Raw genomic sequence first — 121,896 nt, forward strand, 5'->3', positions numbered from 1 at the left:
AAGAGCACTCAGAAGTAACAGAACCCTGGAAAGGGAAGAGCTGCAGGCCTTTCCTTCAAATGCATAACTGTTTTCTCTTAATGCTATTATTGGAAGGAGTTTTGTGCCTGCACAGGATCTCAAATGAACATCCTATCATTTTACAATTGTTAAACTTTATGCTCTGCTGAGGGCATCAATGATGGACATTTTCAAGATTAACAGAGAAAAATAAGGTCAACTTGGAACTGCAGTTCTTTTGAATATATACTTAAAAAAGAGAAATAAATGTATCTGAAATTTAGAAGATACATGTAGATACATGTTAGGCAGTTGTAAGCAAGTTTTTGGTTTAAAGAAATTCCGAAACTTCTGAAAATGTTTTGCCTGGAATATATTTTTTAACCCGCACAATCATTACTTCACAATGAAGCACTTGATTTTATGTCATTTCGCTTAATTTCGCTGTTTGATCTTTGTAATGGTCAGAGGCAGAATAGGACAAGATAAGTTTATTGTTAAGCTAAAAAAAAAGTCCAGCATGTGTTTTTTTTATTGAAGCCTATTAGGAGCCAACAAGTGTCGGCACATTGTCATAGCCCAAAATATTCCTTTTGTGATGTTTTAATGGATTTTCATGTGACTTGTAAAATGAACAAAATTTATCTTAATGAACAAATGAAAAAATTCTTATAGTATTAGTTTCACAACATCTCTTATGATTATGTTGTGCCTGCGTATAGTAATAGGATAATTATTTTACAGTACATAGAGTAGTTATATTAGGCAGGGAAGTGGACATTGCCTGAAAGAAACATCTTGAGAAACAAGAAACAATCCAATCTCATGTTTGTGAGAAGAATTACCATGCGCTTCACAAATCTGGCCTTTATGGAAGAGTAAAAAGACAAAAGCCATAAGTTAAGAGCCATAAAAAACCCTTGTTTGAGTTTGGCACAAGCCATGGAGGGGACACACCAAACATGGGAAAGATAGTGCCCTGGCGAGATGTGACCAAAATTGTACTTGTTTTGTCTACATGCAAAATGCTACATATCATGCATGAAACATGGTGGTGGCAGCGTCATGCTGTGGAGATTCTTTTCTTCAGCAGGGGCAAAGAAGCTCATCAGACTTAATGGTAGGATGGATGTAACTAAATACAGGGCATTCCTGGAAGGAAATCTCGTAGAGCAGTGGTTCTCATACTTAACTTTCAATGGTCCAACTTTGATTTATAGATGAGGTCAAAGATCCAAAACCAATATTAATAACAACTTACAAGCACAATAAAGGTCCCCTTATGCTTTCAGTTGTTTGTTTGTGACCCTGAGTAACTCTAATTTTTGACCGCATAGCATGATTATTATAAGTATTATAATTTATAATATATTATGAGTATTATAATTTTAGGCTATGTTAACCTAAACTTGATCATGAAACATGAATTCCCTTTCATGTCCCTTTCATGTCTCAACAAATAAAGTGCCTTTCTTTATTCACTGTAGCATCAAAGCAGCTGAAGTAAAAGTTACAGACCACCAGACAAAGTTGTAATACAGGCCAACCTTGTATGAAGTGGTATGAACTGTCTATCTCCAACAAGCTGCCTAAACAAGGGCCGTTTTCCCAAATTCTATATTTATTTTTCAGAATTCCATGTTTAAAGTAAACACATTATGCAAAAAAACTAGTTTATTGGGATTAATAGAAATTTCTTGCAAGGCTTTTAAAACTCTGCCTGTCAGTGCTTCTCACTTTCACGTTTGTTCCCTACGACTGTATGTGTGAGTAAGCATGATGGACATATTTGTATCGATGCGCACATATAAAGAACTGGGTAATATTTTTCAAGGTGTTCCTGCAGGTGACCTATGACCTGAAATGCTAGACTCTGCTGAGCTCAACTGTGTAACGATCAACTGTTATTCTTCAGCCATCAGAGGCTGCTTTTCAACAACTGTCCCCCCTATCAGTGAGTAAAGAGGAAGGAGGATGGTAACACCACTGAAAACAGAACGTTGTTTGTGTTGTGCGTGCCATGGTATGGAAACAGTACATCAATACAGTTCTCTATTGAGGTGCCAGCTCTAAATTTGCATGTTTTTTTCTCTCTCTGTGTAAATGAGACAGGAAAAGATATGCAAACAACCAAGCGATGATGGGAGAACAATGGAGGTTTCAAAAGCTATTTTTCCATTATAGTATACTGCTTGCATGTTAAACCTGTTTTGTCGGCAGATCGGCTAATGGGCCTCTTTAATATGCTGAGGAAATAAAGGAATTTTGTGTTTATGGGGGGGCACTTATGTAAAACTAATCAGTGTAGCTGCCAAACACTAACTGAAAAATGTGCAACAAAAATCTGTGAAGCTGTTGTGGAAGCCAAAACAACTATCTCCAGAAACATCTTACTTCAAATCAAAAACTCCTTCACCTTTTTGAAGTTCTTTTGCTAAAAAGTCTCATAATTGGACACAGATTTTAGGAGCACAAATTCCACAGCTTACAATTATTTTACTAACTTAACTGATATTAAATCATAACCTAGGATGGTTAAAGATGCCAGCTAGTGGTGTATTTTCTTTGACAACTGCATAATAATAATAATAAAACACTGATAATAAAGCTTCACTACCAGCTTTAGAAACACAAATATAAAAAGTTTCTAAAAAGTGGCATCAAGAAACTGCTTATTTCGCAATGTGTGATGACATCACAAAAACTAGATAACCAGCTTGAAGGTCACTAACTGATTATATTAAACTGTAATATATTCTGAATGATTTTCATCTTGTCTGTCAAAACTTTACAATGTGTAATACAACTAAGACGATGAAGTATATATCAAAGATCAGCCAGAGCAAGAGTTTAAGCTAGTGGTGGTTCAACCTTACAGATTTTAGCCCTGACAATCCCCAAGCCATGATGAATGCTGCCATGGATGGTAAAGCTGAAGCAAATAGTGATGAGATCAATGATGTTTGCCACTTTGTAATACCATATTCTGTTTATCTAAATTCAAATAGCTTTGTATTATTCCCGCAGAGTGGCAGGGCATGCAGTTTATGGACATATACAGTAAAAACGGATGTTTACCTACATATGAAAAGATACACCACCTCTGTTTGCTAAATGCCAAAATAATCAGAGATCATTTTGGTGCTGAGGATCTTTCCTAAATGAAGAGCATTCAGTTTTTCATTACATTTCTGAGGTTTTTGTTGTTGCCTAATTATCCAGCAAGCACGCAGCTCTGACGTACAACTACAAATTTTTCTGCAGCTGTACAGAGTACAAGTTAAATGCACTGAAGAAAAATTAACAACCAGGTCAGTTATGTTAGAGGGGGCTGTGATTACTGAGAGTAAGCAGCGACAAATGTTGTAAATAATTGGCATCAGCAATTTTTGGGCCTTACAGGTGTCTCATAGGGCAACACAGAAGCACAAACATCCACCTACACTCTCACTCCTAGGGGGAATTTAGAGTGACTATTACCACGACAGTCACTATTTTGGACGGTGGGATGAAGCCAGAGTTCCAGGAGAGAACCTACGTCTGCTTGGGGAGAACATGCAAACTCAATGCAGAAAGGCCATCACAAAGTTCTGAAGATCTCAGACCCTTAGAAGAATTATGAGCAGAACTGAGAGGGTGTGTGTTTAAGCAAGGCATCCCAAAACCAGACCGAGTTACACCAGTTCTGCTAGGAGGAATGGGCCAAAATGACTGCCAACATATTGTGAGAACCTTGTAGAAGCATATCCAAAAAATGTCACCCAAGTCATGCAGTTTAAAAGAAAATTTTAATTCCAAACATTTACAGAAAAAAAAATGGTCTGTCTTTTTAACCATTGCATGCAAAATCTGGTTTCAACTGTTGCTTAAAGTAGATCTAAAATGATGTGAAATTAGAAAGACTGTACACAAAAGAATGTTATCGTGTTGATCACTTGTTCAAATACATAAACATGATTTTGCTAGAAAATCCCCAAAAAATCAGTTTCCATGTAAAATCAATTGCAGTTCAAATTTTTATTATTTGAGCTCAAACACGAATGTTATTAAAGCTATACTGGTTAGCAGAATCATTTTAAACAGGGTTTTATGAAAGATTTACCTTTGTTTGAACACCAGTTAAAAACTGCTGTTTAAAAAACATCTTAATAATTCACAAGCTCAATAATACAATTATGTATTTATTCAGATCGACTTAGTAGGAGTAAAAGCCCTTTATTTGCAGCTGTGGGTGTAGCATGGAGGCTCACAGTGATGTGCAAGATTTATGACGACATATGCAAAGAACAAAACACCTTGACAGACACATGCAGCTGATGGGAGGATTGGAGATAAGCTCCACCGGAAATGGAAGAAGCCATCTGAATGGGCTGTGGGGGTATTAATTAAACAATGTCCATTTTAATCATAGCTAATTATATTTGCCTGAAAGTGTTGAGAGCATTCAGGGGGGCTGGGGGTGATTCTATCTGTGTGTTTCCTCATTAGTGCGATCCAGCTTGTCTGATGCTAAAGTGTGGTTTATGTCCTCAAAAATCTGCAGTAAATGTGGGATCCATTATGTTTTTTAAAGCTGTGATTTTTGAGAAGGATTCTATGAGAAAGAAAGGAGCTGCTCTAAATAAAAAGAAATGTAGAAAACCTATATCATCCTCTGAGGAAATCATTCTGTTAGCACAAAAATGCATGTATTTGAGCAAAAAGAGCATATTAGCAGTCTAACCACATCCCCACTGGTTAATTTGGTAATTAATGTTGCATCCATTTATCTCTCAAATAGCTGCTAATTAGTTTTTAGCGCCCTCGCCTCAAACTGTTTTTCATCTGGAGTCTACCCTGTCAATAACCCAGCCACCTCTACTCTCTGTTTCTTTATAAATATCTATTATCTCTGCTCATCAGACACCGGTTCCCATTTATAAACATTCAAGACCCCAGACGGTGACCCTCAACTCCTGGTTGACCTGGAGGTCAACAGCAGAAAGGACAGGGTTATTGAAGGGAGAACCATCACGGCCGTGCCTTATCTCTAGAAAGGGAGAGGGGAGGTGTGCAGGGGGGAGGCTTAGAGGAAATTGTAGAGAATAAGGGGGTATAGGGTCATTCACAAAGGTTAAAATGTGATGATTATCATGTAAAAATTTGGATGCAGTTCCAGTCTCCAGTGGCTACAACAAGACAATTAAGGTGGCATATTTGGCTTATGCAATCTACATCACAGACTATCATACACAACAACAATGTTAGATTTTGCTTTCCTCCAAATAGATGTTCAGATATAAATGTCAAATCTCATTTTCTTTAACCAAAAACTAAATTTAGATAGATGGATAGATAGATAGATAGATAGATAGATAGATAGATAGATAGATAGATAGATAGATAGATAGATAGATAGATAGATAGATAGATAGATAGATAGATAGATAGATAGATAGATAGATAGATAGATAGATAGATAGATAGATAGATAGATAGATAGATAGATAGAGAGAGAGAGAGAGAGAGAGATAGATAGATAGATAGATAGATAGATAGATAGATAGATAGATAGATAGATAGATAGATAGATAGATAGATAGATAGATAGATAGATAGATAGATAGATAGATAGATAGATAGATAGATAGATAGATAGATCGATCATATTGTATTCCTTGTGTTGACATTAAGCTATTTGTGACGGGGAGCTCCCGCTAGAACTTGAAACATCATTAAAATCCCAACCTATGACAATAATAGATTCACTATTATTTCTCTTTGAAAAAAATATCAAATCTGTTTAGCAACATTGCAATGCCAGCAAAATGATTTGAAATAAATATCAAAACTCCCAATTGTGACTTCCAAAACCTTTCATCATTTTTGGACGAATTAGTCTCTTGCAGAAAAACAATATCTGTATTTCGACTCCTGCAAAATAAAAATGCTGCTTTTCTTTTTGTGTTGTCTTGTAGTGCTCTTACATTAAGAGAACATAAATTTAGTGTCTTAAAACTAAAACTTACCATATTTAACAATTTGCAGATGTCTATAAAACAACCTCACAAATAATAAAAAAAACAATAAAAGTAATACTTAGAAATCTGTATCCTCAACTACTGTATAAGTAACATGCCTTTAAATTGCATTTGAAACCTTTTTAGTGTATTAACTTTAAATACAGTCACTGTCAATCATCGTTGCAAAGGGGTTGCTATCCTACACCTTAATGAGTCACTTTTTTCCTTCAATGTAGGAGTGAGGGCCCCTGAAGCCAGCTCGTTTTCCGTTTCCTGGCCGTCTCCACCAGTGGCAATTGCCGACTCCTTTCCATCGGGTCAGCCTGTATCAAATCTTCTTTAAGCAGCAACATCTGGTCTTTAAGTATTCCATTGTCTCGAGAGATCTTCCAGATCTCGTTTCTGTAACATTGCATGGTGAACTGAATGATTACAGGTCGGCTGGAGTTGTCCCCCATACACCAACCCTGTATATAGTGTCGATAAGAAAACCCATCTTTTCTTTCTCCTCAGGTGCAAGTGCAGCAAAGAGTTTCATTATCTCTGCTCTGATGTTCTCCTCGGGTGTTTCCTTCTTGTCATACAACCGTAGGTTCTGTCTCAGACTGATTGCCAGTGGCAGTAAACAAAGTGAATGTGTCTCCTTGCACTCCGCGCTGGTTGAGGTTTTACGTAAATAAAGTCACGTACGTGATGTGTAGCCTACCTGGCTGATGCACCTATAAGTAGCAACTGGTAGGGTACATCTGGTCTCTTTATCTTTCTCGTTGTCGATTTGGCGTGCTTCGCCAATTTTATTGTTCCATGTTCCCGCGTTGTTAGCGTTATCCTGGCGTAATAACTGTCTGAGTGCTCTTTTTTAGCGTCCTAAGGCTGTGATTGGCGTCCTATTTTTCTGCTGGTTGTTTGTTATTGGAGGTGCGTGGGGTGTTTGGTGGTGGAGGGCTCATCCGCTTCCAGCATTGAGACAGCTGGCCGACACTTCTTTTCTGGTCGGAGAAGAGTGATAGCTGACAGAATAAGGTTAGTGGCTGGACGTTCTGTGCTGCCGCAGTTCTCACTCAGATTACCTAGCTGGTGTAGTTGTTAGTGGGAAGCTGGTCGCCTTTTTCAGTTTGATTCAAGTTATCGCTCAAACTTCCTGGTTGGGCTGGTACACGAAGGATGTTGGCATGCATGTCTTGTGTCAGACCAGTGGCCCCTTCGTTTGAGGTTCCACCGTCACCGGCATTCTTGGAAGAACTTAAGCGCTGTTGGACGAAGGGCGTTCAGCCACCATGGCAGAGATGCGAGAACCCTGACCTCCATGCGCAATCTGGGGGTCCGTGGGCTGGACTGCATGCCCCCCGTGGATCGCTGCATCGCCTCGACGGTGCTCTCTCCGGACGAGGAGTTGAAGGAGAAGGTCCGCTGTCTGGGCGCCCAGTGCCAGGTGACCACAGCTTTCTGTGCCAAGCCTAAAACATTGTGGCTCGTATAGATTTTAAAAATGCGTATTTCCATCCATCCGGAACACAGGGATTACCTGTGGTTCGCCTTTCAGGACACGGTTTACCAGTTCGTGGTCTTGCCCTGGCACCTCAGGTATTTACGATGTTCATGAAAATAACCCCACCGCATCTCAATGGCTGGCTGGTCTGTGCGCCTCCAGGCCCACATCCAGGCACTGGGGGTGAATGTGAACTGGCAGAAGAGCTCTTTGACCCCAACACAGCAGGCGGCTTTCATTGACATAGCCCTAGATTCGGTGGGCATTCTAGCACGGCCTACAGCTGTTGGACCGGATTCTGTCCCTGCTCCAGTGTTTTCAACTGGGACTGGCACCCCCAGTTCAGGTATGGCTGAGGTTGTTGGGGATGCTGATGGCAGCCTTGACTTTGACACCCCTTGAGCTGCTTCATCTTCACCCCACCTGCAGCGGTGGTTCAATGATGGCAGTGGTCCACGCCAACTGTCAGGGTGGGACCCGATCACTGCAGTCCCTGAAGGAGGCCCAGAGGCTGTGGACTTGGGCATACCCTCGGCTCGCCTCTTTGAGGGCGAAGTACCTACCAGGCAGGAGGAACTCTGGTGCGGACTGCCTGTCCTGCCGGAGGCTCGCCCCTTGGGAATGGAGGTGGCATCCTCAGGTGGTGCAGATCGGGGATCGGTCGGCGAGCCCCAAGTGGATCTCTTTCCCTCACGCAGCATGAGTCATTGCCCGTTGTGGTTTTCCCTAGCAGAGCCTGGTTCTGGACACCCTTGCCAACATCTGGCCGGGCAAGCTGCTGTATGCTTTCCACCGTTTCCATTGATCTTGCCCACTCTTCACCGGGTGAACTCGTTGACTCAGAGGGTTCTCCTCATGGCGCCAAAGTGCCCCATGAGAGTCTGGTTTCAATTGCTCCGCTGCCTGATGGGGAGCTGTGGCAGCATCCAGTGAGACAGGACCTGTTATCCCAGATGGACGGGAAGGTGTGGCATCCGTGCCCAGGCCTTCTTCAGCTCATGGTGTGGTTTTGTTTGGATCCCAAATGAAGTGCGATTTTTTCCATTTTCATCCTTATTGTGTTCTGAAACAACACAATGAAGCACAGGTGGCAGAGCTAACAAGTAGGCGCTGGATGGCATGGGTGGCGTCTGTATGGTGATCTAATATCACCCTCACCAACATTTCCCGAAGCATGTTCGTGTGTTCACAGCATTTCCACTCAGGTGGGCAGTTGGTAGCATTGTTGCCCTGCAGCAAGACGGTCCTGGGTTCATGGCTTTATGGAGTCTGATCCTGACTGGGTACCTTCTTTACATCTTGGACACAAAGAAGTTAAAGCGACAACTCCTGAGCGATTTGCCCGTTGGATAAAGAGACAAAGAGCTACCAGAAGGGAGAACTCTGCACTTGCAGCCTCACAGGATGTAATTGGTCAGATAGCAGACATGAATGAAACAGCACTGAATGTTGAGGTGGATGGAGCTGAACAGAAGTCAGAGGTGGATGAAAATGCAAAAGATTAAAATGAACAGCAAGAACGCAGATTGTGTAGCCAAAGATGTGCAAAAAGTAACCCCCTGCTGGAGGAGAACAGAAAACTGATGGAGGAGCTGTCAGGAAAGAAGATGGATGAGCAATTCCTAAATGATGATGTGATGGTCAAGTATTACCAGGGGATTCCATGTTTGGCTGTTGCGATGGGTGTGCTGTCTCAGATCCTCCCCTGTTAACCACAGACTGGTCGAAAACTTTCACCCTTCCAGATGCTCCTCCTTACTCTAATGTGCCTGAAGCTGAATCTTACCATCCAGCATATTGCACACCTGTTCTGCATCGACCGATGGACAGTATCCACTACTTTCACAAATACCATAGAGGCATGTTTACACACCTCAGCCCTTTGGTGCACTGTCCAGAGAGACATTGCTTGCACAGCAGCATGCCACATCAGTTTGTGGAGGCTTTTGGCAATTGTGTTGCTTTAAAATAAGCATTGAGACAGCATCAAATTTGAAAGCTAGAGCCCAAACATTTTTACATTACAAGCACACTCTAAAGTATCTGATTGGCATCACACCGCAGGGAGCAGTCTCTTTTGTTTCTAAGATTGGGGAGGACCTGCTAGTGACAAACATGTAACTGAGAACTGCGAGTTCCTACAAAAATTACTGCCGGGGGACATGGTTTTGGCAGATCGGGGATTTGACATCAGAGACATTGTGGGACTAATGTGTGCAGAAGTGAAAATCCCTGCATTCATAACGGGATGTGGAGGAGACATGACAGATAGCATATCTTAGGATGCATGTGGAGAGAGTGATTGGAAGTGCGTGCAACAAATACATCTTGCTGCAGGGTAACATACCACTGAGCATGGTGCTGCCATGTGAAGATGAGGACGTGATTTTACTCGACAAAATTGCGAAAGTGTAATGTGCCCCAGTATTGTTTTGAAAGTGTAAAACCTAATAGCTTTGTGAATACTTATGAAACTTGTGCTAAGTAGAAACCCATGTACATAGGTTACTTTATGTGAATAAATGATGGACAACATAAAGATTATTTTATTAACTATAAATGTTACAAAGAAATGTAGTAGTAACACATCAAACATAAATGGGAACAAATAGTTTAACCCCAAGTTTGAAAAGAACAAAAAAGCATTAATAATTATAGCTAGTCCAGTGACACAGTACACTTAAAGATTAGCACTTCAAGTAAATAAGAAATACTCAGAGGCATAAAATGCACAAGCGAAAATGTGGCACTGTAACTTCAAAAGTAAAACTTCAAAAGTAAAATCAAACAGTAATAACGTGCAAAACACTGGAGGTCTGAGGTAAATGGGTACAAAAACGTGGCACTGCCTCAAAGTCTAACCACAACAAAAGGTCACAGGTGTATACATTCTAGCAGCTACAGCAGCTTTACTGAGCCAAATACTCAGAGGCATAAAGTGTACTAGTAAAAATGTGGCGCTGTAACTTCAAATGTAAAACTTCAAATGTAGAACTACATCCTATATCTAGTTATTGTATTCATATCTACATCTGAAATATGTATCAACATAAAGATAAATATTTTCGTTTAGGTTGGTTGTCCACTCACTGTGCTCGTAGGGATCAAGCCCATTAACTGACTGTGTTTTATCTAGGTATCTCTGTTTCGCTTCACTGTTCAATTTGTTGCAGCAGGGAATCTGGGACTTGCTCTTTTCACGGTCCATGGTTGTTTATGTTAGCTTTTGTTAGCGTGTCTTACAAAATGTCTGCGGCAACCCAGCATGCAATGTGTCAGGACCTTGATTCACAAGCCTTTCTCTTGGTCTTTCCGCCATCTTGTCTGCTTAAGACGCTCTTAGGCTCACTAAAAGTCCTCCTCACTACTCTTTACATTTCCTCCGGTTAGGAACTCTCTTAAGGCCTAGGATGCTTCGTAAATAACTTTTATCTTACCGAGAGGAAAATTCTAAGAAAAATCTTAGATTTTGAGAAATTCTAAGATTTTTCTTAGAATGACGTCACTAGGAGCTATTTTCAGTCTAAGGATTCCTTGTGAATACAGGCCCTGGTCTTTGACTATGCCACTTAGATTTCCTAACTCTCAACCAGTCGTTGGTGAATTTACTGGTATGTTCTGGTTAACTGTCATTTCAATCTGAAAAGACTCACAAAGAGAGGGTTGGCAATTAGAAAAGTTTTAATGATGTGAAATTACATAATTACATCTTTGGCGCTCGGACCTGGGAGGAAGACATGAATGCTGTGAATGATATGAGCTAAAATGAACATTTGTAAGGCTTAGATTTAGAGATGTCTTCCCCCTGATCCGACACTGGTGGTGGATTGGCGGCCAGGGAGCGAGGAAGCCAGGCGTAGATAGTGAAGGAAGATGGTGGAGGAGAGATGAGCTCAGCTGACAAGCGAGGAGGAACACAACTGAAGGTCCTTTAAAAACCAGGCGTCTGAAGGTGATTGGATGATGAATCAGGCGGACAGGATGCTGATTGGAAGGCCGGGAGACGCACGGGTAAGTCATTGGACGGTGAAGACGGCGAGGGTGAGTCTTTCATTCTGAATTTTTGTTTAAACTCCATGTTACAGGGTCCAGTTCTGCTTCAGCTTTAATTTTTTACATGTGGTCTCACATTTTCCTCAAATTCCCACTGATACACAGCAGAATTCATGGTGGGATTTATGATGATGAGCTGACCAGATCCTGCTGCAGCAAAGGATCTCCGTGACACTTTCACCTTCATGCCTCAGAGATGAGTATTAGATTATTTTCCTTGAATTCTGTATTCATCTGTTCGAAGAACATTATTCCTTAAGTCTTCAATCTGACAATGTTTTTCTTAGAGCAAAGTTTTCCTCCTTGCACACCTCCAATGAAAGTTTAACTTCAACAGTCTCTTACTGGTTGTAAGGGCCTGTACTTAAACAGTTGAGAAAGCCTGTTGTAGGTCCTGTGATGACATTTTAGGGGTTTAGAGACTTTATTTAGCCCCTTGCAGCCTGCTTTCAGGATTAACTTTATTTGAATGTTCTCCACTTGTAGGATATTTTCAGGACAGTAAATTGGCTGATTTTAAATTACTTTGGGACCTTTATAAAACACTTTTGCAGGCTGCTACAATCCTTTTTTCTGAAGGCATTAGACAGGTATGATCCTTAGATCTTACTGTGATGATTATAGATATTTAAACTAGGAATAAATGTGGGGTGTCCTATTTGTTCCTTACCAGACATTTTTTTTGTTTATTATATTTTCTCAGTTTTGTTGGTATCCATGTGACCAAATATATTATAAAAACACACAAGCTTTCATTGGGTGTTCTCAGTTTTTAACAGTGCTGTTCCACCACAATCACGTCCGTTGTACTGGCTGGATTGATGAATTATACCGTAATGACCTAAAGGTTAGAAACTTTGGATGTTTTAACAACCTGTGTACTTAAATATAATCATCAGCTTTAACTACGTTAAACAGTTCATCTGAGACATTTACTTACACTCATGATGGGCATGAATGTCATGTTAATTTAGGGTCTTTCATGATGCATTTGAGCTGCCCTTTTTCAGGCTGGACTTATTACACGACAATCAACTTGAATTTTAAGAACAATTGGATGCACATGTTTCAATTTGTGGATTTTCTCTAAAAAAAACGAATCATTTAAAATACACAGCATGGAACAACATACTTTTTTATGAAGCCATCAACAAGCTTCTGGCATAATTCTGGCTGGAAATTTGACAAGTCCTCTCGGCAGAATTGGTGGAGTTCATTTAAACTATATGGTCTCTAGAAACAGCCAGAACTTTTATACATTTTTAAGGGTTGAGGTCAAGGTCATTCCAGGTCAGTGTGCTTTTACCTTTCCAAAAATCAGTTTGATGTGTGTTTGGATCATTCTCCTGTAGGAACAATCGATCAAAATTTAAACCATGTTGATTTGACATGAAGTTGAAAACCTTTTGTGCAATGCACCAGTACCACTGGCAGTGAAACAGACCCTCAGCATGATGCTCCCACCACCAAGCCTGAGAATTGGTACAATAGGTTTCAAACCCCACTTTGACTCCTACAAACATTAAAAATGACTGTGAAGCAGTAGCTCAGTAATCATCTCCTCTGACCATTAAATGTTTCACCAAAACATATTTGGCTTCCCATGTGGGAAAGTTGGTGGACAATAAGCTGAGCCCATCTGTAGCAGGTCTAACAGTTTTCATTGAAGGTAATTAAAACTAAGAGCAGCAGAGGGAGAAAGGATGTTTCCTATTAAACTAGAATGGATTGAGAATGAAAGAAGAACTGGAACAAGACAGAGTAATTGAAAAGACAAGGAGTAAAGAGCTACTTATTCTTCTTTCCTCCTCTGCCTGGTTTGCTAGAAGAGGAATGAGTGGAGATAAGCCTAAAAGGGACTGTCACTCAGAGGAACAATTCTTCCAGTGTCCTCCTCTTCCTCCTGGGACTCCTCCCTCCTCCTTTTCTCCAGTTTCCACAGATTCCTGCAGAGATAGAGCTGCTGTTCACAGGGACAGTTTGTTGACATCATAGCAGTGTGGTCCACTCTCAGCATCCAAATCCACAAAATCTGATGAACAAATACTCAGAAAAGTGAGTGTCTACCTACACACTGTAGGTAACATGCTTTAACATGCTGCCTGAAGATTGGTATTGTGAAGGTTTTAGGTGTTGAACAAATGTTTTAATAAAGAAAGTTGTGCTTCATTAATGCTTTTTTGAGATTAATTTTCCTTCAGGATCCATATAAAGAACAAATGGGAAGCCCAGATATTGGATCTTGTTCGGTTTGATCCCAAAACATTAAGGTAATATCAAGTTTATTCGGATATAATGCCAGATAAAGCGGAAAAAGAGTATTTACGGTATAAGCAAATATCTGGGTTCAAACAATCATTCAAAAATTAGGTCACATTTTTGTTTTTTAAAAGTCATATTTTTATTTTGTATTTCATTCCTAACAAAATAAAAATCACTGATCAAACAGTCGTCCGACATTCAAATGAATTATGAAGGAAAAAAAAGAAATTCAGAGAAACAAATCAAAGATAAAGCCAGTGATTAACAAACCTGGAACATTTAATTATCCTGCTGACGACATGCACGGATATACAGGAAGTAAACACAAAGACAAAGATAAACCTGAGTTCTGCATTTCTGCTAGTGGTATTAATATCAATAAGTAGAGAGGAGAGAATTTTTTTTTTTTTTATGCAGAAGATAAGTTCAGTGAAGATGAGCATTTCTGGATCATTAAATGAAACGTGAACAGGAAGGAGAAGAGCAGCTTTTTCCCTTGTTGTAGTGGAGCAAACTGGATTAGGTCAAGCTCCTTAGAGAGAGATAAAACAAGCACTCTTTCACATGCATTCAACATTCCATGATCGCCACGTTTCTGCAGAGTCTCCATCTTCCAGAAAAAAAAGACCAATCAAAGTTAGCACAGCTCTGATTCTCAGGGTTGATATTCACCTCAACTGCAAGACCTCTGAAGCAGCTTTCTTTCTCTGCTTCCACCGTGTTCTACCAATCAGAGGAGCATGCAGGGGTCAAGACTGAACCATCTTTTTATGGGGATCAAACACATATCTCTTGAAATGCAGGTGAATGCTAACAGGTTGGGACTCCGCTTTAGGCTCTTCTTCGCTTGTCGGCACGCCTTTGCTGCCACTCTTCCCCTTCTTCTTGGAGGTGGAGGACAACAGCTGCTTGGTCTCGGGGCGAAGACCCTCTGAGGAGAAAGAATAGCAGATAGATCAAGAGAAGACGTGGAGATAAACCGCGTTTATCTGCCATGTTTTATTTGCTCAATTTAATCACCAAAAACATCTATTAAATGATGTGGATCAGAATGTAGGCAGCAGATCTAAAAAGCCTTTCTCCCTTACTGCCAAGCTCATGCAAAAACAACCTCCTCAACCTTATATGCCCTTAGGTTTGGTTTCATGCATGTTCTTAGGCCTGAAACTGGCTATATCTGCTTCCCCTTCTGCACACAGCAGGTAAGAAATGTTCTGGGCTCACTGCTTTTCATGCAGGCTGTCTGACCCCGTGTACGTTGGCGCCAGCATTCCTCTTGTTATCGTCGGGCCAAGGTGAGGGCTGTTATGGTTGCGAAGCAGCCAGAACGCTCTGCCTGTTATCTGCCATCAGCCGAATATGTCGGCTTTGTGCTGGAAAACGCTCCTGCACCTCCGGTGACAAATCATTTAAGGTAAACGGACTGAGTTTATGTTAAGCTTTTCAGGTCACCTTTTGAAGGGCTACATGTTGTATTTATGTATTCACACAAAGTGAATTTAGTGAATCTGTAATTGGTTTTTCTTTTCTATATCATCTTTATACTCACACCAGTCACTGGATCAGACAGCAAACCTACCGAATCCACAAGCTGACATATTCAAATCTGGTTTATATTTGTATGAAAAGTAATAAAAACCAACATAATCAAAGCACAGCACAGACTAAGAAAGAAGAGACTAAGTTTGTGTGAAATATGGTGTCCAAGTGGCTCACAAAAGACTTAGCAATTTGTAAGCACCATGTAGGCATGTCTATTAACTTGATTGTAATCTCACACATGTGACACAAGTTCATTATTTTTTACAAGTGACGAGTGCATTCAGAGGAAGTACAAAATGAATTTTTATTTATTTCCATTGAAGGTACACCTGGCTCAGTACCTCTGTGTTTAGCTGGGTCTCCCTGCCACTGGGAGACACCCAGCTGTTTTGTCCCGGTTTGGCTATTTATCCTGATAACTTTAATACCATCAAGCTGCAGATAATTTACGCTGCCAGGTTGAATTCAATATGAACATGTTAAATAATGTGCATTGTCCCATATAAATAAATACAAATGAAACGATGTTATGTATCAACACTATTTTGCAGGCGACATGGCCCAATCCACTTACTAGAGTAGCAAAAGCGAAACCACTACTGTCAGGAGCAGATATCTGCAACAGGAAGCATTGAGATGAAAGCAGAGACACATTTAAAATCAATCACCTATTCGTCTGAAAAACTGCACAATTCAACCGAAAGCAAAAGGCTACTGGCAGGAAGCACAGCCCTGCACAGATATACCTTAACCTAAACTGACATCCTCACGGAGACGCTGCTGAATGTCCGCATTATGCTCATGCCTGAGTATGTGCACATAAGTATATCTGAGACGTTTGAGTATGCAAGAACAAGGCAGCGGAGGATGTCGGCCAGGTTCTGTTTCTAAAATGTTTTTGTTTTCTCTTCCCTCCCGGTGCGGAGTCGTTCGTGGGTTTTGAGCAACAGAAGGTAAAATAAACACTGATCAGACTTCCCCCGGAACACAGGCAATCCCCAGAGGAATGCTGGGAATGTGGCTCGGGATGTCAGGCCTGCTGCTCTTACCACATCCTGAATACTGTCTGCTGAGCCCCAGAGCTTAGGGAAACCTGAAGAGAGTGGACTAAATGTTCTTCAAAGCACTGATCAATGTGTCATAGGTGGAGTCCATTTTACATGAGTTTTGACACTTTGGAAACAGATGTGGTAGAAAATCCTTACCTTGAATATGGATCTTGAACTTCCCGCTCTGTCCAAACCCGCCCTCAATTACTCCGCTCTCGCCTGTTGACAGAGTAACCTTCAACCCCACAAAGAGCTGGAGGTTCGTCTCCTTTTTGAACAGACTGCGTCCGATCACAGAGTAATCATCGGTCACCTGAGACAGAAGGACAAATCTGATGAGCTAAAACCTCTCAATGAAAGTAGGGAGTTTTTGAGGATTTTATGTGCTAGATCAACACAGAATAGTGCATAAGTGTGGATTGAAAGGAAAACGAGTCATTAATTAACTTGTACCAAGTAGACAACTGGATTTAAGGCTGTACTTTGACTAGACCATTTCATCTGTATGTTTATGGCTGTTGCCTTGCTGGAAGGTGAACCACTGTTCTCTTTTACAAGTCTTTTGCAGACTAACAGGTATATCATCTTCCCATCAACTCTTAACAGTTTCCCGGTCCCTGCTTAAGAAAAAAACCTTTCCCACTGCATAATGCTGTTTCCAAATACCTTTTGGCCAAATAATTTAGGCCGAAAGGTTTCATTTTGGACTCCTCTGACTATTTTTTCTGTTTCTTCTGCATGACTTGTGGCAAACTGTAAACAGGACTTCTTATGGTCTTATTGCCACGTCCATAAAGGACACATTTGTTGAATGCACACTCAGTAGTTGGTTTATCAGTTTACACCTGCTTTGAACTTCTCCACAGCCTTCTGCCTGACCTGTTTGCTGTCTTCCTTGGTCTTCATGATGCTGTTCGTTCACTAATGCCACATTCTTTGAGGTCCAAGTGCCAGGCTATCTCAGACTTTCTTCAACACAGTTCAGCATATTTTATTGCATATTCTTCTTATCACCCGTCTCTAAGTGGATCTAACCCCGCCACTAATCTTATAACTGGGGGCACTGCTCTGTCTCTGCACCACCAATGCTTCCTCGCTCTTCTGCCTGACCCTGATTCATTCCTGAACATTCGACTTTCAACCATGACTGATAGGCTGATACAAAGAAAACAGCTTACAGTTGCCACACATGTCTGACAGGACGTCTGATTCGTAAAATCTCAACAATGACAGTAATGTGCTCTTTTTAAGAAAGGGAATTCTTCAGTCCTGAGGCATAGCTGGGTCAATTTGAGAGATGGGATGAGCGGCGAATGCGACGTCACATGACCACCGTCTGACCCCGCGCACATGCTGTTCTGCTCCTGAGTGTATGAGCGGAGCTGTCAACAGCCCGAGGTGCTCAAGCAGGAAACTAGTTCACACTTGACTCCTGAACTCCTCATGACCCTGCTCAAGGGCCTGCAAGGAGAAACTGAACTGTAACATACAGCGTGATGAAAATGATCAGCAGCAGCATAAGCAGTACGAACACCGTTCAGGTTTAGTGACATAATCTAACAGCAAACACGCAGGAATGATTAAAGCATGCAAAGAAGGAGAGAATGATGCTCAGACAAACCTGGAATATTCCTGTGAAACTCAGGTATGACCAAACAGCGCCAGCCTCCCGACAGCTAGACGGGACCAGAGCGACTGGCGTCAGTTGGCCACCCACGCACGCCTCTGTCACAGCACATGCTAAGGTATGCGCACCACCCACACCTCAACGCGGCTTGTCCCGGCCACATATGTATGATTGTTTGTGCGTACGTGTCTGTTTGTGAATATACAACAGGGGCTCTGTCTGGGAGGCACGCTCCAGTGCCACCAACAATGAGAAACATCCAAACAACTAGAGCCAGAAGAAGGATTACAAGGAAGGAGGCAACATTTAGAGTTAGCACTCCGAGGACAGATCACCTGATGCTCAAAGCGGACAAAGTGAAGGACATTATCATCGTCTTCCGGGAGGCCCTGACCAGAGCACACAACCCTCAGCATCAGAGAGTGGATAGCATGAAATTCCTTCGAGTAAAGACTTCTGAAGCTTCATCTGGGATTCTGAAACAGGCCCAGCAAAAGCTGCACATCCTACAAAAGGCAAACTAGAAGGCTGAGCAGAGGAGAGTGAGGGGATCTGGGAAGGTCATTAGAGTGCACTTAGGATGCTTTGCAAAAAGATCAACACCCCATGAGCTTTTCCACATTTTGTATTGTCACAACCACAAACTTCAATGCATTTTATTGTTTTTTTTTGTGATGGACCGGCACAAGCTAGAGCAAATATGTGAACTGGAAGGAAGAGAAAGTATTGTTTTCACAATTTTGTATTATGAATAAAAGTCAGAATAATGTGGCGTACATTTACACTTGTCCTTCCCGGGCCTATTCTTTGCAGAAATACCTTTCACTGCAGTTATAGCAGCAAGTATTTCTGGTGTTTGTCTCAACCAGCTTTTGGCACCTGGAGACTGAAATGTTTGCCCATTCTTCATTGCAAAATAGCTCAGCTCAGCAAGCTTGGATGGAGAGTATCCGTCAACAACCATATTCCAGTCTTGTTAAAGATTCTCAGATATATTTAGGTGTAGTTCATTCTAACACATAAAAATGCTTTAATCCAAACCGTTCCATTGTAGCTCTATCGGTATGTTTAGGGTTGTTGTCCTGCTGAACCTTCCCCCCAGCCTCAAGCCTTCAGCAGCCTCTAACAGGTTTTCTTCCCTAATTGTCCCGTATTTAGCTCTACCCGTCTTCCGATGAACATCGTCTATGCTGAAAAAAAAGCCTCACCACACAGCATGACGCTGCCACAACCATGCTTTATGGTGTTCAGCATGTAGCCCAAAAGGTTCAGTTATATTGTTCCTAACAGACATCTGAGACTTTCACAGAACATCTAAATTTATACCATGGCTGCACGATATCGCATTTCATTCCATGTTTCATCTTGTTTTCAATCATCACAACGTCTCAAATACTTTCTAGAACTGGCCTGATATATCGCTTTCATTCCGATACTGCATGCCTTGATATTGCGATGACGACTGCGTGTCATTATAATGGGCAGCCATACTTTTTTCTGGAGTTAAGCTACACATAGGCGTACCCCGCTTACTAATTACTTGAATTCTGAAGACAATTTGTTGCACTGGATTTTATTTAAGGGTGCCAGAGTAACTGGGGCTTAATACAAACGGATGCCACACTTTCAGATTTTTTGTTGTAAAAACCTATTGGAACCATGCATTATTTTCCTTCCACTTCACAATGATACACTACTTTGTGTTGGTCTGTCACAAAAAATTTCCAATAAAACCTAAATCTTTTTTATTGAGATTGTGATGGGGTTGGAATGTGACAAAATGTTAAAAAGTTCAAGAATTATTGCTCTTCGAAGGGACTGTACTGCATGTTTTTGTGTTTTATCTACAAAATACATTTTCAAACAGATCTGTAGAGGAACCTTTTGTGCTCAGTGAAATAATAAATACATTGATTTGATCTGATATAATTTCATTTTAAATAACTGGCTAATTGCTGGACCACCACTCACCCTCTCCACCTGTCCCTCCTTGTGTTTGGTCTTGTATATGCGCAGTTGAGCCAGAGCCGTCTCAGAGTAGCTCTTATCTTCAAACCCGTGCAGCAAGCGGCCTTGGAAGGCTAACCGACACGCGTTGGCATGGAGATCCGTGTCCAGCTTGGAGCCGATCACCAGACAGAGTGCAGGACATGTGACGGGCCGCTCAAACTCCAATAAAGCCCACTGATCTGGGTCCAGCCCTGAAGCCCCTTCTCTTTGTCCGGTAACATACTCGTCCTGGTAGAAATACTCCCTGTCAAAGGTGAAAGGTGTTTCCAGTGAGGAAGGCTCTGATGGACTCGGTTTGGTATCAGTGGGGGGCAGGCCAAAGAAGGTCACCTTCGCCATGACTGTCTCGTGACCCACTGTGATGTGGAACTTGGCTCGGGTGGCGAGGGAACCTTTAAAGTATCCGATCTTCCTCGTAGAGATGATGGCTGCGAAGATGGTGCGCAGGGACCCCGGAGTGCACAACAAACCGCGCTCCAGCAGTTTAGGGTCGAACTGTGTCACACACACACCCACACGGTCCCCCTGCATGGCCCCCGACACCGGCTTCCGAAACATCTGCACCGACTTTATTTTCTTGGTCACCTGATGTCAGAGAGCACACAGACACAATAAATAACACAGCTAAAAACACATTCCCCACACAAAAAACACAATACATAACATGAACCTGACCACAGATTAAACAACAGCATATTAAAAGAAGCTTGAAAATTCAGAAACTAAAGAAAAATATGATGGTTATATTTTGTAAGAAAGCTTTATTCTCCAATATGTTAAGGCACTTCAAACTCCAAAACATGTCTGAAAACTAAAAACAAGTTTTTTCCTTTAAATGGGACACTGGTTGTCAAGATATTAATAAAACATTTCTTCAAAAAAAAAAAAAAAATAAATAAATATGTTCAGTAAAGATAAAGATTAAAAAATCAACATACGCTGGACAAAAACAACTTTTAGACGTCAATCTCCTTTTTCTGGCAATTGGATCAGTTGTGGTATTCAATCATGCAAACCTGAACCAATTAAATGACCCCTATTGGTGTAATAATTATAGCTGTGATTTTATTTAATTTGAAAACTCAGATTGAGAAATAAAAATAAATTTAAAACATATATAAAATAAACTCCCAGGTGCACAAATGAGAACTTGGAAGATCTCTGTTTAGAAGATAACTTTTCTAAAATCTAAACAGCTTAGAAGACATTATTCCGTGTTTTCTTTAACCGTAAATTAAAAAAAACAAAGTATTTATCAGCCAGATGGCTGCATGGGAATGGGTGAAATGTCAATTAGGCTATCTGCTGCCACCAAGAGGTGGACATGACAACTGCAGGCTGCAAGTTTGCATCTGTTCTTGATTGAACACTGGATTTGCAGTCAGCACACCACCAGTTCCCCTCCATCTTTCCCTCACATTAAACTGCCACATCCACTGAACCCAGCCACCTATACGTGCAGAAACAGCTTAACTTCTGAATCTCTGATGTATCCACATGTTCATTTCCACAGCTTGGGAAGGTCACCTGTTTGTAAATCTCAGAGACCTCAGCGTTTAAAGCAAACCTTTAGCAATGGGATTTCCACCGTATCGTTAATGGCCAGTGACCCCTGTAAGATGGTCCCAGTCATGACCGTTCCCTGACCACGGATGGAAAAGCAGTGATCCACAGCCATAAGAAGGTCACCCTTAGGGTCTCTCTGAGGGAGGTACGTCTGTTTCTTCAAAAGCTGGGAGAAAAAACAATGTTTAAATAGTTTTAGCACTACAATAATTTTGTAAGTAAACCAACAAACTGACAATCAATCAGTAATTAGCCTCAAAATTAGTCTAGGCAAGAGTCTTTTTTCACAGCTTTATAGGTGTTTATTGGTGGATGTTTTAATAACACCAGAACAAATACAAATACATGTTATTTTCACATTCTGCAACCGTTTAAAAAGATGTTTGCCAGATTTTAGCCAGCTTCAATTTGATGTTAATCAGTGGATAGAAAAAGTCTATAAAGCCCTGTTAAAATGCACACTTTAATGTGACCTACATCCAATATGATTCAACTGACAAAATGGGAGAAACTAAAAAAGCTTCAATATCCTGGCTGTTCAAATCCTTTGCACATACTCTGTTGAAACGTTTGACTCAATTTCATCACTCAGTCTTCTTCGGTAAGGGTCTGTCAGCATCCCAGATCTTAAAATTGGGACTATTTGCCCATTCGCCCTTGTAAAACCTCTCCAAATCCCTTAGGGTGTGGGGACATTACAGCGCCCTTTAGGAGATCCCACAGATTTAGATTCCAGATTCACCAGTATCGTCAGGTCGATGATTTGTATGAGGAAGTTATCTGCTGGTTTTGACGTATGCCAGAAATGACCAGAAATGTTCTCATTAAAGTTTTTGAGAGATTTTAGCAAGACGTGGGAGAAAAGTGTTTCAACCCTACACCTTAGTCCACATCTATGGAGGATACAGGAGACTGCTCTCCCGTGTAGAACACAAGCAGTACTGACCACTTTCCATCTTGCCTCTTGATCAATTACAGAAAAATGTTCTGTTTTAGAAAATTTCACTGTTGTTCATTATTTTCTCCAAATATTGACAATAATATTACTTTTAGGTCCATTGTAGCTTCTCTCTAAGCTGTGGCTTTATTAAAAGGATAAAAAAATAAGCAAACGTAAAGAAAATTACACTTCTGTTGAATTAGATGGCATCACAACAGTCTGTGATGGCTGTGAAGGACGGGTTTAACAGTGTACACACTTTTGCAACCAGGCTATTGCAGCTTTTTTAATTGTATTTTTCAGTGAAATAAGACAGGCTAAATGTCACATTAAATGTGGAAAAAGTTCTCAAAAGATTTATCTTGGTCTCATTTTTTTTTACGTCACAGAGGCAATGCATTTCACCAAGTGTGTGCAGCCTATTTATATCCACTTTAAGTCTGAGGACCTTAACTAGGATGATTGGCCAGTCCTCATTTTATTCATTTTGTTGCTTATTTTAATTGTGAGTGGAGGACAATATCAAACAAACTGGTCCTAAACCTCCTAAATATGTCCAACCTGGTGACTATTTGTGGCAGGCAAATACATCAGCCTCCTGATATTGTGTAACATTTTAAACCTTTTCCCCATTTGTCTTTATGTACAGTGGGATAACATACAGTAAGTATATGAAGTTGATATTAGCTGGTAAATCAGGCTACCGGCTCAGTTAGCCACCCTGCAGTTAGACATGCTGTTTGCAGCTTGTAACCCCCCAGGGTCCTGCAGCTTTTGGATTTGATTTGAATCTGGTGTGTTGACACATCTGATAGGGCAGGATACCAGCTCTTAAGGACCAGACCATAGGACTCCTGACATCAGATCCCATTAATTTTGTGCTCAAGGGTAAAAGATGCAGGGTGGAAATCATAAAGCTTTCATTACATAGTTTGTCCTTCCGGGAGAAATTCTTAGGGCCACGTCTAAATAAATATAAACGACGGGTTTTGAAAGCGTAGGAAGATGTTGATCTCTTTTAAACACTGAGTTGATTCTGACAGGACACATTATTTCCCTAACTTTGCCAAACAACTGCTCGGTCTGCTTTATTAAAATGAAAGAAGCCCGAAGAAAATTGTAATTGCATCTTTGAATTAATAAGAACTCACACATGGCCTTTAGCAGCACCAATTAGTTTCCAAACTTTACCTCAATTAACTCTGGCACTCCCTGTGGCTCCTCTGTTTCAGGGGCCTCTGGGCCTCCAGGCTTCGCTGCCACAGCAATCACTGGACATTCTTTAAATCTGTTCACCGGAAAACAGCAACGCTGAAATTATTTCATGATGTGGCAGTGAGGCTATCCTTAAAAACATCCGGTCTACATAAACACAGATACATAATTTCATAAAACAATACAAACCTGCTGCTTTCCAGTGTTTTGTGTAGCCTCTTGATCATTTTCTCAATGGCACTTTGCCTCTTGTTAGGCGGCAGCAGGTCGATCTTGTTCAGGACAACGACCATACGGGGGCAGGTCAGTTCTCCTATTAGCAGACACTCTGCAGTCTGAGTCTGCACGCCTTTCACCACGTCCACCACCAGCATCATCAGGTCGATGATTTGCGCACCTGGAAAAAGAAGATATAAGACACATGAGGAACATTGAGTTGAAGCAGAATGACTCCATGCTTCACTTTCCTGCTCTTTAAAAAAGGGCCACATCCATGAGAAGAGGTAAAAATTACAAGCATGAAGCTGAATACAACAATTCCAACAAAAATGGAGCAAGGCATCCGAAAACAACTACAGAACAGGACAAGAAATTAAAGGTGGAGGGGTACATGAAGGCAAAGTAAGAACAATGAGCTAGAAGGATGAAACTAGAGCTGCAGCTAACTTAGTTGTATTTTCCTGACTATAGTGGACTTTCTTTTCTGTGCTTTCCACTTCTCTCTTCTTCTACTTGGCTCTGTTCTCTTTCCTGCGTGTGTCCCGCTTGGGACCAAACAGGACATTTAATACATACCTCAAACTACACTCAGATCTGCAGGATGAGTCTCACAGCTGTAATTTACAGCAATCTGCATCGGGACACGCGGTAGAGGCGTTGATCATATACACAATGAACACACATTCACACAGTTCACACAGAAGTTCAAACAGTTCCAAACATGAACTTAGTGATTCACTTTGAGCTGCCACTTTAACTGTCTGCACTCACACAACAATCCAAGCCAGTGAGTCTTTCAGTTCGGTTTATATGGAGAGGGATTGCGCCCCCAGCTGGATAAATTAAATTAAATCCAGCTGTGTTCCTACTTATTGCAGAAACATCCTGCAGTTTTGGAAATGCTCTGACCCAGTCTTCAAGCCATCACAATTTGGCACTTGTCAAATTTGCTCAGATTTTACCCATGCCCACTTTCCTCCTTCTAAAGCTTCAACTCTTGCTTTGTTAGACATCCCACCCAAATACAAGTGCAATAATAAAGAGATCATTTGAGTTAGTCACTTCACCTGTCAAAGGTCATAATGATATGCCTAATAGGCATTAGGCTTTTTGCATGACCGCTGGGACCCACTGATTCCTTGTCTGTGCGTGTTGATCTGTCCATCTACAAGCAGTGTAAAAAGTGTCGCTAGGAAGGGGTCTACAGTTTCTATTCCATTGTTGCTGCCATAGCAGCAACAATGGTTATATCATGGCAACAAAAGCATTCATAGGAGTTTTTGATATGAGCAATATGGATCTCTGCACAGTGAGGCTAACCACAGAGGCACTGAGAGGAAAAACAAACATACATATTGATTAACAAAAGCCATGTTTCAGTTGCACACTTAATAGGGTTTTATGTGGCTTTTTTGCATGTTGTCAATTCAATTCAATTCAGTTTTATTTATATAGCGCCAATTCACAACACATGTTGTCTCAAGCCACTTCACAAAAGTCAGGTACATACATTCCAATTAATCCTAACCATTGAACAGTGCAGTCAGATTCAGTTATTTATTCAAATTGGATAAAACGTTTTTCTGTCTAAGGAAACCCAGCAGATTGCATCCAGTCAGTAACTTGCAGCATTCCCTCCTCCTGGATGAGCATGTAGAGACAGTGGACAGTCACTGGCGTTGACTTTGCAGCAATCCCTCATACTGAGCATGCATGTAGCGACAGTTGAGAGGAAAAGACTCCCTTTTAACAGAAGAAACCTCCAGCAGAACCAGGCTCAGTGTGAGCGGCCATCTGCCACAACCGACTGGGGGTTTGAGAGAACAGAGCAGAGACACAAAGAGAACAAAGAAGCACTGATCCAGGAGTCCTTTCTATGGGAAGGAGAAGTAAATGTTAATGGATGTAGCTCCTTTAGTCGTTTCACCTAGAAAGAAAGAACAGATAAACTCTGAGCCAGTTTTCAAGGTTAGAGTCTGAAAGAGAGCACATATAATTAGTTACAGTAAAAGCTCAGGCAATTTCCATGTCTAGGAGAGAGAAAGGGTTAAACACTAAAAGACAGGGCCAAGTGGATCATCAGTAGAGGGTGAGCATTAAGTTGTTGCCAGCAGAAGCTCGGACGATTCCCCTCTCCAGAAAGGTGTCACAGGTAGACACAGAGTCTGAGTTGCGTTCAATAGGAACAGGTGCCCTCCTGTTCTACGTGTACAACCCGTGCACAACAAAATGATGCTGATATGGTCATCTCATTCCAAGTGTATGATTCAATGCCAAATTAAATCGCTATGTGTTGTCAATGGGTTTGGAGCGCATTTGACCATTTCTAATTAGAAATTGTACATATTAAGTGTGGCCAAACCTCCACTAGATACCTCCATGTTTGAATCCAGACAAAATGTAGTGTTCTGGATGATTTGGGGTTTCCTGCACATAGAACCAACTTTAATCACCTGGATTGAAATATTCTAGACTGATTATAGATGCTTTAAATATTTTATTTCTTTCTTTTAATATTTCACAAATTTATAACGAGTCTGGTGAGCTCTACACTAAAAAGTGTCTTTTTTTCTAATGGGCTTCACTGGGGGATTAAAAGAGTGTTTAGTTATGTGGGGCCCCAAACGGAGGGTCATGAACAAGACAAGAACAGCGACTGCAAGATAAATGTAAAAAAAAAAATTATATTTAAAACAAGAGGTCAAAACATAAAAAACATAGAAACTGATATATGGTCCAAAAAAAAAACACCCAGAGCCTTCTGCGCTCTTTAACATTAGAGCTGACCTCCAATGATGGTCCGAATCAGAGAGGCGTGTCCGGGACAGTCCACCAGGGTGAACTGCAGGCTGTCATAGGGCTGCTGCCCCCCGCTGTCCCGCAGGTGATCAGGACAATCCACGGTGAAGGAAGAGAAGCCCAGGTCCAGCGTGATGCCCCTCTCACGGGACTGCGGGTTCTTGTCGAAGGCGGCCGTGGAGGCTGTGCTGCTCAGCGCTCTGGCCAGCGACGTCTTCCCACTGTCCACATGTCCGAGCACCCCGACGTTAAAGTTCAGAGTTTTAGCCCGACTGTTAGGTGACTCCGTCATTTTCTCCACAGAGTTAAGTTGATGTTATCGAACAGGCGTGTTTTCCTTCACTCTAGGTTGGACCATGAACTCACCACCCCGCGTTAGTTTTTCCTACTAATCTTTCTGCCGTTAATTAATGTAGCTCGCTACAAACGACTTTACAACTGAGAGAAACGTCTTTGCAGATATCAATGAACGTCATCCTCGGAAAACAAGCTAAAGCGGAACCTATTTTACAAATTAAAAAAATTAAAAAGAACTAATAATTCTCACATAGTGACACTTAAATTATAGCAAAATATTAATATATGGCCATTGAAGCATCCCTATTATTTTATCCATGCACTGTAAAACGCGTAATTAAATTTTGACAAGTTTCAGGTTGTTTCACTACGACAAACCAAACGAAACACACACGGAAACATAAACTCCAAATGGAAGGGTTCTGCGCTTTTACCATTTATTTTCAGCCAATTATATTTTCACATGTTTTCACGTGATCCAATCATTTTTCAAATATGGCTCAGTGGGCGGGAACTTTGGGCAGCCCTTCCGCTCATTTTCCCTAGTAACCCACATGGAAACCGATTTCCCTGTGTTTTGTGTTTCGGCTCCGACTACGGCAGTTTGAAAGAATTAAACAGAAAGCCGGCATTTTATCAGCCCTAAAGGAAACTAGTGATATCTACATTAAACATAAATAAAACAGCTATGAAGATAGAGGAAGTAAAAAGTAACACGAAAACTCAAAGGATCGCCGCACACAGTCACGTTAAAGGACTGGGGCTAGACGAGGCCGGGAATGCTAAACAGGCAGCATGTGGATTGGTTGGCCAGGAGACTGCAAGAGAGGTACTATTCATGTTTCACTACATTGTTATCATTCATCTGTGCATGAACAATGTTAATTAAGATTTGTGTTGTAAGTAGGATTTAGCTCAGCCCAGGCCATGAAGTTCACCACATGCTAACGTGGTTAGCACCTATTTGTCGCTTTTTATTTTCAAAGTCATGAAGTGAGGATAAGGTTTAATCTGTTTATAAAATACAATTGAATAATTATAATAAACCCATGTTTGTACGATATTTGAAAAATTTCCTCTGCATTTGAACACGTAAGGCGCAAAGTGGACATGTTATACTCATGTTATATGCCACATGGAGACGTAGATAACATACAAAAAGAATATTATTGTTATACATGGTAGTAATGATGGAGGTCTTCTATCTGTAAGACCTACATATATAGTTACATAAGGAGTACAATAAGCCAAACACTCACATTGTTTTGGTTTCAAGACGCCTCATTAAACTGTATTTGATGTCATATTTTTGATGTCTTATTTTTAGAAAAAACTGATAAAAGTTAGGAGCATGCATGGGAATGTTATTCTAATCGTTTACGTTTTGATAGATTTTAAACTACTACCCATGTCAAAGAACCATGGGCACATTTTTATAGTCAATGTTTGCACAAATTTGTTTATGTCTTTTATAAAATCACAACCGACAACCAAAAACTGAGAATTACAAGTCCTTCTCAAAATATTAGCATATTGTGATAAAGTTCATTATTTTCCATAATGTCATGATGAAAATTTAACATTCATATATTTTAGATTCATTGCACACTAACTGAAATATTTCAGGTCTTTTATTGTCTTAATACGGATGATTTTGGCATACAACTCATGAAAACCCAAAATTTCTATCTCACAAAATTAGCATATTTCATCCGACCAATAAAAGAAATGTGTTTTTAATACAAAAAACGTCAACTTTCAAATAATCATGTACAGTTATGCACTCAATACTTGGTCGGGAATCCTTTAGCAGAAATGACTGCTTCAATGCGGCGTGGCATGGAGGCAATCAGCCTGTGGCACTGCTGAGGTCTTATGGAGGCCCAGGATGCTTCGATAGCGGCCTTTAGCTCATCCAGAGTGTTGGGTCTTGAGTCTCTCAACGTTCTCTTCACAATATCCCACAGATTCTCTATGGGGTTCAGGTCAGGAGAGTTGGCAGGCCAATTGAGCACAGTGATACCATGGTCAGTAAACCATTTACCAGTGGTTTTGGCACTGTGAGCAGGTGCCAGGTCGTGATGAAAAATGAAATCTTCATCTCCATAAAGCTTTTCAGCAGATGGAAGCATGAAGTGCTCCAAAATCTCCTGATAGCTAGCTGCATTGACCCTGCCCTTGATAAAACACAGTGGACCAACACCAGCAGCTGACACGGCACCCCAGACCATCACTGACTGTGGGTACTTGACACTGGACTTCTGGCATTTTGGCATTTCCTTCTCCCCAGTCTTCCTCCAGACTCTGGCACCTTGATTTCCGAATGACATGCAGAATTTGCTTTCATCTGAAAAAAGTACTTTGGACCACTGAGCAACAGTCCAGTGCTGCTTCTCTGTAGCCCAGGTCAGGCGCTTCTGCCGCTGTTTCTGGTTCAAAAGTGGCTTGACCTGGGGAATGCGGCACCTGTAGCCCATTTCCTGCACACGCCTGTGCACGGTGGCTCTGGATGTTTCTACTTCAGACTCAGTCCACTGCTTCCGCAGGTCCCCCAAGGTCTGGAATCGGCCCTTCTCCACAATCTTCCTCAGGGTCCGGTCACCTCTTCTCGTTGTGCAGCGTTTTCTGCCACACTTTTTCCTTCCTACAGACTTCCCACTGAGGTGCTTTGATACAGCACTCTGGGAACAGCCTATTTGTTCAGAAATTTCTTTCTGTGTCTTACCCTCTTGCTTGAGGGTGTCAATAGTGGCCTTCTGGACAGCAGTCAGGTCGGCAGTCTTACCCATGATTGGGGTTTTGAGTGATGAACCAGGCTGGGAGTTTTAAAGGCCTCAGGAATCTTTTTCAGGTGTTTAGAGTTAACTCGTTGATTCAGATGATTAGGTTCATAGCTTGTTTAGAGATCCTTTTAATGATATGCTAATTTTGTGAGATAGGAATTTTGGGTTTTCATGAGCTGTATGCCAAAATCATCCGTATTAAGACAATAAAAGACCTGAAATATTTCAGTTAGTGTGCAATGAATCTAAAATATATGAATGTTAAATTTTCATCATTACATTATGGAAAATAATGAACTTTATCACAATATGCTAATATTTTGAGAAGGGCCTGTAGTTTTGGTCCATTAAAGTCCGATTAGTTCATCACAAAAAACAAGAAATCAGATATTTTTGTTTTTGTTGCTTTATTTCTTTGAATTATTTGATTATAACCATGAAAGTAACCCCCCTCCTCTTATTGCATGTTGTCCATGAAAAATAAAACATCGTTTCATTTTATTTATTAGTTTTATCAGGCTATGATTTTTCTTATTCCTCAGGCCTGTGGGATCATTGTTGAGATGATCCGCTCAAAAAAGATGGCAGGAAGAGCAGTTGTGTTGGCAGGACCTCCAGGAACAGGGAAGGTTTGTGTATTTTTTTTCCAAAGTGTTGAGATACAAGTACAAGTTTATCAACTACGAGTTTTAACTTGAATGATGATTGTTTTTCTGGCCTCTCATTTCTGCTTCCCAACCTTCAGACTGCCCTCGCTTTGGCTATGGCGCAGGAGTTGGGAAACAAGGTGCCTTTCTGTCCCATGGTTGGCAGTGAAGTGTACTCATCTGAAATTAAAAAAACAGAAGTACTTATGGAGAATTTTAGGAGGGCGATTGGTAAGTTTCCCTAAACTCTTTGTATTTCATTAATTCTGTGCTATTTACACACCGACACAATTAGGCTACGTTCAGACTACAGGTCTTAATGCTCAAATCCGATTTTTTTTCAAGAATCTGATTTTTTTTTTGTGTGTGGTCGTTCACATTACTCTGAAAATGTTGCAGCTCCAAACTGACCTGCATGCGCATAAGAACAAGAAGAGCGTCGTCAAGCACGGCACAACAGTAAACACAGAGAAATAGGTGTTAAGTTCTTTTTCTAAAGAAATGTGACTTGAAAAAGTCAGATATGAGCCAGATATGAGCGTTCACACTTGTTCTAAAATGTCTGTCCTGGTCACTTGACCCCCAAAAAATCAGATTTGGGCCACATTTGCATGCAGTGTAAACTTACTGGTGTAAAATACTCAGTATTTTTTGCAAAAAAGTCTCATATTTTCCTTTTTTATCACTTTAAGATGACTCAGATCCTGGCAGTAGGAAAAAATAGAACACTATTATGGAGGTGTTTTTTTTTTTCTCGATAAAAGCAATGCAAAAACACAATCCATCCCTTTCTATTGCTTTAACATCACTAGACACACTGTTTGAAAAGAGTGTTGTGCACTTGTACTTAGTCCCCTTTACTCTGATACCCGTAAGTAAAACCAATAAGCTGTGGAGAAGTGTAAAGCAATGTCAGGTATTAAAACAATATTTTATATTGTTGATCTCACAGGGTATTGTGATACCCTTTCCATTTTGGAATGGAGAAGGTATGATACAACCATATACCTACCAAGACATGGCCATTCACCTAAACCGACCAGGCTAGATCCACAGACCAGCTGGGAGAATCTGTATGCAGGACAGCTATTAGCCGTCCCCTCCACAAATCCATGAGAAGTCATGTTTGCAGTTTGCCACAAGCCATAAAACAGAAGGTGCTCTGGTCCTGGAAAGCAAGCTGAACGTTCAGCTTACAAGCAAAACTCTGGGGGTACAAGATAATGGGGATGCTTTCTTCCTCAAACACACCGCTAGAGTTAGAATGGAGTGTTTGGAGCAAAGCAGTTTCAAGACCAATAATGGGCAAATTGACTAAATACAATTGTTTGCCACACTTTTTAGATTTTTTATTTTTTTTTTAATCATACTTTCTTTCCCTTCCACATCACAGTTTTACACAACTTTGTGTGAGTCTATCACATAAAATCTATGACGTAAAATCCTCATAACGTAGATTGGAGTTTGTAGTTTAAACATGACTAAATGTATGGTACCTATACTTTTGCAAAGGAAAGTATAAAGGGTTTCTCTAAAGCAAGGAGGTATCATTGGAGCAGCTTGACGCTGCTGTCGTTAGCTAACACTTGATCGTAGATTTACAGGGAAGGGTTAGTCTGACTGATGATGTTACCTGTTCACTGGCGAGGACACGGAGCTTGAATAGAGACAGAGTTGGTCAACGGCACATTCGCTGCAGCCCTAGAAGCTATTTTGCAGAAACTTGTGGGGTGGAGTTCATCTGACGTTTGTCATCACCTTGTCAGTATCAGCTCTGCAACACAGTCCCTGCTTCAAGCACAGCTCTCTGAGCCTCAACATGGTCGACCAGGCACCTGTGTGCTGCTCATACTCAGATCCACAGCCTGTGTGAAAGAGGTGTGATCATGTTACACTGATGCTCTGGCATTTCCCTGGCACACACACGTTCTTTCCTGTAATAAAAGACATTATTCAGCAGTCTGAAAGATGTGACGGCTTAGCTGACACAGGAATATAAAGACCTGATTGATCCTCGTTATGAAGTGTGTCTGTGTGTGTGTGTACGTTCAGGTCTACGCATCAAAGAAACAAAGGAGGTGTATGAAGGGGAGGTGACAGAGCTGACCCCATGTGAGACGGAGAATCCTATGGGTGGCTACGGAAAAACCATCAGCCACGTCATCATCGGTCTGAAAACAGCCAAAGGCACCAAGCAGCTCAAGGTCAGATTTAGGGATTTAAACTTTATCTGTTTGTCTTCTATCGTTAGTAAAGAATCTTTAGACGCAAAGTGTTTCATGCAACAAAATGTGAAAGTTATTATACACAGATAAATAAAAGAAGTAGTTTTTATAATTGTGTAAAGTAAATGACATGAATTCTCCTGAGCTTTACTTGTAGGGGTCAGATTAATATTTTTGGGAGCAATTGTGCTCATTTTAAAGGATAGTTTGTGTAATATAGTGTTGACCTTAAAGGTACTTTTGTGTTTTCTCTAGTTGGACCCCAGCATTTATGAGAGTCTTCAGAAAGAGCGTGTCGAAGTGGGGGACGTCATCTACATCGAAGCTAACAGTGGTGCTGTCAAGGTATTTATTTATTTATTGCAAAACAGAAATTATTTTGTTTCAGAATTCAAAAGGTGTGAGTTTGGGTTCTGACTGCATGAGCTGTAGTTAAAAAGCGAACACTCTGTCTTCCTCTCTTTAATGATTTTCTTTGAATAAACATTGTCTTCTTCTATCAATGCCTGTAAAGACAAAAAAAGGCTAAGCTTGACCGATGCCGATTTCCAGTTTCCTTTGCAGTCTTTACCCTGACCTGCCGATTACAATTTTTTTTCATCTTCTAAGTAATGACTAATAAAAATGTATTTTACTGCATGTTGTTTGACAGGAGAAGTTTGAAAATTATCCATGAAACATTTGTAGGATCCCTGACTGAGGATGTTGATCAGTCATAGATCCACTGCACTGCCACAACACTTCATTTTCATATCAATTAGGGTTTTACAACATATGGAAAATTGATGGTCAGCACATTGTTGTCTTATAGCATTATAGACCAAAGCACTTATGCTTATGTCTATATATTTTTGTTGGTATTTTTGTTTTTAGCAGCAGAAAATGTTTACGACGAATGAAGATGTTTTGCTAAAACTGAAGAAGCTGTGTTGTAATTCTGCTTTTAGAGCAGCTGTACCCGCATCCATTCCTATGTCGTTGGAATGGAGATACACTTTTTTAAATATCTGCAGCTCTAGGTGGCTCACTATCTAGAGTTCATGTTTGCAGCGAACTCAGAGCAGAAAGACAATAAGGCTCTATACTGAAGTAGTTCTTTAGTAGAAATCTGGTTTTTTTTTTTCCTCTAAGAACTATAACAGTGTATTTGCATACAGATGCTCATTCTGTGGTTATTAAAATGATTGCAGGAGTTTTGCGGGAACAAATAAATGGTAGAATCTATTATGAGTATCCGCAGCACTTTGTTTGCTGTTATACCAGATACTTTTGTCATTTCCAGCCAAATGAAGCCCGTTTGTCAACAAGGAAATAAGGAATGCTTCAAAGCAAAAACAGTAAATGTGTAAATGTCACAAGAAAACAGAATTTCTTTCTGAGGCCAAAGTTGAGTTTTTTTTTTGTCCCATCCTCTTCTGGCCTTCGTGGTGGCATTATGCTTTCATCTCTCTCCGCCCAGCATGAAGCTCTGCTGCAGTCCTGCATGAACCTCTCATTCCTGCAGCCCTTCATTCTCTGTCTTATCTTTACATCTCTCTCAGCACAGTGGGGCTTGTGGCCTGCGCTGATAGGCTGTGATGACTGTTCTTTTAATCGCTGCAGGTGGGCTGGTGGGGCTCGGGTTGGCTGTAGTCGGAGGGCTGGGTGGCACATTTGTTTCTGTTGACAGCAGTCTCATGACCCGTTTGATCCTTCAGCCAAAAGCTTTCTCTCTGCGATGAGCTGGCAGCAGGATCACACACCTGCTCTCAGTCCTTCAGCTCTGCTTCTCTAGTAAGATGAGACATTCGTTAAGAGTTGTTTATCATTGTCTCTACAGAGACAAGGCCGCTGTGACACCTTTGCAACAGAGTTCGACCTTGAGGCAGAGGAGTACGTCCCACTTCCCAAAGGTGATGTCCACAAGAAGAAGGAGATAGTCCAAGATGTCACACTGCATGATCTGGATGTTGCAAATGCCCGGCCACAGGTGCATAAACTGATTTACAAACCTGAAACATAATGTATATATTCATTTTAAGAAAGATCGGTAAGCATAAATTGTCTCACCCCAGGGAGGTCAGGACATTCTCTCTATGATGGGACAGCTGATGAAGCCCAAAAAGACAGAAATCACAGGTACTACAAGAACCCCTCGACTCCCAGGATCTGAATGTCCCAAGTTGACTATCCTACACTGTCTGCCGTTCTTTTCCCACCTCAGATAAACTTCGCGCTGAGATCAACAAGGTGGTGAACCGCTACATCGACCAGGGCGTGGCCGAGCTCGTACCGGGGGTGCTGTTTGTTGACGAGGTGCACATGCTCGACATCGAGTGTTTCACCTATCTCCACCGTGCTCTGGAAAGCAGCATCGCCCCGATTGTGGTGTTTGCATCCAACAGAGGAAAATGTTTGATAAGGTGAGAGCCGGGATGTGCATTTGCTTAGAAAGAAAAGATAAAGTTTCAGTGTTAAAACAATGTGATGTTGTTTTTCAGGGGGACAGAGGACATTAGCTCTCCACACGGGATCCCACTGGACTTACTGGACAGGGTCATGATAATCCGCACCATGCTGTACACGCCACAGGAGATTAAACAGGTGAGTCTGCCAGGATCTCTGGTGCATGGCTTGTTGTTACGTGTGGCTAAAAAGGCTGCGGTTTTTAGATCATCAAGATCCGTGCTCAGACCGAGGGGATTGGCATCAGCGAGGAGGCCATCACACATCTAGCAGAGATCGGCACCAAAACAACCCTCAGGTAGATACATTCTGGATGTTTCCAAGCAGATCTGAAGGTTTAATACACTCTGTCTGTGGTTAGTTTTATTTTTTTATTTAAAGATCTAACGGCCGAGTTCATAAACAGGCTGGAAAAGGCTGGAATTTTTGTGTTTTCTAATAAAAAGAAAACCGAGTATGGAAGATACTGTTTCCAGAATTTACTTTTTTGGCCTGAAAAATATGCATGAATGATATAATAGGAGCATAGTAGGGGTGCAAGTTATCGATTATTGGGTTAATCTGAAGGTAATTTATCTTATTGATTGACTAACAAATAATTGATAAGTGGCCATTTTCTGAAAAACTGAGTTTTCTCTTGTATTGAGAGGGTCTTTCCCTAATGTGAAGGGCTACATTTTATATGCAGAATTTAAAAAAAGAATCACATCTCTATATTTTCACCGTTTTCTGTGCCAGTTTGTATGGGAAGAAACTTGTGCCATCTGAAACTGAATTTGAATTGCTCAGACTGAATCTGTATTTGTGTAATTTGAAATGAATGCATTCAGGTCTGAAATTCAATTTCAGTTCCAAAATTCAGTTTTTTGTGTCCCACATCCGGGTCCTTGAAGCCACAGATTAATCAAACACAGATTTACTGATTTACGGATGTCATTCACTATTGTTGTGTCCAAATTCAGGACTGCATTCTTTTGAAGGACGCATTTGTAGGCCGATAACGTCCTGGATGAGTCAACGAATGCTGTCCAATCTCCAAGGTTCCAACAAATGCGTCCTAATCCCCAGATTTGAAAGATGGGTCCGGTGTATCCTCCGTGTCCCACCATATCCCATGATTCATTGCGGGTCGAAGTAGATTATTCAAACGGAAGTAGCAAAGGCCGGAGGAGAGAGGAAAGTTGTGAATAAAATTGGATATATTGCACATTCTGTGAAACAACTGAACTTTTACTATGTTTTTAAACAAGAATGTAGATGTGTAAACCTAAAATATCTGATCAGTTTATCAAGATATCATTTAATTGGACAAATGCGCCGATGTGTTCGTCCGCTGCCCCAGCAGCCAGCTCGCCTCGCCAGCTGTCAGCTGACTGGGTGGTTGAGTTGCGCTAAACCCCCAGAGAACAGCTGACTCCCGGCACATTGTTTTCAAAATCCTGCTGAGTTTCCCCAATGGATGGAAGGTAAACAGATATAAGTCAGTCAGATGAAATCTAATATTAATGTTTGGTTTATTTATAATTATTATTATTATAATGCTCTGCAAATAAACTGATTTAAACTTTGTTCCTAAAGTTAATATGTTAGTGTTTAAGTTGTTTAAAGCTTTACAAATAAATTAAACAAATGGTATTTGTCATCAATGTATTTTATCTAGTGTTAGATTTTTATATCTATGAACACAAAAAATATTTTCAACATTTTAAATTGCTGAATAATGAACAAGATCATAAAACAATAACAAAACAGCATTATAAGCCATCAGCAATATGTAAAAGGGTAAATAAAAAGTTATTTACAGTAGAGACAGCGTTATTAACCTTCAGGCTCCATTTGTTCGCCTTCATCGCTCTGCACTTCACGCTAACACGGTTGCTAGGCAACAGACGTTACGCTGAGGTAAGGGCAAGAGAAACGCAGACCGACATAACACCGATGACACACTATGCTAATCTGGCATGTTTAGCTAATAGCTACAGGTAGCATAAGTGTTGCTGTTTGACCATCATTTGTTTACATGATGCTTCTTATAGACGCTCATTTGACTTGGTGATTGACATCCACCAAGCTCATAAATGCTGCACTGTTCCAGCTCAACATGCCATAAAGGAAGTTTAACCTGATGTGAAACGTAAATCGATTAATATGTGGCTAACCTCAAGGACCTGGATGTGTGACACAAAAAACTGAATTTTGGAACTGAAATTGAATTACAGACCTGATAGTGAAAGTAGTCAAACTGACTTTTTAATACAACGAAATACATTTTAAAAGCAAATGAATTCAGTTTCAAACCATAAAATTCAGTTTAGTGAAATTCATTTTCAAACCAATGTATTTCATTTAAAATTGCACAAATACAAATTCAGTCAGAGCAATTCAGTTTCTGATGGCACAAGTTTCTTCCCATACAGTTATATTAAATACTGACGGAATAAACAAAAAAGTTGGGTTTTCTCACACATTACTAAACCTAGACATATTTATAAAATATAACAAAACAGGAACCTATTAGGTTACTGAACAGGAAAAAATACGGTGAACAGAATAAAATATGTGAAACATTTTAGTCCCTCATAAACAGTGAGATGTATAACTATCATTTAAAGACAGGGAAAGCGGACATTATCAGTTAAACCAATGAAACAAATTTGAACCTAATAAAGCATTATTAGACAGTTAAATTTAAGTGTATTATTTATTTGCATTCCTAGTGCATGGTGTCAATGTATTACTAAGGGGAAAGGTTGGGTATAACTTTAAGAGCTTTGTGGTGGTAAAGTTAGTTGCCTGCACTGCTCAGAAGGTGTTTTGGGTGTTTTTTTTTATCATTTTAGCAGCCCAAGAGATTTGCAAAGCTATAAATTGCTCCTTTTTAATGGTCCATTAGCAGAAAATGTTTGTCCTATCTGTTTCCAAAGATAAACATTATCATTATTTGATGGATTAAGTATTATTTGAAATCAAACCACAGGTAGAAATGGCTTTAAAAACTAATAAAATGTTTGGTTATATGCAAATCAATATAATGTTCTCCTATGATAAATGGAGATGTTTGCCTCGCTGCTTATATTTCCCATTTCCTCTCAGGTATGCAGTACAGCTGCTAACACCAGCCAGCTTGCTGGGCCGCGTTCAGGGAAAAGACACCGTGGAGAGGGAGCAGGTCGAGGAGATTAATGAGTTGTTCTACGACGCCAAGTCTTCAGCCAAAATCCTCCAAGACCAGCACCACAAGTTCATGAAATAAAACTCCATTCAGCTTTTCTGCAACGCAGATGTTCGCTTCCTCTTTCTGTTGTTGTTTGCTTCGTTGCATTTTGAGCTGTGCATCCAGTGTTGCTCCTTATCACATTTCCTCCTCCATGTCTTTACTGTAGTAATTCTGTTCTAATGGATTTAGAGTTTAATATTTTTTGTTGACTTTTTTGGAATAAAATGAGAAAATGTCTATGTTACAATGTTTACAGTGACTGTTTTCTTCTTCATGTCTGGTGTATTAGATTTTTACACTTTTACTCTAAAAACAGTCCTGCATGTTTTATAATGTGGCATAATACTCTTCAAATAATTTAGCAGTTTGTTACTGTGCCATTAGTGTAAAGCTGTTGGTTGTTAATGTATTGATAAAGAAGCTACAATTCCAGTTTTAAACTTCAGTCTGACTGTTAAAATTCAGATGAAAGTATCTTGGTAAAATGTGAAATATATTGAACTAAAATGAGTTGATCGGTACTATTTAGTGTGGTACAGCACCCTTCTATCTTCTATTGCAGTAATCAAATATGACAGAAAAACTAAATTGTAACTTTTAATTAGAGTTTATTTATTCAGAAGGTAAAAGAAATCCAACATTAAGAAATAAATGTTCTTTATAAAATCAACTTTTCCACCCTTACTGGCTCCCATAACTATTCCTTTTATACAAACACTGCTGAAGCATTTTATCAGTGTCGATGAGCTTTTAAATGGTAATCCACGGCTTCCTGTTTTACTGAGGTATAAAGATAAGTAGACACAGAAGCCCATTGTGCTCACAATGGGAAAGACAGCAGAACATGCTATTCAAAATAACCAAATGTGTGTTGATCTTCATAGGTCAGCAAATGGGTATACAGAAAATAACATTCACCTCAACCTGCCCAAGTTTACAGATCAATAGTTAAAAAGTTTGAAATAGTTTTAAATTTTCCTTCCACTTACACAAATCCCTTCAGCCACCCAAGGTAGTTGGGTATTTTAGATAATTACAAGAAATGTTCTCCCATCGTGACTAAACTTGTGAGGTTAAGCCTCTGCCACATTTTCTGCCACAGTTGTTGGTGTAACTAAAAACAGGATTTGGCTAAAAAAGCAAAGAAATTAAGCACATTTTTCAATATCAAATTCTATAATGTATATAAAATATGAATGTCATTTATGAAGCATACACTCGTACTCGTCGTCTTCCGCTTTATCCTGGACCGGGTCGCGGGGGCAGCAGACTCAGCAGAGATGCCCAGACATCTCTGTCTAAACGTGTATGAAGCATACATATATATATACAGGGGTTGGACAATGAAACTGAAACACCTGGTTTTAGACCACAATAATTTATTAGTATGGTGTAGGGCCTCCTTTTGCGGCCAATACAGCATCAATTCGTCTTGGGAATGACATATACAAGTCCTGCACAGTGGTCAGAGGGATTTTAAGCCATTCTTCTTGCAGGATAGCAGCCAGGTCACTACGTGATACTGGTGGAGGAAAACGTTTCCTGACTCGCTCCTCCAAAACACCCCAAAGTGGCTCAATAATATTTAGATCTGGTGACTGTGCAGGCCATGGGAGATGTTCAACTTCACTTTCATGTTCATCAAACCAATCTTTCACCAGTCTTGCTGTGTGTATTGGTGCATTGTCATCCTGATACACGGCACCACCTTCAGGATACAATGTTTGAACCATTGGATGCACATGGTCCTCAAGAATGGTTCGGTAGTCCTTGACAGTGACGCGCCCATCTAGCACAAGTATTGGGCCAAGGGAATGCCATGATATGGCAGCCCAAACCATCACTGATCCACCCCCATGCTTCACTCTGGGCATGCAACAGTCTGGGTGGTACGCTTCTTTGGGGCTTCTCCACACCGTAACTCTCCCGGATGTGGGGAAAACAGTAAAGGTGGACTCATCAGAGAACAATACATGTTTCACATTGTCCACAGCCCAAGATTTGCACTCCTTGCACCATTGAAACCGACGTTTGGCATTGGCATGACCGACCAAAGGTTTGGCTATAGCAGCCCGGCCGTGTATATTGACCCTGTGGAGCTCCCGACGGACAGTTCTGGTGGAAACAGGAGAGTTGAGGTGCACATTTAATTCTGCCGTGATTTGGGCAGCCGTGGTTTTATGTTTTTTGGATACAATCCGGGTTAGCACCCGAACATCCCTTTCAGACAGCTTCCTCTTGCGTCCACAGTTAATCCTGTTGGATGTGGTTCGTCCTTCTTGGTGGTATGCTGACATTACCCTGGATACCGTGGCTCTTGATACATCACAAAGACTTGCTGTCTTGGTCACAGATGCGCCAGCAAGACGTGCACCAACAATTTGTCCTCTTTTGAACTCTGGTATGTCACCCATAATGTTGTGTGCATTTCAATATTTTGAGCAAAACTGTGCTCTTACCCTGCTAATTGAACCTTCACACTCTGCTCTTACTGGTGCAATGTGCGATCAATGAAGACTGGCTACCAGGCTGGTCCAATTTAGCCATGAAACCTCCCACACTAAAATGACAGGTGTTTCAGTTTCATTGTCCAACCCCTGTATATACGTGATACATGTATGATAGGTGAGAAATTAGGTGTGGACAAAGTAAGCACAATTGCTGTGGTGTCCCAAAGTGTGGCCCGTGGACCATTTGGAGCTCTGAATGATTTGGTGCGGCCTGTTAACGTTGCCACTGCTGTCAGTCGAGTAGTTCAAATTTGGCCTGCCAGCACAGGTGGTTAGGTAAACCTTTTCCCTCCAATTTCTAGGTAGAGAATTTCACTGATAAATTACAATCTTTTTAAAATTGAAGATTTTATAAATAACACAAAGTATGCCTTTTTTGCTTTAATTTTAATTTCATAGTCAGTAGGACCACAGTGACTAGTCAAAATCATACTTAGGTTTACCCATTATTAAACTTTGCTAAATACAGTGAGCATTTTTGAAGAAACAGTGACTCATATACTGTTCTTATAGACAAAAAAATAAATAAATCCAGACCAAGAAAGTAGGTAATAATAAACTCAAATAACTTTAGAAATCAAATGCCTTTTTTAAATAAGACATACCTTTTCATGTTTTAGATCCAACATGATACAGATTGCTTTTCTACAAAATAAAATCTGACTATTGTATGCTTAGTTCATTGTTGGGCAAATAAAAATAAAAACATTTCACAAATCACTTTTGTGTTTTTTCATTTTAAAATTTTTATATTCTTGTAGGCTTGCGCATACATTCAACAGAACAACTTTGGCCTGCGTAACCAGGCATTATGGGACACCACTGTATTGTACAAGTCTATGAGTGCCTCCTAGTGGTCAAATAATTATCTCAATTAATGAGAAGGTAGGTCTAACTGTTGTATCAGCCAGGTCAGGCATTGGACATGACTAGGTGACAGAATCTTCATCAGCGCAGAGAGAGCATCTGCATAAAGCAGTATGACATTTGTGTAGTGCACAAATACATTTTGAAGCTTTGGTGCATATTTGGGGTATAAATTAGCTCTGAAGGTCATGCAGTGGAAATTTTTGGCAAAACAAAAATTTGTGACGGCCTGACTTTTAGCTTGAGATCCCATTGTTCTATGCAGCCATGTTGGATGAGTAGAAAGGCGAGATTTGCCTAAAGCTACAACTCTTCATAATGATGGCAACACAATAATGCCTCTGGATGTTCTTAACTGGTGGAGTTCTGCGAGACTGCTGAGGGCAACTGGCATCGTCGAACAAAAAGATATGCTTTGCACTGTTAGATGGAGGCTGGCTGTTCCATACCAAGCCCAGGTTCTTCATGGAGGGATATTAAATAGAAATTTGCCTTAATTGTATAGTTTATTTGATTTAGGAGTCTTACGTTGCTTTACGAGTAACTTTAAGCAACCATTAAACAGTTGGCTTTATTTTTTTGTTGTAGTATTTTTTTCCCCTTGTGTCTCAAGCTAGTCTGATCATCCTGTATTTATGTCCCCTTTCATTCTTGTTAGGTCAGTTTTATTCTGTCAAACAGAGAGTTTGGAGTTAGGTGGCTAAAATTGCTTGTTTTTAGTCCCTTTTTCTTTCACCTCCTTTATGGGCCCTGTGTTTTTTTTTTTGTCTTTTTTCCCCATATTTGAGGGAACAAAACCGCTTATTCCATAGTGGGTCATGGGGAAGCTGGTGCCTATCTCCAGCAGTCTATGGGCGAGAGGCGGGGTACACCCTGGACAAGTCGCCAGTCCATCGCAGGGCAACACACAAACAACCATACACACACTCATTCATACACCTAAGGGCAATTTAGAGAGACCAATTAACCTAACAGGCATGTCTTTGGACTGTAGGAGGAAGCCGGAGTACCTGGTGAGATCCCATGCAACAAAAACCCTGTTATATAAAATACTTTAAATGAAACTTTCTCAGAGCTTAGTGACGCAAGGCAGATTTGCAATATTTGGACGGTGGTGTTAGTACCAAGCAATGATGTTGGGGCACAGATTTTTCCATTTGAAACATAGCTGGCTATAAGAACCTATCATAAACAGAAAGTCCAAGTTAAAAAAATATCACATTTGTGCTTAAATTAACTGATCAAACAATTTATTGCTTTTGGCTGACTAATAGGTTTATTAAACATCTCTCAGCTGGCAGACGTTGTATGATTGGAAACATCAAAAAATGCTTTTGACAATAATTCAAACAAGGGATCCTCAGCACATGATAAGAGGCGGCGATCATCCGTCCTAACGAAGCTTCCTTTTACTTCCTGATCTGTCGAGCTGAGCGGGCGTTGAAAGCAGTCTCTGCTCCGGATCTCACTCCACTGAACACAGAGGGAGCAGCTTTACCCATTTTCTCTGCAAAGAACCAGAACAAATTAGAAGATATCCCTAAATATCAAACAAGCTGTTGAAAGACTGTTAACATATACCAAATATGGTTATATTTGATCCCGCTGGTAGGACTGGAATGTCCCATCATTAGAACCCTCTCTGTATATGGACTGGAAACTTCAGCATTAAAACATAACTCCCCTAACAGTCATTATGTGATCCCAGTTGTGATCCCACCAAATACAGAAAAGAAAGTTTCCTTCCACTGTCTTATGCAAACCTTGTGTCAAGTAACACTACCATAAATATGTGTATTAGCATCCTCACCGCATTCCTCCATCACTTCAAAAGTCTTGCTCTTCACTGTCCCACTACCACCAAGTTTGGTCTTTGCTTCAGTCAGGTCCTCTTCTCTCACTACAGGACGCTGCGTTTGTCCATCTTCCTGTGCAGGCTGAAGGGCAGAAACACTCAGTTTAACTAATACATATCTGCAGCAACTGAAAACTGTGAGGAAATTAAAAAATCTGGTCTCACTTGAGACATGGTGGTCATGAAAAAGAAGGTACTCAGCTGTAGATGTTCTCCTCTTCCTGTCAGTTGTCTCTCTGGTAGGCTGCCTCCCAGCACACGCTCACATATACAGACAATCTGGCAATGATTTCCCAGTGAACATTAAATCTGCTTTCAGGACATAAGTGAGCAGGCTCCTCCCATCTCCAGTTTCATAACAAAATGATGAGATCACAGCTAAAGCTTGTGTCATTAAACTTCACCTAACAAATCCTGGAGATGGGAAGATGGGATTTATTCTGTTCTTTTGCACTTTGCTTCCGTGGAAATGCTTTTTAATAACGCTAAGCACAATTTTAAGAGGATAACAGTGTGTTTTAATACATTGAACCTCTTGGCAGACTCTTTACTAATGTTTACTCTTACAGATATTGGTGAAAATCAGACAGTAAATTAAACCCACATTTCCCTTGTTAAAAAAAAAATGCTTTTCCCACCCACTCCAGCTCATTTACCAAACTGACATCTCTGTTTAGATTGTGACTAATCTAAATACATCGCACCAGCAAAGTGTTTCCCAGCAAAACCTCAAACTCGTTGAACCGTTCCTGTAACATTTGATTGCAGTATTCCTCATAAACTGAGTCCCAAACTATGAAAACACAAAGGTCAAGAAAGCGATCACTATGTTATTGAAATGTATTCAGTGATGCTTTAAACTTCCCAAATATGTAAAATTTAGATCTAAAAGAGTAGGAGGGCAGTGGGAAAGCACAGCCTCAGATTCACACTAAATGCTGATAAATTTCTCTTTTTGCCCAAACTCTCCCTCCCTGCTGGCTTTGCGTTTTTTACTTTTTGTTGCTGAAAAAAAAAAAACAGTCAGTCAGTCAGTCATGATAATTATCTGCATCCGTTACCATTAACTATGTAAGATACTCCTGGTCCAGTCACTGTATACTAATCAGTGTCTCTTACTTCAAAAAACACCCAGACATTGTCTCGTCTTTGTTTTTATTTCCCATAGAAAGTACTCCCAGCTCAGTGTTCCTGTAGTGAGCTGTTTGACTGTCCTAAATAAAGCCAATGACAAAGCTGTTACTGACAATAAATCTGTCTTGTTCTTTGCAATAGAAAGTACTACTAGCACAGGACTTCTGTGTTTAGCTATGTCTTTTTCCTGTATAAGACCATTGACAGATTACTGTTGTCATTAACCTTCTGTATCGTTTGCTTTTTGTTTCCCATAGAAACAACTGCTGACCCTACACACCTGTGATTTATATCTCTCTATTTGAAGAAGTTGTTTTTGTTTTGTCTGTTTTTTTCCTTTAACTATGCACTCTCTGATGTCCTTTCTCACTGAAAGTACTCCTGGCGCAAGAGCTCTGTGTTAATCTGTCTATCTCTCTAATGGAAGAAGCCATTACCAAAAGGTATTGCTCCCAATGTCTTTGCATAGTATGTATTTCTTTCCCATAAAAAGAATTGCTGACTCAGTGGGATTGTGTACAGCTGGTTCTGGTTCCCAGACAAAGCCAGTGATGGACCTATTGCTGCCAATAATTAAGTTTACTTTCTTTGCCATTGAAAGTAATTCTGGCTGAGCATCATGTGTCTTCTTCTAGCTGTGTCTCTTTCCTGGAGAAACTCATAAACTGAGCTATCACAGCCAAGAACTCATGGAAACTACTGCTGGCTCAGTAGTTCTGTGTTTAGCTGTGCCTCTTTCCTGGACAAAGTTGCCAACACAGTTATTGCTGTATAGTTATTACTGTAATGGATTATAACTAGGATTAAAATGGACTGTATGTAACAGGATTTGAAACTGACTGGGCTGAACCGGGTCGGTTTGAATAAAATTTTGCCTTAAGTGGATTCTGTGTACAGGATATGAATTGGACCTTGTATATCTAAAGATTAAATTCAATTGGCTTTAAGGAAATAAACCAAACTGAATTGAATCAGCACCATGATTATTAAATTTGTTTTGTTCATTCATCTCAACATTTTATAAACTTCACATTGAATTAGATTGCTCTTTTTTAGTCTGTACAATGCAAAATAGGTTGGTAACAGAAATCAACTGTACATTCATCTTTTCCATACTTAGATCCTGAAACAGAAATAACATTTGTCATACATTCTACCCAAGAATGTTAAAGTAAAAACATATGAAGTCCAATTAAAAAAATATTCCTCCATTGTCTCCTCTGTTTGACAGACAGCAACTAATATTCAGTTGCTAATCTGCTTGTAGATGTAAAATATTTATTTCTCAGCCGCAGCAGTCTGTGGTGTAATCAAGTGTGTTTCTTTCTGTAACGGTGCAACAACTGAGTCCTCACAAACTGAACCAGCCGAGTCTCTGTGAGAAGAACAGCCACCAGGACGAAAAGCAGACAAACACCTCCCACACCGATATGGACCATCCTGAGCAGCCAGCCGCCGTCGCAGCAGAAAGCGGCCTGATAATCGAGAATTAAGAAGCTGAATTTACTAAAATGAACAGGAATAAAACATTTAATGGTGCAATGTCTTGCAAAAATATTTATTAACCTTGAGCTTTATCACATTGTGTCATGTTACAACCACAAAACCTTTTGGAATTTAATGTGATAGGTATATACACTCACCGGACACTTTATTAGGTACACCTTTCCAGCTGCTTGTTAACGCAAATTTCTAATCAGCCAATCACATGGCAGCAGCTCAATGCATTTAGGCATGTAGACATGGTCAACATGATCTGCTGCAGTTCAAACCGCGCATCAGAATGGGGAAGAAAGTTGATTTAATTGACTTTGAATGTGGCATGGTTGTTGGTTCCAGACCGGCTGGTCTGAGTATTTCAGAAACTGTTGATCTACTGGGATTTTCACTCACTACCATCTCTAGGGTTTACAGAGAATGGTCCGAAAAAGAGAAAATATCCAGTGAGCAGCAGTTCTGTGGGCACAAATGCCTTGTTGATGCCAGAGGTCAGAGGAGAATGGCCAGACTGGTTCGAGCTGATAGAAAGGCAACAGTAACTCAAATAACCACTCGTTACAACCAAGGCATGCAGAAGAGCATCTCTGAACGCACAACATGTCGAACCTTGAAGCGGATGGGCTACAGCAGCAGAAGACCACACCGGGTGCCTTTCCTGTCAGCTAAGAACAGGAAACTGAGGCTACAATTCACACAGGATCACCAAAATTGGACAATAGAAGATTGGGAAAACGTTGCCTGGTCTGATGAGTCTCGATTTCTGCTGCAACATTCGGATGGTAGGGTCAGAATTTGGCGTCAACAACATGAACGCATGGATCCATCCTGCCTTGTATCAATGGTTCAGGCTGGTGGTGGTGGTGTAATGGTGTGGGGGATATTTTCTTGGCACACTTTGGGCCCCTTAGTACCAATTGAGCATCGTGTCAACGCCACAGCCTACCTGAGTATTGTTGCTGACCATGTTCATCCCTTTATGACCACATGGATGTCCAGCCGACAAATCCGCAGCATCTGTGTGATGCTATCATGTCAATAGGGACCAAACCCTCTGAGGAATGTTTCCAGTACATTATTGAATTTATGCCACAAAGGATTAAGGCAGTTCTGAAGACAAATGGGGGGTCCAACCCGGTACTTGCAAAGTGTGCCTAATAAAATGGCCAGTGTGTGTAGAAGCACCTAGTTATTAAATGAAAGGAAAATGACACACGGTTCTCAACAATAAAAAAAAAAAGAAATTTAAAAATCTGAAAACTGCAGTGTGCATTTTTATTCAGTTCCCCAAAGCTATTGGTTCTCACAGTTGCAACAAACTACAAGTCCTTTCATACGCTTTGCACATCTGGAGACTGAAATTTTTCCCCATTTGTCTTTGCTCGAGCTGAGTCAAATGAAATGAGTGCCAATTTTTAAATTTTGTTTATTCAGAAGGTAAAAGAAACCTTTACCTTCTGAATATTTTTTTAAGTCTTCCCGCAGATACTCACTTGGATTTAGGTGGACTTTGACTAGCAATGTTTTAGCAATGTTTTAAATGCAAAAGGAGAGGTTTGATTTAGCAATTCATCCATATGATTTTAGGCTATATCTGCATAATACTTCAACAATTTAATGACACCAATTGTGGGAAAATACTTATTTTAAATAATTTCCATTAATATGTAACTGGTGTTTCTGTTTTTCTCTATCACATAACATTTCCAGTAAAATACATTAAGGTTTGTGGTTGTAATGTAAAAAAAACCTGAAAGTTCAAGGAATATAAACACATTACAAAATAAAGCCCCTCTGTAGTACCTCAGAAACTGCTGTTACGACTGCGCTGGCAATAAGCGCCACCAGTAGGAGCGGGGAAGGTAAAAGGCCTCGCAGAGGTTTCCACTGACTGAACTGGAAGTAGTGGTGTATGTAGTGCAGGCTGTGGGAAATACGTAGGGCCATGTTTAGGCAGTTCGCCAGTATGAAGCCGATGCCACCGGACCACCAGGTCAGCATGTAGGAAAGGAAGAGGAAGGACACGGACAAAGCCAGCATGACCAGGTTATACCTGAGGACAAAACTCACGCAGTATTAGATTAAGAGATTACCGGTTGTGTGAGAACAATCAGCAACTTGTTTTGTCTATATTCTTACTTGTCGACTTCCTGTTTGCTCATGGCAGCAAATACAAAGCACTCCGTTAGTCCGTTTACAGCCAGGAGGAGAACATAGCAGCTGTAGCATCTCAGCAAACCAGGTCCTTCAAGTAAATTAACATAATTTCATACGAAGAACAGAAAATAATTATATTTGCTTCTGTTTTCAGCCGTGTGTGTGGCACATGTACCTGATCCACTGCTTAACAGAGCGCCGCCATATAGATCCAGAGCCAAGTGAGAGTATGCATATCCAAACACTGTGATAATCAGTCCAATCACCAGCACCAGTTTGAGCAAACACTCCAGGACCTCTGCTGCAATCGCCACATCTTCCTGGGTATGAAGCCACAGCATGAAGTGAGAAAAGCAAGGATTTACCACCTCATCATGTTCATGTTCGTTTACGCCGTTGAGACCTTTTTCTGACTTTCCACATTGTGTCCTCTCTCTAATACTTTGGCAAAGAAGATGTAAAAGCTCTCCTCGATGGGCAGGAAGATGAAGCGTGCCACCATGGAGCCCAGGTTGTTGACAATGTCATAGATTCCCTGGTCTCCGAAGCTGAGGACGTTCAGGAAGGTCATGACGTAGCGCTCCCCCTCGGTCAGGATCTGCTTCAGGAAGGACTGCTTAAAGAAGCTCCATGTGAGCTGGGCCACGGTCCAATCTACCAGTGGCTGCAAATACAGCAAATAGTCAGGATGTTAGAGTGAACAGTGTGATTTTATTTGCACATTATACAATCTGCAATGCATGACGTTGTTCCAGGTCAACAACCTCTCCTTCAGCTTTGCAAGGCAGCAGATCTCTGATATGCTGCAGAGGGAAGTTCTTCTTTGATGCTTCTTCAGAGCCCAAGAATCGAATGAAGTAAATGGCGTAGCACAACACCAGAAATCCTGTGTATACCAACTAAAGTAACAGCACAAATCATTACAACTACAAACTTGAATGTGTTTAAGTGAGGTTTTTATGCTATATATCAACAAGTAATGCATACTTATAAAGTGAAGGGAAAAACATATATGGTTTAAATTTTCTTACAAATAAAAATATAAAAAGTTTGGAGTGCATCTGTATTCTGCACAACATGGATTGTGGCCTATCAATTATACATTGAAGATTGTGATTTATATGCATTGTATTTGCAGAGCACATCAGGTGTTGTCTTACATGGGCTGCAGAGAAGATGTAAAGACCCCATTCGCGGGCAAATATCACCAACATCACAGTGACGCTGCACTTGGCGATCATAGCCAAGCTCTCAGAGATCACTTTCAGTCGGACAAACATGTGCGCTTGAGCCAAGACCCAGAGGGGCTCGGCCAGGAGCTCCTGCACTCCCGAGAAGGCAAACAGCACCACAGCAGGGCCATAGTGAGGGACCGTCTGGGCATCTGGGACCTCCAGGAGCCACAGCCACACACATCCAAGGAGGATGGCCCACAAAACACCAAGAGGCACTCTGAAGAATGAGACATAGAAAACGGCCTGTGAAGGGATGGATGGATGGATGGATGGATGGCTTGTCTTTTATACATAAGGAAATAGAATTGTAGATTTGCATATAGCACACAATTGAGCTGGATGATTGTTTTTTCTCACATTCCAATCATTGATGGCTGGTGTCCAGGAAATTTAACATGTGTCTCAGCCTAAACAAGCCCGATAAACGGGTCATTAGCAGGACTCTGTAGGACTGAGGGAATTCAGCCATATCATTCAGGAGTTTTGGACCAAGGACACATCTAAAAGTTGTAGAACATCGACCCTTTAGGACTGGGGTTAAAGACCCATATTATAGAAATTTCTTACACACAGGGATATATTTTAAGTGCTTATTTCTCTTAATTTTGATGATTATACCTTAACCTTAAAGCTAGAGAAAATGTGAAATTCAATTTCTCAGATAATTAGAGTATTACGTAAGACCAATAAAAGTTTGGAACAAAAGTGCCAGTCTTCGAAAGAGTATGTCCATATACTGTAGAGGGTTTGCACTGAATACTTGACCGAGGCTCTTTTTGCATGAATTACTGCATCAATGTAGAGTTGCACGGAGGTGATCCGCCTGTGTCTCTGCTGAGGTGTAATAGAACCCCAGGTTGCTCTGATAGCAGCCTTAGACCGTCTTTATTGTTAGCTCTGGTGTTGCTCATCTTCCTTTTGACAATAATCCATAGATTCTTTGAGAGGCACAGTTTGCTAGCCAAAATAAACAGTGACACCATGGTCACTGAACCAGCATTTGGTACCTTTGACAGTGGGCACAAGCCAAGTCCTGTTGGAAATGAAATGAGAATCTCCATAAAGCTTGTCAGCAGAAGAAAGCATGTAGTGCTTTCATGCTGGACTTTAAGCAACATGGATTCTGTGCCAACTCGCTCTTCATCCAGACTTTGGGACATTGATTTTCAAATGAAACGCAAACTTTACTTCCATCTGAAAAGAGGCATTTATGCTTAGCAATACTTAAGACCTTTTCATCCTTAGCCCAAGCCGGTGGCTCCTGATGTTATCTCTGGTTTAGACGTGACTTAACACAAGGAGGGCAACAGTTCTAGCTCATGTCCATGAGCTGTGTGTGTGTGGTGGGTCCAGCTACAGTCCACGCTTTGTGTATCAGCCTCAAACTCTGAAGCAGTCTTCACATTGCTCTCAATGCTGAAGTTACCTCTCACCACCACACTTTTTCCCTCCACTCAACTTTCCATTAATATCGCTGGATACAGCACAAAGAGAACAACCAGTTTCTTTAACAATCATCTTTACTGACTGTCTGCTAGACTTTTGTCGAGTCTGTATCCTCAACCATGATTGTATGGTCTGTAACATGGTCATAACACAACATTGCAGTATTAAAATGTACAAATTAACTGAAATAAACAACTATAATTACACTGTGTAATTAATCTATATATCAGTCCGAGCCTTCGAATTAAATGACTAACTTAACTTTTCAATGATACTCTAATCTACTGAGATGTATCTGCTTTTGTCCAGATCTGGATAATACTTAGATTTGCTCATGTATAACTTTATAAAGTAACTCACGTCAGCCATAGGAGGTTGATGACTTGTCTCCAGCTGCGTTTTGTCCCTGATTCTCCACTCAGACAGGCTCTCCTAAAAGCCTCTCTGGATAAAAACACCAACGTGGAATATAACAACGTGAGCCTGAATTATGGAGACACAGAGGAGAGCCACATGTTACAGCAGCAGGAGAACAGAAACTCAACACCACCTCCTGACTCTCTCTCCCTGCACCTGTTTCATTTACCTGACGTTCACCACCCCGATCAGCTCTTTAGAGACGAACCGCAGCGTGAAGGCGTTCAGGAGGAAGGTGAGAACACGGAACATCACCTGAGAAACACGAACGATTAAAGCAAAAACACAGCCGGGTCACACAGAGAACATGTAAGGGTTTATTCACCTGCAGCAGCACGTTATACGACGCCAAAGTGGACGCATTTTTCAGTACGTCCTGCGTGCTCATTTTGGACCTTCTACAAACTTCGGTCTGGAATGACGTCAAAGAGGAACCAGCTGATTTTTTCTGTCAAAAACCATCATAAAGTCGCTGCTAAGAACAGCTCATACAAATCGAGCAGTGGAACATAAGCACTTCCGTACACATTGTACGGAACACGTAAACGGTGACGTCAGACGACGCTGGACCTCAGTTAGTACCTCAAGAGGGCGTAGTTCTGCCTTTCATGATCTAAGGCAGGTTGTGGTGCCGTTCTGTTGGAGAAAATGTGGCATTTGTGTAAAGAACTGTGATTTCGAAATGTTCTTTTTCTTTAAAAAAAAAAAAAAAATTACAGGAATTCAAATAAGTTATGTATATTAATATGTAATAAAAACAAAAATAAAGCTCTGACTATATTTCAAACAAATTCAAATAAATATGAACAAACTTAGAAATAATTTCACTACAATTAAGTGACACTAGGACTGTCTTCCCATCATGGAAGAGAAGCGTATTTTTTAAGATGTTGAGATACATCTTAACATAACAAAGATGTCATTTTATTATAAAAAAAAAAAAAAGTAATGTTGACAGTCGTCATGCTGGAGGGTAATCGTCCACACAGCCTTGCAGCATTCTCTTATATTTATCTCTTTCCAGTTAAATAATGAGCAGCTTCACTGTCCCTGCAGAAGATAAGCATCCCCACAGCATGTTGCTGCCACCACCCTGCTTCACCATGGGGACAGCGTTTACTGTCTCCTACGTGGTTGGTGGCAAAAGCAAAGTGTATTTCTTATATTTTTCATATAACAGTTGTTTTCTTCTTGACACTGTTTTGCAGAGTGCATAAGTAAAAGTTGTTCTGAGCTGTGAACGTCTGCAGCTACCCCAGTTACCATAGTCTTCCTGACTGCTGATTAATGCTGTTTTCCCAATCTGTAAAGTTCAGGTGAATGGTCATGCCTTGGCTGGTTTCCATTTCCAGCTGATAGATCAAACAAAGCCCCATCAGATCTTCAAAACTTGGGATAGTGTTTTTTAACCTAACCCTGCTTTAAATATCTCCACAACTTAACCCCTGACCTCTCTGCTGTGTCCCTTGGTCTTCATAATGCTGTTTGTTCACTAATGTTCTCTAATAAACCTCTGAGGCATTCACAGAACAGCTGAACTTGTACTGAGATTAAATTACACACAGGTAGACTCTATTTACCAACTATTGGTTATTGGATGCACTAGATTTTATTTAGGGTTATTAAGATTACAGAAGGCAGAACACAGATACACAGTCCAATTATCAGGGCTGCATTTGTAAACACAAAAAGACAAATATGTTAGTCTATCACATAAAATCCTAATTAAATACATTGAGGTTTGTGGTTGTGATACAATGTTGAAACATTCAAGGATCACCACATTTAGGGAGCCATTTAATTGGCTCACCTTGAAATCTCTTAAAAATATTTGTTCCCTATATGCCGAGCCAAAAATATAAATAAACAAAAAAGAAATGTGTTCAGACTGCAAAGTTGATGCGTCTATAACAAACATAATACGAGGAACAATCCAACACATGAGATCTTTTTAATATGAATGCTTTGGACCATAGATTATGTTTACATACACCTCTAACAGCTTTATTGTTACATACAAAAAAGCAGCAGTCTTGGGAGCTGATGTTTTTCTAAAATCAGATGTAAATATAGATGGTAAAAAAAAAGTACATCATTACCGAACCAATATACATGTTACAGCAATATACATCTAAAATACGTATATACAGCAATTCAGTGATGTCCTGCTCCCTAACTATATTCAGATAACATTATTAAACTTTCTGTACCCATGACTTCACCAAATTCACCACGGTCCAAACACGGGAGCATTTTATACAGCAGAGGGCAGCTGGTGGTGTTTAAATTTGATCTTTTCATCTTCAGTAAACAGCACAACCACAGCTGAATCTTACTGTACTTCAAAGCAATGAAGTCGAAAGCAAGAATCCAGAGGTTTCAGAAAAATAACATTCCTTACTGATCTACAGTTTGAACACAGACATGTTGATCTGAGCCATTCATGATGAACGAAACAAAAGGTTTGCAGATGGTTGCACTCACATTACAGGGAGTGAAAGTGTTTTCAGCCTCCCACCTTATTATTACTCAAAGAGGCTTTCACAGCCGTAACCAATAATGAGCATGCACACAAGTACAATAACAATAGTATATACAGTACAGGCATTTATTTTCTATATGTACCAATGGGGAATAGTTTGCACCTGAAATGAAAGTTACATAAATACTGATTTATTTGAGGAAAACCCTCATGTCTGTAAGCAGGTGAAACGTCCCATAAACAACAGGAGAGACTCCGGATTCAGGCTGGTGGTAAAAACAATCACTTCTCTAGAAGGTGCTCCATCTTGGGGTTTATGAAGGAAAAGCCAGCAAACGCAGACTGGTCCATGGAGTCTATGAAGTTCTTATCGCTGTAAGAAAGCCGCGCCTTCTCATTGAGGAACTCCCGATCGAAGTTACTGCAGTCGTTTGGTGCTTTCTGGAAATGGAAAGAAAACAGATCCCAGAGAAATGAAAAGAGATTGGCCACCAGCAGATAACACAGAATCTGTGGTTAATAATGCCTTTCTTTGGCAAAAAGCATGAAGCGCACCACTTTAGGTTTGAAGGGTGGGTCAACCTCTCTACTCTCCAAGGACTGCCAGTTAATGGTCTTGAAGAATGGGTGTAACTGGAGGTTTCCCACAACTCCTAGTCTGCGTGTTGGGTCTCTTTCAAACAACTGCAGGGGGGGAAACAGTTAAAAAGGTTAAAACAGGATATTCGTTATATGCCTGCACTCCAGGTTTTAGTACAGTTAGCACAATTATCTATGTAGGCTTAAGGTACAAGCTGGTTACTTGGTATCAAGATATACCAAAGTTTTAAAAAGTGAAGGTTTTAAAACCGCTAAAATGTTGTGTGAATCTTCCTGTGTTTTAAAGTCCTTTGAGATTCCAGAGAAAGTGCTAGAGTGACCACTTTTCTCCAGCTGTTTTCAGCATAAAGTAACACAGCACTTGTTGCTGCACACTGCTGGCCAGCTATCCTTTTTACTTGCTTACAGGGAGGACTCCCCCCCCCACTCAATATGTTAACATTGTTTTAAAACTACAGTTGGCAAACTACAAACTTTTCATACCACACTTTTTCCTTCCACTCAACTTTCTATGAATATGCTACGTTTTAACAAAACGGAAAAAAAAAACTTTACTCTGTGTGTAATGAATCTATATAATATATGAGTTTCACTTAACGAAATTGTTAGTATTATTCAACCTTTTCATGATATTCTAATATTTTTGAACTGTACCCGTTTAGTGGAAGTTGTTTAGAGGTTTAGATAAAAAATGTATTATAAAGGATTTGTTCTATGAGTAAAAAAAAAAATCATTGAAGCACTAAATGCAATTTGACATGGTTAAATAATCTTTTCAAACCTTTCTCTTGTTTACTTGAAATGAGCCCTGTGATACAAACCCGTTCGAGCAGGTCTTTGGCCTCCTTATTGATCCAGCGAGGATAGTGGGGAGTGTCCATGCGGATGGACTCAAACAACTCATCCTCGTCATCGCCGTGAAAGGGCGACTGACCGATCAGCATCTCGTACAGCAACACTCCAAACGACCACCAGTCAACAGAGAACGAGTACTTCTGTCCCAGCAGGATCTGAGTTGAAACAGAAAGCTTTTAATAAGAGACATTTTAGACACAGACATGAAAACTTGTTTGGACGAAACCGACTGAAATATTTCAGAACAAGAGAGGGCTTTGTTAGTGCGGACCACATTACCTCAGGAGCGATGTAGTCAGGGGTACCACAGAAAGTTGTGGCCCGATTCTCCCCAAACACGTTCTCCTTGCACATACCAAAGTCAGCGATCTTTATGTGGCCAAGGTAATCCAGCATCACATTGTCTAATTTAAGATCTCTGGAAATTATAAAACAAAGATTACAGTTTATCTCATTTAATTCTAAATGGCTTCCAGTTTGCAGTTATATACAACTATTCTGTATGAAGATAAGGTTTATCTTATACTGAGTCTTAAATCATATTTCGTACTAATGTTGATTTAATAAAGTGCTAAGAGGTTTTGCCAACTGTGAAAGTTTGAATTACAGCTGCTTTAGGACCAATTTAGTGCTTTTTATGGACCATCCCCCTGCTTTTGCATAATGATGGTACAGATTGCATTTAATGTAAAATGTTTTTATTATTAAATAATTATTTCACTTCACAGGGGCTTCAGGGTGTTTGTGGACATGTGAAACATTCTAAAGATAAACAGTAAAATTAAGCATTTGTTATGACTTTCATGTGTGACTACAGGAGCATCTCAATAAATTAGAATGTCATGTGTTTCAGTAATTCAATTCAAAAAGTGAAATTTATGTATCATATAGATTCGCTATGAACAGAGTAACATAGTTCAAGTGTTTGTCATTTCTTTAGCAAAAACGTTTTGTGGTTTACTCCCCTTGAGGAAGGTGTCAGTGACTGCTTGCTGGACAGCTTTCAAGCCAGCACTCTCTCCTGTGGTTATGTGGTCCATAACACATCATTTCTGGATGAATAGTCGCTTTTTATGGGTGTTATGTAATATTCAAATTTTTGCAGAAACTGAATTTTGGGATTTCATTATCTGTAAACCATAATCACCAACTTTAACAGAAACAAACATTTGAAATGTATCACTCTATGGGTAGTGAATTATATGAGTTATTCTAATTTATTGAAATGCATCTGTATACATTCTGTAGCTTCGCTAGTCCTTTCAAGCACAGTTGCATGCTGGTTCACTCTTTCTTCCTAACATCCTTTTGGACGTGCAGTTTTACAGTCACAGCTTTCTTAACAGCCTTTGCTTGTGACTGCTTTACCACACAATGGTATTTAAACTTTCCGAGCAAAGAAATGTGTGGGATTACCTAACCAAGCAGTTTTTGTAAACTCTCAGTTCATTAACACACACAACCAGCAGCTCAACTAAAAGTACTGGTGTTAATAACAAATATAATGTGTAACATAAGGAAAATAGTGTCTTTTAGTGTATGTCTTCTAAATTGAGACTAAGCATTATTTATTTTTGTTCTGACCTGTAAATGATCCCCTTGGAGTGCAAGAACTGAAGACCACAAACGATCTCAGCAGAGTAAAACCTGAGGGAGACAGAGAGCAGAGGCAGCCAGAAATCAGTCACTCATTTCATATGGAAAATTGCAGCTCTGTGCCATGGTCGGCGCAGCATGGAGCTGACAGCCGAACACCGGACTTGTTTCAGCTCAGGCCTGAATTATTCAGGAGGACATTTGTTTGGTGTAGAAGACAAGTGACTAACACTCTCATAATGTGAAACCCAAGAGCTTGTGTGAGCTGAAAGATTAGCTTATCGCTGACCTGCTTCTCCTACCATGCAACAGGTGGAACAATTCAGCAGCAAGAGCAATCGGCAGACTGATCCACCTCCTGCTCGCCCGCTGCCAAGGGTCCACTGATAGGAACCAAATCAGATGCCTGCTTATAGCTGCTTAATGCGTTTCACTTAATGGTGGTGATGAAAATGATTGTGTAGCTCTAGTGAAACAGTACATAACATCATTGTGTAAATAAAAAGATCTCACCATAAACAGAAATCAGAAATAGAGTCTAGAAAACAGTTCCGATTGTGTGTTTAGCTTCTGCGTTGCAAACCGTGTTAAAATGTTGGATCAGACTCTCTGTTACAGTTTAACAGGTCAAATGTATCTACAGAGAGAACAGGTTTCATGTTAGCAATGAGGTCATCTGAAACTCTAAAAGGAAAGTAGTTGCAAAATCAGATACAACAGATAACTGTACCACCCTTCATTTGACTGACAGCGTGTGCAGCCACACACAAGATGAAAATAAACAAAGAGCCCTTGTACCAAATTCATGCCAAATATCAGCAAACTCAACAGCACGTGTCATGAAAACACTCTGTAGTACGAGAAGCTGTGTAGAAACAGAAAAACATACACAGAAGTTGTGTTAAGAAACAGTTCTCGTTTAAGCTGGCTGTCTCGGACCACTAAAAACAGGATGTATCTTATGTCACAGAAACAAGAAAGAGCCTTTTTAGGGCAAAAGTAGAGAGCTTAGAAGTGAATCAGAGTGCTGACACTTGACACTCAAATGATGTGAACCAATATGAGGGTTTTTAACTCAAAACTAGAAAAAAGGTGACAAAAGATTTAGAGAATGAAACTTTAAGAAGGCATACATTGTTTTTATTTACTTACACATTTATGCTTTCATTGATACGGACCCAAAATACTGATATGTTGTTTAATTTAGTAGTTTAATTTTCTACACCTACCCTCACTAGCCAATTTATTAGTTACACCTGCTTATCAACATAAATAGCAAATCAGCCAATCAAATGGCCTCAACACAATGCATTTAGGCATCTAGACATGGTGAAGACGGCTTGCTGTAGTTCAAACCGAGTATCAGAATGTAGAAGAAAGGGGATTTAAGTGAATTTGATGGTCGTTGCCAGTTGGGCTGGTCTGAGTATTTCAGAAACTGGTGATCTACTGAGATTATCGTACCCAGCATTCTTTCTGGTTTACGGAGAAAGGTCTGAATAAGAGAAAATATCCAGTTGGAGGCAGTAGTGTGGACAAACATGCTTTGTTGATGTCATCAGGGGCCACATCAGAGGAGAAGCAGGCTGGTTGGAGATTATACAAAAAGGAGCTCAAATAACCATTCCAACACCAAGATATACAGAAAACCATCTCTGTGTACACAGCACATCAAACCCAGCAGCTGAAGACCACAGCAGGTGCCACTCCTACAATCCACACAGGCTCACTGAACAATAGGACAATAGATTATCTGGCCCGACAGCAACATTCAGATGGTTGGGTCAGAATCTGACTTACACAAAATGAGAGCTGGGGAACTGGAGAGATTCACATCATGGACGTTCAGCTGATAAATCTCTAACAGTGTTCTGCTGTCATGTCAATATGGGCCAGAATTTCTGAGGAATGTTTTTGACACCTTACTGAATCAATAACTTGAAGAACCGAGCCCGTTTTTAAGGCATAACTGGTTCCAACAAAGTACTAACAAAGTAAACCAAATAAAGTGGTTAGAGAGTGTATTTCTGCCATTCTGGTCATTAATAGTAAATGGCCTGCACTTGTATAGCGCTTTATCAAGTCCCCAGAGACCCCAAAGCGCTTCACACTGCAGTCATTCACACACTGATAGTGGTAAGATAGCACAGCTGCCCTAGGGTAGACTGGCAGAAGTGAGGCTGCCATACAATCGGCACCACCAGACCCTCTGACCACCATCAGCAGGCAAGGTGGGTGAATTATCTTGCCTAAGGACACAATGACTGGAACAGACAGAGCGGGGCTTCGAATCGACAACCCAACCGGTTACAGGACGAACCCCTACCACTGCCACCATCGCTCCAATGTGTTCCAAACCAATGTTTTCAGAAGCTGGCAGTTTTGGGACAACAATGAGAGATTTGCTGAAGATCTATGATTGTGATAAGTCACAAAAACAGAATCCATGATCACCTGAAACATGAAAAAGGATCTCCTGCTTGTCAACAAACAGGACTAGATTATGGAAAATGTTAAATACACTACTCAAGAAAAGGCTTAAAGGGGTCTGATGGTTCTTCCTCTACACAAGTCAAGGAATTTTACAGAATTTCAGTGAATAAAGGACTAGAGGGGGACAGAGACATCGGCTTTTCAGCTTAATGGACGCTAAACCATGACTGGCTGGCCGTTAACTAAACAAAGCAGATCGTCAGTTCAAGTGCTACCAGGTCTACTCTTCAGGTCAGACACTGTTACTAACAGAATGTTTTACAACAAGTTGAGAAATGTTTGTGGTTCATTCAGACTGTGGACAGAGTCAGACTTTAAGCAGAGAGCATGAAGGCTGAACAGAGTAAAGCTAAGTTTTTCTGTCATGGAACATAATGTATTTGGAAACGTTTGTAGCCTTTTGTATAAATTCAGAGTTAAGGTGAGGATCTACTGTCTGTAGAGAGAAAACATGAAGACTGTTGTTTTATAAGATGCTACAGACAGTTTAAAATGTGAACTCACTGATCATTTTGTCTTGGTTTTAACAGCGGCTGCTTTCTCTCACACACTCCAGGTATTAATAATTAATGACCGCTCGCGACAGGAAGGCTAGGAAAATCCTTTTTAATACAGCTCTTATATGTTTTTATGTCATAGTTTTTAAGAGAAATGGAGATTTATTTTGTACTGTCCCTACATTTAAGTTTGAGATCAAAAAACAGCAACCATGTACAATTAATTTACAATTATCAGTATAAATATGTTTACTCTGCTTAGGAAAGACAGACATCATGCAAACAAACAAACAAACAAACAAACACGACTTAAACAATAAAGTAAAATTGAAGAATCACTGCATTTTAAAACAAAATGATCTAAAACACCACTTGGTGCCCATCCCATAAGGGATAAAATATCCAGCTTGATGCAGGTTGAACAAACAGTAGCCAGCAGAAGATCAGGTTTCCGTGTTTACAAACTACAGTGTTACTCCAGTCCAAAACACAACTGCTGGTTTAACTACAGAAGATGCAACAGTACTGGGAGACCAGTCAGTGGGTGCAGCGGTTCTCAAAAAGCCAAACAGGTGGAACTGAAAAGGGTTACTGGTTCCAAGAGAACAAATGATGAAATAAACCTGTTGAATGCCTTGTGTCTTCCCCTTCATTTACCAAACACCATAATAAATACTTCTTTATTTGTTTTTACACGGCCTTGCAGAATAATTAGATCTCTTGAACTTTTGCATTAGAGCCTAAAACTTAAATGCATTTCATTGAGTTTTAATGAGATAAAGCATAATTGTTCACTGGAAGAAAAAGAAGAGGTAGGGTTTTAAAAATGAAAAAAAAAAGAAAAGTGTTGCAAACATTAATTTTCAATCCCCCCTCCCACCCAGAGTAAATACTTTGTAGAACCACCAACAGCTGCAAGTCTTTTAGGTATCTCTCTAGCAGCTTTAAAAACCTGCAGACTGAAACTTTGGCCCATTCTTTGCAGAATAACTAATGCTCAGTCATATTTGTTATACAGCAACTGTCAACTCAATTCCGCCACAGATTCCCAAGTAGATCTAGGTCTGGGTTTTGACTGGACCATTCTAAGACAGGAAAATGCTTTAATCTAAACTCTTCCACTGTAGCTCTGGCTATATGATTACTGCCACTGTCCTGCTGGAAGGTGAACCTCCACACCAGTCTCAAGTCAGTTACCGTCTCTAGCAGATGTTCTGCCATTTATCTAGCTCCACCCACCTTCCCATCAGCTTTGATCAGCTTCACTATCCCTGCTGAATAAAAAGCCAGCCCACAGCATGATGCTGCCACCAGCATGCCATCTCTGAATTTTCTGCTGTTTTTGTTAACTAATATTCTCCAACAAACCTCTGAGACCTTCACAGAATAGCTGTATCTATACTGACATTACATTAAGCTTTTGAGTTTTAGTCAGGGGAATCAGAATAACGACTTTGTGTGAATACGTTTGCTGGGCACTGAAAGCTTTGATTGGGAGAAATTCTTAGAAACGTGTGACTTTTAACTTAAACTTTAGTGAGCTAAAGTGCCGCCAAATGTTCTTCTTCACGCTTTCTTTCACCAACTTGTCTTTTGTTTTTCTGGAGGGATTCCCGTAGTGTGATGAGAGGTGGGTGGCAGTAACCGATACCTCCCCAGGAACACAACGCTACACAGGCGCTAAGCGTTTTTTCACTCTTTACAGGGCCAGTCTGCTAATGAAAAGGAGCAAATGGATACGAGCCAGCTTTCAGAAAACTACGTGCAAGAAAAGGCCCACATGATGGGAGGAAGTGAGCATGTTCTTCTCTTCACAACAAGCACCTCTTCTATTACCTCACTGATAATAAATCTGAGTTTAAAAGAGTGAATGTTCAGAAATGATGGCAGGGGTCACTCACGTGGCTCTGTTAAGTTCAAAGCGTCCTTTTTCCTGAATGTGAAACATCAAATCGCCTCCATTCAGATACTCCATCACGAAGAACAGATGCTCCTGCAGATAAGATTCAGATTTAGTATTAAGTAACGCATGGCCAAATGGTTTAAAGTTGGGGGGAAGGAGTACAGCACCTTTGTCTGGAAGGTGCAGTAAACGTGGGTGAGGAAGGGGTTTTCCCAGGCTAAAGCCAAAACCCTCTTCTCCACCATAGTGCACTCGACATCATCATCCATCAGTACCACATCCTTCTTCAGAGCCTTTATGGCAAAATACTCTCCACGCCCTTTCAGCTCTGCAAGGAGGACCTACAAGAAGAACCAAATAAATGCCAGTGTACATAAATACGGTTGCCTGATGATTAATCTATTTTTTATATTAACCATCTAGGTTCTTAAGAGTCCACATATGATAGAAAAGCTGATAAATGAAGAGCGGAGGGTACCTTTCCAAAGCTCCCTTTTCCTAACACCTTGTGGAAGATGAAGTTGTCAACATTGACACGGGTCAGGTGGGTAATACGAGACTGTGGTCTTTGGGTGGATCCTTCCCACAGTCTGCCGTATGGAGACCCATCTAATACACAAACAAGTAATGAGATGTAGCAAAAACTAAAAATTCACAAAACTGCTTCCAGAGTTTCATATTTCTTTATACAGGGTCTATATGAAAACATGCAAGGAGATGCAGAAAAATGATTCCTGACCGTTGATCTCAAGTCCAGCAAGTTTGTTTACTTCATCATATATTCCAATATCAGCAAGACCCTGCAGGTCGGGATCTGAGCGACGAGTGGAAGATTTCTGGTGGAAGACGGGGGAAAAAAAAAAAGAAATTGTTTAAGAGGAAAGGTTCATCACGCAGCCTTGATACTTCCAGATCAATTCAGAGACTAATCTGATAGTTTACTTTTTAATAGTACTGTAAAATAATGAGAATTTGTCGATTGGGGGATGAGCAAAAAAAAAAAAAACAGGCCAGTTAGTGAACACCCAGGTACAAGAAGCTGAGGTTCACAAGGTCTTGTGTCACATTTATAGACATTTCTGATAGTCTTGTTATCAGAAAACCAGATGTTTATGTTTTGCGGTAATATCTATCTCTGCATCAGAGAGCAGTTCAGAAATTTACAGTCCCAACACATGTTGATGCTCCAGGTAAAGATTTGTAAAAAAAAAAAAAACTTAAAATAAATACATTTTATGTTGCAGGAACATCATCTCACACTGAGAAAGCTCAGCTTTTAATGTGAGTATTTTTTCCACAAATAGATTTGGTTTTGACAAAATCACTGATGTCACAATTAATTGCACCTCAAACTATTCCTAAAAGTCTAACTAAAGCATTTTTAGTAGGCTTTTTTGAGTTGATCAGACTATGAAACACAAATTTTCCATCTATAGATGCATTAACAATCTTCTCGACACACATATTATGAGTTTAATAAATATTGGAGAAAGTTTGGAAACTGATGCTTCAATGTATAAATAGAAATTAGGTTATATTTCCTTCAATTTATGTTCAATTCAGCATCAGACAGAAAAATCCTGATTGGTCCATTACTGGTAAAAACTTTAGTGTGGCCCGTTCCACACATCACTTTCCAGTAGGCCTATATTCTGCATGTGCATCTGCACTGAACCTGTAACTGGCAAGCCTCTAAACCAGCAGCAAATTATACAGTGAGCTAAGAGGGCCTGTGTGTATGTCAAAAAAGGGAAGAGGCATGTGCTGTACAACAATCTTACAAAAAAACCAGCAAGCATGTAGTTGAAATCGACAACAAAAACATTTTTGTTTCAATGAGTCACAAACAATGTTTAAAAAAGGCTTTCATTTTAATTTTGTTTTCAAGAACAACTGATCCAGAAAAGCGCTTCTGATGAGGTTTTGACCGGTTGATTTTTTTTTTTTTTTTTACTTACTGCCATTTATCATTAAGAAGGTGAAGGTAAAACATGACAAATTATAAAACAATCAAATATCTGCCTGTCCAAGATAAATCTAATGAGGCGAGTCTTATGTATCATACTTTGTTTTGATAAAGCCTTCATCAAGTAAGGCCACCTGATTGGACCACTTACCGAGTGAAACCCAGCTCACCTGACTGACTTGTGTTAGTGCTTCAGCTAGAAGCTTCTGATTGATCCCACAAAGGTTGGCCACTTTGTCCTGACACTTGTGGTGCACGTTCATGGCACAGTCTGCAAACAAAATCAAACAAGCGTGTCAAACACAACAGCACACTAACAGCTGCTTAGTGTTAAATGCTATCTGTGCCTCACCTTCACACTTCAGGCCCTGCTTAACCAGACCCCACAGCAGGCTCCCGCAGTGGTCACAGAAAGTGGGACTCATATAGTTGTAGATCTTGAAACGGTGGGGCATGTCGATCTTAAACCGCTCCTTTTGGAACTTTTGGAATAAGGAGGATTTCTCTAATGAGTGCCAGTAATCTAATCCTGTATGAGCTGGAAAACTGCCATGTCTTTTCTGGGCTTTGGATTTCAAAAGAATTACAAGAGTCCACAAAATGAGGGTTGTTATCACAATTTTCAACAGTAGTAACACAAATATTTTCCCCAAAATGGTGCCGCTCTACTCCTATTGAAGGTTCCACAGGCAGGGATGATTTGGGAAGTCATGTTCTCTCCTCCGGTTGTTTGTCCAGTCCCTTTTTAGTGACCATGCTATGGCCTGTGCTTGAATTACTAACAAACTGGCCTGGAGAAACCAAGAGGAAGGTGACAGCTGACCCAACAACACAAATGAGCCGAACACTGCTATTAACGCAACCTGGGCTTCCTAGTATTGACTGTATATACTCAAAATGATCTGATGCAGTTTGTCATACCTTCAATTTAAGCTATGTCTTTTAAGCATTCTGAACCATATTGCACATTTATGTATCTGGAGATGTACAAGATGGTGTAACACCGTAGACATACAGCTCTCAAATCTTCGAACATTGGAGCTGATTGAAAGATCTAAAATTGGAGACCGGTGATAATAGTATTCCTTATACATTAAGATCATAAGGAGTTGTTGTAGAGTGACTGCGTCTGTTTTATGTTTTCCACCGGGCTGCAAGACAAATTTCCCTACGTAGACAACAACAAAGTTATTATTCTGTTATAGAGATTAAAAAGAAAATGAACAATGAAAAGAAAGACAGAAAGTGAGAAAAGCCCACAATAAACTGGAAAACAAACTTGAGGCATATGGAGAACGCACACAAACATGATGTGCTGCATAGAAAGTGTCACATACCACAGTATCCCGACTGTTGGCTGCAGTACCAGTGCATCTGCCTATGATTTTGTCTATGCATTTCTTATGGATGGCTGCATTGCATTCTGTAAAAAAAAAAAAAACAATAAACAACAAAAACATTACAGAGAATATTACACCATTTATGTGTAAAACATGTAGGAGAAAAAGTTGTGTTACCCTGGGTCAGCTACACAACAAAAAACCTTTTTCAATTATTGCACAAGGCACGGGTATTTTGGTCTTATAATATTATTAGTGCAAACTTACGTCTGCATTTATAGCCTTGCTTGTTGAGTCCCCTGTGGAAGAAAAAGAGATTGAAAAGGATCCTTTTCCGTCATTCCTCTGAAATGTATTTAAATAAATAGCATCCACATCCTAATTTATATATCAGTACATCGCTGTAGCTCAGAAGTTTGTCTGTTTTTATAAATGGAAATTGACCTCGAAGTAGATAATAGCTCTAAAGCTGACAGAGAAAGAAAATACCATTTGTTTGATAATAATCACTTTAAAATCACTGCGAAACATATTTAGAGCAGATGTCAAACAATTTATGAGAAACCAAGGGGGGGGGGGGGGGGTTGGATGCATGATTTCTTTGTCTAATTTGGAGATCAGGACTTGGTTGGGTGCCTTATCAGCTAGACAATTCAATTGTTATATAATGGAAGAAAACAACCATGTGGGATTATCAAGGTGTAAATCTGGAGCCTGTTGTCTTCAATGCTGTCTGACAATGCCACATTCATATAATATTGCATATCAGTACATCCGCACATAATGCATTTCATCTCTTTGGTGACTCTAAGCTCTTTTTCAAAGACTTAAGTGTAAACTGGACTGACCAGACAAATTCTCTGCACACAGAGCAGAAAGTGGGTTGTCTGAAGAATGTGGCGATGAACTCGTGGTTCTTTATGAAGTGGATCTTTGCTTGCTTAATGGCTCCTCGTCTACGGTTCAGTGTAGGCGCCTCTTCCTCCTTCGCAGCTTGCTTACTCTCTTTTGAAACGCAGTGACAAACACAGTTCAGTCATTGCACAACAAGTGTAACAAGTGAACAAAGTTCACCATTCAGTAACAAGTTGAAAGCCTTACAGATAATACATAAGGTATTAGACTATAGCTAATGACAATGCTTTGCAACAGTAACTTTAACTATTCTGTAAACATCTTTCACAAGGTTTAAGAGTGTGTTCATAGTGTAATTCATCCTAAAGGTGTTCAAGAAGGTTGAGGTCAGGACTCTGTCCAGGCCAGTCAAGTTTCTTCACACCAAACTTTATACACCTGCAGCCATGGAAGTGATTGGAACACCAGAATCCATCGATTTGGTGCTGTGACCCAATACTTTTGGCATTATGGAATATGACTAATTGTTGTTCCAGGTTTGCTGGAACATGATCTGTGAACATCAGTTTCCAAGTCTAGCCAGAAATACTCAGTGGGATTGAGGCCTGGATGTTGTCTGAGCCATTTTGGCACATGAATATGCTTTGATCTAAATCATTCCTGTAAGTCTGGCTGTACGTTTAGAGTCATTCTCCTGCTGGAAAACAGGCTGTCTCAAGTCTTTCACAGCCTCTAACAGATTTTCTTCCAGGTTTGGCCTGCATTTAGCTCCGCACCATGTTCCAATCAACTCTGAGCAACTTCCCTATCCTTTCTGAGGATAAACATCCCCACAGCATGACCCTGCCACCACCACGCTTCTCCATGGAGATGTTGTTTAGAGTGATATGTAAACTGTAAACAGCATTCTACTATTCAATTAGTTGTCCTGTCAACAGATTCTCCCACCAGAGCTCCTTCTTGGGCCTCATAGCTGCTTCTCTGAGTAATGCTTTTACTACCTGTCCAATCTGTCTTCATAGGTTTTATTTTTATTTTATTTTATAAGCCAACCCTGCTTTAAACGTCTCCACAACTTTATCCCTGGCCTGTCTGCTGTGTTCCTTGGTCTTCATATTCTCTAACAAATCTTAGAGACCTTCACAAAACATTTGTATTTATATTGCAATTATATTATATGTGGACTATTTTCTAATTAAGTGACTTCTAGTTGCAATTAGTTGCAGTGGATTTTATTTACAGGTAACTGTTTTCTTCAATGTATTACTTTGTATTAGTCCATCACATAAAATCTCAATGGAATACATTAAAGTTTGCGTTTCTGACATGACAAAATGTAAAAATGTTCCAAGAGGTGTGACAACTCTGTAAGGCACTGTAAAGTCTTTTTACCTGTATCCACATCCTCCAGAAAATACTGCACTGCCATCATGACTTTCCCTGCAGGATGGAGATCCACCTAAACACAAAACAACAAACAGGTAAATGAAACCTGTTTGACCAAAGGAGAGGCAGAAATCTAACATGTCTTACCCAGAATTCAGCACGTCCGTTGGCCTTCTTGCAGCGCTCAGCGAGAACTGAGACACCGATGGTGACCTCGGCAAGCGGCTCCTCCGCTGTCTTCATCAGCAGTATCTCAAGCACACGCCCCTCGTAGATGTGCGCATCAAAGCTGGCTTTCCAGGCCGGGTACATGGTGGGCTTTCTCTGAACGAGTGTCTTACCTCGTTCTAAGTGGACGACGGAAACAGTGACAGAGAAAATAAGGTACGATTCGGTCATTTAAAACACAGGAAATGAGAAAACCTAAAAGACACAGAACCTTTTGTCACAACGAAACCGTCTAATGTATGTAATTAAAGGTTATCTCACCTGTAGTCAGTGCTTCCTTCATCTTGATAGCACAGAAGGGTTGTTCAGTTGAAGAAGACAGTACACCCATATCGTATGTGTTGAAGGCGATCCTCAAGAAAGGAGCCATGGTGACGAGTACCAGGAGAACCTTTTCACAGATAGATACACATTCAGTGTTATGGTTCTGGCATTCATCATTCAAACAGCAATTTTAACAATTACTTTGCATTTTTATAGTAGGTTTATAAAGATTACAAAAGTTAAGAATCACACACAGCTAAATGGTTTGACCCTTGTTAGTCAAAACAATATCAAATGATAATGCTGCTTTTGTAGCTGCTGAAATATTCATGAATTGTCTGAAGTTTTAACCCCTCTGATGCCGGTTGTAATGATTAAATAAATAAATACACAAAAATGATTTTTTTTTCCCAGCCCGTTTACGCAAATGTAATTTATTTTTGGTGGGGAGCTCTCCATTGCCCCCCACCAAAAATCAGATTCTGGGAGTGTCAAACATTTTAAAGCAGAATATAATATATGAAACCTATGAAACTCCTGCGCCCACAATCAACAACGAAAGACTGCTGTGTCAGCAAGGACTGAGCAATTTCTGTGGAATCGGAGTGAAACCTTCAGTAAAGATTCACAGATTCACTTAACGCCCACATGAAGCACAGTTGTATTGCTGAGAAAACACTACAACAGTTAGGATCACTGCATGTGAAGTGCAACAGTTAATGCATGCTTCATCAGCTGCACGCATAGACCTACACAATGCAATAAGAGCTTCAACTTCCCAAACAGCCTATGCAAAACCAGTTTTAGTATACGCAATGCAAAAATTCTATATTTGTTAATGCTATATGGCCACGCAGGTTTGCATAACTATTTGGGTAATTCCACACCTCTATATGCACATAATATCAGAGGGAGTCACTGCTGCTTTTCCACTTTGCTGACAGTGTCAGCAGTGAAGGCGTGTTCCTCTACTACAAAGGCAGAACAAGCCTCGACACGTTGCTAATCCAAACCAAGGCATGCTGTGCTCCACATTCAGCCTAGATTGTGCTCAGATCCCTGAAACCATAACCGACCGCAGTGAGACTGGAAAAGTAAGTAAAAAAAACAACAAAAAAAACAGACCAAGTCAGGAAAAGAGTGCGCACCAAGAAGAAAGGGTGATGATCAGCAGTTCCACTCACTACTGTTGCTGGCTGCAATGTCAAGGGGATTTTTGGTTTAATCAATAATAAGCACACAGTGCAATTGAGGGCAGTAGTGATTGACTGGTTTGTGTGCAGTTTCGATTTGTCCCATCTGTTAAGTTCACCATTCATGTTACATACAGCAGCATAAAATAAAGCGTAAACTTCCTGGTCAACATCATAAAATCTACTTCTTTATGCCTAAATTCTCCTACTCACAGCCTAAAGGCTGTATAATTCCAGATAAAAGAAAACACCTGCAGGTCTATGTGCTTTGGAAGATCTCTAGCTTAAGCTCTAGCTAAATATTGTTAAAAAACTACAATACTCAGTATAGAAAGGCTTAAGTGAGAATCTGGTAAAAAGGTACAAGCAGTATATATCTTACATAACTCTTTTAGCTTCTTCGTTTAGTATAAATACAGATTAGTTGGTTCTGGAGGCTGAAACCAATTGTTGCAACTGCAGTCTTGAAAAATGTTACAGTGAATTATGCAAATGCATGAGCCTAAGGAACCTTTAAACTGTTGTAAGGTTTGCAAGAAACTGATGGTTTGTATGATGATGGTTTTTCCATGGAACCTAGGCAGGAAGCAGTGCACCATCAATGATCTTCCTCTGGGAAACGCATACTGAAAATGGAACTTGTCTGGTATAAAATTAGGTTAGCGTAAAAACAAACAAAAATAAACTGCTATATTTTTGCTTTCTACACTGGTTTACTTTTCTATTAGGAGGTAAATCTTTTTACTACATTTTGCAGACAGAAAAATCAATGGTGGATCACCACCACCTACCACCATTTACATGTAAATAATCATCAGCTTCTCTCTGAACACCCCCTAATGCAAATGTGCTTATGGATTATAGTTTTTTTTTTTTTTTAAATAGCATTTGCATTAAGCAGCGTAATTTTTTTTTAGACTGCAGTTGTTTTAGATCACAAAAGTCCACTTTACTCTTGGCTCCTCTTGGATTAACAGTTAGCTTCAGGGTCAACTAATCTGGATTTAAACTGAATGAAGATACTAAAAAAGTAATTTACTGCTGGTAAAATATTAGAGCTTATAACTAGGTATGTACCAGCTACTAGTATCTAGTTCTGAAAAGGTTTTAAAACCAATAAAAGTTGTATATCATTCCATACCTACTGTCCCTTTTATTGAGATGCCAGACAATCAACGCAGTGCTGCCCCTCCCCAGCTGTTGCTATGCACTGCCAGCCAGCTGTTTGAAAGAAGACCACTACACCTTTCCCTCACCAACAAGGAAAACAAATTGGATTGTTTGGAAATATTTCCAGTTGTCAGAAACACGTAAAGTTATGATGTGTAAACTAAAGGAGTGATTCAAGGTAACACCTTAAAAAAAAAAAACAGCTGCCAAGCAGCCGACTGGCTACCTGAGCAGATAACCCAGCTATTTAATCAGCTAATAAAAACATATGAATCTACAAATAGAAGAAGAGGAAAAAGGGCACAATATTCTAAGCAATAAATGAGCTGACATGAAAACTGCTTATTTTTTCAACATTTTTGCTCAAGTCTATATCTAAATTTTAATAACCATTAAACGTTATAGATAAAATGATTAAAACACTTACAATCAATATGCAAAATTATTTGTAATTAAAAATTAAAAAAGCAAAAAAGATTATGTTTTGAATATTCGTTTTTATGGAAATCTTGTTATACTGTGAATAGATGGTATTTTTAGTCAGGGTTTTTTGTACTTTGACTATCTTAGAGCTCCTGCATAACAATAACTTTAAACCAAAAATCCTGAACTGTTCCCTTAAATGACTCCAACAAGCGGCATCGGTAGCTTGGCTCTGACCAAGATAAATGCAAAGAAACATCTACAGAACCTGAACAATCGTCCACTATTTGGGTCCACTGTTCTAGAGAACTTCTAGGTATTTTTGAGTAAAATACAGCAACACTGCTAAATGAGCAAACACAGGTCCTGACAGGTACCTCTGAGAATGAATTCAATCCCGATCATGATTTGAAGTGATAGTATACTCATAACCAGTCATTTCAGCTTGTGCATTTGAATCTCTTGTTTATGCAACAACGGATGTGGTCGGTTACCAGTTGGCTGACACAGATGTCATCTGTCGTCTGACTCAAACAGCGCTCTGCAGCCAGATTGTCTTCATGACAAATACATGTTTGTTTTTTTTGTTTTGTTTCCACACCCCCATCCATGTTATCCAGATCTGCTTCCCATCTCTCTCCATGTTTGGGATAAAATACAAAATAAATTGCCATATTTTATGCTCCTAAAAGCTAACATCTTCAATAGAAAGCTCCAGTGGTTCAGTTTAACAGATGTAAAACATGGAGAGCAGTCTAGATGAGTACCTCACCTGTCGATACTGTTATTTTCCTTAGGTGACCCGTGGCGCAATCGTTCAGTTTGACAGATCACTAAATCCGTCGCGACACTTCAGTTTACAAAAGCAGGGCGGTAAGAGCAACTCTTAATTAAAAAAACAAAAATCTGCTGGCTAATTGCTTTGCTGTAGTTCCAAAACTGTTTCTAAATACTGTAACTGTCATGTGGCAACGTCTTTCATTTAGATGGACCGTAAATGTTAACTTTAGCGCCAGCCACAAGTCATCGGTTACAGTTTGTTCCTCAACAGATGAAGGCGAAGAAAAAAAAATCCACCTTTATGAGAAGTCTTTGAACTCTTCTCATCAAAAGGAAAGCCTAAAAAGCTCGAACTTTGAAAAAAGGTAAGTTTAAAAACAGAATAACAGCAGTCTCACCTCGTCCTGCAAACTCAACCGCAGCTCTTCTTCTCCACAGCCCGATGAAAGTTACTCTTTTCTTCCTCTCGTTTTTTCGCTCAGTGATTCTCCGTTGAGGAAGTGTGGCACCTGTATGGCAGGCCGTTATATCATATTCTCTTGCTTCCAACAGCATTTTATTTTTTTTTGTATACGTCTGTGGTTCTCAAACAACGGTGTGAGTACCACTGCTTGTACGTGTCCTGCGATTAGGTATTCAAAGGAAATTAGGGTATTATTGTCAAGGTAATTGTGATGTGGAGTATGTGATTGAGCCAAAAACATAGATGTAGGTACAAGAATTGATGAGATACAAATCGCCATGAGGGCAAATAAAACAGTTTTTATACTTCGAGTTATATGTTCAAGCAGGGTCCTCGCACATTTCAGTGTAGCGGGCCTCTAAGCTGAAAAGTGTGTGTATTTGTCACCGCTTCGCTGAAATTAGGTACGCCCGACACACTCATTGTTTATGAGCATATTTTTTATGGGCCCTTTGACTGACATCTGGGCTCCCTCCTTGTTGTTTTTATGTTGGCTATACCGCATGCGCTGAGTCTATTCCCGCTTCCTTTCACCCTATGACCCTGTGCGACCGCTAACAGTAAAGCTTTCTAAAACCACGTCAGCTTCGAAGGGTGGGTATAAATGGCGTCATATCATGGCGTTCTTCCCGGTAGCTGCTAAGGACAAATCGGGTGACGTCATTCCACTAATGGCGAGGAGCAACATGACGGGCCTGCAGCCAATACTAGGACTGTGTCATTCATAGAAGTCAGGTGAAGAGACAACTGGAGAGACTGAATAGGAATAAGGCTGCAGGTCCAGATCATGTCAGCCCTAGAGTCCTGAAGGCCTGTGCCAAGCAGCTCTGTGGGATTCTGCAGCACCTCTTCAACCTTAGCCTGGCCCAGAAGAAGGTTCCGGTGTTGTGGAAAACCTCCTGTCTTGTTCCGGTACCAAAGAAAACTCACCCATCAGTCCTCAATGACTATAGACCTGTTGCCCTGACATCTCACATCATGAAGGTCCTAGAGAGACTCCTGTTGGCCCACCTGAGTAAGCAAACAATAAATTATCAGGACCCTCTTCAGTTTGCTTATCGCTGTGGAGTTGGAGTTGAAGATGCCATCATACACCTGCTTCAACAACCCACTGTCATCTGGACAAAGCCAGCAGCACTGTGAGGATCATGTTCTTTGATTTCTCCAGTGCATTTAATACAATCCAACCTGATTTGCTTTGTCAGAAACTCCAGAAGACTCAGGTGGAGGCCTCAACAATCTCCTGGATCAAAGACTACCTGACAAACAGACCACAGTTTGTGAGACTGAAGGGTTGTGAATCTAACCAGGTAGTCAGCAGCACAGGAGCACCACAGGGGACTGTACTCTCACCATTCCTTTTCACTCTGTACCCCTCAGACTTCCAGTACAAGACAGACTCCTGTCATCTGCAGAAATACTCGGATGATTCTGCATTTGTGGGGTGGATCAGAGATGGACAAGAAGCTGAATACAGGAAGGTGGTGGACCGCTTTGTGGCATGGTGTGGAAACAATCATCTCATTTTGAACGTGACTAAAACAAAGGAGATGATTCGTCATAAAATGAAGAACATTATGGAGAACCCTGAGCATCCTCTTCATCCACTTCATTGAGATGATTGTAGATTTTAAGAGAAACAGGAATAAGTCAAAAACTATTTCCATCATGGGAGAAGAAGTGGAGGTGGTTCAGGAGTATAAATACCTCGGTGTTCACCTGGACAACAGACTAGAGTGGAGATGCAACTGTGAAGCCATCTACAAGAAGGGACAGAGCAGACTGTACTTCTTGAGGAAGCTTAGGTCCTTTGGTGTTTGCAGCAAGATGCTGCATATCTTCTATATGTCTGTTGTGGAAAGTGTGATCTCTTCTACCATCATCTGCTGGAGAAGCAGCATCAGAGCCAGGGACTTAAAAATCTCAACAAGCTGATAAAAAAGGCTTGCTCTGTTCTGGGGACTCCTCTGGAACCTCTGGAGATCATTGTGGAAAGACGGATTCTTCATAAAATGAAGAACATTATGGAGAACCCTGAGCATCCTCTTCATGAGACTGTCCTACAACAACAGAGTGTCTTCAGTCAGAGGCTTCTTCAGATCTGCTGTAAGACGGAGCGCTACAGGAGATCCTTCCTGACCACAGCCATCAGCATCTACAACGGCTCTTTGAAGAAACCTTCATAATATGAGCTATAACAACATTTAATTTCCCTTTGGGATTAATAAAGTATTTTTGAATTTGAATTGAATTTGGATAGACAAGGGCATCATTTCTGCTGTTGGAGGGCTTAAGAAAGAGAAGAAACTGAGGTCTGGCATCGATGGCTGGAAATAACTGCTAATGAAGCTGGTAGGTCTTCATATTGGGTCATTTTTGCAAACCTTTGAACCTTTGATTTTACTCTTATGGTAGCCGAGCTATTTTTGCCAACCACTTCCATGATTTCAGCCTAACATTGACACATATTGATACTTATTATGGTCGCCACCTATAATGCGCATTTTCCCTGGAAATGCTGTGGTTTGCTAGAAAAGCCCTCGAAATAGCTTTGTAACTCTTTAAAGACTGATAGTTGTCATTATACACAAAATAATAGTTACACAATAAAGACACAACCAAGAACCCCCAGTGTGGATCAACTTGTTCTTTGATGTAGTACCAGGAGATCCGACGAGATTAAGGGCTGGCATTAATTGGGTGAAACTGAACTCTTTTCAAGCTTGAAGCTTTCAAAGAATGTGACTAATCAATGTTAATTCATGATTTAACAGGGGGGACAGGTATTTTGTCACATAGAGCAAGTTGGTTTGGACAGCTGTTGTAATTAATTAATGAAATCATTTCAAAGGTGCATTTTGTATTTTATACAAGGTATAAAATGATGATATAGATTATATTGTATTGTTTTAAATTAAATTGATCGGACTAAATTGAATTTCACATAATTGCACATTATTTAACCTGTTTTAAAGCACTTGGAGATGTATCTGTTGTACTTTGGTGTTATATAAAAAAAATTGAATTCAATCAAGTTAATAATATACATAATATGGACACTGCGGCCTCTTTTAAAAGCCAGTTAAAAACTTTTTAAATTTACTTTTTATTAATTTCCTGTTGTTTATTTTGGATTGTTGGCTCGTTTTAAGCACTTTCTGATTTTATATCTTGAAAGGTGTTATATGCATAAAGTTTAAATTTCTTACTTGTTACATGTGTACATTTTTGATAGGTTCTTGTAAGCTACATTTGGCGATTTACAAGTACATTCAAAGTATCTGGAATCTGAAAGTGATGTTGAAGTACTTTGTCCAAGGAAGGATGATGTTTGAGATTTTTGAAATGTTGATCTCAGTCAAGATGAATTGAATTCAGAATAACTGCACTGTCCAATTTGACATGGAACAGTTTAGTTGTATTTGCTTTGAAGATCCTTGCATACATTATATGTATGCACGGCTTGCCATAATTTGCTCCTCTTTACAAGATGTGACGTTTACCTGGAATGGATGCACGCTCTGTGCCCCAACAGAGACAGAGTAGGGCACACAGTTGTCCTAACTCATGTAATTCAAGGTTGTTTCAGGTGTTATAAGTTATTTTTTGGATTGTTCTGTAGCCCTGATTACAGAAATGTTTTCCTAGTCTCATATGTAATTTTCCATTTCACCCCCTGGGTGGTGGTGTAGGTTCATCACTGCAGACCTGTTGCTCACCTGTGCTGGAAACGTAACAACTGCCTTGGCAGCTTTAACTTCACATCTACATTGCCGGGGAATTTGCCCTAGATTACATTCTGGTGTGTGTGGGAGGAATTTGTGTGGCAGGAGGTGGAGTCACGTGGTTGGGACTGTGGTCTGCAGGGGTAGTTTTAAGGCTTGATCAACAAGATTTTGCAGAGGGGGGCTATGAGGAGGTGGCAGATTTACCCCCTGCAGCCAGAGATTATTGTTCGTTTTCTTTCTCTACAGCACATGCACTCCAAATTATCCATATTCCTTTCTATGCCTTTTTGCCTGTATCCACCCACTCACTCACACACACATCTACATGCGTATGTACAAATAGGCGAGAGAAAAAAAAAGGGGGGATTTCTGGCAAGTGAGGTATTCTGATCTGAATACACACAAAAAAACTGACTAAAGTCAAAAGAGACCTAAATAAGGAATGACAAATTCCCCTGGGATGAGTCACAGTTGAAGGTGCACTTTATACTGTCTTGCATTTGTTGCTGGAAGTAAATATGAAACTGAACCTGGCATGGAGAGACTTGCACGGCACAGGTGTGTTAATGTTCACCACTCCCAATGAAACTTACATAACATACCCTTTCTGACTCATTGCAGACACAGGAAGTCCAGAATACAGTAAAGACAAGGTGTGTGCATGTGTGTGTGTGTTTGTGTTGGAGGATATCTCTGACAGACCCGCCTCAAAAACCCAAGAAACCATGCTTGTTCTTTTCTTGCTATGGCATACACCCACACACTCATCCTCACATAACCACTGCTATTACACACCATGGGATGCACGGGCTGGAGAACAGGCAGATGGTAAATCTAGCATGCAGAAGTTGGAAAGGACCTAAAGATCCACATAGAAATACCTTGACCCTAGAGATGATATATATGGGTATGCGGGATGTGGAGGAATTTGCATTATGTTTTTACATTATATATACATATTTTATGAATTTCATTGAGCAGGGACAGCATGATTTTAAAAATAACTACAAATTTTTAATGTAAAGTTAGTCTGTGGAGGGGTTTTCCTCAGTTTTATATTACACATCTGAATGTTTGAGGAATTTCATCTGATCTGGGATTTGGGGATTTTGAAATAGGAACATGTTCTATTTCAGGAGTGACAGTTTAAATGCGTGCTGTGATCAGAGACGCAGTCAGATTTTCATGCAAGTCATAAGAGTACTGAGGGTGATGAGAACCCGAACAAGGTAAAAACAACTGATTCTATTTTGTTTTTGAGAAAATGATCTTGGAATTGTACGTTTGCTTGGACATGCAATTAATTTGGAGGTAAAATTAGAGTCAGCTGTCCAGTCAATAAGATGACTGATGAGGTGTGTGTGGGCGCGCGGTTTTATTTTAAGCTCCACATGACACGTTTGTAGGAGTGAATCACCGTTTGAATGAAAAAGATTTTTCACACTCTTACAAGAATTGTTTCTTCTTTATGTGAAAAACAGGCTGAAATATGTTGCAATAATTTGGAATCTACAAATCAACATTCAGCAAGATAATGCCCAAGTGGTGGGAATCAGCTAAACTGCAAATTTCCACAGATTTAGGCAACCAAAGAGTTAAAGTTAGTCTGCAGGGTCAGAAAATAAATCACAGAAGAGCTTGTCTCAGTTTAGTTGATGTTAATGTCCATAAATCTAGTAAAAGAAGAATGTCGAAGAACAACAAATGTGCATTACAGTGTTGCAAACAGAAAACTATTAGTCACCAAAAAGAGCATTGCAGCCCACCAGGGGTTTGATAAAGATCACATTAACATACCAGGAGGCTGTGTGAGACTTTGTTTTTTGGACAGTATAAACTTTTTATTTTAAATCAGACTATTTGGATGGAAATTTGGATGAAGCAAAAGTGCCATATTTCAGAAAAAAAAAATCGTTGAGATCTTTTACCCTACTTCTTGCTGTCAAAAGACAAAACTTTCTCTAATTAAAGAAATCATCATTGTGAAATTTGCAATTTGCATTAACTCTTTTTGGATCAACAAACAGAGAGTCAAAAAAGCAAAAACAGAAATAATGTGTAAGGGTGCCAAATACATTGCTACAGCAAAGGATGTTTGGTAATCTTTCTCGCAATTGTTTGCAAAAGAAAGGAATTTCTGTTAATACATACATAGTGAGTTTGCTAAATTCTGTTTTAAAGATAAAAACAAGTATGTCCCCTAAAAAGAAATGAACAGAAAAAATCAACAAAACTCTCTAAGTTATAATAAAATGCAGATTTAAAGGGAAAAATTGATCTTTGTAAAGGACGCTTGGTGCTTCTGTGTTTTTCTGCTGAAACAATAACCTGGCAAAGTCTTTGAGGGTTGCCTGGAAACTGCTCCTAGCCTAGAAAGAGTTTTTAATCTGCCTTGCCGCTCCCCATACCTTCCTCCACCCTTCAAGAAAATCACAACTTGATGCTTTAACAGTTTAGTTTTTGAACAAATCTAAGGAAATGGTCTTCAGGGGGCTGTGGAGGTTTGGGATTGTAGTATTTGGTAGCTGAGCAGTCTTAGAGTTTTCTAACTACTGACACCTTTATTTTGAGATAGGATAACTTGCAACAACTCAACGGGGTTGTTAGTCTTCAGTCTCATTATAAAGTCTGGGAATTCTTCCAGATTTCTTGTTAACAAAAAATGAGACTCCATGTTTAGGCAGCAGGGATGATAAATGCTCAAGATGCAGTGCAGAGTGTGCTGAAGGCTCTGCGTTTGTCCTGTTGAGGGAGCGGCAGCTATTTAAAGCTTCAGGGGAGGTGGAAAAGGTGCAACACTGACTTGGCAGTGTGGGCTGCAAAGAGTTTGCAAACTGGGACAGAAGAGCATGTCCCTCTATTCTCTTTCAAAATCTCAGAAGGCTCCAGAGAAACACAAGAAGAACAAACCCAGAAATGTCAAACCAGTGTCAAGTGGACAAAGGCTTTTCTAATAAACAACCAGCTATTGTGTAAAAAGCCCTTTTAATCCTCCCTCAAGTGATGCGGCCCACACAGCAGTGTAAAAGGCAAGAACCACATAGTCGTTGATCAAGACATCTACCCTCAAACGCCGCACTGCCAGAATGGTCAGAAATGGTCAATATAAGTTTGTGACAAGAGGCATTTACACTAGTGAGATTTCAAAGTGTTGCTGGTTTAAAAAAACAAGCCACAGAGGAAGGTGTTCAGCATAACACATATTTCACCCTGTTTGGCTGCAGCTCTTAATGACTCCTGAGGCTGCGCACATATAACAGCGCTGAAAGCATTTGACCTTATTGAGTGGGCTGCGTGAACAATTGATTATTTGCTTTCCTCTGCATTTGATGCCGCCTGCAGTAGTGTACAAGAAAGATTGGTTTACGACTGGGAAAGAAATCTCACCACACTGGAAAATGCTGGAAAAGCAAACTTTTAATAGTTTGTTATTATAATTAATGGGAGGACAAAAAACATGAAAAGGGCAACCTGCATTTGCTGTTTCGTGTTCAATGAGCAATAAAACAGTTTCCTGTTTCTAAAACTGTGATAAGAAGAAGTTAAAAAACAAACACCAAAGATCCATCTGTTCACTGTTTGATAACATATAAAAAAATCTAATTCTAAGTAGTTTTAATTTTAAAAACTACTGCAGATTAAGAGAACAAAGTATTTTGGCTTGAATTTGCAAAGTGCACTGAGCTCTAAAGAGCTACTTCCACATTTTGTCGTTTTACAATCAAAGTATTTTATTTGGATGTTTTGTGGTAGACCAACACAAAATAGCACATAATTATGAAACGGAGGTAAAGGATATATGGTTTTAAAAATTCTTCACGAAAGAAAATTAGAAACGTTTGTTGTTCTTCTTTATTTAGTCCTCCCAATTAAACAATTAATAGAATTGCTTTTCATTGCAATTACAGCTGTAAGTATTTTGGGTTGTGTCTCTACTACATATACATATAGAAGCTGAAATCTTTGACCATTTTTTATTGCATAACGGCTCAAGCTCCATCAGACTGAATGGAGAGCGTCTGTGAACATCAATTTTAAAGCGTTGCCACTTTCTCAATTAATTTAGGTCTGAACTTTGAATAGGCCAACACCTGATTATACTCCTACCTAAATCATTTCATTGTACTTCTGGCTGTACATTTAAAGTCACTGTCCTGCAAGAAGGCGAATCTCCAACCTATTTTATCAAATAGTTTTTTTGTGGCAATGATGGCCTTTATTTTCTTATTTTTTGACAGTGAGCTGATAGAAAAGGGCTGGAGAGAGTGGGGAAGAAATGCAGCAAAGGTCAACAGGCCTGGATTCGAACCCACGACAGCCTGTTTTAAGGAATAAAGCCTCCAAACATTGGTTGCACATTTCACCCCTGTGCCACCGTCACGCCCCATCTCTATCCATTGTCAAATCTTTTGGAACCTCTAGATGATTTTTTTCTAGCATTGTGGGTTCCCTGTTCCTGTGTGTGCTCAGGTGATGTACATTTGGGGTTTTCTGCAACAGATGGCATTTTGCACATAGGAAAAAAGTTTAATTTTGGTCTCATCTGAGCACAGCACCTTCTTGCTCTGACCCCAGCATGACCTTTGGCTGACTGCTGAAGTTCTTCTTTCAACAATGGCTTTCCTTTATGGATCTCTTCCTTAAGATCCAGAGGCCTTTAACAATATTAAACACATGTAGGCTTTATTTACTATTTAGGTGATGCCTGAAGGCATTTGGTTGCACAGGATTTTATTTTAGGGTATCAGATAAAAGGGGGTTGAATACAAATATGTGCTGTGTATTTAAAAACCATGTATCCTTTTGTTTCTTCTTTAAAATTATGCACTACTTTGTGTAAATTTATCACATAGAATAAGAGCAAAATACATTAGATTTTGTGGCTGATAAATGTCAGATTGTGTTAAGGTTCAGCAAAGGCAAGAAAGGACACAACGAAAGAAAGACAAGAAGAGGAAAGCAGAACTGGGACTAGAAAGGCAGAGCAGAGTGATAAATGGTCTGTCCTTTATGTAGGACGAGGTGTCTGCAACTTTTCAGCAGCCCCAGAAAGCAAACTTTGCGCCTGATATTATTCTGGGTCAGGCAGCCTCAGGGGGGAGATGAGAAGCAGAGCAGGCCTGGCCTTTCATTGGCCGCACAGCACACGGGTCTGCATATCCCTCAGTCTCTTCTGTGTCTCCTCCAGCAGCTCAGAGTGGGATCTAAGACTTCTGCCAGCTAGATGTCTCATGGCAGACATTTAGTAGGCAGAGTCCTACAAGCGCAACAAGAGTTTTGTGTGTGTGTGTGTGTGCTACATGTTCCATTAACAAGAGCACAGAGACAGGAAGTAGGTAGTACCCTGCTTTCCTTTAAATCTGATCTCACGCGCTATCTAGAGGACACATGGGGAACACAAAAAAACAGAGGCCAATTTTTTAACATGTGTCTTTTACTTTGCTTGAAAGTTCATTTAGAAATCATCAGGTACAGTACAAAATCCAAGACACTGATAATGCAGGTCGGTGCAGATATTAATCATCTGAGTCTCAGATGTTTCAGTCAAAGCCAGCACTTCTGTGTGCAGATAAATAATGACTCTACACAAATATGAATTTACATTGCACTTGCTATAAGATTTTAAAATAATGACATACTTTTTCAGTAGGTAGGCAAAGCTTTTGGTCCCTGTACACGAGTGCATTAATCCCTTTTATTTGTTCATCATTTTTTAAAGGTATAGTGCAGAACGTCTGACGCTTAATGGATTTAATATCTTAATTTTCGTATAATTTAGTATAATATCCAGATTAGGCGGTCCGACATACTGAAGCTAGGGGCTCGTCTTAGAGGGACCAAGACCAAACAACTGTAATCTTAAAAACATCATAGCAGTTTATGCAAATGCTATTTTATAACCCTTAAATTGTTATCACCTTTGCATTGGGTGTTAATGTTTTTTTTGTTTGTTTGTTTGTTTTACAAAGAGGTCAGGAATTATTTAAATAGGAAAATGAGGTCAGTGTGCAACCGATAATGTCCCTGTGTAAAATACATACTAAGAACAAAAGTTGTAAAATGTTTCCAAATAGATTAATCACAGACAGGGCAAACATTTTTCAGACCCCTGGCAGATTAAAATTAAAAATAATCCAATTAAACTATAACGTTTAGCACATAAGACAGCCATCTCTCAAGGGATAAAGAAAATATTGTAACAGGATTATTAGTTTTAAAAGAATACATTTGTTGTTTTTTTTTTTTAAAAGGGCATATCAAAAGTAATATTACCCTTCTCAGTAGTCAAACACTTCCTATTATTGCTGACAAGCATTTTGCATGCTTCCAATGGTACTGTGACAATTCCTCTTTGGTGATGAGCTCCAAGTCTTTGTGGTTGGAAAACCTCCGCATCATCACCCTAATCTTCAGCTGTCTCTACAGATTCTCTATCAGATTCCAACTGGACTCTAAAACACTAATATTACTTCCAGTCAGAAGAAACGTGGTCATAAAATTTAGGATTATGATACACCAAAATTTGCCAGTGGCATGAATATTTTTGGGCTTACCTGTACTTAGTAGAAAAACAAAGCAGTCTAAAAATGAATAAAAAAGTATTATATTATTTTTTGCTTTTTACACCAATTTACTTTATATTGGAGTGGAAATGATTTCCATGATTTATTCTCTGTGCATGTTTCTTGAAGGAAGGTAATTGGTGGCGCACGACTTCCAACCTCCCATGTATGGTATCTTCAGCTTTTCTGTAATAAACCCTCCAATGCAAATGGGTCAGCATTTCAAGGTTTGCGGAAACACTGTTCACATTATCTGCTAATTTGAGAATGGAATTGTTTTAAAATGGTAGAAGTTTGTTTTAGTGTTTGCCCCTCTTGGATTAGCCGCTAGCCTCAACATCTGGAAAAAACAAATCTGGGTTTATACTAAATGAAGATTAATAGATTTATTTACTGCAAGTAAATTACTAACTGCTTCTAGCTTTTTGAAGGCGCCTTATCCAAAAATCCTGAATTATGCCTTTAATATTAGTGCAAACTGGAAAAAAAAAAAAATTTATTGACAGGACGCATCTCCAACAAAGTGGCTGGAGATGGCCCAACAGCTAAGAAACAGACTCATTTGTGTGTTTTTTTTATCATTGGTCAGTCTGTTTTTCCCTCTAATAGGTATTAAATGCAGTAAAAAAAAAAAGCACATGTTGAAATTAAGGCGTAAATACTTTAAAGTAAAGATGAGGCCATTTGAGATGAGTGACTGAGGCTTTAGGGTGTTTCTTAATGTAAACAACAACAGAATCTTCTCCCTTCTTTGTTCAGTATTTTCAAACAGATAAATAAATCACCCATGTTCAAGTATGCCTTGAACTTTATATTGTGTTTCTTGCTTAAGATGTGACGATAACTCCAATGTATTCTGGGAAATGGGGCGGTGAGTTATAGCTGACAGGCGGTGCTCCACACTGGCAGGTATCTGGGCCAACATCTCCTGCAGCCCTTGGCGTTACACCTGCTGTAACAGCAGGGAGGGGACACTGCAGTAGGACAAAGTAGGTAAATCGTGTCCTCTTTTAAAAAAAACACCACGTCTTCTCCTCAGTTTAGCTGGGCAGGTTACAACGTGTTGACAAACAGAAGATAATCTATTCCCAGTCTTTCTAGTTTGGTTTCAGGTTCAGTCATGTTTTAGAGACTGGGTTTTGTGGGAGGACAACGGCAGCAGTATGGTTGATTCTATAAATTTGTGGCTTCCTCCATTGCATTAACCCACCTGCACAAATAGTAGAGAGCACAACAAGAATTGCAGTTTAACTAGACAAAATGAGTATTGTATAGCACTATTTATACAGAAGGTAATTCAAAGTCATTTAAAGGAAAATAAAGGAACAAAGGTAATGACATGAAAAACTGTAAATATATTGAAATATAATTTTTTTAATTAGGCATCTCAAAAGGAAACATTAAAATACAAAGAAAGCAAATAGCTAAAGTAAGCTAAGAATAAACCGGGAAGTTAATATTTCATGTTAATGGAAAACCTGTAAGTAGCCACAGTTTCCGCCTGTTTGTTCCAGAGCTCAGGAGCATAGAAACTGAATGCTGCCTCGCCTTGTTTATTTCTGGTCCTGGGAACACTGAGTGAAGATGTCTTTGATGACCCTAGTAGTCTACATGGTTCATACCTGACAAGCAACTTGGCAATGTATTTTGATCATTTAATACCTTATAGACCAACAACACGATTTCAAAACCTGTCCTTTTATAAGCAGGAAGCCAGACTGGTATAATGTGATGATCTACTTGGTGTTGGTCAAGATTCTGGAGCAGCTTTTAAAGACCTTTACAGACACCATAACAATAATTTAAACCACTGAAAATAAAAACTTGCAAACCTTGATTTTCTAGATCCGGATTCAACAGGAAGCTCTCCGTTTTATTATGTTGATTTTGTGATAAGGTTCTTCGTATTGATGTAAGCTGATGTAGTAACAGACTTTATGTGGTAGTCAATAACCACACCTAGGTTAAGTGAATGCTTTGTAGCTTTTAGCCACATCAAGTTTAGTTGAGCCCTGATCTCTATTCTTGCATTACTAGAAACAAAAAACAGTGACTTTTGTCTTTTCTGCTTTAAGCTGGAGTAAATTCTGACTAATTAACTCATTGATATTATAGACATGCTGACTCAGTAACTGTAATCAACTGTGGTCATGTGATGTTGATAAAAGAGGTAGTAATCCGTAATAATCTGAGCTAGGGTGCACATAGATATGTAAGAGAAGTGGCCCAATAATAAAGCCTTGAGGAACCCCACATGTGATCTTTGTTTTCTAAGATTTATAATTGCTAAAAGACATAAATAGTCCTGGTCCGCCCAAATAGATTAGAACCAACCTACCAGACAATCCCACCCCACTGTTTCAGTCTCTCAATCTGTATGTTATGATTAACTGGGGTTTACGTATCACTGAGATTCATTAAAACAAGACAAGACAAGACATTGCTTTTAAGAACAATAAACCCAACTAAGGATGGAGATTTCAAATCAGCTTAAACAATATATTTTGTAGTCTGTGGTATTTGAGGATACCAAACACTTGTGCCTGTATGAATAAACTAATAAATTAAATTATCATTTAGCAATGTTTTTTTAGTGCTGTGGTATAATTGAAAGCCTCTCTAGAAAACACTGAAAATAGATTTTTTTTTTTTTTTATCAAAAACGTATTGTGGCATCCAGATTAAACGTATTTTCAGCAGTTTTCAGGAGTCAGGGACACAAAGTTTTACAAAATTATCTGAAATAGTTTATTTCACTTTTGAGAAAAATGAATATCCTGTATTTGGCAAAGTTTGTCTTCATGTTTTCTCTTCGAGCTCAGTGCGTCCGTACATGGTCCCAGATAAGTAAACAAGTAAATCAAATGAAACTGAACTGAAGAACGACATGGCTGAACAAACCCCAGCTGAAAATCTTTAAACTTGGCCTACATTTCTTCCAGGAGGCAACATCCTAAAACACATCATCACTGCAGAAATAATATTTTAATTTTATATCGTTAGCTCAAAGTTGAACATGCTTCTCACCTCTGGGCTGTAAAGTTATCTTCAGCTTTAAAAGTGTAATACAAAGTGTTTTGGTGGTAAAGCTGGAAGATGTTGGCTTCTGCGTCTCCTCCCTGCTTGTCAGGTAGCTTCACTGTGAAACCCAGAAGCGGTAAACTTTCTGATGCTACCTTCTCCTGAAGATGAAAAAAGTTAAGGATAACAAGTAAATGTGATAGGCAGATATTTTATTTTCATTCATCTTATGACTATTCAATAATGCTGTTTTTAAGAGTGAATGTAGTGCCTTTAAAAAAATAGTCATACCACTTGAATGTTTTCACATTTTGTCAAGTTAAAGCCACAAACTATATATTATTATATTAGGATTTTAAGTGACAGACCAACATAATGTATTGCCCAATTGTGACAAGAAACAAAAAAAAGAGACATGGTTTTTCAAAATGTTGTACTGAAAAGTTGGACTTACATTTTATTCAGAACCCTGTACTCTAATACCTTTAAATAAAACTCTGTGCAGCCAAGTGTCTTCAGAACTCACCCAAATAGTAAATATTTCCTTTATGTATCATTTAATTGCAGCGTATATACAGCTGCAATTTGCACGTAGCCACTCATGTGGAAGCAGGTGCTCTGGTCAGATGAGATCAAAACTGAACTTTTCTCCAACATGCAAAATGCTTTGAGAAACTTACCAGCAGTGATATCAAAGTATGTGAGAATTAATGGAATGATGTATAGCGCTAAAGGCAAGACAATAATGGAGGAAGACCTGTTAGAGGCTGCAAAAGACTTGAGACTGGGTAGAGGTTTACTCTTCAGGCAGATTATTGTTCTAAACATACGGCCAGAGCTACGCTGGAATGATTAGAATCAGATCATATTCATGTGTTTAAAAGGCCTAGCCAAAGTTCAGACCTCAAAGACTAGGCTTAAACTAATCTCCAAAGAAGAACGTGACAAGAATGTGTTCCAGTCTGTACAACACTGGTGAAGAGATACTCAAAACACTTACAGCTGTAATTGGAAGGTATTAACTAAGAAGGCTGATTATACTATATTTAGTGCGTGTGCCCCAAACTTTCTTGAAAAAGCATGAATCGCATTCCTTTCCCAATTGCACTGGGATATTCATAATGATATTATTGTTTATGTTTGTAACATAACAAAATATGAACATTGGGCATGGATATTTTTGCAAGACACTGTAGGCTCTACAGGTTAAAGGGGATTGCATGGTTCCCCTCACCTCTTGGGCACGGTAGGTGTAAAGCACCTTGTCTTTTAGCAGGAACCACAGTCTCTTCCAGTTCCTTTTGCTTGTCTTACTCCGCTGCAGAGACCCACTGATGGAGCCTTCCTCTGACACATTTTCCTGCACATCAACACCATCTTTCCTTATTCATCACAACAAGGAAAAGCATTTCACATTTTGTGTGGGGCATTTTGTCAATTTACCTGGGTGAAGGAGGCAGTCCCTTTCCGATGTCTCCATATATTGGGAGGATGAATATTTTGGAATACAGTGGAAAGGGGACGACTGGAGCGGGTCAGCCGAGGGCTACCTTTGCCTGAGAGCTTGGACAGTTCTCCTCCTGTGATGACAAACAGTTTCCTTTTAACCAAAAGAGGAAATTGGATTTCATGGTATGATTAATACAGAATATCTGTGAAGAACTTATTTTCACTGAGTGATTTCCTTACAGGAATCTTACATTTCCTCAGATAGATAAGCACACGAGCAAACATTTCTTTCTGACCTGAGATTAGAACTAAACGTTTTTACAGACGAAGTGATCAAATGGTCAATTCTGGTTGTGTGGAAGAACAACAGGTCTTGTCTGTGTGCATAGGAGATGATGATGAAGATTTAATCACGAAACGTCAGGAAATTTGGACACAAGCAGCAACAGAACACAGGAACTAGGCCAAGAATACGAGACAACTAGAGCCATATCTAACCCACAGAAACAAACAAAACAGAGCTAAATATCATAAACACACACAAAAATCTCAATATACAAAACCTGAAACTAAATACAGAAGTCAGATAAAAGCATTCTCAAAGTCCATAGAATCATAACAATATCATAAAGATAGAAAATATACAATCTTAAAAATACAGAACAAAATACTTTTTTTTGCACAAAAAGAGGCTTTGGAGCCACGCCCCTATAAAACGAAAGCTCTGCCATGTATGAATGAAGACATGTCGTCTGGGACTGCAGAGTGCAACTGCTTATTATAAACAAAAAACAGATTTTTCTCTTGAAAAAAAAAATTATCTAATGATATTATGTAGAATGGGATCGAGTGAGCACATGTACTTTCTCCAAAGGCCCTCTACACTACACTGGGGAAGTGTATGAGTTTCGTGACTTCTCACCAACCAAATAACTCACTACATTCAAATCACATTTTGCTCCAGGAAAATTAGACAATTGGAATATTGGCCTAAAGTGAGAAAAACAACCTAAGGCTGAAAGATGAAGAATTAGAACAGTGTTCCTCCCATGCTAATTAGCTGCAGTGGCAACTTATTTTTTTCTCTGTGTCTGAGCCAAATGACTGACAGTACATTAGTATTTTTACTTTCCCTTTCAACCACCACATGTGTAGCATTTGCCTGAAGTGACTTTTCATGTGGTTGTGAAAAGAAAACGAACTAGAGTTTGAGTGGCATGATAGTGTCCTCAGAATAACAGCTACTGCGGTTAAATCCTCATGAGTAGGACGTGGGCTGATCATGTGTAGAACATGATCAGCCCCCAATTTTGGTAAAATAAAAGGGCTGAATAACAATGTTGGCCAGAAAATCAGCAGGTTTTAGATTTCACTTTTAGATTTCTGAACAAGTTTGGTCATCAGCAATTATTTATCACTTTAGTAAATTATAAACAGGCTGGGAATGCCACAGAAAACCTTAAAATCTTATAATCAGACTGAGCAGGGTGCCAGTTTGTTAGGCCTTCAACTACTTATCTCATACAGCACTTCTGCTGACTCGCTCCTCCACACTGAATAAACTACATAATTTTCATCTCATGAACTGACATTCACGCTGGAGAGCTTGCTACAAAAACTTCCTTCACTGAGGCCATTGTGTCGTGCATTAATACCTGGGTTGAAAGTTCGAAATATGACATCTTCACTGTTTGGCAAAATGCAGTTGCCTTCTCAGCTGTCTTCTGGTTGCATTATTGCTTTTACATATTTTTACATATTTTTTAAACTTCAGACATGGGAATGACTGTATCTATTATGAGCAATAACCCTGAATACAATCAAATAGAAAAACTTCTACAAATTATAATTTATGTGGCTTTTAATTATAGCTGATGACATTGAGATGTGTTGCATTTCATCCAACAGAGATTTTTTTATTACCTCTCTTTTTTAGCTCGTTGTAACAGTGGTCACACACTTTGGCCATGCGATCTTTCATGTATTTTAGTGGATATCTGTTCCTGGAGCAGCTTCGACAAACAATCTGTTTCATACAACAAACGATGGAAACACAGAAATATTAAACAACCTCTAAAAATATTAACAGTGTTCCACACCAAAACACTTGTTTTTTGGGTGTGTCTAGCAGGCTATCCTGCATATTATATCTTAGAGTATCGTGGAGTAAATGACCTACTCTCCCACAGCTGTGACAGTGGTGTCTGCGAACAGTGAGGCTGAAATCTGCTGTGCAGTTCATGCACATCATCACTTGTGAGACAGGAACAAGTGTGGGAGCTTTTTCTCCCAGGGACAGCCAAAGACGATCTCTGGTCTGCAAGACACACAAAAACATCCATTTGTCTACACGGATGGCAAGAACTCGTAACTCAAGTTCTACATCATTGTGGTCTAGTTCTAGCCAGAGGTTTACATACATTACTCATGGGTATGAATGTCATTAATTGGGTGCCTTTAATGTCTTAATTGAACTATCTCTTCTGCCGGCAGAGAACAATTGGTTTTACAAATTTTAATTTATTAAACTTTTTCTATAATTCAGACAGAATTAGATTCACCGATATAGGCTCTGATATCTTAATACCTCAACTAAATGTTTGAAAAAATTTTCCTTAATTGTTTGCACCTTGACCACATGGATTTTGTAGCCATTAACAAGCTCTTGTCATAATTCTGGTTAGACATTTGACCTTGCTTCTCATAGAAATTCAATTCAAATTCAAAAATACTTTTATTAATCCCAAAGGGAACTTAAATATTGTTGTAGCTCATTATGAGGGTTTCTTCAAAGAGCCGTTGTAGATGCTGATGGCTGTGGGCAGGAAGGATCTCCTGTAGCGCTCCGTCTTACAGCAGATCTGAAGAAGCCTCTGACTGAAGACACTTGTTGTAGGACAGTCTCATGAAGAGGATGCTCAGGGTTCTCCATAATGTTCTTCATTTTATGAAGAATCATCTCCTTTGTTTTAGTCACGTTCAAAATGAGATGATTGTTTCCACACCATGTCACAAAGAGGTCCACCACCTTCCTGTACTCAGCTTCTTGTCCATCTCTGATCCACCCCACAAATGCAGAATAATCCGAGTATTTCTGCAGATGACAGGAGTCTGTCTTGTACTGGAAGTCTGAGGTGTACAGAGTGAAAAGGAATGGTGAGAGTACAGTCCCCTGTGGTGCTCCTGTGCTGCTGACTACCTGGTTAGACTCACAACCCTTCAGTCTCACAAATTGTGGTCTGTTTGTCAGGTAGTCTTTGATCCAGGAGATTGTTGAGGCCTCCACCTGAGTCTTCTGGAGTTTCTGACAAAGCAAATCAGGTTGGATTGTATTAAATGCACTGGAGAAATCAAAGAACATGATCCTCACAGTGCTGCTGGCTTTGTCCAGATGACAGTGGGTTTGTTGAAGCAGGTGTATGATGGCATCTTCAACTCCAACTCCACAGCGATAAGCAAACTGAAGAGGGTCCTGATAATTTATTGTTTGCTTACTCAGGTGGGCCAACAGGAGTCTCTCTAGGACCTTCATGATGTGAGATGTCAGGGCAACAGGTCTATAGTCATTGAGGACTGATGGGTGAGTTTTCTTTGGTACCGGAACAAGACAGGAGGTTTTCCACAACACCGGAACCTTCTTCTGGGCCAGGCTAAGGTTGAAGAGGTGCTGCAGAATCCCACAGAGCTGCTCTGCACAGGCCTTCAGGACTCTAGGGCTGACATGATCTGGACCTGCAGCCTTATTCCTATTCAGTCTCTCCAGTTGTCTCTTCACTTGACTTCTTGAGACACACAGGTGGAAGAGGGAGGCAAAGGAAGCATCGGCATCTTCTGATATGGTTGAAGGCAAACATGTAGAAGCAGAAGGGTCTATGGCTGAGGTGGAAGATAAAACATTTGAGGTGTTACTGGACAGCTGTGGGTCCTGTGGGTCAAAGGAGGATGGGATGTCTGTTTGCCTGTGAGCAGGAGAGGAGGACGCTGAGCTCGTTTCTGAACTGAACCTATTGAAGAATATGTTCAGTTCATTGGCTCTGTCCAGACCTTCATCGTTCTGATCATCCTTCTGCTTGAAGCCTGTGATCTTCTTCATCCCTGACCACACATCTCTGATATTGTTTTGCTGGAGCTTGCTCTCCAGCTTCTTCTTGTACACCTCCTTGATGTCTCTTATCTTGACTTTAAGTTGCTTCTGTAAACTCCTCAATAATTCTCTGTCTCCCTCTCTGAAGGCTCTTTTTTTTTGTTAAGCAGGTCCTTCAGGTCACTGGTGATCCAGGGTTTGTAATTGGGGAAGCATCTCATGGTTCTGGTGGGGATGGTGTTATCCACACAGAAGTTTATATAGTCGGTTACACCCAAAAAAAATCAAATGTATCCACCACAAGGGGAAGAGTTCCCAAAAAAGAATAAATCAGAATCAAAAGTAACATAGCTACTCCAACCTGCTGCCACCTTGAGCGACACAATTCCTTGGAAGCTTTGTTGCAGCCATTCCAGCTTTATCCATTCGAAAACCAGTTTAATTGTGTCCTTTGGGATTGTTGTGTTGTTTGAGAACCCAATCATTTCTAAGTTTCAGCCATCTGACTAAAACTACTTCCCTTAGATGACAGGAAATTAGTCAGGAAGTTCAAGAACAATACAGGGACCACAAAGGTTCAAGCTTCTCATACATTAGAAGATGCTGGGACACCTGCTCTATTATCAAGACCTTCAAACATGACTGAAGTTTGCAGCGTCCCATATGGATGAACCAATTATCTCTAAAGAAAATGTTTGTGGTCAGAATAGACAAAAACTGAGCTCTTTGGCCATAATGACAATAAAAGTGAGACTTTTTGATCCAATAATACTGTTATAACTGTCAAGCATGGTGGTGGCATTATCATGTTAAGGATGTATTTTGCTGCTAGTGGTTCTGGATCACAAAGTGTTTGATAAGTAAAGATGTCAAGCAAAAATTATGCCAGAACCTTGTTATCAATTTCAAAAGGTATAAGGTTTCTCTGCAACTTGCTGAGGCACAATTATTCATGTACAATATTTGCAATGAATCAGGTAGAGAAAATTTACAAAACAAATCTAATTTGTGCTCCTAAATACTGGTTTTTAAACTCACTGAATATGTTTATTGTATCATCTTTCTATCCTCGAGATTAATTCTATCCAGAATTAATATGACATTCATGCTCCTGAAGACTGCATGTAAACTTAACTTGATGATGCATAGACACATGCACATGAGATTTTCTCACCTCTCCAGAGCTGCTGTTCACTGCTATAGAACCTCTTGCTTGTTCAGTCACAGTGCGATTAAGTGTATAATACCAGTCCTCTCTTTCAAGGAAAGAGCTGCAAAAAGTACACACACACACACACCTCTAGTGATCTGATTTGAATGGTTTTTTATTCATTTTATAATCGTTATGTTATTTTAGTGTGACCCACCTGGCAGACAAAAGAATGGAGATATCTGATCCCTCTATTTTCAAGGCATTTTGGACATTTGGGGTGTTGGGTTTACTGACCTGTATTTTTTGTCAAAAACACCATTAATCAAATATTAGAATGGAAGAGACAGAGAGGGATACATGCAAAGCCTTTAAACATACACAAGCGGGAATTTTTGAAATGAAAATTGTGACTGAAAATCAAAGTGAGCTGACCTTCAACCCACTGAGTGGCAAAGTGTTCTTCAGTCTGTATTTTCCATCCTGCTGGGGGTAGGTGTAAAGCAATACGTCGTTCATCTGAAAAAAGACAAGGCACTGACTGTAAACCCTGCAGAAGAAAGTGTTAAACAGTTGCAAATAACATATAATGTTAGTGGCTGAATAAAAAGTGGAAAAAGGTCACCAGAACAGACTTAAATACTCGTGTAATTGCTGCAACTCTCCAGTAGGTGTCACTTCAGACTAATAAAACAAAACCTCCACTACCGCGATCTTTCGCATATAAACAGTACTTGAATTTCCCATGACGTTACATTGAAAATTATCATTATCAAATAATCACAACAACAATATGACTCACCTAGAATATAAAAACAAGTATTAAACCCACTGACTCCAATCGGGTCATGCATTTTATTTCTATTGATTCCATCTGAAGATAACTTTATAATTTTCCAGTAAAAAGGAAAAATTTAGGAAAGTAATTGAAAAAATCGTTTTCAAGGAGAAAATATATATGTAATAAAATCCTTTCTGGGATAGATCTATCAATTTAAACACTATACCTTGGATGTGTTTAAAGTTACATCACTGTAGCATTTATTACATTAACAGGACATCATTTTACTCATCACTGAGTCTAAGTACTTCATTTTAAACAAACTCCTGCTCCTGCTTATTGCTTTTGCAGTAATTGCTAGTAGAGACACTCTTGAGCCTCTTTAGAGTCTGGGCCAACAATACAAACCTTAAATCTCACAGCAGGACATCTTAACGACAGCCTGGATAATTTACAACACTAGAGTAGTTCTAGATGCATTTATACCAATTGGACTTTTTCACTTTTTCTCATGTTACAAGATCAAACCCATATATATATATATATATTTCCTGAGATTTTATATGTTAGATCAGCACAAAGCACATGATTGTGAAGTGGAAGGAAATTCTACATGGCCATCGAGTCTTTTTTGGGTTTTTTTAGAAATAGAAATCTAAAACATGTGCGCATTTGTAATTAGGCCTGTTTACTCTGAAATCCCTGAATAAAAATCACAGAGAAACCAGTTATTTCCAGATAATAACAGTGGAGGAAGTTTTAGTCCACAACACAATCAGGTCTTTATAGAAAAGTGATAAAATGCAGGCTATCCATGAAAGAGAGTTATAAGAAGTTCCATTTATAGTTTTTTACAAGCCATGTGCGAGTGCCCTCAAGTCACATGAGATCTATTCTTTTAGAACTTAGACCTACATGCAATGTCATGTGCGGTGGAAAACTAACACTTGTACCCCACAGTGAAACATGGTGGTGGTTGCATCATGCTGTTGGATTGGTTTTCTTTAGCAGGGAAAGAGATATTTGTCAGACTCCATGGGAAAATGGATGAAGCTAATTAAATGGCAAACCTAGAAGAAAAGTCCGTTCAAGGCTGCAAAAAACATGATGACACTGAGTCAGAAGTTCATCTTCAGGCAGGACAACAGAGCTACAATATAATATTTTGGAGCTAAGGATATTTATGCGTTGAATTAACCTTTTTGTATATGTATATATTAAGCCTTACAATCTTTTGCCAAAACAAGACTGTAGTGTCTTCTTAAATACATTTCATTGTCTCGTTTATTTTATTACTATCTCAATAACACTGACTTAAATACTTACTCATTTCAATTTCAATTTACAAATCAAATGCTGCCACAGGTAGTGTTACAACTGTAAATTCTTCTTCTCTCCATCATTATCTGTTTGCTCTCAGACCATTTTAGTGAGTTAACTGTCAAGTAGCTAATAACATGCACATATGAGGCACAGTAAGATGTCTGCCTGTATCTTTAAGACCTTAGGGAGCTAAAAGATCCACGCAGCCTTCCTTCTGCCGGCAGTAAAGGACTGGTTCAGGAACTTAACATTCAGGAACATCCTGGCAGGAAATCCCTGCTCGTAATAGCTCAGTCTGGACATGAAAATAGATCAGCCAGAAAACTCCCCACTTTATGTTATAAATCCATGTTTTAATAACAATTCTGTAACAATTCTGTAAACTGTACAGGTTTTTGCATGACTGTGAAAATTCTGTGATAAACTGTGTGTTGCAGCATAATGCAAGCAGGAAGTAGCCTTTACCAAAAACAAATGTCGGGGCTGACGACTCTTCCTGCTGACCTTCATCAGGGTTCCCTCTTTCACAAAAACCTGACAGTTAAAAAATAAAACATGGTTAAATCAAACGAGACACCACTTAGACCTCCTCTGGTCCTGACAAATGCAGTGCATCTGCAACTGTCTGGTAGTGTTGTTTTAGGCCAGGCTGGTCGGGTATTCCCATCCCACTGATAGTGTGAAAGGGCAACAATAAGGGGTGGTGGAGGGCAGACAGTGTGGGCTGGCCAAAAAAGAAAGATTCAGACAGAAAACAATGCTCTTATCAGAGCCATACCCTGCCAGGATGAAGCAGGTCCCGTGGGCTACGAACACTGTACGCTATGTTGATCAGACGCAAAAGGTTCTCCTGAAAAACAGACAAAACAACAGAGAGTAAAAAAGATAAGAAGTCAAAATACAAGAGAAGACATGAAAGAGTCAGAAGTTACAGTTGTTGTCACCTGAATCAGCAGACAGAGCATGTTTGTTGACTTAAGATGAAGACGTAGGTGTTTTTGCTTAGAATGTATGAGTGGCTACTGAAAAACGTCCCAGTAAGTGACTAAACTGTGCAACAGAGCTAAACTTTAGTCTGGATGCCAACAGGCTCATAGAAATATGCTTAGCAGTAGTTAAACAGGATTTTATGTGAAGTTGTTGTTTTAGGAAACCTATGATTTTCTTAAAACAATTAGGCACAATGTACAAGTGAGGTTACGGGACTAAAATCAACTTTCTTTTTTTTTACTCTCACACAGTAACAAACCCAGGAGTTGTACACTTTTTACACAAGATACCTACATATTTTCACAGACTCAAAATGACTCTTTATTGGTCAACATTTAAAGTACACTATGAACACATGGCTACAGTCAGATTTTAAATGTCAAACCCACTCACAGACAGATGGACGGATGGATGGATGTTTAGAGAAAAGGAAATGGAAAAACATTTTTTGCATATGCGGTTTTCTTTTTCCATATTGATTCAACTCTGGTAAACACTTAAATCCAATGAAATACTTTTACATTCTGTAGAAACCCTGCATGGTTATGGAAAAAATAGTTATTCTTCATAAATTTGTAACATAAATAGATTATCCTCAATGACATAAAAGTTAATCACCCAAACATAGGTGCTTAACTTTTGCGTCACTGATGTTATATTGATAGCCTGTAATCTCTTGTTGAGTTTCTCAGTTATCATTAAAGGACACTTTGTTCTGCTGCTTAACATGCAGAGTTGGAAATGAAAGAACTTGTGCATGAGTGGAGGTTGGCCACTTTATAAGGCAGGGCACAGAAGGACCTTGGAGACTGTAGGATGCATAACAAGGACTGTAGGGAATCGCTTCTGATTTGCATTGATTCCTGATTATTTTTATTGATTTATAAATGTATTCATGTAGTCCACCAGGTCTTTTTTCTGATATTTAGTTTTCCTCCTGAAGTGGAGGCTCAGCTAATTCAGTGCAACCAAGTAACATGTCTTTATTCAGGAAGTGGGTAAAACAGATTTTACTCATTTTCATTCCAGCAAATCCTTATTGTTGTCTCTCAGAGGTAAAGTTGACACTCACCCCATGTTTTAAGCTGTCATTGACTTGATCCGCAATGTCAGACATCATTGCTACAGCAGCTGTAGAAGATAAGCAAACACAGGAGAAGGATCAGACCCAACAAATGTTCACAACTACTGGGAAGTTTTGCAACTCATCATCTCCATGTAAAAGATAAACCAAGAGAGGGGTCTGGATGTTTTGTCTGAGACGTCTCCCTTATCAGCGATGCAGCATCAGATAGTGTTGCAGTGGCTTGCCTACTAAATTATCACCCATATCAGTCTTCAGGCAGAAATGAGCTGCAGTGGCTGTCTAGTGGGTTGCAACTCCAAACAAAGAAATCTAAATTGGCTCTCTCATGGCCGTTCCTCCATGCCAAATGAGCACAAATAGGTTTGCAGTGAACAGAAAAGCCACACACAGAGTGGTGTAGAGCTCCCCTGACATTAAGGGAGAGTGTAAAGTGAGCAGCGACTGTTTTTGTTTGTGTTCTAGCAGCGTGTTTACTGTACCTTGGGTGTCTTCATATTCCTTGGAATCAGGGGAGAGGTTGTTCAGATAATCTGTGAGCACAGTAGAAAAAATTAAATACCTCTAGAAAAAAGAAACACAGAACTACCATCGATTATCTTTCGTTACTAAGAAGGAAAATCTGAAATAATGTGATTAAATCAAAAAATGTCCTTGTAATTCGCTCACCTGTGAGGAGAAGGCGATACTGAGCCACACGCACAATAACCTGCAGGAGCTGATGTTTGAAAGAAACTCTCTCCCCAGCTGGTTTCTGCTCCTAAAATAAATAAATACACACAAGTTTGTTTAACAGACACACTTCAAACACTTCAATTTTTATTTTAGACCACATGACGTGTTTACAAAAATGTAAATATTTAATAGTTTTATCCATAAATCTATTTGCAAACTTTGATCTTCTTCTTCTCTGAGTGGCCCTCAGCACAATTCAATACATGACTTGTTCTGCTGTGGATAGTGAATAAAACAACATAAAACAAACATGCAGAATATTAAAATCCATATACATTATATTGCCAAAAGTATTGGGTCACATCAATGAATTCTGGTGTTACAATCACTTCCATGGCTGCAAGGGTAAAAGTTTGGTGTGGAGAAACTTGATTGTTCCACACAGAGTCTTGACTTCAACCTTCCTGAACATCTTTGGGGTGAATTAGAATAGAGGCTGCAATTCTGGTTTTATCATCTAACTATGAACACATTCCTTAAAACCCCTAAACTAATTGGACCTTGGAATAGGATATCATCAAAGTTCATGTACAGGTAAAAGTAGACAAATACTTTGGACATTATAGTGTATAATGAATGCATTAATTTAAAGTATGTCTTAGCATTCTGGTGTTTTTGAGTCCCAAAGAGCAGGTTGAAAAAATTATCACATTTTGACCAGTCTCAGTGTGGGGGAAAAAAAAGACAATAATTATCACCAGCCTTACAAAGGGCAAACAAAACAGCCACTGGCATTAACAAAGCGTTCGAGGGAATCAAAGGACATTTTCAACTTTCAGGCTCTTAAATCTGACAGAAAACCGCAGAGCTCTGCAAAAACTTGATCCCAGCTCTCTCCTCGGTGGTCAATAAAACGTAGAACGAACCTTTAAAGCTCCTGTGTTCATAAATGAAACCCACAGGCCCACTAGACAGTCGTCTACAGTCTACATTATTACAAAGGACAGGGATGGTTTGTATTACCAGAGGGGGATAAGCCACCTTAGTATTGACCTGTGACAGAGAGTGAAGTTACAGGTCAATTATCTTTCTGTCTTCTTTGAAATATTTTAGGATTTACTTCATAACCTAAAGAGAGAATTAAAGAAAATAAGAAAGTTGACCTTGTGGAACAAAAATGCATTCATAGTTATGCTTTTTTGTTCAAATGAGAGGGTAATACTATATGAGAAATGCGTAAGTTCATAAAAGTTTTGTATATGTTTGCTCTTTCAGATTCTAAGAATTGCAAGCAAAGATTTTATATTTTGAATGAGAGAAACAGCAGGTCTGACCTCAAATTTCTGAACAATAGCTGCGAATGCGGGTGAAGCTCTGCAGCTGTCCTCCAGTAAACCCATGCTTCTATCATAGTGGCCGATGTAAGTGGTGAAGACCAAGAACTCTGCTTTCCTCGACAGGAAAATATCAGCAATCCTTTGACTGTCCTCCCTGAATGGAAAGAAAACAACGGTAGAGCTATGCAAAGGAACCAGTATCTGTGCCAGTTGGCTGAAGCAGGATCATGGAAGAGGATATCTTCTTGGTGATAGTATGATGTGTTTAGTTATAGAGATGCAACAAGAAATCAGGAGTTGAACAAGCTTCAGCTTGAACTGCCCTGACCAATGACTGGCAGGTTGTAAACTCTATTTTCTGCAACATATTACGACATTGCTGTGGTTCATTCAAGCTGTGAGAGAGAACAAGACTGGAAGGAATAACAGGAAGGCTGAATGGAGGACAACAATGTTGATCTGTTTTTTGTTTTTTTTAAGCTTCAAACTATGAAACATAGATTTTAAAATGTTGGCAGCTTTTTTTTTATCTCACAGTTATACACAGCCTGGGGTTTCAGTAATTAACTGGGTTAATGGCTAATATAAGATGCTAAAAACAATTAAAAATGTTTTCAAATATTAGTGCGCTCTCACACAAGTAGCATGACCCTACATGTGCTCCTAATATATATAAAAGTACCACACAATGCTTTGTGAAGGCTATAAGAAAATAAATAATGATCGGCTAAAATGGCCGCTGGTAGGTTAAAGCTTTATAAAAATAGGAGATCGGAAAAAATGTCGATCAGTCCATCTCTTTTTGCTTACATATCTGTCAGTGTGTTCTTTGTCAATGTGTTGTTTGATGCCTAATGACTCACCAGTGTCTTATTCGACTCTCCAGCTCTGTTAGGATTTTGCTATGCAGCATGTAGATATCAGGCAGCTCATTGAGAATCTCTCTGAGTCTCTCATCGTCCAACACAGGCTGCCCGTCATCCCCAACGGCAGACCCCACATCTTTCTGAAAGTCCTGATACAACAAGAGTGAAGGTCTTCATTTAATAATACAGTTCAAGTCTAAATCTCAGACTCATAGCTTGTGCTTGGCTTACAGTCTCATTTCTATTTTTGTTCTCTTCCTCCTCTACAGGAGAATAACCAGTAATCCAGGCAGCTGTGAGTACAGCAGGTATTGTGTAAAGAAATCTCATCACATCTTAGAGAACTGAACCTCCAGTAGTTTAGGTTATTAGTTTAATTTCTACACCAGTGGAAAAGTGAAAGAACAAGTTTTGCTCATAATTTAATTCCCCTGCTGAGGTAGTACCTCGTTGCATTTTTCTTCAAGCTACCTTCAGTGAACATAAAGAGTTCAGTGTAACGAGTCAGACTGTGGTCCACTAAACCAGCTCTGGTAAAACATTTTAAGGTTGTATGGTCAGTGAAAGTCACCCAAGAGGTAACAGATAATTCAGCTTAAAAGGTCATACAACAAACACTTTAGATAAAGGACTTCATGTTTTACAGCATCTACAGAAAGGGTGTCCAAAGTGCGGCCAGGGGCCATTTGTGGCCCCTAGACTGATTTTGTGCACTTCGCCCTGACTACAATTCAGGAATGAGACAAATATGCCCCCCTAGCCAAGGCTGTCGCAGATTGAAACATTTTATTTATAATTTGGACAAATTGTGAGAATCCGTGGTGTGTCTGCCTCCAGCTAACCATTTTACTGTCAGTTGCCGTTGCCTGGAGGTGCTGGAGAAGGGACAGGTGCAGCTCATCAGGCTTATCAAGTGGGCAGTATATGAAGAGGCCGCGCCTGCACTTCGTTGCCCGAGCGTTTTGCCCTTGCAGTACAGCTACTGGCCTCCCCTGAAATCTACTCTCGTAGTTTGAAAGTTATTTCTGAACTTTTCTGTAAACTTGCACTGATTTTGCCTGTCCTGACACTTCCAGGTGCCTTACCTCTGGATCCGACGGAGTTGACCAGAGATTTAAAGAATCGGTCTGAACCGAGTCCCGAATTGAACCTTCAGGCTGACTCTTCTGTGAGCCACCAGCGAAGCGAATCCTGTCCGCCCTCCCAGCACCTTACCTTCTGTCGGCCCCGTCTCAACGAAGACGGCGGTCAAGGCGAGCCACTCTCTCTTACACCACTGGGTCTATGACCATTCCACCCGGCGGGTTTCCCTGCCCTTACCTGTAAGCTGCACAATCAGTTCTGGTGCATTTTCTGAGGTCCAATTTGTAACTCTGCTCTTCTCCTGCAGCCAGACGGTTCCAGTCTTGTTTCCTGTTCCCAGGATCATTTGTTTAAATAAACATTCACTAATCTCATCTGTCTCTGGTTGTTCTCTGCATGTGGGTCAGGTTGGCAGTTAACATTATGACAGAACCTCCAGAGGACCCTAGCCGAGCACAGCCAGCAGATCCGTTCACATGATTCTACCCTCCGGGAGATTCTGGATCAGCAGCGGCAGACTAGTCAGCAGGTAGAGCAGCTGGCTTCGCTCCTCCAGCAGGCTTGTAACCAGACCACCTCAGCACCAGAGCCCTCCACTCCGGTAGGGTGCGCAGCCGCTTACCCACCGCCTCAGCAACACCAGCACTTCCGCGAGGTAACCTCCCCCAATCCCGAAAGATATTCGGGGGAGGTCGAAGGTTGTCGCGGTTTTCTGCTTCAGTGCTCTTTAGTTTTTAATAGGTCGCCCCATTCTTTTCCTCATGATGAGGGAAAGATCTCTTATATTCTGGGCTTATTAACTGGGAGGGCACTCCAGTGGGCAGAGGCGAGGTTTTCTTCCACAAACAGTTTCCAGATATCATATGCAGACTTTGAGTCAGAGTTTAGAAGAACATTTGACTTAGGTTTTGATCAGACCAGTCTTGGTCGCAGGTTCTGGACATTAAAACAGCGTAATCGCTCAGTGGCTGAGTTTTCTATAGATTTCCGCACTTTAGCTGCAGCTTCTGGCTGGAACACCAGTGCATTAAAGGCAGCATTTTTACAGTCTTTGGACGAGGCATTAAAAGACGAGTTAGCCCTAGTGGAGGAGCCTAAGGAATTAGATGATTATATTGACCTAGCAGTCCGCCTTGATTCCTGTCTCAGAGAGAGAAGGCGAGCCCACTTTGAAAGAGCTGCCGGTAGACCCCCGCTAGCGGCTCACTCTGTGTCACCTGGTCGGCTCAGGTGAGTGCTCCCGCCGAGCCTGAGCCCATGCAGGTGGGAAGGGCTAGACTCTCGCCCGATGAGCAGAGGCGGCGGCGGGAAGCTGACCAGTGCTTTTACTGTGGAGCCTCAGATCATTTCATTTCTTCTTGCCCCATTCGGCCAAAAGGGGGGGTCCGTTGGTCTTAAAGGATCGGCCGACGGACGAGCCAGTTAGCCTAGAAGCCCCTAGATGTACTCTGCCTGCAGTGTTGTTTAGAAACATTAGTTCCAGGTCACTTCCTGCGTTAGTTGACTCGGGTTGTGAATTAAACTTAATAGATCAGAAACTTGTAGAAGAAGAAGGTATTGAGACTGAGCCTCTCTCTCATCCACGCCAGGTTCTAGTTTTAGATGGGCTGTCATTACATCAGATAACTCATCGCACTCTGCCTCTGGAGTTAGTGGTCTCAGGTAATCATAGGGAGAGAATTTCTTTTTCAGTCTTCCCTATAGCTCAAAGCTCGTTGGTTCTCGGATTTCCCTGGTTGCGGCTCCATAACCCCCATATTAATTGGGCTGAACGCCGGGTGGAGGCCTGGTCTGAGAGCTGCCTGCAGTCGTGTTTACAATCTGCCGTCTGCCCTCAGAAAACTCAGAAACGCCTACCACCTCGTCAGGATCCGCCAGGGGGACAAGGGGAAGACGGCGTTTAAGACCCCCCTCGGCCACTTTGAGTATCTAGTCATGCCTTTTGGACTGTGCAATGCACCAGCGGTGTTTCAGGCCCTGGTCAATGACGTGCTAAGAGACTTCCTGATTGTTTTTGTTTTTGTATATTTGGACGATATTTTAATCTATTCTAGAGACCTCGAGGAGCACCGCTGCCATGTCCGGCTAGTCATTCAGCGCCTCCTGGAAAACAGACAATTCGTCAAGGTGGAGAAGTGCGCCTTCCACCAGTCCACCGTCAGCTTCCTGGGATTCATTTTGGAGGGTGGACAGGTTCGCGCTGATCCCGAGAAGGTGAGAGCAGTGTTAGATTGGCCAGTTTCCGGATTCACGCAAGAAGGTTCAACAGTTCTTGGGATTCGCAAACTTCTACCGGAGGTTCATCCGGAACTACAGCCAGGTAGCAGCACCCCTTACAGCGCTGACTTCCATCAAGGTACCATTCAGCTGGAACGCTGACGCCGAGGCCGCTTTCACCCGCCTGAAGGAAAGGTTCTCTCAGGCCCCGGTTCTGATCCACCCTGATCCCTCAAAGCAGTTTACCCTGGAGGTGGATGCCTCGGACACCGGGGTGGGAGCGGTCCTCTCCCAGCTTTCTGGACAGGACGGACAACTTCATCCATGCGCCTTTTTCTCCCGTCGCCTGACGTCTGCTGAACGGAATTACGAGGTGGGAGACCGCGAACTACTGGCCATCAAGCTGGCCTTGGAGGAATGGAGGCATTGGTTGGAGGGAGCTGAACATCCCGTACTGGTTTGGACAGACAACAAGAATCTGTCCTACATTCAGTCAGCTAAATGCTTAAATTCTAGACAGTCATGTTGGTCACTTTTCTTTTCCCGTTTTAACCTGTCCATTTCTTTTAGACCCGGCACAAGGAACCTTAAGCCTGATGCTCTCTCCCGCCAGTTTGGACATGAAGATTCTGAAAAGAAGGCTGAGCCCATCCTACCTCCCAGTTGCACGGTCGGGAGATTGAGACCTGGGAGATTGAGAACCTGATGCAGCGAGCCCTACCGACTGACCCTGGACTTGGTACCGAACCCCCGGGACGGAAGTACGTACCCAAATCAGCGCGTTCCAAACTGATCAGCTGGTTGCCTTCCGCCAAGTTCTCCGTCCACCCGGACGTCAGCCAAATTGTTGCTTCCGTTTCCAGAAGGTTCTGGTGGCCGTCCCTGCACAAGGATATCACAGACTTTGTGAATGCCTGTACTGTTTGCGCCAGGAACAAGGCGCCTAACCACCCTCCTGCCGGCCTCCCCCAGCCTCTTAGTGTACCCACTCGACCATGGTCACACATCGCTCTGGACTTCATCACTGGCCTGCCCAACTCCCATGGGATGACCGTAATCCTAACCATGATAGATTGATTCTCTAAGGCCTGTCATCTGGTTCCACTATGGAAGCTGCCATCTGCATCACAGACAGCTAAGCTGATGACCAAGCAAGTCTTCTGTCTCCATGGCATCCCGCAAAGTTTACTGTCTGATCGGGGACCCCAGTTCACCTCCCAGGTCTGGAGATACCTCTGCACTGCCCTGGGGGCCAAGGTGGCGCTGACTTCTGACCACCATCCCCAGACTAATGGCCAGGTCAAGCGCCTTAATCAAGAGCTGGAGGCAGCTTTACGATGTGTGATCTCAACCAACCCTGCCGACTGGAGCTCTCACTTGGCCTGGGTCGAATACTCACACAATTCTCACGTCTCAGTAGCCACCGGCCGCAACCCCTTTGAGGCCTCCCTCGGTTATCAGCCACCCTTGTTCCCGGGCCGATGGTACCTTCAGTTCAACGTCACATCCGGAGATGCAAGCGGATTTGGGATGCAACGGTTCAAGCGCTTCATCGGACATCTGCCCATAACAAGCGCTATGCTGATTGACGACGTGTTCCCGCACCTACGTACCGCCCAGGTCAGAAGGTCTGGCTCGCTGCTCGGGACATCCCATTAAAGTCCCTATCCCGTAAGCTCTCCCCCAGATTCATTGGGCCGTACGTAATAGAGTCCCTAGTGGGACCCACTTCTGTCCGCCTTCGTCTGCCTTCCAGTTTCCGGGTTCACCCGGTTTTTCATGTCTCCCAACTGAAACCTGTCCTGACCAGACCAGTATGCTCTGCCCCATCCTCCCGCCCGGGACTTCCAGGGCCTCCCGGCGGCGGGGCCGTGGGTGGCAGTACCTTGTCGACTGGGAGGGCTACGGTCCTGAGGATCGCACCTGGGTGCCCAGCTCCTTCATCCTGGATCCTGCTCTGCTCCGTGACTTCCGTGCAGCCCGACCTGTTGTTCCTGGGCCGCCAGGAGGCGGCCATTGAGGGGGAGGTGGTGTCAGAATCCGTGGTGTGTCTGCCTCCAGCTAACCATTTTACTGCCAGGTGCCGTTGCCTGGAGGTGCTGGAGAAGGGACAGGTGCAGCTCATCAGGCTTATCAAGTGGGCAGTATATGAAGAGGCCGCGCCTGCACTTCGTTGCCTGAGCGTTTTGCCCTTGCAGTTCAGCTACTGGCCTCCCCTGAAATCTACTCTCGTAGTTTGAAAATTGTTTCTGAAATTTTCTGTAAACTTGCACTGATTTTGCCTGTCCTGACACTTCCAGGTGCCTTACCTCTGGATCCGACGGAGTTGACCAGAGATTTAAAGAATCAGTCTGAACCGAGTCCCGAATTGAACCTTCAGGCTGACTCTTCTGTGAGCCACCAGCGAAGCGAATCCTGTCCGCCCTCCCAGCACCTTCTGTCGGCCTTGTCTCAACAAACACGGCGGTCAAGGCGAGCCACTCTCTTACACCACTGGATCCATGACCATTTCCCCCGGCGGGTTTCCCTGCGCTTACCTGTAAGCTGCACAATCAGTTCTGGTGTGTTTTGTAAGGTCCAGTTTGTAACTCTGCTCTTCTCCCGCAGCCAGACGGTTCCAGTCTTTTTTCCCGTTCCCAGGATCATTTGTTTAAATACACATTCACTAATCTCATCTGTCTCTGGTTGTTCTCTGCATGTGGGTCACGTCGGCAGTTAACATTATGATACAAATTTATAACCAACAAAATAAAAAATTATTTCTTTTCATAACCACACTTTTACTCAGAAGCAGAATTTGGTGCACCAAAATCAGCTTTTTTATTTATTTCTAAAACTTGGCTAAAAGCAGCAGCTGTTTTTGAAGAAATAGTTACCCAAATCCTGTTCTTATTGTTGAAAATAGGCTACATGCTAATATTGGCCATCTAAAACATTCAGAAGTGGACTTGCTGGTGTGCTATGGACCATTTCCATGCTGTATCACCAATTGCTCTTGAGCAAAAATTGGTGATGGCTGCACAAAATGATGGCTGCACATTTTAATTTAGAGCAGAATTTATGGTTCCATCAATTATGGGAAGTCATGAAGGTCGTAAAGCAGCAAAAGTGACCTGACCATCACACTAACACCACCATGTTTGACTGTCAGTGTTCTTTGTCTGAAACGTTGTCTTAGTTTTATACCAAATGTAGCAGGACATAAACTTTCCAAATGTTTCACTTTATCACTTTTTTTCTTTCCTAAAAAGTCTTTGGGATCAGCAAGATGGTTTTTGGCAAGTGTGACATAAGCTTTTGTGTTCTTTATGTTCAGAAGTGGCTTTAGCTTTGGAACTCTTCCATAGAAACCATTTCCCCCAGTCTCTTTCTTATTGTTGAACGATAAAAACTGACTTTAACTGATGAAAGTGAGGCATGGATGCTTCAGATGTTGTTCTGGGTTCCATTTAGGTGTCTTCTTGAAGTCTGTTGTGGTTAGGTGTGGCTTGTAAAATAAAACGAAGCCTTCCAAAAATGTACTTAATTATAGTTAATTTATTCTTTAGCAATGGCAGGCTGTTGCTTTTTCACACAGGGCCAGGTGGGTTTGGATAGCTGTTTTCCCTTAATTAAACAAACTTATTATTTGGAAATTGCTTTTCATTATTACTCAAATTGAATTTGTCTGATACAAAAATTGTTTGGGAAGTTTTGAAATATACGTTTGCGGAAAAGTGAAAACAGAAAGAATCTGTAAGCGGGCAAATACTTTTCTACAGTACTGTATATATTACTCATTAGATGAGTTTTATAAAAACGATAAAGATAATTCACTTACTTTCTGAAGCAATCTGAGGGCCTTTACATGGCTAAACACCAAAACATAAACACAGATTTAGTCAGGGTTCATTCGGACACACTGTTATTTTTAACAGACAGACAAACATGAAATGAAACATTATTTATACTTACAATCTCTCTGTATCCACCAGCTCTTTAATAATGTAAAATGCTCTGGATCGACCATCAGGCTGTAAATAGTTACATAATTAGACATAATTCAGGCATTTTGGCTAAGATTCAACAAATGTAAAGTAACTGTCCCTCCTCTTCAATCGTCTCAAAGCGGAACTTAAATGGGAACTGTCTTTAAGAATCCCATTATCCTTTATACGGTTACCTCAAAATCTTGATTTGTAAGAACTTTTTGCAGTAAAAGAAGGCAAAACACAAACAATCTGCTTTGTGCTGTTGTGCTCTTCTAATTTCCTCACCTTTACCAGTCCTTGCAAGAAAGACCAGCATCTGCCCACTGACAATAACTAAATAAATACATTTCATTTTAAATAAAAGATTATTGGGAAAAATGTAAAGTTACAATTTTAAATGATTTAGTTTTTAGTTGTTACAATCATCTCAACAAAAATGGATGCCATAAGAGGAAAATAAAGGTTTTCTAATGTAAAGTTTGGGTGGTTGACTTTCTTAGGCCAAAAGGCAGCGAACTGTTGAAATGTCTCTCTGAGGTACAACTGTAACAGTATTACATTTTCATCTTCTCCAAGACTGAGCGCTAACCTGTCGGTCATAGTTGACCCCTGTCCCCGCATCTTCCTCTTCGGAGGTGCGTCCTTGGTCTTCATCCCCTACCGTCTCTTCCAGACCGTCACTCATCGCACCAGCAGACACAGAGCACACCTTGTAGGCTTCTGTGTAGGCACTGTGGGAAATAACGAGCGGACACTTAATGTTACAAATGAGGATGTACCCTGGCATCTAGGAAGAGGCCCATGAAAAAACGAACGTCCTATTCAGACACACATTAACGTCTGTCCTGGCTTGTTTAGAAACATGAAGACAGTTTTAAGCAAGATTGTTCAGAACCTTTGTTAAAATCCATCCTGAGTGATCAGATCTCAGCTACTGGCTTTAGATACAAATAAATTTATAGCAAGGTCCCACTGTGGGTTTAGAGAAACAACAGTCAGCAGATCTACAGATTTTTCACCAAAAATCAGTCATGAACTCCTCCTATCCTATTTAGTAGGTTGTTATTTTACAAAAATCTTCAGATTCATGCTTTATTGTCGCCAATGAAAATTTGCCTTTACAGCCCTTTGGATCTTTTTGTAAGTAATTATTTTCCATTGTCTCTCCAGTGCTTCCATGAATATTGAAAGCCCAAGTAAATATGTGTAAAAGCTTTAAAATAAATTAAGCTTTTAGCAGAAAAAAAATCCCACACTAAGAAATAAATGTTTTTATTAATATCATTGGAACAACCTCTTGGAACAACAGCTGTTAAATAAAAGTAACTGGAACAATTCTTTTAGCCACTCTTCACAATGGGAAAGAAAAGAGAACAAGCAATTAAACATGATGTGTTTTGATCCTTATAAGACAGAAAAAGGCAAAAAGGAAATAGGTTTTCACTTAAACTTGCCCATATAGTCAGTATGAGATATAATTAAAATCTTTAAGGCAGCAAGAATTTAATTTTTTACTTCTAATTTTTGAAATGAGTGTACTAACTGAGCTTTCCTCGTCATTTTGTTTGTATCCAGTCTGCTGCAAGAAAAGAAATCGGTTCGTTAATTTAATAAACCCACTGATTTGATCTTGTTAAGACCTTTGTTCTCAACAAACTCAAATTTTATATTTGTCTCTGTGATGAGATGTTTTTAATATACCCCTCCCTCTGTTCTCAAACATCTAATCAAGTGAGAATAAATCACATAAATTTAATTTAAACATTAAAATCTATGTTACAGTCCTTCAAGATATTCTGCATTGAATTATCACTATAATAAGCATATTAATTGTTCAAAGACATTGTGAATAAATAAAAGATTTAAAATCATAAAAAGCAATAAACTGGTTCAGAAAACCCTCCAGTGACTACCGCAGCCACCTAGAGACATGTGATGGTATTTTATGCCGCAAGCTTTTCTTTTGCAAGGAAACCAAAATGAATACGCTAAAGGCTGTAGAACAGCGGGGAATGTGAGCAACGCAAATAAAACCAGGTTTTTAACTTACAGTGGTGTGACAATGTGTTCCTACAAATGGATATCTGCCTTGCCAACACTTCTGCCATGTTATATTCCCAGTGCTGTCTGATTTAACCCCACTGAGATGCAAATTAGCCCCATACAATACGCATATTTAAGCTGTTCGGGTCTCTGCATCACACACATTACATTCTGCATGGCCCATTACAGCTTACTGGAACAAACTTTGAATGAGACACCAGGGGGCTGGACTTAGGGAACTACAGCACATAAACACTTTCTATATTAGGCTTTTATATCACTCCCAAAGAAACTGCTGCCACTCGTCACTTGACTGCTACGATACAAAAAGGCTCCAGGAGAAAACTGTACAGATACAAATCACACAAGGAGATAAAAATAATAATTCTTATCTTTTTCCTCGGGCTAAGTTTCAGGTGAATATATGAATGAGACTTTGCCTCCAATGAATTTTAACCTAAGTAATTATTAACTAATATGGTTTCTGCAGGCTCAAAGGGAAATTGACTTGGAAATGTGCCACACCATAGGCAGGACATGTAAAACAGAAATATTTTAAAACAAAACAAACAAGATGAACCATATTGCATATTGGTTCCACCAATATCTTCTGGGTTTTTGCATTATGGATGTCACTTTGGATATAACATCCCATCTGAAAGGTTTTTCTCTGAAACAGCAATCCCCACATACAAGGTTCACTGAAAGGCAGGGTGACACTAATATGTGATGCATGGACATCTGTTGCCATGAAACCTACACAATTCCTGTTTAACGCATGGGAGCTCGTGGGTTGTGTGTTCCAAAGGAGAGTAATAATGGAGAGTCGCACGGGTCTAAATATGAATGAGTTGTTAAAGTGTGTAGCAGTACCAACAGCTCACTAAGAAGGGTTTAGTTTTACAGGTCCTTCTCAAAATATTAGCATATTGTGATAAAGTTCATTATTTTCCATAATGTCATGATGAAAATTTTATATTCATATATTTTAGATTCATTGCACACTAACTGACATATTTCAGGTCTTTTATTGTCTTAATACGGATGATTTTGGCATACAGCTCATGAAAACCCAAAATTCCTATCTCACAACATTAGCATATCATTAAAAGGGTCTCTAAACGAGCTATGAACCTAATCATCTGAATCAACGAGTTAACTCTAAACACCTGCAAAAGTTTCCTGAGGCCTTTAAAACTCCCAGCCTGGTTCATCACTCAAAACCCCAATCATGGGTAAGACTGCCGACCTGACTGCTGTCCAGAAGGCCACTATTGACACCCTCAAGCAAGAGGGTAAGACACAGAAAGAAATTTCTGAACGAATAGGCTGTTCCCAGAGTGCTGTATCAAGGCACCTCAGTGGGAAGTCTGTGGGAAGGAAAAAGTGTGGCAGAAAACGCTGCACAACGAGAAGAGGCGACCGGACCCTGAGGAAGATTGTGGAGAAGGGCAAATTCTGCAAATTCTGCATATCATTCGGAAATCAAGGTGCCAGAGTCTGGAGGAAGACTGGGGAGAAGGAAATGCCAGAAGTCCAGTGTCAAGTACCCACAGTCAGTGATGGTCTGGGGTGCCGTGTCAGCTGCTGGTGTTGGTCCACTGTGTTTTATCAAGGGCAGGGTCAATGCAGCTAGCTATCAGGAGATTTTGGAGCACTTCATGCTTCCATCTGCTGAAAAGCTTTATGGAGATGAAGATTTCATTTTTCAGCACGACCTGGTACCTGCTCACAGTGCCAAAACCACTGGTAAATGGTTTACTGACCATGGTATCACTGTGCTCAATTGGCCTGCCAACTCTCCTGACCTGAACCCCATAGAGAATCTATGGGATATTGTGAAGAGAACGTTGAGAGACTCAAGACCCAACACTCTGGATGAGCTAAAGGCCGCTATCGAAGCATCCTGGGCCTCCATAAGACCTCAGCAGTGCCACAGGCTGATTGCCTCCATGCCACGCCGCATTGAAGCAGTCATTTCTGCAAAAGGATTCCCGACCAAGTATTGAGTGCATAACTGTACATGATTATTTGAAGGTTGACGTTTTTTGTATTAAAAACACTTTTCTTTTATTGGTCGGATGAAATATGCTAATTTTGTGAGATAGGAATTTTGGGTTTTCATGAGCTGTATGCCAAAATCATCCGTATTAAGACAATAAAAGACCTGAAATATTTCAGTTAGTGTGCAATGAATCTGAAATATATGAATATTAAATTTTCATCATGACATTATGGAAAATAATGAACTTTATCACAATATGCTAATATTTTGAGAAGGACCTGTAGTTAAAGATGTAGTGGGAGATCTTGGACTCATGTTTTTCTAGTTTGAACAGGGTTGGACCCACTTCTGCTTTCAGACCTGCCTAACGTGTTTGTGGCATAAATTCAATGAGGTATCTGGAACATTCCTTGGAGATTTTGGTCCATATAGACATGATATCGTCACACACCTGCTACAGATTTTTTGACTGCTCATTCTCATTCCCTCACATCCAAAAGGTGCTGTATTGGATTGAGATAAGGTGACTGTGGAGGCTACTGGAGAACAGAGATCTCACTGTCATGTTGAAAAAACAGCTTGAGATGATCGGAGGTTTGTGACATAGGGCGTCAACCTGCTCAAAGTAGTCATCAGAAGATGGGTACAATGTGGTCATAAAGTGATGAACACAGTCAGCAACAAAACTCAGATGGTTGGGGAATATGGCTCAAACTGTGCCAAGAAAATATCAGTGGTCTACTGCAACTATAGCCTGTTTGCTTTCTGTTTCAAGGACTTGTAGGTTCAGAGATGCTATTTCACATACCTGGGTTGTAACTAGTAGTCATTTGAGTTACCCTTATCTGTCTACCCTATCATATCAGTTTGCCTATTCTCCTTTGACCTGTAACGTGAATAAGGCGATTTGTCCACACAGCTGACAATTAGTGGAAAATTGTCTTTTTCAGACCATTTTCTTTCAACACCTCTAATAGTTATGAGTGAAAATCCCAGTAGATTAGCAGTTTCTAAAATACTCAGATCAGCTTTTCTGGCACCAGCAACCATGCCATGTTCAAAGTCACTGAAATCCCCTTTCTTCCTCCCTCTGACGCTCAGTTTGAACTTCAGCAAGTCTTCCTCGCCATGTCTACATGCACTGAGTTGCTGCCACATGATTGGCTGATTCTCTATTTGCGTTATCAAGAGAATGAAAAGGTATACCTAATAAAGTTGTTGGTGGCAATTTGATAAACAGGTTTATTCGTCTCTGTAATGTAGAGAATCTGAAGTTTGTAAAATATCTTGTAACGTACAGCATGCTGTTCATAAAATCACGTTTTGTCTAATTTTGTCAGCAACCAGACTTTACTGAAGTGTGGGACTTTTACAGATCAAACTTACAAATATGAGTTAATTTAACATGTGGGTGCATTTGCAGTTTTAAGAAATCAATCAGCTTAAGGGATCATATACCTTTTTCTGCCTTTCTATGTCAGTGATTATGAAAATGTTCACCAAAGACTGAAAAATTTTACAACCTGGAAAATTAAACATTGTGTCCATTGCCCATTTTAACGTTATGCAGGTTGTTTTTAATATATGCACTAATATAGTTTTTGTCTCTCTAAATAAAAAAACACAATAGCTGCCTCAAACTATATGTTGTCATATTTTTAAATGTAGTTAATATTTCCATGCCTATGTTGTACTGTTTTGCTGCACATAAACTATATGAGACTGCAAACCATGAAGAGGGAAGCCCTGCCGACACCATCTGCTGAGTACAGAGCACATTAAGATTGTATCGCTACCTGCTATAGCAGACTGGCTGGAGAAGAGCAATGAGTCCAAGCAGCTCACACTATTATTCATCTTGAGAGGCCTGTATGATATGGGCAAAGCAGGCAGGAATTCGGAGGGGGATGGGTACACATCAACACAGCATATTTGATCATAAAAACAAATAACACCAAAGCAAAGAGACATGAAGCTCTATTATAAAAATCAGTGAGACCATTTTTTTCAGCCCCAAACAGATGATCTGTGAATGAAACTAGCCTGTTTTAACTTTGAGATGAAAGGACCACCCCTACACCAGCATTGTCTATTCTCCCACTAAGCATGTCCTAACAGCACATCTGCACACACAGTAAGAGCCGGAGTTCATTAAGGCCACTCTAGTTCGGCAATTTTTTAAAAACTATATCTTTTCTCAGTTTTTGACAAAATCTCCAGATATACTCTGTGGGATTCCTTTTAATAAGCATGCAATACCTTTGCAGCACCAGCAGGGGTAGATTAGGTTGACAATAGTGACATAACATTTCAAAAGAAGAAGATCCTGAGATTGGTTAAATCTATGCTAAACTGAGTATTTTCCCTAAACAACTATAGCCCTTGTTTCTCGTTCAGGGTAAAGTACTTTTTATAGTACGTTTTCCTCTAAGCTGTTTACTTGAAGTTTAACGATCTGGACAAAAATAGACAGAAACAGAAAAAAAACACAATCCCAAACTATACAGACTGCTCAGGTCATCCGAGGCCTGCTTAGTCAGTGTTATCAAGACGAGAATTAAACAAGGGGTTCTAGCATTCGCTTCTTTGCTCGTCAGCTCTGGAACAAAGTCAAACACTTGGGATGTGCACAAGCTGCAAACTTACTTAAATTGTGACTGAAGCAACCTGGTTTATTGCAGCTTTGTTCAAAGAAGCACACAAATGAACTATTACCTGATCACCAATGAGTGATTGAAGCATATAATTGAATGCATTCAGCACCACTCTTAACAGACCATAACAATCTCTGGACAGGATTTTTTTTACAAATTTTTAAAGCTGTTTATTAGTTTGAAATTTGCATTTTAACAGTTATTTCTTTTTATGCCATGCTTTTAAGTGTTTTACATATTAGGCTTTTTTTTAGCAAATCTTAATGGCTTTTGCTATTTTAATTTATTTCCTTTAAATTCCTATAAAAAAAACTTTTGTTTGCCTTTGTGTATGAATAGTCTTATGCAAATAAGCTTGCCTCACCTAAGGAAAAAAATGATACCACCTACCACAACAAAACTCTCTAAAATGAACAGTAGTTTTGAAGTGTTTATTTCACAGAATATACTTTTTTACCATTCTACTTATTATAGGGATTAAAAGTATAACAAACTGCTGTCAGTTGGTTAATTAGTCAGGCTACCTGCAGTTGGCTGCTTAAAAGACCAAAAGGCCATACAAAGTTTGCCAACTATAATTTTAAAACAGCAATATCTTTATAAGAATGACAGGTGACGCTCTTCTATTTTCCACACCATTAAGATCCATGTTATTTTATCTCCGCAAAGTTTGTTTAAACAGCCAAATGTGTCTTTTATGTAAGCAGAAATAACTGAAGGAGCCTTCTTTCAGCCAGCTGGCAGGCAATGTGTGCCAGTAGGTGGTGGAGTCAACTGTGCTTTATTCTATTCTCCATTCATCTGGAGACATTTGTGGTAACTCTGGAACTTTCTCTGGGATCTCAGTAAAATGACTCTAAAATATAGAAACAATATCACATTTGATATCAGAACTCTTTGAACCTTTGGTATGTCTTGGTACTGGTATCTGGTCCATGCCTAGACAATGCTTTATTCAGTGACTTAGATGTTACAAAAAGGCTTCATATAATTATAAATGGTGACAAAAATTGCTAAACGAGTCTACGCAAAGGTTAAAGGAATGGACAGAAAACTCTCTTAGCTCCATCATCCAGATGAAACTGATTAGTTGTCCAGCTAACAGCCAGTCAGAGTTGGGCCAAAAATAAAATAGATTTCTGCCATATTAAAACAATACTAATTTCAATCTTTCTTTCATAAACCTTTATTTCCCAGTGGCACACAACAGAACAGACCCAGATGTGTAAGTGTGCTGCAGACACTTGTTTACATACCTTTCAGTTTCCTGTTCTGGTAAGTTTGTTTTCATCTCAAACCCAGGAAGGCTCTTCATGTCCACGTAACCGTCTGTCTCATTCCCTGAAGACAAGACTCGACTGGGACGATCAAAGAAGTTTGCGAGCGGCATCTGCTGAAGAGGCCTCCACTGTGGCACCTGAACGTTCTCATAGTCTGAGCTAAGGGGAGGAACGTTCTCATAATCCGAGGTATCAGTGTTGGGGAAGGAGATAGACCGGGGCTTGGTCAAAGGTAGAGGTACAAAAGGCACTCGGGAGCGGTCCTCGAAGGACTCCACTCGGACAACACTCCTATTGAGGAAGGCCACAGAGTTCCCTTTCCTTTTACTCTCTTTGTAGAACAGGAAGCTGGATGAAGGCTCAGGTGAACCCTGAGGCTTGTTTGCTGAACGTAAATTTAGCAGTGGAGAACTACTAATACTCTGCCTATCTAAATCCAAAGATCTGCTGGGTGTGCAATGGCTGGACTCAGCTGAGGAATTTAAAGAGGACAGCTTGACATCTTTTGCAGACTTATGTTCTGTTTTCCACCCAAATTTAAGTAGAAAGCGCTTAATTGAGGATTTCTTTTTCCTGTCCTTCTCTGAAGAGTCTTCCCTAGTGAGAAGTGAGGGGGAACTCTTTGTGATAGGCTTCTTGGTAATATAGGACAGCTCAAAAGGAGGAGGAATATCCATAAAAGAAGTAGGTGTGGACAGGGCACTAGATGACAGAGGAGAGCACTTGGAGATGCTTTCAGATGAGGAAATGCCATGTCTGTAATAGTCCTCCTTGTAGATACACAGAGGTGTGCTGTGTCCCTCCATAGACAGGGAGCGTGGGTACAAGGATAAATACTTGGGTTTGGTATAGCTCTTGTGCCGTATTGAATTTAAGACTGGACTGCTGCTCAATGCAGGTTGTCCTAATCCACTAACGTAGGTCTTGTGGAGGAATTGTACTCCCCGATCCCCAACAGCAGTGGATATCCGACATGACAAAGAGTGTGTTCGAATACCAACAGCCTTCCTATCCAAAGTAAAACCACTTTCAGCACATGAACTTTGCCCTGGCTCCTCATAAACATGCTCGTCTGTAATGGTGTGCTCCATGTCACTGGTCTCATCCAGAAAGGGTACTATGTGACCCTCAAAATCCTCCTCATCTTTAAAGACATTGGAGTCATCTGGGGATAGCAGCTGACTATCAGAGAGAGAAGATGTCAATGAGGTGTCTGTGTCTGTTGGCACTGAGATGGTGACTTGTCTGAACCTTGCCTGGCAATCCAAATGGTTCAACGCGCTATCAATGTCATTAGCTATATCACTGCTGCCATACTCATCACTTTCCTCAATGTTCACACAGTCCACTAAACGCCCATTTTCTGCTGTTTCAATGTATTTTCCAGCTGATACTCCAGTTCTGTTTACAGAAGTAATGCCACCTTCTGAGAGCGAAGCTGCCATGTTAATAATGTCCTCTGAACAGATGTAAAAAGGCTCGATAGCTCCAGGTTTGTGGTTTTTAGGAATTAAGTCATACAAACTAACCTCCTGCTGATTTTGGCATTTTGCTTTAATTTCATGGCCACACATCAACTTCAGGCTAGTACAACACCAATCAGGACCTGACTCTTTTTCTCTTCCATGTTTTGCATCAGTGTCCATCATTCTTTCTCTAAGACAGAGTCCATTTTCATCAGTAGAAGATTTTGATAAATCATCTGCGGTACTTCTGTCTCCATTTGTCCAAAGCTTTTCCTGCTTCAGGGCAGAGTGGCAACACAACCCGTCTTCAGCGCTATGAACAGAAATGTCTCCCATTGAGAGGCCGTCTGTGTCAGCCAGTGCCTCACCTCCATCACAACCTTCAGCATCCATGTCACCTCTGTCACTCATCTCCTCTGCCCCCGCGGAGAAAGCTGTGAGTCTTCTGTCACTAACCCAAAATGTTTTCAGGGAGTCGACTTCCTCCGAATGTGCACTGTGTGTTAATCTGCAGTTCTCTTCTATGTCCTGAGTTTCCTCTTTCTCCTCCTTCTTTTCCTCCTCTGTACCTCCACTGTCCACAGTCCCCTTTGACATAGTTTCTAAATCTGTTTTGTGGAATTTGATACTACTTACATCCAATTGTTTCTTCCCATGTGATGTGTTTATAATGAATTTGTTCAGACCATTCTGTTTCAAAATACCTTCATCACCCCCTCCATCAGAAGTTTCTGCAGTGCTGTTACTGAAGCCTCCCTGGTTGTCATTTAACAGCACTTTGACTTTAGGTTTTGGGGCTACAGAAGGTTTAGGACCCCTTAATGCAGAAGAAAGAGGGGGAGGCAGCTTCAGGCTGGCGTGACAAACAAATCTTGGCGTTGGAGCAGTTGAAGGCTGGGTGCAGTCTAAAAGAACAACAGGAACAGGAAACTGTAAGATTATTGACTTTAAAATAGCTTACAGGGTCATTTGTGTGGTGCTCCTGTGACCTAAAATGGCTCAACTTACAAAAGTGTTGAAATCAATGGTGTGTGTCAGATTTATATCACTGAGATCAAGATTAAGTAATTTCTTACAGTAAAAGTAATGACCCAAAATCGACCCACATTTTCTGTCTTAAATGGGTGCTAGCTACATTTACGCTGCCAAACCTGACATTCTGCAAACTACTGAGTTACTTGAATGAATGAATGAATAAACCTTGTGACACATTTGATACTAGAAGAAGCCTTTACAGACCATCATTTTAAACTAAATAAACAACTTGATCAGAGTACTCTGAACCTCTTCGACAGGATGAAATAAAACATTTTAAGATTGCAAAGTTATGCTGTATAATAATGTTTATGTCAGTGGGCTGTGTACACTTAGTTCACACTACAGAGTTTGTTCAATTCGTTTAAGCCTTTAGCTGCTACATAGTTAGTGTAAGCTAGTACTAGCAGTACTTAGCATTTCCACTTTGACCAGTTTGTTAATAAAGTCAATATGGATGGGTAATATTTAATATAGTGTTATATGCTGAGTATCAATGTTGTTATCCAAACTCAGTTTGTCAAAAAAAGTCCATTTGATCATATGAGGTTGTCTTTATTTTTAATTTTGTTTAAAAGCATTAGCCTTTATGTGCAAAATAACTAGCACAAGCTACTCCTAGTTATGTTTAAAATGTTCACTCTGAGCAGGCATTAAATAATAAAGTCCACCCAGAAAGGCAATATTTTACATAGTGTTATATAATGAGTATTAATGGTGATCTTCAGTAATGGTCTTATTGGACAATACTGGGGGTTTGTCTTTGTTTGTCGTGATCATTGACAATGCATTTTCAAAAGAAAAAGAGAAACAAATATTCTGCTGTGGCAGAATACTTGTGGCTAATTGTTTATTCTGAGCATGCTTGCTCAGAGAGTACAGAATCATGCATATTAGGATGTTGGGCACTTTAGAAGGACCTAACATCCTAATATGTTAGGCCCTTCTAAATTGCCCTGATGTTTGAGTATTTGTCTTTGTGATGGACTGGTGACCTATCCAGAGTGTATCGTGACTATCTCCCATTGACCACTGAGGTCAAGCCTCAGTGACCCTGCAAGGATTAAATGGATATAGAAATGGATGGGTCACCTATTTTTATCTAAACATTACCAGTAATCCAGGTCATGAGTTATATTTTTGAACTTACTCATTGGTTGTCTCAATGTTTGACATAGCTAACCCATTTTTTTTGGGTTTTTTTTGTTGAAAGCTTAACCTAATATGATAGGTCAAACCCAATACCCTAACCTTGTTGTATTAATCAACCCAGTTCTGGATCAGTCTATATCTGGACTTGCCCTGTGCTAAAATGGTTGTAGTTCTTGCTTAGCACCACTTCTTTGCGTTTCCATTGTGGTAGGATCTGGCTTTCTCCCTAGACTGGTTTTTACTAAGCAACAACTTTGTACCAGGCAAGAGAAAAGAACAGCCTTCGTCAGGAACAGGAGGTGCCATGGCAGGCTGATGGAGATAACCACTCCAAACATTTGTGAGTGCCATATTTAAAACTTAAACACCCAAAAAACTGTAAAAACTTGCTTTTAATATCACCAGACAATATTAATTAATCATGCTCTAAAGTCCTGTTTTCCAGTGCTGATTGTACTAAATGGAGAACTGCTGGTTGGACTTTAAAGCATTTACAAACTCCACTTGTTTCAAACAGCAGTTATAAATGATCATGGTGATATTAGAGTGGCAATTTGCAGGAATAAGTAATACTATTAAAACATTAATAGTGAAATAATGAAGTGGGTCAGAGTCGGCTCTCAGATCGTGAAATCCCAAACTGGTTATTTCACAGAATCAGTTAAGGACTGGCCCAACATCAGCTCTGGTTAGCACTGCAATTGTGTTAGGGGGAAAAAACACCCAATGTTAGACCCGGGACTGGATAAGCAAACTAACCCAAACTAGGTTGTTTTTCTTTTGGAACTTTTCGAGTATAGCCATCTTAATCTTAGTGAACCACAGAAAAAAAGAAAAGCAAAAATGTGCCAACACCTAACTTCCTCAGACAATCTTAATCAATAGGATGGCGAAGTTCCAAAACTACAGTCGATTTGTTGAAATCTGGTGCTATAGAAAGGAGATAAAGCACTGGTCATGAGTAATGCATGCTTTAACATAGCTCCAAAAAGAATACAAAGAGGTCGGAGGGATTTCCCTGACTCACTTCCTGCGATTCAAGCCAGAGAGACCCCTGTCAGGAGGCCTTTACAGCTTTAAGAACAATACATGAAACAACAGATAAAACCACTTTAAAGCAAAATATGTAATTTATCTGAACATGTACCTCAACAACAAAACATAACTTTCAAATGAAAAGGAATCTTTATCTTATTAAAACTGAACTTTATCAAATATTTTTAGTTTTTAACTTTTATTACACTATATTACAGATAGTTATACTTTTGATTTTTAAAAATTAAGGCTAATTGAGTTTAAATCATTACAGAATTACATTTGTTAATTACTCAAAATTTGTCACAGGCAAATTATTTAATTTAACAGCACTAATATTTCTTATAAAAGAAAGAAAATGCTCTCATCCTGGTACTGGGTTCTCACTGGTATGTGGGAAGGTAAAAAGTGACAATATAAGACTATATAATGACTAATAATTTTCGCAGATACTCAGAAACGGTGGTTAAATAGCGGAGATAAATCAAATAATCTGATGGGAACTGTTAACTGAATAAAAAAATAAACCATCTGACCTGTGTTCATTTTTGCGCGGCGACCACCTCCAACATCCCGTCCGCAAAATCGGTCACGGCGCACGACACTTTGCAAAGCGAGAGGAAGCGGATCCCGGCAGTAAAGTCCGCTGAAATGTCCGCACAGACGCTGAGTGACTGCGCCAGTTTCTCACCGCGGCTCCGTCTCTTTTCCTGCTCAGCTGATCGCCTGCGCGCAGGACGTGACTGGAAACCAAATGTGGAGGCTCGATCCGCGCCCTGATAACCCACACACCAACACCGACATCCCTCTGCAGACACACAGGCGCTGCAGGTCCGGGCAAGTGCCGAGACAACCGAGAACCGTAACATCTCCCTGCCAGCGCAAATTCAAGGCTGATTAGTTGGTTTTTTTTTTTTATCTGCTCCATCTGGTAGATGATGCAAGGATAAGGGCAAATGTGTATCCTGCAGATGATGGGGCGTTTCCTGACGTTAAAGCTGTGTAATAATCCTATTAGAAAAATGACCCTGATTCATAATAACATCTGACAGTATTAACTTTTCACAGAAATCCATTATGCAGCATTTATTTTAGCAAATAAATTCTGCTAACGGCTGAAACACACTTCAATCCTCACCAATTTTTAAAATTCACTTGTTAAAATTAGTTAAATTCTAACTAATTCTTAAAATAATTTTACTCATAAAAATGTATTCTATGAAAGTTAGTTTGTGTCTAATTTATACTGACTTAAACCTTAGAAGTAAAATAAAATATTTTCCATTTCTGTTTAAGTAATTACATGTAAGTGAACAACATCTGTATTATCAACAGTTCCAGAGACAACCTAAGGTTTGATGGGGCCTTAACTTAGCCAATGTTGACATATGGGGCCCGTATTGGTGGAAAATAGTATGGGATTATTAGCATGTTACATAATGGCCTATGTTAATCTGGTATGCGGGATCGGTGTAGGTCTCTGGATAAAAAGTGGGAGTCTTATATGGGGTAAGAACGCTGTCAAAAACAATGTGTATGTAAAGACGGAAATGTGTGCATATTAGTCAATAGTTGTACAGGTCCTTCTCAAAATATTAGCATATTGTGATAAAGTTCATTATTTTCCATAATGTCATGATGAAAATTTAACATTCATATATTTTAGATTCATTGCACACTAACTGAAATATTTCAGGTCTTTTATTGTCTTAATACGGATGATTTTGGCATACAGCTCATGAAAACCCAAAATTCCTATCTCACAAAATTAGCATATTTCATCCGGCCAATAAAAGAAAAGTTTTTTTAATACAAAAAACGTCAACCTTCAAATAATCATGTACAGTTATGCACTCAATACTTGGTCGGGAATCCTTTGGCAGAAATGACTGCTTCAATGCGGCGTGGCATGGAGGCAATCAGCCTGTGGCACTACTGAGGTCTTATGGAGGCCCAGGATGCTTCGATAGCGGCCTTTAGCTCATCCAGAGTGTTGGGTCTTGAGTCTCTCAACGTTCTCTTCACAATATCCCACAGATTCTCTATGGGGTTCAGGTCAGGAGAGTTGGCAGGCCAATTGAGCACAGTGATACCATGGTCAGTAAACCATTTACCAGTGGTTTTGGCACTGTGAGCAGGTGCCAGGTCGTGATGAAAAATGAAATCTTCATCTCCATAAAACTTTTCAGCAGATGGAAGCATGAAGTGCTCCAAAATCTCCTGATAGCTAGCTGCATTGATCTTGCCCTTGATAAAACACATTGGACCAACACCAGCAGCTGACACGGCACCCCAGACCATCACTGACTGTGGGTACTTGACACTGGACTTCTGGCATTTTGGCATTTCCTTCTCCCCAGTCTTCCTCCAGACTCTGGCACCTTGATTTCCGAATGACATGCAGAATTTGCTTTCATCCGAAGAAAGTACTTTGGACCACTGAGCAACAGTCCAGTGCTGCTTCTCTGTAGCCCAGGTCAGGCGCTTCTGCCGCTGTTTCTGGTTCAAAAGTGGCTTGACCTGGGGAATGCGGCACCTGTAGCCCATTTCCTGCACACGCCTGTGCACGGTGGCTCTGGATGTTTCTACTCCAGACTCAGTCCACTGCTTCCGCAGGTCCCCCAAGGTCTGGAATCGGCCCTTCTCCACAATCTTCCTCAGGGTCCGGTCACCTCTTCTCGTTGTGCAGCGTTTTCTGCCACACTTTTACCTTCCCACAGACTTCCCACTGAGGTGTCTTGATACAGCACTCTGGGAACAGCCTATTCGTTCAGAAATTTCTTTCTGTGTCTTACCCTCTTGCTTGAGGGTGTCAATAGTGACCTTCTGGACAGCAGTCAGGTCGGCAGTCTTACCCATGATTGGGGTTTTGAGTGATGAACCAGGCTGGGAGTTTTAAAGGCCT

The 121,896-nt window shown here is 40.3% G+C and overlaps 6 protein-coding genes across 10 annotated transcripts; 1 reads left to right on the top strand and 5 right to left on the bottom strand.

Moving 5' to 3' along the window:
* Positions 1-14,064: 14,064 nt before the first annotated feature.
* On the bottom strand, positions 14,065-27,460 carry eefsec (eukaryotic elongation factor, selenocysteine-tRNA-specific). 3 transcript variants are annotated; one of them, XM_047347738.1, is made up of 7 exons: positions 26,762-27,460; positions 23,945-24,152; positions 23,732-23,828; positions 21,602-21,766; positions 19,996-20,619; positions 16,554-16,710; positions 14,065-14,737 (listed from the first exon to the last, which is right to left on the bottom strand). In XM_047347738.1, exons 1-7 carry the CDS (start codon positions 27,063-27,065, stop codon positions 14,556-14,558), a joined length of 1,737 nt encoding a protein of 578 aa, XP_047203694.1. In that variant the 5' UTR covers positions 27,066-27,460; the 3' UTR covers positions 14,065-14,555. The 3 variants fall into 3 exon arrangements, with proteins under 3 accessions (XP_047203694.1, XP_047203698.1, XP_047203697.1); XM_047347742.1 differs by lacking the exon at positions 26,762-27,460 and adding an exon at positions 24,551-24,747; XM_047347741.1 differs by lacking the exon at positions 21,602-21,766.
* Positions 27,461-27,603: 143 nt separating this feature from the next.
* On the top strand, positions 27,604-38,631 carry ruvbl1 (RuvB-like AAA ATPase 1). The gene is made up of 11 exons (XM_047347743.1): positions 27,604-27,899; positions 30,396-30,482; positions 30,599-30,731; positions 32,553-32,704; positions 32,981-33,070; positions 34,545-34,694; positions 34,780-34,843; positions 34,929-35,127; positions 35,206-35,308; positions 35,377-35,468; positions 38,264-38,631. The coding sequence occupies exons 1-11, from the start codon at positions 27,759-27,761 to the stop codon at positions 38,421-38,423; spliced, it is 1,371 nt and encodes a 456-aa protein (XP_047203699.1). The 5' UTR covers positions 27,604-27,758; the 3' UTR covers positions 38,424-38,631.
* A 4,366-nt stretch (positions 38,632-42,997) lies between these two features.
* Positions 42,998-43,920, bottom strand: mustn1a (musculoskeletal, embryonic nuclear protein 1a). The gene is made up of 3 exons (XM_047348722.1): positions 43,785-43,920; positions 43,575-43,701; positions 42,998-43,271 (listed from the first exon to the last, which is right to left on the bottom strand). Exons 1-3 carry the CDS (start codon positions 43,800-43,802, stop codon positions 43,174-43,176), a joined length of 243 nt encoding a protein of 80 aa, XP_047204678.1. The 5' UTR covers positions 43,803-43,920; the 3' UTR covers positions 42,998-43,173.
* rft1 (RFT1 homolog) lies at positions 43,575-52,055 on the bottom strand. Its single transcript, XM_047348721.1, has 11 exons — positions 51,831-52,055; positions 51,675-51,760; positions 51,449-51,571; positions 49,568-49,859; positions 49,172-49,306; positions 48,811-49,071; positions 48,583-48,727; positions 48,390-48,495; positions 48,054-48,303; positions 43,785-46,228; positions 43,575-43,701 (listed from the first exon to the last, which is right to left on the bottom strand). The coding sequence occupies exons 1-10, from the start codon at positions 51,891-51,893 to the stop codon at positions 46,064-46,066; spliced, it is 1,626 nt and encodes a 541-aa protein (XP_047204677.1). The 5' UTR covers positions 51,894-52,055; the 3' UTR covers positions 43,575-43,701; positions 43,785-46,063.
* A 1,387-nt stretch (positions 52,056-53,442) lies between these two features.
* prkcda (protein kinase C, delta a) lies at positions 53,443-72,056 on the bottom strand. Of its 2 annotated transcripts, none has more exons than XM_047346859.1 (18): positions 71,935-72,056; positions 67,968-68,097; positions 67,626-67,825; positions 67,485-67,551; positions 66,086-66,242; positions 65,505-65,536; positions 65,235-65,320; positions 64,250-64,379; positions 64,068-64,168; positions 62,671-62,767; positions 62,410-62,540; positions 62,099-62,272; positions 61,930-62,021; positions 57,027-57,089; positions 55,722-55,860; positions 55,409-55,597; positions 54,543-54,671; positions 53,443-54,428 (listed from the first exon to the last, which is right to left on the bottom strand). In XM_047346859.1, exons 2-18 carry the CDS (start codon positions 68,074-68,076, stop codon positions 54,270-54,272), a joined length of 2,055 nt encoding a protein of 684 aa, XP_047202815.1. In that variant the 5' UTR covers positions 68,077-68,097; positions 71,935-72,056; the 3' UTR covers positions 53,443-54,269. The 2 variants fall into 2 exon arrangements, with proteins under 2 accessions (XP_047202815.1, XP_047202814.1); XM_047346858.1 differs by lacking the exon at positions 71,935-72,056 and adding an exon at positions 71,529-71,661.
* A 7,079-nt stretch (positions 72,057-79,135) lies between these two features.
* On the bottom strand, positions 79,136-119,797 carry LOC124856447 (FYVE, RhoGEF and PH domain-containing protein 5-like). 2 transcript variants are annotated; one of them, XM_047346857.1, is made up of 21 exons: positions 119,528-119,797; positions 114,280-116,674; positions 106,911-107,052; positions 106,305-106,363; positions 106,171-106,201; positions 99,048-99,199; positions 98,182-98,338; positions 96,842-96,932; positions 96,655-96,705; positions 96,161-96,219; positions 94,877-94,948; positions 94,564-94,632; positions 92,430-92,513; positions 92,212-92,291; positions 92,019-92,115; positions 88,940-89,077; positions 88,684-88,786; positions 86,755-86,891; positions 86,573-86,671; positions 85,318-85,472; positions 79,136-83,500 (listed from the first exon to the last, which is right to left on the bottom strand). In XM_047346857.1, exons 1-21 carry the CDS (start codon positions 119,535-119,537, stop codon positions 83,464-83,466), a joined length of 4,218 nt encoding a protein of 1,405 aa, XP_047202813.1. In that variant the 5' UTR covers positions 119,538-119,797; the 3' UTR covers positions 79,136-83,463. The 2 variants fall into 2 exon arrangements, with proteins under 2 accessions (XP_047202813.1, XP_047202812.1); XM_047346856.1 differs by having other exon boundaries at positions 86,546-86,671; positions 119,528-119,796.
* Between the last annotated feature and the right edge of the window lie 2,099 nt (positions 119,798-121,896).

Source organism: Girardinichthys multiradiatus, chromosome 20 (genome assembly GCF_021462225.1).
Source record: "Girardinichthys multiradiatus isolate DD_20200921_A chromosome 20, DD_fGirMul_XY1, whole genome shotgun sequence".
Taxonomy (NCBI): Eukaryota; Metazoa; Chordata; class Actinopteri; order Cyprinodontiformes; family Goodeidae; genus Girardinichthys; species Girardinichthys multiradiatus.

Bases quoted from the DNA above. Each gene is read 5' to 3' on its own strand.
- eefsec (XM_047347738.1), bottom strand. From the start codon at position 27,065: ATGACGGAGTCACCTAACAGTCGGGCTAAAACTCTGAACTTTAACGTC. The intron at 20,620-21,601 runs GTTTGCTTTAAA...CTCTGACATCAG, and splicing joins TGGAAATCCCATTGCTAAAG to GTGACCAAGAAAATAAAGTC. The intron at 16,711-19,995 runs GTGAGTGGTGGT...CTTCTGTCTCAG, and splicing joins AGGAGGGACAGGTGGAGAGG to GTGACCGATGATTACTCTGT.
- ruvbl1 (XM_047347743.1), top strand. From the start codon at position 27,759: ATGAAGATAGAGGAAGTAAAAAGTAACACGAAAACTCAAAGGATCGCC. The intron at 34,695-34,779 runs GTGCATAAACTG...GTCTCACCCCAG, and splicing joins TTGCAAATGCCCGGCCACAG to GGAGGTCAGGACATTCTCTC. The intron at 34,844-34,928 runs GTACTACAAGAA...TTCCCACCTCAG, and splicing joins CAAAAAGACAGAAATCACAG to ATAAACTTCGCGCTGAGATC.
- mustn1a (XM_047348722.1), bottom strand. The intron at 43,272-43,574 runs GTGAGGATGCTA...GGTTCTTTGCAG, and splicing joins TGAAGTGATGGAGGAATGCG to AGAAAATGGGTAAAGCTGCT.
- rft1 (XM_047348721.1), bottom strand. From the start codon at position 51,893: ATGAGCACGCAGGACGTACTGAAAAATGCGTCCACTTTGGCGTCGTAT. The intron at 49,307-49,567 runs GTAAGACAACAC...CTGTTACTTTAG, and splicing joins ACATCTTCTCTGCAGCCCAT to TTGGTATACACAGGATTTCT. The intron at 48,728-48,810 runs GTCTCAACGGCG...CTTCATACCCAG, and splicing joins ATGTGGAAAGTCAGAAAAAG to GAAGATGTGGCGATTGCAGC.
- prkcda (XM_047346859.1), bottom strand. From the start codon at position 68,076: ATGGCTCCTTTCTTGAGGATCGCCTTCAACACATACGATATGGGTGTA. The intron at 66,243-67,484 runs GTAAAAAGACTT...GCGTTTCAAAAG, and splicing joins TCTGGAGGATGTGGATACAG to AGAGTAAGCAAGCTGCGAAG. The intron at 54,672-55,408 runs GTTTGTATCACA...CCCCCCCTGCAG, and splicing joins CCAAAGACCTGCTCGAACGG to TTGTTTGAAAGAGACCCAAC.
- LOC124856447 (XM_047346856.1), bottom strand. The intron at 106,364-106,910 runs GTTAGCGCTCAG...AACTATTTACAG, and splicing joins GGGTCAACTATGACCGACAG to CCTGATGGTCGATCCAGAGC. The intron at 99,200-106,170 runs GTAAGTGAATTA...TTGTTGTATCAG, and splicing joins CCCTCAGATTGCTTCAGAAA to GACTTTCAGAAAGATGTGGG.